The 119,545-nt window shown below is 36.7% G+C and overlaps 14 protein-coding genes and 2 long non-coding RNA genes across 44 annotated transcripts; 9 read left to right on the top strand and 7 right to left on the bottom strand.

Moving 5' to 3' along the window:
- Positions 1-9,138: 9,138 nt before the first annotated feature.
- LOC143208463 (uncharacterized) lies at positions 9,139-9,855 on the top strand. The gene is made up of 4 exons (XR_013008915.1): positions 9,139-9,269; positions 9,354-9,452; positions 9,545-9,643; positions 9,746-9,855. It is a non-coding gene; the product is annotated as an uncharacterized LOC143208463 (long non-coding RNA).
- Positions 9,856-11,918: 2,063 nt separating this feature from the next.
- LOC143208490 (uncharacterized) lies at positions 11,919-15,610 on the top strand. The gene is made up of 7 exons (XM_076422961.1): positions 11,919-11,923; positions 12,005-12,124; positions 12,375-12,689; positions 13,705-13,868; positions 13,934-14,092; positions 14,626-14,790; positions 14,861-15,610. Exons 1-7 carry the CDS (start codon positions 11,919-11,921, stop codon positions 15,013-15,015), a joined length of 1,083 nt encoding a protein of 360 aa, XP_076279076.1. The 3' UTR covers positions 15,016-15,610.
- Glyrs (glycine--tRNA ligase) lies at positions 15,109-18,156 on the bottom strand. The gene is made up of 4 exons (XM_076421932.1): positions 17,558-18,156; positions 15,671-17,351; positions 15,398-15,585; positions 15,109-15,326 (listed from the first exon to the last, which is right to left on the bottom strand). The coding sequence occupies exons 1-4, from the start codon at positions 17,798-17,800 to the stop codon at positions 15,216-15,218; spliced, it is 2,223 nt and encodes a 740-aa protein (XP_076278047.1). The 5' UTR covers positions 17,801-18,156; the 3' UTR covers positions 15,109-15,215.
- Positions 18,157-18,302: 146 nt separating this feature from the next.
- Positions 18,303-31,945, bottom strand: LOC143207959 (uncharacterized). 14 transcript variants are annotated; one of them, XM_076421919.1, is made up of 7 exons: positions 31,637-31,945; positions 30,077-30,562; positions 24,548-30,003; positions 23,612-24,473; positions 23,153-23,527; positions 21,233-23,059; positions 18,303-21,160 (listed from the first exon to the last, which is right to left on the bottom strand). In XM_076421919.1, the coding sequence occupies exons 2-7, from the start codon at positions 30,474-30,476 to the stop codon at positions 20,910-20,912; spliced, it is 9,171 nt and encodes a 3,056-aa protein (XP_076278034.1). In that variant the 5' UTR covers positions 30,477-30,562; positions 31,637-31,945; the 3' UTR covers positions 18,303-20,909. The 14 variants fall into 14 exon arrangements, with proteins under 14 accessions (XP_076278034.1, XP_076278035.1, XP_076278029.1 ...); XM_076421920.1 differs by having other exon boundaries at positions 30,077-30,569; XM_076421914.1 differs by having other exon boundaries at positions 30,077-30,627.
- Positions 31,946-33,058: 1,113 nt separating this feature from the next.
- Positions 33,059-33,804, bottom strand: LOC143207971 (transcription elongation factor 1 homolog). Of its 2 annotated transcripts, none has more exons than XM_076421946.1 (3): positions 33,627-33,804; positions 33,269-33,394; positions 33,059-33,201 (listed from the first exon to the last, which is right to left on the bottom strand). In XM_076421946.1, exons 2-3 carry the CDS (start codon positions 33,382-33,384, stop codon positions 33,069-33,071), a joined length of 249 nt encoding a protein of 82 aa, XP_076278061.1. In that variant the 5' UTR covers positions 33,385-33,394; positions 33,627-33,804; the 3' UTR covers positions 33,059-33,068. The 2 variants fall into 2 exon arrangements, with proteins under 2 accessions (XP_076278061.1, XP_076278060.1); XM_076421945.1 differs by lacking the exon at positions 33,627-33,804 and adding an exon at positions 33,461-33,594.
- Positions 33,195-34,362, top strand: Pig-p (phosphatidylinositol glycan anchor biosynthesis class P). The gene is made up of 4 exons (XM_076421944.1): positions 33,195-33,563; positions 33,887-33,935; positions 34,019-34,147; positions 34,221-34,362. Exons 2-4 carry the CDS (start codon positions 33,919-33,921, stop codon positions 34,345-34,347), a joined length of 273 nt encoding a protein of 90 aa, XP_076278059.1. The 5' UTR covers positions 33,195-33,563; positions 33,887-33,918; the 3' UTR covers positions 34,348-34,362.
- Positions 34,363-34,397: 35 nt separating this feature from the next.
- On the top strand, positions 34,398-36,919 carry LOC143207967 (methylenetetrahydrofolate reductase (NADPH)). Of its 4 annotated transcripts, XR_013008792.1 has the most exons (7): positions 34,695-34,836; positions 35,034-35,258; positions 35,315-35,538; positions 35,617-35,777; positions 35,875-36,197; positions 36,259-36,370; positions 36,689-36,919. XR_013008792.1 is itself a non-coding variant. In XM_076421940.1 (6 exons), the coding sequence occupies exons 2-6, from the start codon at positions 35,053-35,055 to the stop codon at positions 36,302-36,304; spliced, it is 960 nt and encodes a 319-aa protein (XP_076278055.1). In that variant the 5' UTR covers positions 34,695-34,836; positions 35,034-35,052; the 3' UTR covers positions 36,305-36,919. The 4 variants fall into 4 exon arrangements, 2 of the variants coding, with proteins under 2 accessions (XP_076278055.1, XP_076278056.1); XM_076421940.1 differs by having other exon boundaries at positions 36,259-36,919; XM_076421941.1 differs by lacking the exon at positions 34,695-34,836 and having other exon boundaries at positions 35,120-35,258; positions 35,326-35,538; positions 36,259-36,919.
- Positions 36,779-53,351, top strand: Kdn (citrate synthase). Its single transcript, XM_076421939.1, has 4 exons — positions 36,779-36,919; positions 50,202-50,357; positions 50,981-51,904; positions 51,994-53,351. The coding sequence occupies exons 1-4, from the start codon at positions 36,875-36,877 to the stop codon at positions 52,258-52,260; spliced, it is 1,392 nt and encodes a 463-aa protein (XP_076278054.1). The 5' UTR covers positions 36,779-36,874; the 3' UTR covers positions 52,261-53,351.
- Positions 52,993-57,137, bottom strand: Arl5 (ADP-ribosylation factor-like 5). The gene is made up of 3 exons (XM_076421943.1): positions 56,757-57,137; positions 55,579-56,023; positions 52,993-55,503 (listed from the first exon to the last, which is right to left on the bottom strand). Exons 1-3 carry the CDS (start codon positions 56,800-56,802, stop codon positions 55,455-55,457), a joined length of 540 nt encoding a protein of 179 aa, XP_076278058.1. The 5' UTR covers positions 56,803-57,137; the 3' UTR covers positions 52,993-55,454.
- A 790-nt stretch (positions 57,138-57,927) lies between these two features.
- Positions 57,928-60,403, top strand: Pgd (phosphogluconate dehydrogenase). Its single transcript, XM_076421938.1, has 5 exons — positions 57,928-58,087; positions 58,409-58,632; positions 58,827-59,071; positions 59,151-59,776; positions 59,852-60,403. Exons 1-5 carry the CDS (start codon positions 58,077-58,079, stop codon positions 60,192-60,194), a joined length of 1,449 nt encoding a protein of 482 aa, XP_076278053.1. The 5' UTR covers positions 57,928-58,076; the 3' UTR covers positions 60,195-60,403.
- Positions 60,404-61,563: 1,160 nt separating this feature from the next.
- On the top strand, positions 61,564-66,089 carry LOC143207964 (RNA-binding protein 45). Of its 3 annotated transcripts, none has more exons than XM_076421935.1 (6): positions 61,564-62,242; positions 62,422-62,536; positions 62,644-63,434; positions 63,603-63,835; positions 63,951-64,084; positions 65,832-66,089. In XM_076421935.1, exons 1-5 carry the CDS (start codon positions 62,044-62,046, stop codon positions 64,062-64,064), a joined length of 1,452 nt encoding a protein of 483 aa, XP_076278050.1. In that variant the 5' UTR covers positions 61,564-62,043; the 3' UTR covers positions 64,065-64,084; positions 65,832-66,089. The 3 variants fall into 3 exon arrangements, with proteins under 3 accessions (XP_076278050.1, XP_076278052.1, XP_076278051.1); XM_076421936.1 differs by lacking the exon at positions 65,832-66,089 and adding an exon at positions 64,236-65,488 and having other exon boundaries at positions 61,567-62,242; XM_076421937.1 differs by lacking the exon at positions 65,832-66,089 and having other exon boundaries at positions 61,566-62,242; positions 63,951-65,488.
- Positions 66,090-66,522: 433 nt separating this feature from the next.
- Positions 66,523-97,727, top strand: Per (period circadian regulator). 9 transcript variants are annotated; one of them, XM_076421924.1, is made up of 18 exons: positions 66,523-66,715; positions 66,915-67,058; positions 73,504-73,587; positions 78,086-78,270; positions 82,857-82,987; positions 83,351-83,549; positions 84,179-84,400; positions 86,187-86,371; positions 86,601-86,885; positions 87,960-88,106; positions 90,819-91,065; positions 91,605-91,984; positions 92,212-92,405; positions 92,512-92,672; positions 93,406-93,653; positions 93,957-94,175; positions 94,334-94,645; positions 95,344-97,727. In XM_076421924.1, exons 2-18 carry the CDS (start codon positions 66,976-66,978, stop codon positions 95,455-95,457), a joined length of 3,396 nt encoding a protein of 1,131 aa, XP_076278039.1. In that variant the 5' UTR covers positions 66,523-66,715; positions 66,915-66,975; the 3' UTR covers positions 95,458-97,727. The 9 variants fall into 9 exon arrangements, with proteins under 9 accessions (XP_076278039.1, XP_076278040.1, XP_076278037.1 ...); XM_076421925.1 differs by having other exon boundaries at positions 66,918-67,058; XM_076421922.1 differs by having other exon boundaries at positions 66,523-67,058.
- Positions 70,217-75,226, bottom strand: LOC143207972 (uncharacterized). Its single transcript, XR_013008794.1, has 3 exons — positions 74,383-75,226; positions 73,484-73,637; positions 70,217-73,405 (listed from the first exon to the last, which is right to left on the bottom strand). It is a non-coding gene; the product is annotated as an uncharacterized LOC143207972 (long non-coding RNA).
- Positions 97,728-104,453: 6,726 nt separating the features above from the next.
- On the bottom strand, positions 104,454-112,856 carry LOC143207963 (sodium-coupled monocarboxylate transporter 1). 2 transcript variants are annotated; one of them, XM_076421934.1, is made up of 15 exons: positions 112,451-112,856; positions 111,743-112,061; positions 110,941-111,155; positions 110,796-110,847; positions 110,656-110,723; positions 110,187-110,341; positions 109,966-110,106; positions 109,283-109,391; positions 108,682-108,791; positions 108,424-108,610; positions 108,223-108,309; positions 108,065-108,153; positions 107,877-107,996; positions 107,020-107,209; positions 104,454-106,208 (listed from the first exon to the last, which is right to left on the bottom strand). In XM_076421934.1, exons 2-15 carry the CDS (start codon positions 111,990-111,992, stop codon positions 106,131-106,133), a joined length of 1,851 nt encoding a protein of 616 aa, XP_076278049.1. In that variant the 5' UTR covers positions 111,993-112,061; positions 112,451-112,856; the 3' UTR covers positions 104,454-106,130. The 2 variants fall into 2 exon arrangements, with proteins under 2 accessions (XP_076278049.1, XP_076278048.1); XM_076421933.1 differs by having other exon boundaries at positions 111,743-112,069; positions 112,451-112,854.
- A 275-nt stretch (positions 112,857-113,131) lies between these two features.
- Prosbeta1 (proteasome beta1 subunit) lies at positions 113,132-114,564 on the bottom strand. The gene is made up of 5 exons (XM_076421942.1): positions 114,376-114,564; positions 114,019-114,086; positions 113,816-113,947; positions 113,450-113,724; positions 113,132-113,368 (listed from the first exon to the last, which is right to left on the bottom strand). Exons 1-5 carry the CDS (start codon positions 114,469-114,471, stop codon positions 113,241-113,243), a joined length of 699 nt encoding a protein of 232 aa, XP_076278057.1. The 5' UTR covers positions 114,472-114,564; the 3' UTR covers positions 113,132-113,240.
- A 2,501-nt stretch (positions 114,565-117,065) lies between these two features.
- LOC143208237 (hemolymph lipopolysaccharide-binding protein-like) lies at positions 117,066-118,559 on the top strand. The gene is made up of 2 exons (XM_076422443.1): positions 117,066-117,585; positions 118,267-118,559. The coding sequence occupies exons 1-2, from the start codon at positions 117,187-117,189 to the stop codon at positions 118,555-118,557; spliced, it is 690 nt and encodes a 229-aa protein (XP_076278558.1). The 5' UTR covers positions 117,066-117,186; the 3' UTR covers positions 118,558-118,559.
- Positions 118,560-119,545: the final 986 nt, after the last annotated feature.

Below are 119,545 nucleotides of genomic sequence, written 5' to 3' on the forward strand. Positions count from 1 at the left end.
AGAGTGCCACGTAAAAATAGGTGAAAATTCCGGGAGGATTTTATGTGTAACTATTTTTTATAATCTCGTTCGGTATACAAAAATGTTTGGTTTTTTGTGACGACACATTCGAACGTGTGCGACGCGAAATAGGAAGTGATCAACGGCTGGCAGTAACACCGAATCCCAAAAAGGAATTCCCCGAGTCGAAGGGCGATAAAGGGATTGAATAGAAATCGTAAAGAATTTCGAAGCGCGGTGGGTCCCCAGGCAACAAATGCAGAGGGCCATTTTCTCTCTTTCCTGTGTCCCATTCACCACAGTCTGATCCCAAGGGTGCCTTGGTAATTTATTTCCAGCGCATCGGGATCCCCGAATAACGACTGCAGTATTTGGTTAATATGATTTCCCGAAGTGGTAGTTAAATCTAAACGGGGGTCTAAACGTGGCGCTTGCGAGTGTTATGTAAATATGTTGAGGCTCCGTCGGAAAACCGGCAACCGTCGGTGGGACCTAGCCATCAATATGACTAACTATGGTCACCGTAGACTTCCAAAAATATTTGTTTTCCAAGGGTGAAATTCTGCATCGAGAGAAGAGACTAGTCAAAATTATTACGTAGTGGAAGTGCAGCATATTTGGAATACTCTTAAGATGAATAAAAATGTATGGTAATGGTGGCAACAAATAAAAGTTTATAATATCATAAAGAAACTAATACAGGATTGCAAAAGTCCCTGACGGATTCGAAAATAAAACAGAAACGATTACATCTTAAAATAACAGTTCTATTAATCAATTAAATGTATATAATTACCGCCATTTTCTACACTTTTCTCCCAACATTTTACAATGTTGTACAAGGTACAAACGATATAATTACACTAAATTAGAATTTACTGCACACGTGTACGTGGCAGTGCCCCGTGTGTAGGTTAAGAACATATTTTATTGCGATATTATCCGAGTGACGAAAGTCTGTATCGCCAACCTGACAGAAATTGTGCCACATAAATACTTCGAACCGAACCGAAACTGTCACAGTAAATATTTCTAACATTGCTAATAGAAACAACATAGGTTGCAAATTAACTTAATCCCCGAGGACATATAATAACTCGGCAGATTAGTATAAACAAGTTGTTGGAAATACGTAGTCAAACTGCATTCATTTTACGACCTGTTATAAATTTCAGAATTAAAGGGTACGTAACGTTCAGGATAAATTACGAACATTATGGTCTTCGGGGTTGTAAAAGTAGAATTAGTGAGAACATAAAGTAGAAGTGCAATTCGAAGGACGTGGTGTGACTAACAAGGTAAGAATTATGCCTTTCAAAATTCGCATCCTTTAATACAGAGAATAGCATAATTCTTTTATTTTGAATAAATGCCAATCAGGTGTTCTCCATATAACCTCTATTAACCAAATTTAAAGTTGCTGTTGAACCTGAAGTTTTACAATCGAGTTTAAGTGTCAATGTACTAAATTAGCTTGAAACAAAACAAACATGCTTTGAAAAGTAAAAGTTCGATGAATAAGTTTTGTTTATAAACGTTAGCAATTTCATTCGACCACTGTCAATGAATGTCATCAGAGAAAATGACTATAACTTACGTTTCCTTCAGATCTTTAACTACACATGACTCCTTATTATCAGAGTCGCCAGATTCGAACTTTTGTGTCCCCACTCGACCTACCCCTTCTACGACGCTATTCCCCTACGTTTCCGCACTATCACGTGACGCGCCCCGTCTCTGTCGCGCATGTGTCATAATGTCAGGTGACTAATCCGGTACTGGCAGAGAGAGAGAGAGAGAGAGAGAGAGAGAGAGAGAGAGAGAGAGAGAGAGAGAGAGAGAGAGAGAAACAGGATAACTTCTTCCATACCCCTTCAGTTGAAGTGTTAAAGAGATAGATGTAAGTTCAATGAGTCACTTTTGTTCATAAAGCTGTTCCATTCGACCCCTAGCGAGTACACAAGCGCCGAGTTGGTCGGTCTTCCGGTCACCAGGTCAGCCAGCATACAACGCAACGTTGCGTTGCCGCAGGGCATAAAAATCTGTGCGTGGCCCTAGGGCGAAGAAAGGGCTCCAAATTGATGAAGTATCGTCACTGCCGAAACCCTGATACCCCCAGGTAGAGAACACGTCGAAGTGCAGTGCACACTGGGTCTAACGAAGCGAACGGTCACCCTTCCCTCCCCCGTCTAACTAACGACCCGGGTACTTTAAACTGTAACTTGTTCGGAACGTGTTGGTTGGCCTACGTGGGCATCGAAACAATGCGCCTGATGGACAATACTTATTAGTTTCGGAGGTGGGCGAGCATGCTCTTCCTCTTTCTTCACGTCGTTGTACCCCATTGTACAAGTTGAAGGTATGAAGCGAGGCAGGCGAAACGCCTACAAGTCTGACAAGGTGCCAGCGCATCACTCCTGGAGTACACGAAACCGTCTGGAGGGGAACAGCTTCCTCCCTCCCCTGCGACCCCTCGAATAAAAACCCGACAACGGATTTCCCGACTCACCGTGATTAATTCAGACCCTCCCTGCTACACTGTGCGGCACCATCCTATCTCGGACGGTGTGCTGCATGTTCTTTTTCGACAATTTCGCGGCCCTGCTGTGGCCAAACCGTATCCAACGCTTTTCTACACGGAAGCCTATTATAACCCCTTGCAGTCGGAACTATTTTAACTTGAAAATTAAAGATTTCTTCCGAACTAGAATAATTCCATTGTACATGATTTTTCTCATTTCGTAGATGTGAAATTGATATAATACCTCATATTTGAGCACGTGAGCAATTCGTCGCCATGTTTCTAGCGAACACACAGCCTAAGAAAATCAATCTGCTCTCCGTCGGGAAGATTTCGTTGGTAATACCCGATCGGACCTATTAACGTGTTCAAGATTCATGGTGACGTGGTCGTGTCGGCGAGACAATAAGAGAGCATAACGTTCGCCGGATGAACGCGGGAGGATTAACCGCGAGCGCGCAACAAAGTCGATACCGCCGATCAATAAATCAGGTCTCGCGACCGGTTCGAGAGTGGTATTAAGCCCGTATCGCATTACGCGGAAAATAGGCCGTCCGAACGAATATTTGGACCGCGACCAGTCGGACGAGTCCTCGGTGGGGTCTTGCTAAGGATGCGTCCGCAGTACCGAATCATGAATAAATTTTAACGAGATTGCGAGCGAGCGAGTCAGAGGAGTCTGACCACTAGCTATATGCCCACGGACGAGGATGATAAATCAAGCTGCCTAATCAGACCGCTTCATCGAGCCCACATTTTGGGAAGTTATTAGGGAGGTTGGTCGAATGGGGAACCGATAACGCGGCCTAGCGAAAAATCACCGGGATGAAATTGAATAATGACAGCGGCGGAATGTGGCCGGAGAAAACGAGCACCGAGCTCAATTTTAACAATGTGGGATACAATATGCAAATAGATCTAATAAATACAGAAAAAGCATTAGCCCCGTGTCAAAGGAAGTCTTGGCAAAGGCGCAGTTCCATCTGTAATCACACACTTCTTCTTCCAATGATAAACAATCTTTTTACAATTTTGATTAGATTTAAAAACAATGAATTTGAATATTTTTATCTAAGTCATCCTTCACAGTACCGCCCTTAGTACACTGGGCTCTGCACTTAAGAGGCCACGCACTTACTGTTAGTTACTTCCACAATTGATAAAAAATAAATAACTGTAATTCTAATAGCTGAGGCATTCAAGGGTTAAATTATATCTACTTCCTTCGGAATACATTTGCTTATTTTTCTCGATTCTTATTAATATTAAATAGTGTTATAAAGTAGATACTGGAATCCAGATAACTGCTGCCAAGCTTCCATGACATTCTTGCTTTTAAACGAGTCTCATTTATAGTCAATTGGACCGAGATCAGTAGCAGACATGGTACATTAAGAAGACAGAAGTACGCTAGATAACATCATGCTCGCAGAAATGTCAGAAGATTATCGTCGACGAATTGACGAGAAGACTGGCCAACCTGTGTGGTCTAATACGACGAACACGATTCCGAACCGCCTAATCGGTGTTTTTCGGGACTATTCAAGGCGATTCCAGTTGCCAAGGCGTACGACCAAGCCTAATGAATAGCGTTTAATTCAAGCCTATAAATCCACACCCCATCGGGTCCTGAAATGGAGTAAGGCAACAAGGAATGTTAGAATCGACGGAAACACCAAACCAGAAAGCTGTCGCCGAACAAGATTTTCAAGCACGCAATAAAATCTTAGGAATGCGTTGCACTCATTTCAGACATAGTGCCGGACGACTCGTTAAAATTTTATGAAAGCCCTACCTTGTTAACGAGGCGATTCTCAATTAGACATAGTTGTACTATGCCGAGACGAACGGAAGTTCACTTTTTTCAGCGAATGTTCAAGAACACTGTTTTAGAAAAAGACTATAGATACTACTGTTTTGAAAAAACATTCTTGTCGTGCAGTCCGGTACTGGCAAAAAGAGGGTAACTCTGTCCCCCTCAATTCGTGCCCTCCCCCTTCACCTAACAACTCTGACTGTAAGTCGAACTGTACCAAAAGTTGCTGAAATTTTCGCAAAATGATTAAGTACTAAATCGACAGTCTTAAATAATTGCTGCACTTAATGCAAAGACTATACATATACAAAGAAGAAGAATTTTTAAATCTAGCTGTTCTGTGTTATTACATATTGATCATCGAAACCTTCTATGCTGAAACTATTATAGATAGAACTCATTTGATTCACTAGCAGCGAACAGCGCGTTTAATATGCGACAAAAATGTGATTGAATCCGAAACACGCAGAAACGTAGAACGCCGGTACGCGGCGATTCTTGCGGAAATGCGTTGTGAATGAAATCAGCATTACAATTTATAATGGTAAGCCGACATGAATTACTCGTATCATCTTATCAGTAATATATTTGATAACGCTCTACAAGCGAATGCACTTAATGAGCTAAGATGTTTAATCGTTTTTTACGGTAACGGGAACCGGATAGGGCGAGCTTAGAGACACCTCGCCCGGTCGTAAAATCCTACACAAAGTCTCGCGGATTGCGATCCTGATGACGCAATACGGGATTCCTGGGAAAAACAAAAGCGAACAGAGCAAATAAATAGTAACGAAACGGACGCTACGCGAACGGGTAACGGGCATCGGTGCTCTGGAACTCGTATGCGAATGCGAACACCGAAGAATATTTATGCAAATGAAAGTGTAATACGCTCGCGATACAATTTACTTCATCGTTATTTTGTGCTTTACTAGCGTGCTGCTTCTCAGTAAACCGAGGAGACAATTAACACCACGCCTTCTCGTAAAGCTACGACTAGAAAACAACATTTATTTAACCATCCATGTATGCAACAGATGTCGTTTACGATTTTTCATGAAGTAGCGTATCGATAATTCAATACTGCAGTTAATTCCTTGACAATTAAGAGAAGATGTTACAGTCTCGGCTCTATAGGAACAGGTTATATGCGCCATCGGCAAGGTTCGATATTGATTAGATTCAGATAAGATGTTCGCTCCTGAACCTGTACGCTAATTTTTATATCGATGTTTATTGTTATATGTGTCTGGGCAACTTTTTTTAACCCCTCGTTTCACAACAGGCCCGAGCAACTTCTTCCCCGCCGGCGCTTCACAACTCCCACTACCGGTGTACCGGTTCCCCCACTTACCGTGCTTTGCCTCACGTGACTGCGTGTATACGGCCACCTATCCCCACTCCTTATCTCCCTAACCTGCTACACTTCACAGGAGTTGGGTGTGGAGGACCTAGGAGTAGGGAGAGGAGTCTGGGAGAGCCTGGCCTGTTCTACAATATCGAGGAAAACAACAAAAATTCCTAAAAATTAATTAAAAAATGGCATTCAAAACCCACTGAAAGTGGAAGAAAATACTTCCAAGTTCTCGGCGTATGCGATTTACAAAGTTCATTAGAAAGCCACATAAATAATTCGATGGTATTTTACTTGTAGAAACGAGGTTGGAAAAGTTAATTCTCGATTAACAAGATCCATGCTAACTCCATGACCGTGAGATTCAACATTGGGTATCAAGGTGCCCAAAAATGGTGAGGTGGCTGTATAACGGACTGGCCCAGACTACGGAATCCAGATTCCCTGTAATGAGAAGGGTTCGAATCACACGAGCGGTTCGCAGGAGTTTGAACATGCTCGAACATAAAGGTGCTCGAGCTACCTTCTGCTCGTTTTACCTCGAACAAGCTCGAGTTGAGCAGCTTTAACGGCCCGTAATAAAGTATGTTTAAAGCCTACTACAAGTTAGATCTCATTGAAACGGCTCTATTGAAGACTATTGTGAATAGAAATCCTGTGGCATTCTAACATTCTAGCACCAATAGTATTCTTGGGTCAGGATCTCTTTAGGACAAACTAGTTCACCAATAAAAAGATAGAACCGAATACAAAGGTTATAAATAATATCAAATTAATTTGGTTTTCTTTATAGAAAATTTTGGTTGTCACACACGAGCGACGCTGATATCTGAGGTGTTAATGTGAGCACGCACCACGTGAGCAATTGTACAAAAGAAAAAAGAATTAAACTCGATCCTTTTTGCTGAAGATATATCCTCACTCGGAGAAACTCTCGTTCACCAAGTACATATGTGCCAGTACCTTATCGAGGAGTAAACTTATTCGGGTGACTCGAACTCGTCCAATAACGGTTGTCCGTGTTTTACCATACCGCAAATAAATTTTTCATACAACCGTTAAGGAACATTGGCACACATGTTCACTAGTGCGAAAGCGGTAACGATCGTCCTAGATACACACTCCTAGTCCTCGTCCTAGTACATCCTTTAGGTTTGAGTGACTTCTAAGTGGTCGAGATATTCTTACTCGAATCATGACTGGCGATTGAGATATACAACAAAAATGTAACGAAATTCCGTGGTGTTTTTTTTCTCGGAAAAAGTGATAATTCCCAGCAGCCACGTATATCCGGTGCGTCATACATCGGACGGCTTGCAAACGAGTCGAGAGGAATCGATTCGACACGATCTGCGGGAGGGTTGAATGAAGAAACAGGACGAAAAGGAAATGATAAGTCCCCATCCTTTTTACGGCCTAGGGGCTTCGGTGCTTCTTTTTCCTTTCTCAGAGCCACTGTGGATAATTGGAACCGCACCCACGATCTTCACACGTCTGTCCTTGCAATTGTCTCGCTTTTTCGTGCCCACCTTCCTTCCTCCGTTTCGTGCCATTTTCTTATATACAATTCTTTTTTTTATACGAACAGAATCCTCTAAACGCGCTTTATAAACTGTCAAATACGAGCATACCTGACGGACGTCCGAGAAAGATCAAAAGGAAATATAACAAATTAAACCTTCCGCGACAATACAAACAGTCTTCTTTTGTCCTTATTCATTTAAATCGTTTAACATATTGATTGCCACGTTGAGCGCATGTGGATGACACAATTCTTCAGTTTTGAAAATTAATTTTTCTTATAATATAATATATTTTGTATACTAAATCGAATTTGTTCAGGCGGAAAATTGATCACGTTCCGGTTTCCAGTGTGTCGCCAGATTAAGACTTTTCTCCCACTCTACCCTTCCCCTTCTACGACACTATTCCCCCACTTTCCGGCGGCGAGCATCCCCATGCTTCCGTCACGGAACGATCAACCTCTGCTTCGTGACTAACCCGGTAATCGTAGAGAGAGGGTAACTGTATTCCCCTCGCGATTTCCCCTGTTTGTACACACAATGCTTCAAGAAAGGAGACCCTACTCAAAAGTTCGCGATCTTTTATATTCTCTTAACAATGATAAATGTTCCATTCATGTGTCTATTTTGTCAGTTATATAACCGTTACACTTAGTCAACGACAAGTCAATCGTTTCTTGCTCTCTTTAACTTGTTCGGTTCGGTGGTTGACTATAGTCGACAACTATCAAACGCATACGTATGGCCAGACATCGACTGTCATTCCAAAGAGGTTAATGCAAGAGTACATTCCACAGTGTATGATAATAACACACGGGTGGTAGCCGATAAGCTTTCCCTTAGTATCCTATCAAGGTTTCTTTAAAACGCCGCGTCAAGTGGCAATACCAGGCGGAAGTGATGAAAGCCATGGTACTTACCAAAATGTAGCCCAATCGTTCCCACCTTGTGGATCAAAAGTGTCTACGTTTTCTTATCTTACTACCATACTGAATTTTAATGTCAGTATGGCAGCCTTAAAAATGATAATGTGTGGAAATAATATTAAAGATGGTCGAAATATTCGGATACAAAAACATATTTATATGTACTTAGATTTTATATATTTATAGTTATGACAAAACTGAATAGGCCAAATACAAAATTAGATAAATTAGTTACAGGAATTTAAGGGAATTGCTACACTACTTTGACTTTTTAAGATGAGTAATCGAGAAAATACATTTTTATTTAACTACAATTCCTTGCCATTAATTTCGACCAATTTTTATTTTGCATGAAGATCCGAAGTTTATTTATAGTCAAGTAGATTGATAGATGAAATTTAATTTTAAGAACGAGAATGCTTTCATAAAGATAAGAATCGCGTGTGTGTATTGTAGAAGCTATTATAAACTGATTCTAACTATTAATGATGAATGAAATAATGAAAGGAAATGTAATTTTTGGTATAAACAATGACACAAAAAAATGTTTCTGTAATACAAAAGTGTATTATACCAATGTAATTTATTTGTTAATGTAATATTATTGTCATTAGAATTTAATCAAATTGTATGAATTCGTATTATCCGTTTTAATGCGTTCACACATTTTGTATGAAGAAAAACATTTGCAAACATATACGTGGTACCTTTTTAACCTAAATCGCAAATATATTGTACACGGCGTAATTTTTCACTAACATTTTATTTTGTAATTTTTAATATTTATTGACTCAGTTATTTGATAAAGAATGGCTTTACATAAGGTAGTATGCAGAAACAACTCAATTTGTCAGATGAAGGAGCATGATGATTTACGTTTTTTAATATTGAAAACAGCACATTGCAGGTAAAATGTTTATTTTACAATCGTGATATCATGGTTATTTCATTAGAACTCTTGCATTTGTTGAATTTCACAAAGAAGGCAGTGTCACCATTATAATTTATGAAAGTAAATACATATATAAATGTATAATATATAAAAAAAATTTTCTGTTCGCAGGTGTAAAAAATCTCCTACTTGTACTATTACATCAGATGACTCAATATTCAAGAAATCAATTTTTAGGTTACAACACAATTATAATGCATAGAATAATAATTTTAAAAAAATTACATCACTCATGTAAAACTTCTTTCTTTGTACTTAAAGACGAGAAACAACGACAGTTTGTATAAATCCGTCAGTATGTGGCCATATATCGGATACATCCAGTTCCTCGACAGAGTGTCGTCAACAGCCGTGTATCACGTAAGTAAATATTTATTTATAATCTCAAAGCACAATATTGAAAAATTTATGTGGTGTTATACAAAAACGATTTAATGTTTCTTTTTTTTAAGAGGAGAATCTACATCAGTTTGTTCGAAGCCGATAGTATGTGGCAATGTATCGGATGATGCCAGTTCCTCAACAGTGTGTCATCAACCACCATGTATCAAGTAAATCGATATTCATTTATGACTCAAAAGACGATTCTCATAGTAAAAAGAATAATAATTAACAGTTCTACAAAAATATAATTTAATGCTTTTTGCTTAAAGAGAAGAACCGAGTATTTGTGTAAATCCACCGGTATGTGGCGATGTATCGGATGAAACCAGTTCCTCAACAGTATGTCATCAATCACCATGTATCAAGTAATTAAAGTCATTTATGACTGAAATGACGATTCTCATAGTAAAAAGAATAATAATTAACAGTTCTACATAAATATAATTTAATGCTTTCTTCTTAAAGAGAAGAAACGACTATTTGTGTAAACCCACCGGTATTAGGCGATGTATCGGATGAAACCAGTTCCTCAACAGTGTGTCATCAACCACCATGTATCAAGTAATCAAAGTCATCATTTATGATTCAAAAGAAAATTCCTAGGGTGAACAAATTAATAATTAAAAGATAATATTTTTTGAACACGTTGTTATGTTTTTCTTCATAAAGAAAAGAAGCAACGTCCATTTGCATAAACCAAACAGTGTGTGACAATGCATTGAATAAATCCAGTTCCTCCTCCTACAATGACCAAATTTGAAAAATATAAAAACTATTTTTAAATATTTTAGATACATCTATATACTAAATTTTTTTCACTTCTATTTCTTTCTAAATATTTGTTCTTCATCTCCTTCTAAAATCTTATATTCCGTAATTTTAGAATTGAGAAGTGTTTCCACCACACCACCTGTAGAAATTATTCGATATGTTTTGACATGTCAGAGGATATGGATTCTTTCACAGAAGAGCTGCTCCAGCAACTTCCAAAGTGATATTTGATTTCTAATAATAGCCAGCAGATAAAGGGAACAATAGAACTCTCATGACAAAATTAAAAGTTCTGCGTAATTTTGAACAGGACGAAATATATTGATGATTCTCGAAAACACTGGGAAATGGTGCTTCATTGTGAAAGGGCTGCGTTCTCAAGAACGTCGTCGAATTTGCCATTGCCCTCGAGAGAGGTAATTAAATCATCAGCTGAAGGTTTGACATCCTTTTTTGAATCGATGGAAAGTTTCATAAAAAATTGTAAATATGGGTGATAATAACATTTGTCACACGTGAGTGTAATTTTATTAAATGTTGTAAGGTGATGGCTAACTTTTGATTGCTTATACCTAGACCCGTTTCTACTGGCATTTGTACTCATCCGCTGCAAGAAACTCGTGTATGTACCAGAAAAATCTAAATCATTCTCTCCTAGTGACACTGTCCAAGTAAGTATTGTCACTTCGACATAAAGTTACTTCAACTATTAATCCTTAGCAGTCGGGAGGTGACTCAGAGTCACCACTAAAAATTGCTATATGTGTTTTTCGTTAATAACTCCTTGACAAAGCCGCGGCGAACATTTTCGCAAAGGAAAAAGTTACTCCAAATGACCTGAGGAATCGCTCTTTTCAAGGGAATACAACATTTTTGGGACACCCTGTATAATAGGCTCCCGATAGATAAACTGTTAATACTGACATAAATATCGTAAAGACTAAAATAGGTTTCGATGAAACTGTTGATATTAAAAAATCGCTTTCGAAATTTAACATAATTTAAATACTCTCAGTCAGGCCCATTACGTTGAATCGTCAAATTGCGCGTGTGGGGTCATCCGATTATAAATCATTTACATTGAACCTTAAAATGTTCAAATCCTTTGCATTCGATCACCTGCATTCAGGGCCTCCTATAACGAAGCCTACGCAAACCAGAATGTCTGCATTGTATCCCACGAGTTCAAAGTTATTTATACCGCGTTTCGCAAGTTCGAAGTTAGTAATGTTCGGTTCTGAAACTGTAGAAGACTCCTCTGCATTGTAATCCATGCCATATGCCAGCAGAAACCTTTCTATCCTACTCCATACAACTGGACCCATATACATACATTTTATTCGTTCGGAGTTTCGGGGTGATCTATATGCATGCATGTTTTTATCTACAACCGAGTCCTCCACATACGATGTCGTTTCTATTCTGTTTCGCAAGTTTATAAACATTTAACCCTTCCCCCACAATAACGAAATAGACCTGTGACAAAAATTTCAAACAAAGGCTGCTAGATATGCATGGTATCCATTTCCCTTAAACCGAAACACAATTTTATTTTTCCTGTTGTCAATACTGAAGCAGTAAAGTAACTATAAATATAAATTTTCTTTTTGTACTATGAAATTGTTAAAGACATAGAAATTCTAATAATTGTAGTTGCGAAGAAGACGAGACATGGGGTTAACTTGAATCTCAAACCAATTTTACGAAATCTTGTAACATTCATAAATAAAAACTGATTTTGATGGTAATTTTTGCAGACTGTTAAACAGCCGAAAGCAAAGGACGGATATTAGCATGTGGAACCAACTGATACGTCCAAGAACGTTTGATCGTATTGCCAGGGAAAATCTAATAAATCGACTCGCTGCATTCATATAGTAAGTTAATTAAATTGATTAAAAAATATTTTTAATCAAAGGATTATACAATCTACATATAGCCTCCATACTAGTTCAAAAAATTGCAAAATTCACGAGTTAATCATAACAATCTCGTGCTAGACAAACACGAGGTTGTGCCAGATCGTGAAAAAATCGTCACATAATAAAATCATAAAATGCAAACGGAACAGAAACCGTCTATTTAAATATACTAAGGTTTATTTTGTGTGTCTGTCGAACATTTTAGCAAGCAGAATAGCTTAGAATCTATATGTCTCGAAGGTCTGTCATTAAAGCCCGGCGAAGGTATACGACTTCTTACGGCGTTGTACAATTCTCGTGAAACAATGAAATATGTGTATTGTTGGCGCGCGTTCGATAAAATGGTCGGCATCTCGACGGACGGTCGCTATCGGGCTGGATCAAGATTCTATTCGGAGAAAAATATCGAGAAATGCGACTGGTTTCGCGCGATCGGTTGTTTGGAGTGTCTCACTACCCTGTCCATAAATTACGCTTATATAGCGACACCCACGGGAGATCTACTTATCACTCTGGCCAAGTATACTGACTATTTAATCTTTTCATTAGTTTACGTCCGAATATTACTAGACTCAACAATTTCCCTCATATAGAAGTTCAATGCTATAATAATATACCGGGCATGAATCCCTTGCCGTATAATAACGAGTCAGACTCATGATGAAGATATGTTTCAAGCAATTATAAAAAACAATGTATTTATCAACTGAAATTAGTTTCATTAGATACTCTCATGTTTCCACTATAAGCACCCAAAATCTCATTTTCATCGGTTTGTTAGCTCAACACAGTGATGCCAGATGATCTCTCCTCCTTTTCCCCTTCCACTATCCCATTCCAGCACCATGCGCACACTCCAACGCAGGCTTGCCATATTCCCCGCGGTACCAGGCCCCTTACCGCTGCGCCCTTCGCCTATCTGCTGGGCTAAGCCCGCCTGGGGCACTGGCAAGGGGCGAGGGGCACAGCGGTAAGGGGCCTGGTACCGCGCGGAATATGGCAAGCCTGCTCCAACGTCCCCCACTAAGATCGTAGAACACGGTGCCCGTGCCGTAGACTGATCTGGTCATCAGAGAGGGGGTACATCATCTCACCTCGATTCCCCTCATCTCTGGCATCACTGGCTCAACAGTTACAATTCAAAGGTTAACATCCTATCATCTGGTATACCAACAATTTTTCCCAATTTTTTACCAACAATATCATTAAAGTGTACAACATACCCAACAATGGCAAGATTGATTCCGATTTTGTACGCTTTCTATCACAGTATGTGCTTGAGTAAAGAAATTTATTAAAAAATTTCTTAAAAAAACATTTTGGTAATTTTAATAATTGTAACAGAAAAAATGAGAAAAGGGTCATTTTGACTCTCCCGATAATTCTGGTGTTAATGAACTTTATTTGGAGAAAAACTATACTTGTTTAAGTATGTATATAGTTTTAACTTAAGTATAGTAAAAACGTAAGATACTATTTTACTACAGTTAAGCTGTTTTTAATTGAAATTTGGTTCACTATAATGGGAAGCATAGGAAACTGCAAAAGAATTGGAAATGGCTACAGCTACTCTGTCTAGAGGAAGAAATTGTGCGAAACTGTAACACATTAAAAGGTTGCGAAATGATCCTCATACCCGGAAAAGCATGGATAAAAGCCCACAGTTTTGCACCTAAATTGAAAATACAATACGCTATAAGTACGTAGCCTTTTAATACCCTTCTTCACCAAACTCACAAGGAAATAATTACGTTTGTGTTTCAGTTGGAATACCAGAATACGATATTCACAAACTGTTTTTTACAAAACACACAAGAGTACACACCTTTGCACTGACTACAGGCATCGACCTCAGATTTCGACAACCCTGGTGTCTCGATGCAACAATTAAGACAATCTGCTTATGGTATCCGGACACTTTAGGTAATCAAAACCAAATTATTCCTATTTCATTTGAACATTATTTTTGGTGAATAATGGTTCTACTAGTTTGTATCGCACTATCCATCCTATTTTAAAATTTAAATTTAAGAGGCGGGAAGCCCACTCCCGCCATCTATGACCAAACTGCAACATTAACTCCTTTCATCAATAGCGACACAGACCCGTAGCGGCCGTAGCACGGTAGCACCAGGTAGCACCCATAGTAAAAATGAAGTATACGAAATATTCAGTTCTTACAAATACCACGCCCTGTGCAGTGTGCAGTGTGCAGCCGACGAGATTGGTTCTGTTCAATGCTAGATGATTTTAGATTCAGATTGAAATTCTGCTGCCTGCATCTGCTGACAGACTCTGCTGGTATTCTGCCACGCCAGATTTCGCTATCTCGGTCTTTTTGTATACGTTATCTTGCAATTTATTTAAAAATATATATATATCACAGAAATTTTAAACTATTTAGAAATAAAATTAACTTTCTTATTATTATATTACCATTTTTATCGTTTATACAGTATACCTATGTTTACAATTTTGGCATAATCGAGAGAATTTGGATGTTCAGTTAAAGAAACTGTTTCTAACGTTACCGTCACTTAGAGTTTTCGAGTACCTTGGTGAAATTCGGATGCTGAAAACACTTTGTGCTATGTGTTATCAAATACGATCCGGCAGTTGCAGTAATTATTCAGTCATGCTATCCTTTAAAATTTATATCTGCGAATATCGATGAATTATCATATGTTTCAGATGTTTGTCGTGTTAATTTGCAACTTCAGAAAGTTTTGCATGAAGACATTGATGAAATGAAATGGATAAAAAGTATAAAATGCTTAATGGTTTGTTTTAGACACGATTTCGACAAAATGGGTGTCAAGTTTGACATTAGTTTTTACAATTCCTAATCTAGGAACCAACGTTAAAAAGAAAAATAGATCTTGAGAATGCGATGTATTTATTACCATATTATAGCATCTGTGAAAAATTCTAGTAAAGCGAATGTTTAAAAAAAATGTAATTATATCAAAGCAAATTACAGATTGCTATCGTAATAATTCATTTGTACTTGTATATTACAAATAAGTTAAAAAATTTCTTAAATAGATTATGCTTCAGTTGATTCTTGTTGTTCAAACTTTGGATACTTTGCTTCGACTTCAGCCCACGTAATTTTACCATAGGACAAATCTCGTACAACTCCCGGAAGTTCATCCAACTGTAATTCAAATAATAAATTATTTTTCATTAAATCATCTCTTTCTCGAGACTCCAAAAATATTAACTCACGTTTATTCTAACTTGTCCCATACTATCCCTTTCGCGCAATGTAGCGCTGTGAGGTGTTTTCAAAGTATCAAAATCTATGGTGATACCAAATGGTATTGCAATCTCGTCAGTCCGCGCATATCTGCGTCCAATACTTCCAGAAGAATCATCTACCTTATGAGAAACATCTACTTTCGTGAGATTCTGAGCTGTAAATGACAAAAAAGATTTGGATGAATATTACATAATTATTTAGAAAATTATTTTTAAATTTTTCAAACGAAGTATACTTACATAATTGTTTTACAAACGGTACAAATTCTTCATTACCACTGAGTGGTAACACTGAACACTTTAAAGGTGCTATAACTGGCGGTAGAGTAAAGTAAGTCCGTTTTTCATCTCCTTCCCTTGCTTTAAAGTTATGTTCAAAAACAGCATACATAATACGTCCTATACCAAAGGACGGTTCAATTACAGAAGGAATGATTTCTTCTACATGTACAGTTTTCTGATATCGTTTTATTTCAATCATGTTCTTTGTAATCTTTACTTCAGTACCATTAGAGAGCTTCAACTCTTGTTCTCCATTCTCATTAATACTAGATTCTAAAGCGTTTATTTCACTTTCGTTTAATGCTGTTAATGCATCTTGAACTAATTTACTGTCTTTTTTAAACGTTTTACCAATTAAAACTTTGTTGGGCACTATTTCACATATATCAACATTCTTAGGTGCTGATAATTTTTTCTCTGCTACTAATTTAACTCCAGTGGCTTTAGTATGTTGGGTCAAATCATAAGCGGAACGATCTGCGCAACCAACACATTCTATCCAGCCATAAGAAGTTAAACATTCAGCGTCCCAACAATCACATGCGTAATGAGCCATTTCATTTCCCATATGTTGACGGAAACGTAATCTTTTTGGATCAACTCCAACTTTCATTAAAAATTGATAAATCCTACCCATAAAATATCCTAATGTTTCGTTAGCTATAAGCTTTGTTGATACAGCATCACCTACGGTAACATGTTGTGCGCTCTTTCCATCCATTTGATTGCAAGCTGAATATAAAAGTAAGCTTAAATCTTTAACTGTTTCAAATTTTGGATGACTTTTATCATTAGGATCACAAAAGTGTTCTATCTCTGCCATAGTAAATTCTCTCACTCTTATCAACCCAGATCTAGGAGAAATTTCATTACGGAATGCGTTTCCAATCTGAGCTGCAGCAAATGGTAATCTTTCTTGATTAAATGCAAGCAACCTTTTAAAGTTCACAAAAATGCCTTGGGCAGTTTCTGGTCTCAAGTATCCTTTTATGAGACCCGAAGGACCAATTTGAGTCCCGAACATTAAATTAAATTCTATTGGTTCAGTTAAATCATTCCCAGAGATAGGAGATTTCATATTGAACTTAGAGAGAATAGCAGCCATTTCATCTTTTGTCATCCCATCTAGTTTAATAATAATATCATTGCATTCAGCACGTGTATCCTCACTAGTTTTCTTATCGTTCATAACTTTTTCTAAATGCGCCTTAATTAAGTGATCTAATCTAAAGCATTCTCCAGTTTTTACATCTTTTACCATCAAGTCTGCAAATCTCTCAACGTGCCCAGATGCTTTAAGCACTGGTTCTGGTGTTAAAATAGAACAATCAACTTCTAGCATTTGTTCTTCTAATACAAAAAAGTTTCTCCAATTATTTAATAGATTTGTCTTAAATGCACAACCCATAGGGCCAAAATCAAATTGACCAGTAATTCCACCGTAAATTGCAAAGGACTGGTCTACAAAGAATCTACGTTTTAAAAGGTCCTCCATTCTTGCTCTATCGAATGTTGTTGTTTCCGAAAGAGATAGTTCTTTCTCTTCCAGTAATTTCTTTCGAAGCTTAAGTTCAGCAACTGCTTTCTTGACATCCAATTCTGGAGCTCCATCAGATTTAAGTTTTCGAACATAATCACCCTTTAAAAAGATATATAATGAATAAATAATACAATTAATTTTAATTATGAGCGTTTAAAATTGTTGTAGAAGTAATATAAAATTGAACATTTTAATTCAGAATACATCTATACTCGTAATAATAAAATTCTGTAATCATACATTATAAGTTGTTACACGTGCAAATACATTTAACAATGAATAATAATTATCCATATGGTACCCACCTGTTCCTTGACATTAGCTCGAAGAGGTGACAGTATTTCTTCAATTTTGGGATCCGACATATCGATGAAAATGGGTATTTTCAATTTCCGGTCCTTTTTCTTTGTACCCCAATTGCTAAAATCGGCTAACCTAACAGAAACAGTGATCTTTCGAAGAGGCTGTACGCAAACGATAATATTCTTACATGTGCCTCGAGCGACTGTTCTGCAAAGAAAATGTAGGTTACGCGAAATCCACTGCATTCGCGATGTTTTCTATTTTATCGTTGGTGGAATACGCGACTTCAACGATTACCTTTTACTTGAACCGGGCGAATTGCGGGTCCAAATTTTTAATAATACGTCACTGTTGGCGGCAACTATTGACGTAATTTTAAAATAGTCTTACGCAGAATTATAATTGGAGAGACACGATAAAACTGTAGCGTTAGTTATTCCCAAATAATGTATCTTTAATTACTCTTTCTATAATATATGTTTCAAATGACAATAGTTTCAGCGAAACATGCGAAACAAATAATATACACTCGTAAACACTTTATAATGTTACTTTCTTTTGTACTCTTATAGTATGCAATATCAACACTAAAAATAAAGATCATATTTTATTTATAACGATGCTTTTATATTTTTTTCATAAAGAATATATTCCAAAACAAGTAACATTACGCAGATACAACTAAAAAATTCATGGCTAAAAAAGAGAATAAAGAATACAAAATGTGACGCACATTACACGTAATCATAAGTTTATCAGGTTTTTTTATTAAATTAGTGAAGTATCACCAAACCAACTTATATATTACAAAAAGAAAAGAATTGTTTTTTTTCTTAATTCCGAATGATTTTATTTTCGTAGAACACTGTAGCACGGTCTATAGAAAAATTACAATTAGAAAAAAATGATATATAAAAAAAGCTGCTGTGTGTCTGATATTTTTCTTCTACGAATTTTTTCTTATGAATTATAACTTTTCTATAAACCTAGCTTCCACGTAACACATTAAATCACATAATGCGTATAGAGGATAGTGTGTAATGAAGAATGTTTCATTCGTGCTACCACGTTAAAAGATCTTACTGGTAGATTCATTTCTTAATTACAATCTTATCATTTCACATATAAGTAATAGATCTTAATTCTACGCATTTACATGCACCATGTGTTAATTCCAAGTCAAATGGTTGGTCAGACGTAAGGGTAAACGTTATACAAACAATTATATATATGTATATTTATATATATATATGCTTCAATCTTTCTGTATAACAATGCTACAATCAAAAACAATCTCTTGATCAGTGTAAACAATTTATTTTACATAAGAGCAATACTCTGACATCAAAAAAAGCGATAATAATGGATAATATATAGTAATAAATAAAGTATGAAATGTAAATAATGGGTATTTACAAGTATGTAAATGGCAAAAAAGCTATAACAGAGACAAAATAATTGTTCTCATCTTCCGTAAATATAATTCGGTATGTATTTTACAATAGATTCTGTCGCTTGTTTGCAGACATGCATCTTACGTTAATATCGTGCCATGTATATACCTGTACACTTAGAACTAGAGAACGTGCAGCCATAACACGTATCAACATGTAAGATGCTTCTAATCTTTCCAATATAGCAAACACGGGACAGATTCGATGATAAATACATACTAATAGTGTTCAGCATGAGTGCTTATTCTTCATAATAATTCGTCTATAATGTTCAGAGGGAGCACCATGATAAACATATACGCGGCTCTACATCCCACTTGGAAAATCGATTAAAAATCTCGTGCCCGGACTCCCGATTGACTTACGTTAACATAAATGCACAATTCCGATCCAGTACACTAACAATCGTAATTATAACTTCTCGCTTCTATAGTTTCACGCGTGGACCAAAGTCAGACTTTGTGTCCAAATAAAAATATACAAGCAAAAATGTTACACGAGAATATATGACAAAATATCACAGTTCCGAGTTTGAAAAGTCGCTTCTGAAAATCATGGTTCTCCCTTTCCCTTCTTTTTTATCTATTATTCAAGACAGTCATGAACTGCAAGACATCCTAGTTAACAACAACCCTACATGCTACTATGAGATTATCTATTTCAGAAACCGTAACGTTTAGTAGTAATACATAGTCCATATACAACTTGCTAAGGATGCTGTAAACTGTATACTGGCTGCTAAATGTTCCATGTGAATACTGTACGTATAATGTATGTAAAAAGTCAGAGGTGACACATAGATTCAGAGCATATTGTGTAAATGAAGCCTAATCCCACTGTTTCAATATTAATAGCTATGAGAACCGAAATAACGATGCGCAGTCTGAAATTTATTCTTATGGAAGAGTGATGAATAATGTGGGAACACATTATACAAGAAATCTCTTTGCGAGAGTATACACAATGGTTTAATTAAAGTATTAACTTCTACATATAGCTATATTTAATATGCTACTGTTCACAAAATATCGGTAACTTCTTAAGCATTTTAAATAATATCATTTGGAAATAATTGATAAATATCCATCACTCTTCGTACATTAACTTAAGAGGAAGAATCAGTTAACTTTAACGCGCTTTATATTTCTATTTTTAAGTATATATAAAATCGAAGATGGAATGCTGATGTATAAAATTTTATGAACAATGTGTTTCTCCTTTTTCCTTAGTCTTTGTATTTTTCTGAGTACTGCATTTAATCAGAACCATTTTTCTCCATTCTTTCCTTATGGTATATATAAAAGTGATCGGTATAGCATTTATGCACAAAGCTAAACGATAGTGTACAGCATTCCTTCCTTCTTTACGTTATCAGCTATTTAGAAAGTACAAGCTTCTTTCCCATTCGATATTTCTGGTATAACTTTTTTATTGCTAATCAATTATATCGATTTTTAACTTGAGAATAACGAACAATGAATGTATTTGCATAAGAAAGCATAAGAAACATCAGAACATCCATGGAACCATGGAATATCGAATCGAGAAATTAGTTGATGCCTTCTAAACACTGACACATTATTTAGTCGAATAGATGCATCGTAAAACGGCATGGCATTTCAGGCTAAATATTTTGAACATTTTAACAAATTGCACAGTTCAAAGTTAATAAGGATCATCTCGTTTCTCTCGACATAAAATCGGCACTCCGGAAAAGTACCCACGTAAATTTGTGATTACCTTAATACAATACTTGTGACTAAATATTTACATCAATGCGTTTTACAGCTTCAGTCTATTAAGCTTCTGAACCGCGACAGCCTTCAAACTTTCGCAATATGCGACATTTTACGAAATTATTATATACTAATTGTTCATTCGAGATACCACGTGACTTTTCCTACTGAGCAGGTGGTTGCGGCTCACTAGACATATTAGGGTTTGGATATGGCGATAAAAACGAGTAATTGGGATAAGGTGGCGGTGGATGTGGGAATGGAGGATAGTAATTAGGCGGGTGTGAAGAAGGAGGAGCGTAACCTCTATGTATATAAGGGTCTGCTGGTGGAGGTGGACCATGAAATGCTGAATACATGCGAGCGTAATCTGTATTGTAAGTCGGGCCGCCGTATGCCGGATACCCAGGCGCACCTATACATCACAAATTCAAATTCAAGAATTTGCTTAGTAATATATAACGTGATATAAGTTATATAGACATACCACTTGGCGGATAAGCTGCTGAAGAACCTGGTGCTGGAGGATAATGCTGTGTATATGGGTCATACGGCCCTGGCGGATAAGGTCCAGGATACCGGCTACTCGTAGGGTGACTGAACGCAGTAGGTATATGGGTGTCATCCCTATTAGTGGTGGTAGTAGTAGTAGTAGTAGTAGTGGCCGTTGTTGTTACCACTGATTCTGCGCCTTTCGATTCCGTCGTATTTGCTATTGTTTTGGCAGTAATATTAGGTACTTGCGAATATGTCGGAGGTACATTTATCATCGCTCTATCTTCCATTGGCTTTCCTAACTCCGATTGCGTTTTAGCAGTGTCCATTGGCAATCTTGGATTTGTCGTGTGAGGCGGTACGCCAGGGAAATAAGTGCCGTAAGGGGAAGATAATGATCGCGATCTCGGATCACTATAATCGTAGTACCGGGGATATTGTGCATAAGGATATCCTTGTGGAACATTAGGTTCTCCTTGCATAGGTGTCGTCTCACGTATATTCGATTCCAGCATTTTTGGAGAAGTCATTGTATTCGTTCCAGTGCATACAGAGGTAGCAGAAGAACCAATAGTCGAATCTGATATTCCTTTCGGAACTTCTGTACCTCGCAGTGAAGATGGTGGTGCTTGCATCGTTGATGGTGCAGATTGTTGTTGTGTTAATAGCGGTGTTAACGGCGTAGAAGTTGCTTGTGTTCCAACTTGCGACGACATTTGCGATGATACCTGCGGAGGTACTTGTGGTGGTACCTGTGGCGGTACCTGTGGCGGTATCTGTGGCGGTATCTGTGAAGATACTTGAGGCGGCACCTGCGACGGCACCTGTGGCGTAACTTGCGGCGTAACTTGCGGTGGAACTTGAGACGGTCCTTGCGGAGGTATCTGTGGCTGTACCTGTGGCGATATTTGCGAAGGTACTTGAGGCGGTATCTGTAGCTGTACCTGCGGCGGTACTTGCGGTGGTACTTGAGGTGATATCTGTGGTTGTACCTGCGACGTTACTTGAGATACTTGAGACGTAATTTGAGGCGGTACTTGCTGCGTTATCTGCGATGACATTTGCGAAGGTATTTGAGAATGTACTTGTGCCTGTATTTGGGGCGGTACCTGTGGCGAATCTTCGATTATAATCTCATCGTTCGAGGAATCCCTGTTATCTTGCTGATTTGGAAAAGCATGACCATAGTTTGTTAATCTATCATTTGCTTTCGAGACCTGGTTTTCAATCGAGGGAGAACACTGTTTGTTAAGTTTCGATGTCAATTCAGTTTCCGCCTGATCGTGCTGTGTCTGAACACCTTGTGCCATCACAGAATCCGACGAGTATACTTGACTATTTTCTTCGGATGACTTCTGCAGAGACGTATCGATATCGGTGTTGGGCACCCTATTATGATTGGAAGGACTATATTCAGTATTTGAACTTACTTCCGCAACAACATCTTCCAATCGAACTTCTTCGACTCTTTGTTCCGTTCTGACTTGACCATCCGACGAGTTTGAATTTTCTCCAAGCGTCGAATGATCTACAGGTTCTTGCTTGACTTTCGGTAACCTCGAGAGAGATACTTGATTCGTCAAATTAACTTGACTCAAATAAGGCTTAGCAGTCGCGGTAGCGACAGGTTTCGGTCGTTTTGAAACTTCTTTGTCTGCAAACGGCCTATAATTAGGACCACTTCCGGGTTTAGTAATCGAACGACCACTCGGTTGATTACTTGAAGACGACTTCGGTATTATAGATATGGCCGAATTATTTCTTAATGGAAATCCAACCTCGGGCTTAGAAGAATTTCTCTGTCCCATTGATGATATACCTACAAACAAGCATATATTAAGAACGCGTTTAAACAAAAAAATTGTTAATAGCAATAAATTATAACGATAATGCAATTGAAATCTTAACACACCCTTTTTAGGTTCTTCTTCTCGTTTCTGTTGATTCAACTTGAGAGCCGTTCGAATCGCTATAATTTTTCCAGATTCTAACTGCATGTAAATTCCTTTGGGACTCTTCAGAACCATTACTCGTTGACCAGCTTTCAAAACAATGCTTCCTTTATCAGGTGAATTAGTAGGTATAACAACATCCAATGGTAACGTCATTTCTTGTGCACTCATCCCTTGTCTCTGCCATACTTCCGCCGGTATCCATCGACTTCCGGTCACACCACGGGTACTCAAGCCCTCGGCACCACGTTGTTGCATTGGTCTGACGGATGCGACCGGTTTGGATGTTGTACTGCTATCACCACCTCGAATTGCTCTAATTTGTAATCCTCCTGCTACAATAATAAATTCCATAAAGTACAAACAATTCGATTAAAATAATTCAAGTAATTCAAATATCGAAGCAAAATTAATCGTACCGCGTGTTGCAGTGTTTCCGGGCACATAATTATAACTAGGTCTTGAACAATTGGCAGCCATTTTTTCGAGTTCGTATCCTCGACGCGCTAATCGTTTCTCAGCTTGACTAAGCTTTTTGTCCTTTCGGTCTACAAGAAGGCTTTCATGATGGAACGGCTGCTTCGTTAACAAAGAAGAATGCCGTTCCAATACACGATGCATCACTTCATCGGTATAACTATCCTTAGTCTGCGAAAAATCTTGTACTTGACTATCCTCTTCCCAATCCCAAGACAATGTAGTTGCTTCTTTCAGTGATAGATGGGCGTCCGGATTACATTGATCAACAACTCGGTCCGCCATCCCCTGTTTACTAATTTGTCTGTCATATATTTTTCTTTCTAAACAATTGTCAGTAACTAAACGGTAAACGAAGCAAGGTTTCTGTTGACCGTATCTGTAAACTCTGCACACAGCTTGCGTGTCGTGACAGGGATTCCAAGAAGCATCGAAAACAATCGCACGATTCGCACCAACGAGATTAATACCTAGCGAACCAGCACGCGTCGAAACGAGAAAAAGATGTATTTTTGGATTGTTGTTAAATTCATTGATAAGCTTCTCCCTTTCTAGAGCGCTGGTACTTCCGTCTAATCTATAATAGTTTACATTCTTGATCCATGCATCTGTTTGTCCATCTGGATACTTTAAACTATTTCTAGCTAAAAAATCTTCAATGAGATCCAATGTAAATAGAGACTGAGAGAACGCTAGAACACGATCGCCGAGCTTAATTGCTTCTTCTAAAATACAGAAGAAAATTGTCATCTTTGCAGACGCGTCAATCAATCCCGGTACGTAACCCTTCATTAATTCTGTTGCCTGGAAACAAAAAGGAGTTGATTAAATTCTGTTCATATGTAGCACAGTTTAATCTTCATGTACATTATATTTACCCAATCATATGGTATTCCGGGATCTTCTTTTCCTCCTGGAGAACTCTTACAATCTTTTTCTTCGTCTTTTGTAAGAATTTCATCATCCGATTTATCCTCTTTATCTTTGTCCAACAGATCTTCTTTTTCCCTATCATCTTCCTTTATCAAATCAGTTTGATTCAGTCGTGGACTATGAGATGAACCAATACTTTGCACAGATCTAGAGACAGTAGTTTGACAACTTGATTCCGAACTATAGCTTGAACTTGTAGACACGCTACTTTGATGTATTGGCTGGCTCTGTACACCAATACTCGACGTCATTTCTTTGCTATTTTTGTCACAAGTACCTGAATTTTGAATATGGTTCGCAGACTGTGGAGGTTTTGAATTATCTGTACGTGAATTCACATCCGAGTTATGATTATTACCATACTCGTTAAATTGATTCTGATAATTTTGAGGTGGAAAGTAATTATTCTGATATCTGTTCACATTTGGATTTACATCTCGGTAATACGGATCATTACACTGTTCAGATCTAAATGGTTGAGAATAATTTCTTTGCCAATAAGGATCTTCTGATCCCTTCATTTGGCCTACTTGATTCTGATGCGCACCATCTGCTGAATAATTTGACAAAACAGGATTTTGTGACTGAGGTGGATTTACCGAATAATTATTCGTCGAACTAGACGACGAATTTCCTCCTTGCCGATCGGATGGAAACTCGTGAGCTGTACTAGATGCTGGTGCATAATTTTGACTTTGTTGTTGGCTATCCGGCCTAGAGTAAAGTTGATCGTTTTGATTTAACGAAGGAGCCGGTGTTTGTTGATTTTGAGGATATGAAAGGGGCTGATTCTGAGGCTGTGGCACTTGCCCCTGCTGAGTAGTCCCATATCTATGAGTTGGAGTTTGTGGCATTGGTGCTGAGCCTTGATGAGTAGACCCATATGCATGATTTGGACCTGGAGGAGGTCCTGTTGGGTTTTGTGTATTGGGTGGATATGAAGACTGGGTTTGTGATCCTGACGAAGATACAAGATGTGAATAACCATGCATGGTATTTTGTGGATTCGAAACTGGGCCCTGTTGGTCTTGAGGGTACCCATGTGTTTGGGTAGGAGCATTCGAAGGTGGTTGTCCTGTAGGATACGACGATGCATTTGGTGGTACATTTATTTGATTCTGAGCTGTTGCAGAATATCCACGCATTTGGTTCTGTGGAATCGGACCTTGATTCGATGAGTTCGTCATATAAGGATTAGGCTGATTTGGGGCCATTGGATTTGGTGTTTGCTGATTAAAAGGAAGTGATGACTGTGGCGAAGAATTGGTACTTACTTGAGTAGGATAATTGTGAGATTGATTAGATAGTGGTATATTTTGAGGCTGTGGACCAGTATAGTTATGAGAGGAATTTTGCAAATTGAGATTCTGATTTTGTTGATTCGGCGAGAAGCCACGATTTTGGCCGGGCGTTGTTCCCTGCCCTTGTTGATTTGGAAGATATCCAGCTGTTGGAGTTTGAGAAGTTGCATTTTGATTTTGTTGATTCGTGCCGTATCCCATTGTGGAATTTTGCAGTGGTTGGTTTTCACCGCGTGTGTACATTGTATTTGACTGAGCCGGTGTAGAATTATAATTTTGACCCTGATTCGGTGTGTATGAAGAATAATCAGGCATTGACATATTCGTAGATTGATTTGGCATTTGAGATTGAAAAGAAGGCTGATTTGGAACCTGAGGATAATTACTTGATCCTTGATTTAAGTTTGATGTATAATTACGTCCATGATCTTGATAAGGATAAGACGGACGTGAAAACATTCCAGGTACCTCATAATTATTTCCCTGATTCTGATCTGGACGAAATTCCGAATTAGATGGTGCAGTTGGGTATCTCTGTGAATGAGTGTTTCCAGATTGCTCATTATTTGGAACATAATTTTGCGACTGATTTGGATAGTTTTGAGAAGCATTGTATCCCGGAGTTTGCGAATACGTTTGAAACGGTTGATTTCCATATCTTTGTGATCCTTGATTATTGTAAAATTCATTGTATTCTCCATGGTTATTATCATTTTTGTAATATGAATTTTGATCATTCGATCTATAATTTTGATAACCATGGGGATAAGAATTTTGTGGTACTGAATTTTGGTATCCCGAATTATTATTCATCGGCATAGAATAATTGGAGTAATTGTTTTGTTTTGAAGCAGCATGAGTATTATCAGATTCCACATTGTCAGTGTTTGATGATGACGAAGCATTAGGTTGCACACTAGCTGCAGGTTTATTTTTTATAGTCGTGCTTGTTTTCTTTCCCTTTTTCGGTTCCCCCTTTGGCTGACGAGCTTTCGAACGTTTTCCTCCACCAGCAGCAGGTTTCTCACCAATCGTTTCTTCCAAATCTAGATCATCTTCTTCGTTAGTTTGTCGCTTACGTAGAAAATGATATAAAATATCAGGATGGTTCCAAATTTTGCAGCATACAGCGAAAGCTTTCAAGGGATTTGGAACAGCCCGAGTTTTAACCACCTGATTCATGAACGTGTCATATAACTTTCGTTGATGTGTTGTCATCCGAACAAGAAGAATATATTCCTCTTTACGTGGCAATGAAACTTGTAGTACAGAATGCGATCTTCGTTGTACAAAACCTTCTAATAAAGCATGCAACACGTGTGCACGATACCTCATCAGCCGTATATCTTGCGGGGTTGAGTCAATACACTGTCCATTCTGTATGGGCCTTTCAAACATGTTGCAAAACTCACTCTTAGTTCCTAAGTAATTGGGTCTTACAAAGTCCACCATGCACCAATACTCCAAAAGATTGTTTTGCAATGGATAACCAGTTAATACAATCCTACGTTTCGTGCGCATTTGTTTCAAAGCCATACTAATACTCGCATGAGAATTTTTTATTCTATGACCTTCGTCGCATATAACTAAATCAGGTCCAGGATTAACTAGAGCTGCATGCATCTCATTTAATAATCCTTTATTCTTATCTTCTTCTTCAACGTCAACGGTATCTTTAAAAGGTTGCCCACGTTTTTTCTTTGCTTTATTCGGCTTTTTTAAAGATAACTGTCTGTATAACTCATAGCCAATTAATAAAACACCACCTCCTACTTGCCACTCTTGAATTACTTTGGCCCTTGCTGTCATTGTTTTATGAGAATCATTTAAAATATGCAGCCGAAAATGTCTTGGTCTTAATTTCATTCCAATAGGAGAGTCTACAGAATCCGGTGTTTTAACTTTCTCCACTTCTTTTTTCTCTTCATTCATTATTTCCTCTTTTGTTGTACAAGTGCCTTCTTCCTTTTTCACTATTTCTTCTGGTTCTTTCTTTACATTAACTTCTGTATTTAATGGAGGAATAGCATTTTTGAAGCATTCCTTTCTTGAATCCTGATCCGATTCTTGAGTCAGCCTTGTATAATTAGGAAAAGTGTTGGTAGAATTATCATAATTTGGGTACATTGGTCCAGAGTGATGGTTTTCTGGTCCAGAATACAAAGTACCAGGATTTCGATTTTCCATGTTGGAGTACATAGGAGGAGGTTGTGGCCGATTTTCCAAACCAGGATATATATTACCAGAGCTCTGACTATCTACTCCAAACTTTGTATCCGGCAAACTTGGTCTTTGTTGCATGGTATGACAATTTACTTCTGATTTCATAGACTCAAAATTAGACATTGGATTAGGGTTTGTATTGAACATTGTATTTTGTGAAATGTCTGCTTGATAATTCTCGTTGACGTGTACTTGTGGATCCGACATATTTTTATTTAACATACTGTCTTGCATGTAGCTGGGCATCATATTATGGGTTTCATAACCTTGATGAGTATAAGGATTCTCCGGCATAATGTTCAGAGGTTGCGATGGGTTTTCTTGTCCAAAACGATGTGCTGATTCTGTACTAATAGGCCTAGATATATTTGATAGATCACTCTGATTTCCACATTCATCCTTAACTTCTTGCTTAAGTTCTACACCAGGCTCGGACTTGACATTCAACGCCTTAGGACTCTTTTCTGGAGCGTTAAGATCATCGTATGGTAACCACATATTAAACTCTGCTAGCCAGTTTTGCAATGTATTAATAGGCATGATACAAAGAACTGTTTTGGCTGTGGTACATCGAAAAAAAATATCACAAAAGCTAGCAACTTGAAGAGTTTTTCCTAAACCCATACTATGAGCTAAAATACAACCAAAGCCAGAACTGGTTTTGTACCTTTCAATGCTTTCAACGATATTGTCATACAGAAAACGAATACCACCAATTTGGTGAGGTTTAATGATACGTGCAACTTGCGGTGCTAAAAATACATCGGGCTCAGTTTCAGGATGACCCACGTTAATTAAAACCCTACCATGCTCATCCGGAATGTTATATCTATCATTGGTATGCATCCCAGAATTGGATGGATCATCTTCGTTGTCTGTTTCTTCTTCCCCGCTCGGATCACTTAAGACTATACAGTCATCATCCGAACTCTCACTAGAACTAGATATCGTAACCACGTCTTTTCCTTTAGCTGCTTTTTGAGATTTTGGCCCAATAGATAATTTTTTAGTTATATGCATCTGTTTCTCACGTAATGTTTCTTCAGCTTCTATATCTGATAATTCGGAATCTGAATAATACTCGGATCTATCCATAGGTTCTTTCTTAGGAACCACAGGTGATATGCTCACTGAAGGTGTCATCATACGAATTCTTTGTTGCAACATATTGGGACCAGTGGGACGACTTGGAACCCTAGAAATTGATGTTTGTGCCCCCTGGTAAACACCTCTTCCTTTTTGCCAACGAGAACTTTCTAATGTTCTTCTTTGCATTTGGCTCGCTTGCATACCAGATGTGGTTTGAGATACAGTTCCAGATCCAGAATTTACTTTGAGAAGTACTGTATTTGGTAAACGAACTGGTGTAGATGAAAATGAAGATGATTGTGAAATGGTAGTTCCCGCTTGATTTTGCTTTCCTTGTAATATGCTTATTGCTCTTGTCTGTGTTTTATTGTTTTGTCTATTTATTGCTATTTGTTTTTGAACTTCACGAATAATCCTCTGTTGTTCCTGTACCCTTCGAAGACGTTCCATTTCTTGTCTTTGAGCTGACAAAGTAGCTTCGTCAAGCTGTGTCTCGTCCATAACTTCTCGAATGTTTCGTCTCATATTTGCTAATTTCTTTTCCGCCTTTGACTCACATTCCGATGTAGCTCCTTCACTTCCATCGTCTTTTCTCTGTTTCTTCTTAGCTGTATCGGAAAGCTCAGACTCAGCATGCCTCTTATTGTTTTCAGTATTTTCATCATCCATCGAATGACTTTCATGTTTGTCATTGTCATGATCCATACTGTCTTCGTCATCCGTGTCCTTTGAAATTGGCTTTCCGAGTAAATCAGCTTCAGATACTTCTTGGCCTTCTATTGGAGCTCCTTTTAATATAATTAAAACTCATAAGCAAAGTATACTTGTATAATGAAATTTTAGAAAGAATGTTATACATACCTTCCAATGGTAAAGTATCCAATATGTTAACTGGTTCCTCATCATCCTCTTCAGGTTGAGAATGATGCAATCGTTCCGACTCCATCCTTACCCCAATTTGAGAGTCAATTGTTTCATCTAAATCCATATCGTCTCCAGAACCCTCTGAACGTATTTCTTCTATTTCCTCTGACTGTATTGTATCATTTTTCTTTTCTTGTTCTCCGTCTGATGTTTCACCACTAGATTCTTCTGAACTTTCATCGTTTCCTGTTTGAGGCTCTACATTATTCATGGTTGTATTTGTTGATGTTTCATTCGAAGGTACTGGTTCATTAGACTTAGGACCTGAACGAGGAGTCACACGTTCAATAGTGACGTCCCCAATACGTGTTAAAAAACTGTCCAAACTATTAGACATGATGTGTACAGTTCATTAAGTCACAATTTGCTTCCTCGAAATTTCATACGAAATTATGGAATGTCTCAACACTTTTCTGCATAACACTAAAAACTATATTATTTTCCATATTACTTAAATTATCTACTTATAATTTTATATCTTCCTTCGCCTGTAAAAAAATATAGTCCATTGTAAATTCTAGTTGAGAAGAAGGATAATAAAAATCTGTAACATCAATCAAATAAATACAGAAATCATAGAATTAAAAGACGCTTATCTCAAAACGGGGTTAAACTAATGACAACAAAATGTCACGATACCAAAACACATAAAATATGAAATAAAAATATTTCGCATTACACATGTGTTTATTATATTTCCTATTTGATCATTTATTTCATCCTGTATCTCGGAACACAATGTTCAGTAATTTCAAATAGAATAAAATACACTGATGAATTATATTCTATCGTCTGAAATTATATACACGTGTAATAAGTATATTTGTATTTCATATGTAAATATGTCCGCTTGATAAACAAGGTTTACTGTGGTACAAAACAAAAACAAACGTACGATAATAATAATGATAATAATAAACTGAAAATCTCTCTAAATATCAAAATAGAAAATAATATTGAATTTATGTTCAAAAATATATACAAGGGAATTGCGTGCATTTACAAATGATGTTAAGATCATTGTAATCAAGATGAATGCACACTTGAAAAAGCAAAGAACTTTAGTACTATAGTATGGAAATTATGAATCATTCAAAGCACTTGCAATTAAACACACTTGTTGAAAGATTAAGTTAGTCACATTCTCGAATTGTTGCACAAATCCTACAGCAACAACTTGGGCAGTATTATTTAACGAGAAGGTTACAGTAAACGCACACCTCAGCTTGTGATAACGTAACCGAAGTAGTTGCGTTAAAGTATTCATAATGTTCCGAGTTATTTAAGGTAGGAGCTGTCAAACAGGGAGAATGAAAGCAGCTCAGAATGTTTGTTTTCGGACAAGCCGAGATCCGGCTCGACGATTAACACCAGGAAGTCGCGTCGTTTTGTAACCGGCGTCGTCATGTATTTTGCACACGTCAAATTTGACCTACGATCCGTATTTACGACCGTTTAATTAGCCATTAATTACGAATTAAATATAATGACACACACATGCACACGTTTGATAGACGCCATAGCGTCGTTGTTCGCCGCTCGACGATCACGGTTCTCCGCAATGTCCGAAGATCAGCGAACAAGCCTTGTCACTCGGGTTAATGCACGCATCGTTTCGACCACGACGTCCAATTCCTTTTCACTTGAGCCTCATGACGAAGCTACGGGGATTCACTTTACCACCAAATTTTCACTGAAGTTCGCACGCGTCGCTCTCAAGCTTTCCGCGGCATTTTTTTCACACACTTTTTCTAACAAGTATATTCCACTCGGTGGAACGCCATCTTGGCTGCGCTATAAAACGCATCCGCTGAGTGTTCGCGAGGGAACGGCACTCGGAACTACATAAGTAAAATATGTCTTTCAAATTGTAAAGGGATATATGATTCATTTTATTTCGTAATTGGATTCGTCCTTCTTGATATAGAGTACTAGCACACTTTGCATCGATTTTCGAATACCGTATTGAAATATGCTATTATATTTGCATATATTAGTAATAATATAAAAGTCCTATTCGAATTTAAGAAATAAATGATGTTCTAATTCATTCTAATTCGTATCTCTTGAAATAAAAGTATTTCGAGTTCTACTTGAAATAGCAAATACCAATTTAACATAAACATAACATACATTTTATTAAATAGTAAATACTAAATTGTATTGCAAGTATAATAAAGTTAAAATTGCAAACAAAATAATTTATTCGAACAGATAGAATAAGATTATATAAAGTAAAATTTATATTACAGTATTTTACAGATTAATATGAAAATTGATTTTGTTACTTTCCATCTTGCGGTATCATAGATTTCAGGTTCTACGTCAGTGTGGTTAAAAAGAATATCTTTAAAAAACCCAAACCATTATTTCAGATTTTATTTAATCTTAATGACATTTTTGTTAAAATGTGCTTTTTACATATCACACTATGTTAATATATAGATAATACAATATTTATATCATAGTACATTGTGATAAAAACTATTTCATTTGCGTGTGTTTTATAATAACACAAAGATTATTCTAAAAGGATATACAGTAGAAAACATTACATATCTTCGTTCTTTGTATAAATATTATGCATGTTATAATAATTTCACTACTTTTCTCAACACTTTTATAGGTATACATTCATACATGTACTTATCGAATAAGTACGATAGATATTAAATAAAGCTACACGAATATCAATCAGTGACTAAAATCAGTACAAATCTGTACTTGGTTGAACATAATAACAAATATCTAAGATCCTATTACAATAAACTATAAAAACTATAAACATAAATGACATGAAATTGTTATCTGCATATTGCACATAAGTTTGATATTAGTCCATATATTGCGGAATGCTAACATGTCAGTAAAAAAAAAATTAATAATGTTTGACAGCCTTATATGTGTGAAATGTAGTGGTAATAAAAGTTCAATTTGCACTCTCACATGCATCAATCCAATCATTATATACATCTAGTGGTTCAGAAAGTAAGTTTATTGTCGTTTGGAAATCTTCTAAACAGACCCTACAAGTGATCCTTGCTGTATTTCTTGGTTTATCCCTGGAAATGGAAAACAAGCAGTAAAATATGAAATATAAATACAACCACTATATTTAAGTATACGTACATCTTAACCTCACACGACTTTTCGTGATTGCAAAACGGACAATTAAATTGGGTATCTAAAGGTTGAATAGCTTTTTTTTTACTCGGAGGCTTTCGTTTACTCTTCCTTCGTCCCATTGTACCTTAACTGTTCGAAATTATGCAAGTTTATATTAGAAAATAGTCATTCAAAATATACCTATTTACTACCTACACCAAGCTTTCGTACTATATACACGCATGTATTTATGTTGTGAACTGTTGCGTACAATCACCGGACGCCGTAAAACGCCGTGAAGTTCGCAAACAGCTTATACGTACGTACACATCCACACATATATGAATTATATACATATACGTATCCACGGAAGCACACGTACCTTTGCAAATATAAATACCGAACTATTTAGTTTGGAATTTCAATTTTTTCTGATAATTATTTCTGATCGTTTTATTCTTACAATCACACACAGTGAACAAAGCTATTAAATGTATGATAGACTAATACGTAAATATATGCAGAGTGTAGAATATTGGTTATGTAAATACATTCAAAACACTCGTGTGACAATGTAACATTCACAAAAAAACATAAGACGTTTTTAAGTTGTGGTTTCAAAAATATTTTAATATTTTTCAGTCAGTGTTTTGTATTTTTAACACTCTAATGCTATGAGTACTTTAAATGTGTATCCTTTGAAAAACATGGAATAATAACATATTGTATATATTATTCCATAATAATCTACAAATAACCTTAACGTTGAAATAGAAATTTGTCTATTCCTTTCCCATCATCACGGGAAGCGGAAATTGTTTACCAGGTACTTAGAGTTGATAAGGAACCCTCAAGAAGTAGCGTGTCAAAAGAACTAACGTTAGATAGTAATTTATTGAAAGTGTAAGTTTATGTTTATGAAATCTTTATTATACAATTTTATATTTATAACATTGATGTGTATTATTATTTGTAGAGAAATTTCTGGAACAGAGGCAAGAAAAGTTCGAGTAGCATTAACATCATTCTTTGATAGCTTAATATTGGTAACTGAAACTATTCAACAATTTGGCCCACCCGCGCTGACTTTTGATTATTATTGAAATAAATATTCTGTGGTCTTTTTCAACTGTTATATTTAATATTTTGTAAAATGGAGCATACTCCTGCTCCATACGCTCCAAGATCTGTCTATGGATATGCTTTATACATAGGTTCGAACATGCTCTTCTTTTTATATCTAATATGGGCATTTATACCAGATCATATTTTACATAGTATAGGGTTAACATATTGGCCCTCAAAATATTGGGCTGTAGGAATTCCTATTTGGGCTTTAACGGCTCTTGCCACTTTTGCATTTATTATTTATCCAGCTATAAATTTGTCTATGACACCAGATATAGACGACATTAGAACTATTATGGACAAACATTCATGTCCAAAAAGGGAAACAGTTCCAGGTGGTATACCACCTGTATTTGACATTCCAATAACAGAAGTGTGCAGAAAATTATATTTGTCAAAAAAGAAATGACAATAAATTGAGTAAAGAAACCAACATAATGAGAAATTTTTGTTCAAACACTATGGTACGATAATTTGAACTAAATTGTATATTTTATAAATAAAATGAGTGTAAAATATTTTATTGTAGTCAATTTTTAAAACTCTATATTGCTACAATGAGTGGATTATGAATTTCATGTGTTGCATAACCCGAATATTATCGAAATTTATCTTATATGACATTGAGAATAGGAAACTGTACCCACATAATCGTTCACAGTGACTTTCATCGACATACAATGAGTAGAATCGTTTTAGGAAATAAAATATACGAAAATGCGAATAGTAGCGGTACACTTAGTAAGGTTAATGATTTCTACTTATCCAAAGACTGTGAGGATAAAATTTTTAATCTAAGGAAATCATTAAAAACTGCAATCAACGCAAAAAGAATATTTTGCAGTTTCGAAGTTTCACCTACAAAAAGTACTGATTTTTATCCGAGGTATGTATGTTTAAACATTTTAGTCATATATATACATAATAATTTTTCGTTAAAAGCTTTTTTGCAGAGATGAATAAATATCGTCCCCTCTTTTATGCATTGACATGCAAAATGAAAGATGCGACAAATAATTATCTATCTTTAGAAGTGCTCGATCAGTTCCCAAATAATACAATCTTATTCCATCTTATTATTTCCAATTTTACGCGCGCCGATGTATTGTTCGTTTTAAAGAAAGCATTAAATGTTGGTGTGACCAATATTTTTGTATTACGGGGAGGTATATAAATGTCTATATATAAAAATGTTTGTAGTTAAAATTTCAAATTATTTTTTTAATTTATTTAAAAAATTTTAGACTCCAAGGTCCTAAATAAGGATTTTCCATATGCTGCAGATCTAGTGCGTTTTATAAGAAACGAATTTGGCGATGTATTTTGTATATGCGTTGCTGGATATCCAGAAATGCATCCAGAATCACCATCCAAAGAATTAGATCTATTATATTTAAAAGAAAAAGTAATTAATTTTCATAATGTTTGATTTCCATATACATACATCCGTGCAACACTATTGTATGTAGATATATATCTAATAATGTTGATATAATTTAAAGGTTAATGCAGGAGCTGATTTTATTATAACTCAAATCATTTTCAACGCCAACGTTTTTATTAAATTTGTAAATGATTGTAAGGCAATTGGAATTAATGTTCCAATTATTCCTGGTATCTTACCAATTCCTAGCTATGCATGTCTGGAAAAGATGATAAAAATTTGCAATGTGAAGGTACCAGAAAATATTTTAAAGACTTTAGAACCTGTGAAGACCGATGACGATAAAGTACACGATTATGGAGTAGAATTAGTTGCAAGCGTCATCAAAGATATCATTTCAAGCGGAACCACTTGCGGTTTTCATTTGTTTACATTAAACAGGTAAATTCCCAAATTTAATAAAATGCCCGAAGCTAAAAATTAATTTGTTTGTAAATTGTAGACCATCATTGTCGTCGGAAATATTGAAAAAACTAGGAGTGTTTTAATGACTACCTAAACATGAAAGAAGTTTGGCGGAAGTGAAAAAAATGTACGACATTTCGGAAGCAATTGTAATTATCACAATTTTTATAAGATTCTTAATAAACGAGATTATAACGAAATTGTATTACGCGCCAAATTAAGGGTAATTGCCAATTGTTAAAATTCCCTATATTTGAGAACAGCTGAACCATCTATAAATATTGAATTATTCTGAATTATTCCCACGAATTGTAGAAAACAGCTGGCAATTTCGGGGAAGATCGACCGTTCCATTTGTAAGAAATGTTTCCGAACAATTTATCATTGGTTTTTGTCATTTCGAGCAATTCGCTAGTAAGAATTTTGGATCAGCTTCCTTTGAACCTCTCACGATTATAACATGGTAGATTTCTAGATACAGATGATCCTTCGAGGATCACTTGCCAGTGTGCGCATGCGTTGTTGGCGTATCTGTGACGAACTAACAGAAGAGTTAGTTGAGTTGGGCGCCAGAGCTCCGCGTGGTCAGTTGGATAGTTGGTTTGACGGTAACAAGAAAGAGAAAGGATCCGTAAGCCAGGATATAAAGAACAATGGCACTCTACCGTTTCAGTACCAAACGCTGTTTGGAAGTCCAGGTACGTGTTAAACGAACCCACCGAAAATTGATTGGTCATAGAACGCAATGCGATGTTTGAATGTTTCTCGAAACAGTACACGTTGTTCCGGTGCGAAATTCGAACTGCGAGCAGATGTTTGACACATATCATTAATACTCATGATATCACACCGCGATTTTCCCATTTCGATCAGTCGGTGAATGTGGAATTTCGCACACTGCGAAGAGTCAAGACGCCGCGAGTTCTAGATACATAGTAAGCATTTTATCGACCGATGGCCTAGTAACTTATCCAATCAGACCTGTGAGGTGCAAATTCAAAAAATCACTGTAATCGCCGTACATGAATATTGAATGTTAATTACGAAAACGATAGATAGACCAAGATTCCTCGATCAGTAAGGTAAAAGGTTACTTCGTTTGCGAACGAAGATTCTTTTGACGTTTCGAATGTGGGTGCTAAACAGCATTTTTACGGAGCTGAAATAATGCACATATTTCGGGGGTAAAAACTGCAGGATTGATCTGTTCGATCCAGCAGTGACGTAAAAGTGTCACAAGAATAGATCTACAAGCATACAACTACCGTATTCTTAAACAATTCACTAGAAATCGAATCGCGTGGCATAAATTCACCTGATCGATAGAACCGGAACTTTAATTTATCTAGGTCCGATAGTCGTTACGTAAGAAAATTGTATAGAACATATAATCGCCATTATCTACTCCAAATTAAAAAATATTGAAAATAATCAGTTAATAATTATAATTCATAATTAGATTCGGAGATAGAACGAAGGAAAAATATAGATTCCACAAGTGTTTTTTCTTTTGTAGAATTCTATCATTTTCTGTTAGAAGATCTTCAAGTGACAGTGTCCGGTGCAGGTGTAATGTATAATTCACAGCAAATGCGCGTGCTCGACATTTCGCTGACGCATTGAAGAGCACAGGACAGAGTTGACAGCGTCCTTTTTTTCGCGTAACCGCATCTTTTTTGTGAATCAAAAAGCTCGCAAGTTGTTTGGCTTCGTTCTTGCACACTAAAAATAAAAAAAATGTCGGTTCGAACGAAGCTTCGTCGGTGTTGCTATTACGGCGGATTTTCGTAACAGAGGTATCGTCGGGTTTACGTGACCAGTCCCTAACCAAAACGGTCTCGTGTCGAATTGTATGGCCACGGTATAGATGCGAGGGAACACACGCGCGCACACATGCACACATTTGTAGGTCGCAGGAAAACACCGTGCGTGAAATACTTGAGAGCACGTCTCCTTCGACGGCACAGATGCTCATTGAAGAGAGTGCACCGCATTACAATTTCGTAAGGGATGACAATTTTAGAACGAATTCGAGGTCAAAAACTGTTCCGCCCTCTTGATCCACATTGGTCGTGACCTGTGCTTAGCAGACACCTGCTTACCGATCGTGTAGATCTAACACCGTAATCGGACCTATTCCTCACTGCTTGTGTACAATGAAGGCAGTTTCTATTATCCTTTGGAGAACAAACCTCAACATATTAACGACATCAAAATAATACATGTAATATGAAATATTAAACAAATTTCAAATTAAACATGATTACGAGCTGAAGGAAGTTTATTATACGCACCAATTCATGAAAAAGATTTAACACAAACTGTTTTCTATTTATAGACGATATGCTCAATAAGGATTTAATTAATTTAGCCCTGAATTAAAATCAATCTATTATCATTAGAAAAATGTAGTTATACTTTTTATTTTAACAAAGGTTTAACAATTACATTGTTACTCCAAGATAAAACTATTTGTATGATATTTTAGTTGATCTATCAAGTGAATTGCAATATACACTTCGTAGTATAAAAATATACCGTCATTAATATTTAATCGGCTTTAATTTTACCTTTAGAATTGCTGAATAATGGCATGTCAAGTACAAAGTCTAAACATACGTTCGGTGAAATTTTTGGCAAATTCGATGATTTCTAGCCAAAGTGATACAGCTGATTACCTAATATCGTGGATGACCTTCAGATCGCGTAACACGTTTGTAAAGACAGCTATTCTTTTTTTAATTCTTTTTTTATAGAACGGGCTACGAATTGTTAACGTTCACTGCTCCCGATTGATGCAGTCAATGTGTTCGATCAAAGCCAAAATTTCATACGGTCCATCGATCGTTTATCGATCGGCCGAGTCTATTAATATTCTCGCTATAAATAATAAGGGAAATGAAAGAGAATTCTGTGCCCGATACTCGGTCAACACAGTTATAATAAGCGTACGACATAACCCGTTCAATTGTGGTTATTCACGATTCAATTAGTTCGAAATGTTATTTTCAATCGGTTCGTCGTTTGCAAATTAATTATGAAGACAAATTAGACTTATCTTACTGTTAACATATTTTCGGAGGAACGAAATGTATTGTAATTTTTTTTGGTACATGAATATAATTGTAAAATGTTTATATAACATGTGAAATTACATATAAAATCGACTCTATACAATTCTGCATTGTACATTTAAATTTCTTTTTACAAACTGTGTAAAATTGATTAAAATTAGTTTTTCGGAATTAATACAACAAATTTGTTTTACAAAAATCATTTAAATTCCATTCATAAAATATGTTGGTAGTTTTCCAACGATATTTCTATCGATTAACAGTTTGAATCATTTTTCAAGGCAACTATGTACGTATGTGGAGAGAACTTGCAGTCTTTTGCATATGATTATGATACCGCGGTCTCCCGCGGCTTTTCAAGTTCACGGTAACCTTTAGTCCCCAATCGTTTGCAAGATGGTTGCATTTCAGCGTTAATAAAGGTTGGATTGTGTGTGACACCCTCAGTGATCATTTTAGCGCCATTTGACGATTATATGGCGCGAAATCAATTAGATAATTGTAGGTGACGGGTGTATTCCATCTGGTAATGCCCTTCACAAGCTAGTTGGTTATGCAATCAGTGATAACAAGAGCTATCAGACATGGTATTATACGATGTTACCAACAATTAATTAAGAAGACGATTAGAGTCTCGTGATTCCATAGAGATCGTCGTTATGCAATGGTAAAAAATGTTAAGCTTCTTTGAAGAAGCCATATATATATAATTATATGTATAAATATATATGGATAAAGGAATCTTTGAGGAAGCTTAACATTTTTTACCATTGCATAACGGCGATCTTGATGGAATCGCGAGACTCTGCGTCCTCTTAATTTAATCATATATATATATCGGAAACTACAAGAGACCGCCATATGCTTTCAAGGGAAAAAGTTGTTCAGAATGGTGACCTTGACAAGACATTTCAATTTCATCAAAATCCGAGAGGGGGAGTAACGTTTCGACAAGTTTACCTCATTTTTTTAGTGAGAGAGTTTATTCAGTTAATTTATCCGTCGAACTCTATCTTGAATTAATTAAAAAATCAATTAAGAACTTGAAGATATAATTGGCCCGAAAAGAATTTCATGATGATCGGAATCTACTTAATATCTCGATGGAGATTCCAATAAAGTCGATTCCAATCAGCTCCGAACGCATTCGAAAGTCCAGGAGACTGAAATTCCGAAGTGAATGTGCCAGAAGATCAACAGTCGCGGGGGATGCAGTGGAAAGACAAGTAATACTTTCTCGTAGCCAACCGTAAATTGCGATCGCGCAAGTCTAAGTTTGCTGATAAATAAAGATCACAGTTGCTCATTGTCTTCGAAACGCAGATAGCTGTAAAAGTATCTGTTCGAAATCGATAAATTTTCAAGTAGGATATAAGAAATAATTAAATTTTGAGTTACTAAATTCTACAAATAAACGAAACTAATGATACGTATTTTTCATATTGCAAACAATTATTTGGCAGAGCAATTTGAAATGCAAGTAGCCTGACCTCGAACAGGCATTCTCCAACTGCAACGCTATTTCATCGGTGAACTTTGGGTGCACGCGTCAATGGTCCCGCATTGTCTGAGTGCACTAGGTTAATCGTATTACTTATTACCGCATTATCAGCACTATAATTTCATTTCGTATTGATCTATCGACAGGAGTTCCTTATTGTTAGTTTATCTTTGATCGTTTAGACGCGTGTCGAAGTTTTCAAAGCAATTAATTAATTATTAATACAATGAAGTAAAAGAGTTAATCGTCGAATTAAGAAGAAAATGAATAGTTTCTCAAAAATGATATAAAATGCATAGGACGTGTTAACTCGTCATCAATTAAAAGGTTAAAAAAGTAATTCTTGTTAATATTGTTACATAATCTGTATATTGGTTCAGTCTTGCCTTCATCAGTTATGCAATGAATATTAAATAAGATTTGTATTTCAATTGAGGCTAGATAACTTCTCGAAACAATGAACTCAAACTAGAAATTAAATTGCTCTATTAAAGTTACGGAAGTTTAGGTTCATTAATACGTAGTCACAAGTATACAATTTTCTGTTAAATTTCTTTTAACATTCATTGAAATAAATTATTATTACTCATAACTTAACTCACATTCATGTAAAAGAGGACACATACGAACGTTGAACAACTTTCCAAGTGAAATCGTGACTGTTACAATCCGCTGACCGATTCAGTTTTTTTCCGGAGATAACGATGGCGTAACACCAAGTCAATTTTCCGCTTACATATTTTATAAATGTAAACTAAAGACAATTTATAAAAACCACATAAAAATTATCAAGTTAACATTTTCTGCTTTGGTCTTCCCGTCATTACCATTTTATTATCATTTTTCTGTAAACTTGCAAATTACGTTTGAATACATGAAAGTTTAAGTATGCTATTTTATTTCGTTCACTAAAAGAATCAACTTCATTGTTCACCAAATGATGGATACAAACTCTTGACTGTATTTTTCACAATATGTACATAGTTACAATAGATTCAAGGAAGAAAACGATGACTTCTTCAAGACGCAATTGATGATATGACTAAGAGACATAATAGTATGAGTCATAATTTTAAACAGCATCGAGTGTGATTCTTAATGGATGTCTGGATAGTAAACTAGAAAGATTTTCTACTTCTCAAACAGTGGCGGACCAAGGCAAGTGGGGGCCCTAAGCGGTCAAAATTTCGCCCCCTCCCCCAACAAAAAGTTTCGAGAAAACTCTCATTAAGTTATAAACAAAAAAGAAAAGTAATCAGAAATTCCATACCATAAGACATTAAATAAATTTATTAAAAAACAAACATACATTTTACACATTTTTTATTTTATATGAATTTCCGTCTTGCTGTGTTCTTGCAAATTCATGCAAGAATTTACATCCTCTTTTTTAACTTTTTCATATTCTACTCTGAAATTATTTATAAAATTTTTTAATGACTTCAGTAGGGTAGATTTCAATAGTTCGCACTCCGCTGATTGCAGTGATTCTTTGTAAAATAGTAATCCAAATCACTATCATTAGAACGGCCTCCACTATGGTAACTTTTTCTTCTTCTTTTGAATTACAAATTTCAGTTAAAGCCTCTTTTATATGGATGAAACCAAGTTTTATAGCTAATACAGCATCTGCTCTTGCTGACAATATGTATTTATTATTTATATTAGATTTTTTCGATTATTTTATGGAGGGTTTTTTGAACCTTTTCGGTCATTTCCAAAATCTTTAAGTTCAGATATTTTAAGAGCTTGGGGCCCCTTGGTATCCGGGTCCCCCCGCAACCGCTTAGTCCGCGTACCGTTAGATCCGCCTCTGTTCTCAAAACATCAAAATTAAGCATAAGCTGAATAAGATTGAATGTAGAAAGAAATATGAATTTTTCAGAATGTGAAAAATGATCAAATTCATAAAATACATAAGAAAAATGGTATAAGATAGAAATATTTATTAAACCCCGAAGTAATAAATTAAGACCGGCCAGCCAATGTAATTTTTAACGAGATAATTTTGTGAGTCGCTATCTCAGCAGTAAAGTAAGACAATTAAAAACGAAACAATAGAATAATGAAACTCGTTAAATATGTTTATCAGTGATATGTTTATTTCTTAAGACAGCAGATGTGATTAGAAAGCAAGGACGAAATCAGGTGATCGCTATCACACCGTGCCGCACAGAGAACAAGAAGCTCGCGTGTCGAATGACGTCAAATATCGTGAACACGTAGGACGTAGGATGATATCTCTCATTTACTATAATAGCGACGTTATTCTCTACCGCTTTTGAATTACTGGTATTAAAGGAATAGTTCCTGAATTATTACAAGATTTTTATCCTGATTCAATGCTTGATCAATTTCCATTTCAATATTTTTTACGAATTATAATGGGTCAAAACATTAAATCCCGTTTTCCTTATATATTTAAGATTCTATTTGCCGCTTCATTTAATGGAACATTAGCGAACTGATTATTCAGTTAAGTCGTTAACAACTTCTGCCATAACCAAAGTACTAAAGATTCATGGACTGATAGTAATGATGAATTACTTTTAATAGGAACTTTCAACATGACCAATCTTTTAGAGCAAGTCACGGTTACAACAATATCAATGCTCCATAAAACTGTAATTTTCTTTTAATTAAAGGATATAGGGAAAAATTTTTTATTTAAATGTTGTATTGTCCAAATGTTGTATGGGGCACCTTATAAAATTGTAAAGTTTAAAAGTAATCGACTTTTCGGTGTACTAAAGAAATAATTCCTAAACAAAAAAATTGAACACTTAAGAAAACGATTCCTATGAAAAATGAGGCCTTTAAACATTTTAAAGTCGTACTGACCCGTATTTAATTTTCTTTCTTGTAAAAATATTAATACAGAATCTGTGGCTGATAACTCTTGATGATAATATTTATTGGGGCGGATATTGAGCTGCATCTGTCACGACAGATTAATCTTTGCCGGTACACTCGAATAGATCGTATAAATCAACAGAGTGTTTGCTTTTGATTAAAACGTGATCGACAAGCATCGTCTTACCTTCACGATTTATCATTACCAATCGTTTTATTTGTTGTGAGCAAATTCATGAAAAATTGCTATATCCGGGGAATTTTTGTGTTGCCAGGTAACGGGATAGTATTAGTACTACATATATCTGAATTCATCAGATAGTATATCTGAAATTAAGCCGAGAATAAATTGGTTGTACGATAAAATTTTAGGCACTGCGTAAACTGGTTCCAATTTTAGCGTTCCAAACTTTTCGTGTGTTAACTTGCACTAAATCCTACAAATCCTCAAAAAATACTACAGTCAATTTTTGTTGCTTATTAATTTACACTAAACAAATCAAATAGTGTATTTTACAATGATTGAAAATATAAAGATGTTTCCATAGGAATTGATTCAATAGATTTTTTTATTCAAATGTAATGTTAATAAAAATCACAGAAAATCGAAATAAACCAGCCATTTTTAATCCTCGGTTCAAAGTTAATCCGAATATTTATGTTTATGTCATTAATTGTTAAAATTTAATTATATAAATGTATAAATTGTATTTCATGATCAGAATTACCTATCATCAAAATGAAAGAATAATTTCAATTTCAAGTAAATTACAATTCTACATTTGCATGGACACAAAAAATGCATACATATGGGACTATCTGCGTCATTACGATAGTCTGACGTTACGACAAGTTTTACGTAGACAAGTTCGCCATTGCAAGTAGTACTTATCACGCGCTTCCGTGCCACTGTAATCATGACTTCTGTATTTTTACATGCATGTTCGGTATGGAAGGTTCGATCACGTATTTGATTAGATTTCTAACTGCAGCAACTTGAAAACAATCAAATCGTTCCAACATTTACAGTTCATGTAAATGTTTTCAATATTTTTAATTGACTGTAAAATTAAAAGTGAACATTCTTAACACTAAGCTAAGTAAAACAATTCTAAAATAGTAAATTCTTTATTATTTTCATTTTTTTTTAATCGTCGCGCGGGTCGATGGTAAAAGTAATTTAAATTTGTTCAAAGAGATCTCAACTTTGTTTAAAATGTTAACGAATACAATTGAAAACTTTTGATCAACAGTGATTAATTTATTTAAGATTTTTAATTGATCGAATTATACAATATAATCAACAATCAGTATCACTTTTCCATATGTCGGTATTTCATATCGACGGTAAGTTCAGTGATTAATTGATGAAGACATGCAAGCTGATTATTACTACGTAATACATTTACAACTTACAATTAGACGATACTACGGGATTACGATTTTACGCAAGCGAGATCGCGTGGCGAACTTTGTTCGTAATAGACTAATTGCTGATAGTAAAACGTAAAAACATTGCCGTAAAGATTAATCCGACCACCCTCCACTGTTTTTATATTATATCTGTTGTTTCATAATTCATGTTAGACCGTAGTACCAATCTTAATACCATACTTAAAAAAGTTACAAAAATTTTTACTCAAACTGCCTTACAATTAACCCTCATCCGTCGCTCGTATCAATTGGACACAGTTTTCCCGAAATAAGTCATACTGTTCTGTTATTTGTAGGTAAAGTCCGAAACTTCGTGACTTTTATTTCTTTAATGCAAAACACATAACCGAGAAACCTAAAATGTAATGTTCACTCATCAATTTCAATAAAAAAATATCGAAAAATAACTGTTTCCCTCATTATTTTATCGATTTTTTGTCACTGTGTCAAGTTGACACCGAGGAACAGATTCAGTTCGTGAAATGAGGGACGGATGAGGGTTAAAGGACCACTAAATTATAATCGAAATAAAATTTTGATCATTCTTTTCTTCTTGTATTATGATAAATAGTAAGATACACCTAGGAATGAAATTAATGTCTAATTTTCTCCCATAAGAAAATAAAATTAAATGAGTATGTGCAGTGAGTGTGTCATCCCTTAAATACTAATTACATTCTACGAGTTAGATTCAAGAATGGTAAAGTGACTTGGAGCGTAATATAAAAATAACAAGCAATCTGTTCAATTAGTATTCGGTTACATCATTGCAGCTACAACTTGATATCCTTCTTGCATTACGATCTGAGTATATTGTTACTGAAACGTACATTTCGAACGATACATTCCTGGTGTGAATATATCGTCCATAATACGCGACGTGTAAACCATACTTTCACGCTATTTGAATATCGAAACGCGTTAAACGACACTGCGGGTATCGAACTCATTTGTCATTCGTAGCAAATATGTACATATAATTATTTGATAGTATGTAGCAACTTATAGCAATAAAATATGTTTACGTAGTAATAAAATAATTTACCATATGAGCAGCAGTAATTTATTATTGATTACATTATTAATTTCATAACTGTGGCAAATAATTGAACATTACACATTTTGCCTCATAATTAAGGATTTAATTGACACAAAAATTTCACTTATGCAAAGAGCTTCGAGTGTCTCATTCGAATATTTGTTGCATTTTATAATCCATACTTACAGTATTTACAATTTCTAAATTGTGAATTTCAAAATTATTGGCAATCACTGCCATTGTTTCTTGTACGAGATCTGCGCTTCCAACAACTCTTCTATGTTATCCACTGCGACATTGACAGAAACTACAATGAATATGGACAACAGAACTCAGGAATGCATTCTTGCTAATAATGGAAGTCACATTGAACACGATATGTAGTCTTATATTAAATGTTAAATATATTTCTATATTTCTGTTCTTGTATGACCTTGAAGACTATACTATACTACCTGGTTGAACTCATCTTAATGCCAGCTTTCATTTGATGTAAAAAATTAAGGTCACCTTTGTTTCTAGAAAAATGTTAAAAATAGAAACAATTGAGATACGCTATCATATCGCCAGTAAATTATACTACAACTTACTCCTCTTCGGTTTTTTTCCAGTATTTATTGTTTACGGAAAAAACGCTGGTGCAAATTATCGTGAGTACCCTGTACATGTAACTAGGAAATTTTCAGCGGTATTTCGTTTTAAATGTAATCACATGTTACAACATTGATCGTGTTGCAAAGGACACATTCTTGTTTTCAATTACTTTGTCACATATGCATTATGCAGTGCGTATGTATAGCCTACATTATACAACACGCAAAACTATTTATTTTTAGTTCACTTACTCGTTACTTTGGCCAATCTCCAAACATAACGTTATAGGTGAATACACTAATATTCTTGTTGTATGTGTGCGTTTTACCGATACATGTATGCACAGTACAGTGCTTATACTATGAAGCTAATGTGGCATGAAGTATTCATGGTTACGTGAGAAGCTTCTAATAATTAAAAAAATGATCTGTCTTGATGTAATTTAAACGAATAAGTAATTATTTTCATTCTTTAAATGAAAATTGATTAAATGTAGCAGTATATTACTATATTTTTAAAATTACTTGTTCTATATGATTTAGTATATGTCGTCTATGTGTTGAGTTTAATGATCATACCCTGATAAATGGAAATTTTAGTGAGAAGGTCAAGGTCATAGCAGTATGTATATTCAGAAACATATCATACAGGAAAGAGACTCCCTTTCCTAATTTAGCTTAGCTGTATAGTGCCACACTTACGTAAAGGGGGACTTACGTAAAAATCTTTTACTGTCTCCTGAGAATGAAATAAATTTTCAATCTCGAAACGAAACACCTAATTTTGTGTTTTCTATGTTTGACCTTGAACAACCTTGAGTAATATTACATAATAAGTCACAGTTCTTGAAATGTTTCATGTATCAAAAATAGAATAATGAACGGATGAGTGAATCTATTTTTACAATCTCAAACATGTTAATTTAATCGGTCATGTAAACCCACCTTGATCTTGACTAAAACTGTCAGCCATTTTCCTTTTTTCTATTTTTCTCCTACACGGAACACAATTGAAAGAGATGAATTACTTTAATAACGAACTCTTTTATATTTTTGTCTTCATTTACGTAACAAGTGTTCCTAACTTATCACTCGAAAGTTACCGCGAGTATCTTAATGGTTAACCCAGATTAATAATTATATAAATCAAATAAAACTACTAAGAGTATTTTATAATCGGTCTGCTGAAATAAGTATACAATCTTGGTGACCGAGATCGGCACCACGAATTTTAAGAGGCCAAGTCTGTTCAAAATGGCCTCCCGTTACCGGCGCATTGATCAATCAAGGTCCGACAATAGATACGAAAATCCACAGGACTAGCCCGGCCATTGTCCCATTTACCTTCCAACCGAGATCTCGCCTCGACCCAGTTCTTCATCCACGTTGTAAAACGTGTCCGTGTTTCTATGTTTGCTCCCAGCTTCGCGTATTGCTCGCTATCTGCAGATTCTCGTGCACTACTTCAGATTCAAAGAAGTGCCTTCTCGCGAGAAAAAATTCAACGGGTGGAAAAATCCGTGGAATCGAAACGACCGGAAGCAATCGAGATCATTTCGAAATCTGAAATATCACCGTACCAGCAACATTGCACTTGCAAATACCGCTTCAGAAAGAAACGGCTCGCGTTAGATGTAACTCGTGGTTTTTTTTCTGTCACCGTTGACTCTGAATTATTAACATAATCCCGGTGTCATTTGCCCAAGGTTCGTGCTTTGATAATGAACTCTAACGCGGGACCTCGTGACCTCGAGGCGAAGCTGATTCGCTAGAAGTCCCCGCTTTGCTAAGAAAACCGCGGGAATGGTCATCGAAGGCATCGTTGACGTTCCTGGTATTTGACCGTTCACGTGTTTTCCCTTTTCCATTTGAAACCGTCGATGTTGCGTAATTCTTGTGATCTGTGTGCAACGTAATCGCAGAAACAATTTTGTGACTTACGTAAAGCGACGTCACGAATTTGCAGTAAGTGAACGGTTTGTACAATGTGAAATGTACCATCGACCACGTAGAACCGCCGAAGCTCGTGCAAATTCACATTTTTACAGACTCTAAAAATAAGAAATGTTTAAATCGTCACTGATAGTTCGTACGTTGCAAATGCTATAAAAAGGAATAAAATACTATTAAAATGTTTGTTTTATGTTATTTTTAATATATTTATGAAATATGAATATGTATGTAACCATACGTACAAACACTATATTAGTAATATTAATTATATTAATCTAGTAAATCGCATAAAACTAAACTGTATGATATTTTAACAGAAGCTCCTAGTGTCAACATTATTTATCTCCACACGTATTTGTAAAAAACATATTGATTTGTATAATAAATTTGTATAATCGATTTGTATAATGTTATATAATACATATAACAGTGTGCAAAAAAATTGATTAGATGCGAATGTTCTCTGACATAATTCACCGTTTCTCGAATATCCATTATACAGTTCTGTACATAGTAATTATATGTAGAACTCACTTACGTATTCGGTTGTAAATGTGAAACTCTCAGCCCCCAGCTGTCGGTGTACATTATTCTGAACAATCTATTCAGCTGAAAAAATAGTAAGAAAGATTTTCAAATAAATGTTATTATATATACAGAAAAATTCTTAAAATAGCATTGTATGAAAATTAATGTAAATTTCAGAATGAGAATTTGTATATGTTCCAATGAAAATTTATTGTTAGACTTGTAACATGCCGAATATACCTGTTACTAGCCAACGTCAATTTTAACATTCACGAAGTGATCAGATGTTCGGCACAGTTGATCCTTCACGCGTGAGCAGTATCAGACAAATATATCATGATGAGCCCGCTCGTCATTTTTACGTAATCCAGAAGTCATGCGTGATTATTCGGAATATCCCTCGCAGCTGTTTATTTGGATCTCATTTGTGATAATAAGACTGCGTTTATTGTAATAAAGTAATTGAAGTCCTAATTAAGTATGGATTGAAATATTAATTACGTTACGAAAAACACGTTAAACAATTTATAAAAATCAAACCCTGGTTACTGCGCATAAAAATATTTATCATAAAGCTCTCCCTTTAAAGTTCTACGTATTTCAATAATTAATTAGAATATTGGATTAATTAATATTAATTAATTGGATTAGAATAATGCATTGGAATCGTTTCACCGTATTACTACTTCTGAAATGGTGATTTCAGTTCAACCGTGAAATGAAAATCGAAGAATCCAAGCAACCTGCTATAAAACTAAATGCAAAACTGGCAACGATAATGAAGTACTTCCGCCGCCCGCGGTATCAGTATTTGAGTCGATGTTATCTAAATGCAAGGAAACGATAAACTGAATTTTTAGCGGATGTTGTACACGGTCATATTCCGCTAAGTAATCCCTGCTACCCACGGAAAATTTCAATCAATTTGATCGATGACATGATTAAATTATTATCAGCTAGATTAAATTGTCGACTAACCGTTCCATTCTTTTCTTATATTTACAGAAAATAACTTCCACAATTTTCTTGAGATCGTTAACCGACGCTTCGACTGATCTCCGAAAGGTCCTTGCCGACAAGATCCCGAAGGAACAAGAGCGTGTCAAGAATTTCCGTAAGCAGCATGGAGCCACCAAAGTCGGCGAGGTCACCGTGGACATGGTATGCAGCTATTGATTACGTAATCCCAAACACACGAAGCGATCGTAGGATCGCGTGATAACGAATAAAAATGATCGTTCGAGAACTTGTATAGCAATTGACAAAGGCGCCTTGATGTACATATTAACATTACACACCACGTGGAGAACACTTTTTTCTACGGTGACATAGTCTACAACCGATTATTTTTTGCCGTACTGATAACGAATAACCGAAATAGAAGCGAGCTTATCATATTATTGCGGAACTGTTAAATAACTTCCTCTTTTTTTAAATTCTATATTCGAAATGGATCTCATGATCGATACTGACGACAATATTCGAAAAATTTTAAACCGATAGAAACAAGTGACTTAATGAATTTGTTTGAGATTTATGAAGTAAAATTGTCGGACAGTGAATTAAAACACTGATATACATATGTGTTAGAGGTCATTGTTCTTGATCTAACAACGATACACTGCTTTCTCGAACTACAAAATGTTACACTAAAATCATTTAATAATTATAATCATTTAAAAAACATTTAAGGTAACCATTTATTAAAGTAAGATTTAAATCCACCTTGCAACCTTGAATGCAAAATTTAATTACACAATAATAATATAATTATAATATTTCAGATGTACGGTGGCATGCGAGGAATTAAAGGTCTGGTCTGGGAACCGTCGGTGTTGGATCCCGAGGAAGGTATCCGATTCCGTGGCAAGTCGATTCCCGAGTGTCAGAAACTTCTGCCGAAGGCTAGCGGTGGCGAGGAGCCACTTCCAGAAGGTCTTTTCTGGCTTCTGATCACCGGTGACGTTCCCACCGACGCCCAGGCGAAAGCACTTTCGAAAGAATGGGCCACGAGAAGCGCCTTGCCCGACCATGTGGTCAAAGCTTTGAACAGTTTCCCCAAGTCGCTTCACCCGATGTCCCAGTTCTCTGCTGCGATAACGCTCTTGAACAGCGAGAGTGAATTCGTCAAGGCCTACACCAAAGGTGTACACAAGTCTAAGTACTGGGAGACCGTCTACGAAGATTCGATGAATCTGATCGCCAAACTACCAGTCGTAGCTGCTACGATATACAGAAATATTTACAAAGGCGGCAAGGGCTTGGGATCCGTGGACGCTGGCAAGGATTGGTCGTGGAACTTTGCGAACATGCTCGGCTACGACAACAAGGAGTTCATCGAGCTGATGCGCTTGTACTTGACCATCCACTCTGACCACGAGGGTGGAAACGTATCCGCACACACGACTCACTTGGTGGGTTCGGCACTGTCCGATCCCTACCTGTCGTTCGCGGCTGGTATGAACGGTTTGGCCGGACCTCTTCATGGTCTCGCGAATCAAGAAGTATTGGTATGGCTGGAGAAACTGCGCTCTCAAGTTGGAGACTCCCCCAGCGACGAGAAGCTTAAAGACTTCATCTGGAACACTCTGAAGAGCGGACAAGTCGTTCCCGGATATGGTCATGCTGTGCTCAGAAAGACTGACCCTAGATACACCTGCCAGAGAGAATTTGCCTTGAAACATTTGCCGGACGACAAGCTATTCAAGGTATAATCGTTGTTCTCCAAATTTTTCATATCTTGTTCTTGAATGTTTTAAAGATCTTTTAATAATCGATACAATAATTCTACTTCTAGTTGGTGAGTCAAGTATACAAGATAGTTCCACCAGTTCTCTTGGAGACTGGCAAGGTCAAGAACCCGTGGCCGAATGTAGATGCCCACTCCGGTGTCCTGTTGCAATACTATGGAATGAAGGAAATGAATTACTACACCGTACTGTTTGGAGTGTCCCGTGCTCTCGGTGTCCTAGCGTCTCTTGTTTGGGACCGTGCTCTTGGTCTGCCAATCGAAAGGCCCAAATCTCTTAGCACTGATCTCCTCATGAAAGCCGTCAAAGCTTAAGCGTCATCTTTATTTATAAAAAGGAAAGGAAACGGTATCAGAATCATTGAAAACTTTAAGTTCGTGTCACACCATCATCATAACTTCCAGGAGCAAGGAACTGACTGCTTTGTATCATGTTACGAATGTTGTCGATACACAGAAAAGTGTAAGTCTCGAACTCATTTCGAATTCATTTTGATATGACTTCAACGAAGTCGTCTTAATTGCCGAGTATTATTAAAATGATATGAGGCCAGGTATTAGAAACAATAATTAATCATCTAACGTAATGATGTATTGTTCAAACGTAGACATTCTAAAATTGAACTTCGTCGTGTATTTATATTGTAAAAACTAAGACCGATATTGTTGCTTTCTAATAATAATGGAAATAAATGCGGTGCAGTTTTTACATTATAAAAAGCATATATATATATACATATATATATAAAATATAGATTGGTCGAGTATACAATAGTTTCAACTGCCAAATCGATTACGAGAACGTAAATACCACGCGTTAAAATAGTAGACACGGTTCATTGTAAATATATTTGTCGCTTTACGTAACTTAAGTAGTAACGATTTTAGAAGTAAAAACACGATACAGATCATTGTAACAATAATTAGAAGGGACATACAAAAATAGCCGGTACAAAAGTTAGCTGTGTGCATAGTTAACATTTTGCAGACACTGTCTGTAGTTTAACAGACATTGCCGACAGGATATCAAAATTTCCTAGGACATAATTCAATTGCAATAAGCATCTTTATTTTTATCACTGTAGCGAGGAAGCATCATGTAGGAAATTTTTTGTTTTGCAAAAAAGATTGCAAAGAACTACTCTTAGTGAAATACAATATGAAATGAAATATACATAGGGCTAAAGGAATATTCTAAACGGCGTTGCAGTGTTGATGCACCAGTTATTAGATAAACATTTTTTTCAATACTTTTAATATAAATGACTCAACCGCATCGACTCATTACAGTTTACGTAAATTAAAGATACTACGGCCAGTGGTAGAACCACTGCTAAGAGAATGAGTGAGTGTGTGCGATACTTTATTTATAACGAACGTGAAAATAAATAGATCTTTGAAAATAATATTTGCTCTTTTCCTCTGCCCAAAAACTCGATACATTTCTTCCCCCAAGACAAGTAATTTCTTTAATGGTTATTTAATATTTCAGACCAGAACTAGATATAATCAAATATATTTATTGTAATTTAAAAAATCTTATTACAAAAGAATTAAAAAAACTTCACGATTCCATAATGCAAAATAAATAATGGAAAATGTACATAATTTTTATTACAATTGTATGCGATTACATATTTATTTAATAGTAGATTATTAATAAAATATTCAGCATTAAAAGAAATTAAGAAATAGAAAACTATATGCTAAAAGTGTAATGCAGAATTCGGTACCTATCTACTTCCCACAAAAGAAAGTTTAATCAATTTATTTTACATTAACTTCAGTCCTTATGTCAATTAACAACCTTGTCTTGCAATTATTTGATTTATATTATTGTATAAATTGATTAACAATGATCAATACGATTCAACACAAACATTTGAATTAATTTTCACGTTACTGTACCCTTACTGACCCATTCGTAATGTTTAAATCTGCACAAGTAGTACATCCAACTGGTATGAATTGTGAACTCTCATCAAAATAAAACAACCTGTAAATTCGTCCTGCATATTTCACAAGTATTTATGTAACGAAAACCGTTAACGAGAATATATATATATATATAATAGTATTGTGTACAATTTGCAGTATTATATCATATATACGACAATTAATGCATCGTTTCTCAATATGAGAAAACCACTGTTTATACTTTTACGAAACTTTAAATGTATGATCTCACTCAGGCTTTAGACGGCATTTATCTTTCATACGATGATCTTAATCATTTCTACAACGATTTCTTTTGCATATGCTATTAGTAATATTTTAAGTTTCAATAGATATTAAATACTGAAGTATTTCTGGCTATATGAAATTCAGTTGTTCTAAGTTATGAAGTAAATAAAATAAATGAGACAGCTGTTAATTGGATATTTATGGATCAAAGAATCAAAATGATTCATTTATATTTACAATGAGACGATCAGCTTTTTTTCTACCAGAAAATATTCTTTTCATGTGCAAAGAATATTTTTCTAATAGATAATTATCATTCTCCTACATAACTCAGAGTCAATGTTCCCAACAAACAACCGTCCCATTGTTGAATCCATGTATCACAGAGCAGTAAATATGCTGCTTTCAATCATCTAGTTAAATTGGTTGAATAAATCTAGCCACAGTCTCGCAAGACTGTGTTGCAGTATCAAGCACTGAGAAATATTTAAACTCGCACAGAAACTTGAAAAATATGTGATTCAATTGGTGCTAGATCGGATTTTACTTTTTACAATTGTTTACTACTAATGCGGAGTATAAAAACTATGTACATAGGTATTGTTTTGAAAATCGTACAGGCCAAACAATTTCTATCCGCATATCAACCAAATAGAATGAACTATCTATTCTTTTGTTATTACAAACACAGGTGGACGGGATCAAGATTAAATTCCATATTTTCGACACGAGCATACAGACTTCTTGATCGAATCTTCTTGTCGAGACATAAATAACATTCCATATTTCCCAAACTGCAATTTCAATATAGCATTTTATATTTATAAAACAATGTATTGATTATTGTTAACTTTGGCAGTCCCGCTATAGAATATTCACAATGTGCATCTCTGTATGCAAGGAGAAAAGAAAATTCACTATACATATCTTTTATAATTCAACAATACCCACTATAAAAGACTTTTGGAATTCTAAATTTTTTCAATTTCTTTTACATATTTTTTTATGGAGAGAATAGTTAAAACGTTACTTTAATCTTATGTTATAGATGTAGTCATTTGTTATTATATTTCGTATCACATTAATAGATGAGACAAAGTTTACCCGTCCACCATTTGATACGTTATGTGCCTGTAGCAATAACTGTGATCAGCATATACAGTTATACTTCAAGTTATGCATGAAGCTAATGTACCATTTGAAAAATGATCATGCATTCTTGATTCATTTGTACAATTCGCAGAGTGGCACAGTAACTTACAATGAACATATACTTTACAGTTTAGATATCTTATTACATTTAAAATGAATTCTCATAATGTACGTCATGTCTTCTTTAAACGTCCAACTATCCATTCCAAACCTTGGTAAAGCCTGAAAAAATGGTAAACTATTAGATTCCTAATTTATAAATTAATATAGTTATACAACTTAATGTTCTATCCTTACCCTTCTCCAGTAAGTGCACAACAACTTTGTATATGCCACTGGTGTTTCTTAATCGATGTTAAATCCAATTGTCTAGAGATTTCTGCAGCTGTCATGCTACCTTTTAAATCTTGCTTATTAGCATAGACTAATACATTGGCTTTACTTAATTCCTCATGATTCAGCATTGAGTATAATTCTTCTCTTATTACACCTAATCTTTCTCTATCTGTACTATCTATAACCATTATTATAAACTCAGTGTTAGTGTAGTAAGTAGACCATGCTGCTCGTAAACTCTGTTGTCCACCCAAATCCCACATTATAAAGTGAATATTTTTCCAAACTACTTCTTCTACATTTGATCCGATAGTCGGCGATGTATGAACAACTTCGTTCATTAGGAACTGGTACAATATAGTTGTCTTACCAGCATTATCCAAACCTACCATAACTATCTTATGCTCTGAAAAACAAAATAACACGATCTTTATTATTTAGAAGTATATCAAAAAATTATATATAAAATAAACTGTAATAAATTTTCCTTGAGAATTAATTGACAACAGATGCAAACTTATTTTACATTAGAAAAATGAAAAGGAAAAGAAAGAACACACACTGCTATTAAAGAGAAATCAGACAAGCATATGTTACCATACGCATACATAAAGTGGGACAAATGTAACTGTCATGAAATGTAATACATGATAACTTATAAAAGTGAATTTTGCTATTCATTATGAATTATCTAATTATTTTAGATTAACTGTAGAGAGCAAATTTATAGATGATTATTTCAGCATTTCAATTTCACCTGTTATATAAACATTGCAACGAATGGAATGGAACTTTCACTTCATTATATACTTTCTGCAACATATGATCCTCATTCGAAATACAATCATCAATTCTACATAATTCAAATGTAATGCAAGCAATCTTTTTATTAATTTTATCGAACTTAAAAACTTATATTTCGAAAAATATTTCAACATTCATCCAATCCTTCCACATATTTTGTGGAGACAAAGAATGATGAACTTTACTTTTCATTTGTATATGTATTTATACCAAACAGATTGTCATTATTCGTTGTTATTAAAATTGATTCACAATGACAATATTCATACGACGCGACGCTCAAAGAAATGAAATAAATAATCATGAATGGTATTAGTACATATATGGGAATATACCTTCATTGCCAAAGAGACTCCACAATTTCGCGAAGAGTAGTCCCATATTGCTTGAGTCACCATATAACTTGGACAACAATATTTCTTTAATCGTATCACTGTACAGACTTAGTCTTGATTAAAAGTATGTTTTTGGTTTCAGAAATAGGACATCTCATTGTCATAGGGTTATGTTCTTCTTTCCATGAAAATCTTTTCCAACATGTTTTATAAAAACCAGTGTCGTCGCCGTTGCTTCACAACGTAAAATGCACACAGAAAAACCGTTACAAACTGTTGAAAATCACTAAATAGAATGCTAAAGTGAAAGAAACATACGAGGACCTTCCCTAATCTAATCAAGCAAATCGCGACATGTTGCGTTTCCAATTAAATCATCCATATGGGAAAACGATCCAATCATCGTCCAGCGATAACTGAAAGTGATGTCAGTCTTGTATAGACAAGCGTTGATTGGAGACGAAAGGCGTCTAACAAACCGCGCGTAAAACAATATTCTCGTATGTGAAACCATATAAGATATAATACATTACTTAATAATATTCCTAATAAATTTTGTCAAATCATTACATTTTCTTTCTGTTAAACGAAAGTAAAAGATAGAATTGTATTCTACAATCGTGGTACACTATGATTTCGTAATAATAATCAGTGATGTATTCGTCTTTTTACCTCGGAATAAATTATCATATATTTAGGATCGTGGCTATTAATTCTGACGTAAATACAATTCCATTAAATTTCATTCGATTCTGATATAAAATAAAACTGTAATTCATAAAATAAACTTCGAAATTAAAATGTTTGATATTCAAAATATTACATCGCGTAGAATGAAAATTGACAATACAAAAGTTCAATTAAATCGAATGATTGTAAATTTTTTCAAACATTGTGTCGGTTGCATGGTTGCATCTCATTCGTCACCTTTATACAGGATGATACATCTAAATGAAGAAATAAATTTATTTTTAGATAGGATAGGTTAGCTAGAATAGGTTTTCTGAAGATAATATCATATGATAAATAAAAGAAATAATTTCGATTAATCTGTATATAATATTCCGTTTCAGATATATGTATCTCTGTGGTAGTATAATTATGAAATACTAGATTAGTATAGTAGAGTGTTCGTGTCGTGTTGACTCCATGCTGACCTTGGTGTGCATCGCGATTGGCTAACGAAACGTCGGCTGATGCCGAAGACTACTCGAGAATGAATGTTCATTCTGGATCGGCCTAGCGGAAACGTTCGGACACTTTGAACTCGCTCCAAAAGTAACTTATATTCTACACTGTTCACATTTACCACTCATTAAAATGAGCAAACCGTAAGTAATTGTTTAATCATTTTTAATGAAATTCAAATCTAAATTTATAAAATTGGAGAATTGGTAAATTTCAATCTAAGACAATACATTTTCTTTTTAGATATTATTTACTACTTTTTTACGCTACATTATTTACTATTACTTACTATTATATTGTTTTATTTTTACGTTAATGTAAAATAAAAATGTAGAATAATTAGAATTACATTATCACATGTTTCCTTATGTAATATACTGTACCATTGTTTTTTTTTATGAGTTTAAAGTATAATCTTTTGTAACTCACCTATAATTTTATTTATAATATACTCTACTTTATAGGGTAGCAGATATTGCCCTTATAGGGTTGGCTGTTATGGGCCAAAATTTAATCCTTAATATGAATGATCATGGGTTTGTTGTCTGTGCATACAATCGTACAACAGATAAGGTCAAATCTTTCTTACAAAATGAAGCAAAAGGCACAAAAGTTATTGGTGCCTATTCGTTGAAAGAAATGGTAGAGAAACTAAAATCACCAAGGAGAGTAATGCTTTTGGTAAAAGGTAAATTATTATATACTATATTTGTGTATAAGTCTATAATTTGACCTTGTAAAAGATTATGAAGTGTCTATTCTGTATTATTTGAAGTTTATATGATAAGATATTACATATCTAAGATAGTAATCTGATACAATTGTATTCTTTTGTTTCCTAAGAAAAGTAATTATAAATAAATGTGTATTTTTTTCTAAAAGCCGGTGCCGCAGTGGATGCTTTCATCGACCAATTAGTACCTTTGTTGTCCCCCGGTGATATCATAATCGATGGTGGTAATTCTGAATACCAAGACACTGAAAGACGAACTAAAGATTTAGATAAAAAAGGAATTTTGTTCGTTGGTAGTGGAGTTAGTGGAGGAGAAGAAGGTGCTAGGTATGGACCATCTTTAATGCCAGGTGGGAATCCAAAAGCTTGGCCACATATTAAAGACATCTTCCAGGTACTTAAAAGACAATGATTTATTTAAAAATGATTTAATACATATTTATTGTAATGAAATGACAAAATATTTTTTATAGTCAATCTGTGCCAAAGCCGACGGCGAACCATGCTGCGATTGGGTTGGAGAAACAGGTGCAGGACACTTTGTAAAAATGGTACACAATGGTATCGAATATGGTGATATGCAACTGATTTGTGAAGCATATCATATTATGCGAAATGGTTTAAAACTTACACCAGAGGAGATGAGCCAAGTCCTTGACGAGTGGAATAAAGGAGAATTAGATTCTTTCCTAATTGAAATCACTCGTGACATTCTTAAATATAAAAATGAGAAGGGTTATTTATTAGAACGAATTAGAGATACAGCTGGTCAGAAAGGAACTGGAAAATGGACAGCTATTGCTGCATTGGATTATGGAGTTCCAGTAACGTTGATTGGAGAATCTGTCTTTGCTAGATGTCTTTCTGCTCTACAAGGTGAAAGAGTAGACGCAAGTAAAATTTTGAAAGGTCCAGACTCAGTGTACGAAGGTGATAAGAAACAGTTCCTAGTACACTTAAAGAATGCCCTTTATGCATCAAAAATTATATCCTATGCCCAAGGGTTTATGTTACTAAGAGAAGCTGCCAAGATTCACAACTGGAACTTAAATTACGGTGGTATAGCACTTATGTGGCGAGGAGGATGTATTATAAGAAGGTATATCCCTTCATTGAATTTTAGAACTATTTATATAGTAATACATATATTAACTAACATTATTTTTGTTTTCAGTGTTTTCTTAGGAAATATCAAAATAGCATTCGATAAGAATCCAAAACTCTCCAATTTACTGCTGGATGACTTCTTTGCCAAGGCAATGAAAGATTGTCAAGCTGGTGCTAGGGTAGTAGTCTCAACCGCAGTACAACTTGGAATACCAACCCCTGCTTTATCAACTGCTCTAGCTTTCTACGATGGCTTCAGAACTGCTCGACTCCCAGCAAACTTACTTCAAGCTCAACGTGACTATTTTGGAGCACATACTTATGAATTACTTGGTGAAGAAGGAAAATTTGTGCACACAAATTGGACAGGGCATGGTGGTAATGTCTCTGCTTCTACATACGATGTATAACAAATATTAAATCTATTTTTATAATATATGTATTATGATGAGAGAATGTTTATATGGTATGAAATTGAAATTAATGTTACAATTGACAAATATTTTATTGTACGTTATATATTATAATGTATAAATGGTTGTGAGACAGTGCTGGGGAAAACATTCATATTTGAAAACATATTTTTGTTTACAAATAATATACATTATCTATATTTCTATATGTGTCAGATATTTAATTCCATTGAATATGAGAAAAAAGATACTGCTTTTTAAATTCATATTTTATCCTCGTATTTATTTTTTTAATTCCGGTTATATTAAATCTAGTCTGCGATTGAATAGGTTATAGACAGCGAGCTTACTCATTAGAAAAGTACACTCAACAGGTGAAAGTACTAACAACTATTTACCTATTTATTGATATTTCATTACCTATACATGTCTTTTTTGTGTAGGAAAGTTTACGAAAGAAAATAGCGGAACATGACTCATATTATTTTTTGTCGGTGAATAATATGTGTGTAAATATTTAATGAAAGCAATGCGGAAGTAATTTAACCTAACCTATCTATCGTTATTTATCACATCACAGTTTTAAACAACGTTTATATATTTACGGGAATGACTTTTTTGATTCTACACATTTAAAACATGAAATGAATATGCAATTCTTACTGTTAAAATGCAACGAAAAAGTAACATCGAAATATAAATACACACATGTGTAAATATATGTATTTATACAAATAATGCACATAAAAGTATATTTGTGTGGACCAGAGAGTAACCAGACAGCACAGTCTGACCGAGTCTACCGCCGGACCCAGCTAGCCGAGCACCAGCCCGACAGGTTACGGGCTAACACAATGCTTGGTTCAGCGTTGAGACCAAGACAGGCCGATTTAGCCGGGCCCCTGTGCACAAAATGGCGCGATTTTCACCTGCCGGGGGCTCGAGCCCAGAGCCTGACGGCCGGGCTGGGATTCAGCCTGTTTTTGAGAGGGCAGCACGGTATCACACTAATGTGGCCAATCAGAGTGCTTCGATTGAGCCCAACTTTTCTCGCGTATGCGCGACACAGGGCGGGTCGCATCAATGTGGCAGTACTTTGCAAATGCGTAGCAGTCTCCCTTGTTACCGACAAAAGTATAATAAGTTAATAAATAAGACCTTTGAGGGCGATTGCTGCCTAGATTGACCTTTATCTGGCGTTTTTGACTACTGAAAAAACCCGTGTTTGTATTATCACGCAATGAGAACGCGAATCCCGCACCCTTGCAATCTTGCAAATCGGCTGAATCCTAGCCCGGCCGGCAGGCCCTGGGCTCGAGCCCCCGGCAGGTGAAAATCGCGCCATTTTGTGCACAGGTGCCAGGCTGAAACCGAGCCGGTGTGCCGTCTGGGTATATATTGTGGACTAAATAAAACGGAAATCATAAGTTAAAATAATTTTGTGTCGTGAGTCAGCAGAGGGCAAAAGAATATAAAAATTACATGGTAAAAACGTTTCTTTATTCTAAATAAAAGATATGATTGAATACTTCCAAGTTTTTTGTAAAGTATTTGAAGTTATGAACAGAATAACGTGCAAGGTGTATTAAATAGACATGTGGATTTGTCACAAGAATTGTTAAAATTGTAAGGAATTTGGAGATCGCATATTTACCATATTTCTATAAAAATTAATTCTGAAGAAACGTTATGTGTAAATACAATATCATTTCGATTGGAATTGAAATACTCCGATAAAAGAGATTAAAACTAAGATCTGAAAACTGATATCATAGAGCCGGCCCTGAAATGCGTCGACTTCACTGACCGTAGACGGGCGACTTAGTCTGCAGTGTTCATTTGCAAAATGGCTGATCACAGGGAAAGAGATTCGTATTATTCGCAAACGGATTTGCGGTCAAAAAATGATGATCCACCAAATTCGCGTTTATTTGTTATATGCCACAAAAGTTTGGAAGAAGATGACCTTAGGAAAGCTTTCGAAAAATTTGGAAAGATCGAAGATATATGGGTGGTTAAGAATCGAAATTCAGGCGAAAATAAAGGTAATTTCTCTTTAGAACAAATCGATAAGGTTTTTATTTTGCTTTTAACTGTAGTTCATTCGATATCGCACATTTTTATTTTCATCGTTATATTTCTTTTAAAACTTTCCATTAGTTAGTCATGTACTTTTAATACATTATTGGAGATATTTATAACGTAACGCATGTTGTTCACGTAGGAGTCACATACATCAAATTTTCGAAAACATCAGAGGCAGCTTTTGCTCTAGAAGAAATGAATGGTAAAATGTTGGGTTCTGTTGGGAGACCTATCAAAGTAATGATTGCTTCAAAGTAAGTTGTTAAATGTTATTTCCAATCTCGTCTCGTGCCTGTTGATTTGTTGTTAGTGCATGTATATTGATCTTTTGTAAGTAAATCAATATCGGGATTTATTACAGTCGTGATCAGGGATCCGTAAGAGAAACAAATGAAGAAGAAAGATGGGTTCGTTTGTTTTGTGTATTACCCAAGTCTATGACCGACAGTGAACTCCAACAAGAATTTTCTAAATTTGGACCTATTGAATATGCAACTGTGGTCAAAGATAGAAATACAAACGAGTCGAAAGGATTCGGTTATGTAAAATTCAAGAGAGTATCCAGCGCTGCAAGAGCATTCGAAGAATGCGATAGGAAGTACAAAGCAGTATTTGCTGAACCAAAAAAGCCAAAACCGGAGCACATGGATGTCAAATACAATAACGGATTATCATCTCATTATGACAGTGTCAGTGGAAATTATAGTTCGTCAAATTTTGGGAAGAGCAGTATTAGTTTAGAAATTGCTACAAATTATCCCAACTCTGAAGGTTACACACACTTACAAGTAATTGCACATCCAGCATTAAATCAAGATCAATTATGGAAACTGTTTGATATTGTACCTGGTTTGGATTATTGTCACTTGAAAAATGATGTTAGATATAGGATGCCAAGGGGTCAGGCTGTTGTAGTGTATTCAAATCCTAGTGCCGCAGCATACGCGAGAGAAAAGTTTCATGGTTTTGAGTATCCTCCTGGTCATAGAATGATCGTTAAACCAGATTTATCAAGTGTACCTCCGAAAACTGTTGTAAAGCCTGGCAGTTCAACAGGTGGAATAGCCAATACTAGAACAGATTTAGCTCATTTGGCGGAGACCATTGCTCAAGCTACATCTTTAATTCAAGCAGCAGGATTAACCGCACCAAGTGAGACATTATTTTGTCTATACAGCATGTCCCAAAAATGTACTTCCTTGAAAGAGATGATTCCCAAGGCCATTTAAAGTAACTTTTTCACGAATCACCTTTTTGGGACACCTTGTATAACATGGTAGTAACTTGCTCGATTACTTGATAATATTGTCTTTCAATTAGGCTTAGAGCATTCTATGTGCATTAATTTACCACCTGTGCAACCAATGGCTAGTATAGATGCAGAGGTAGCAAAAAGATGTTTTATTGTGTGTGGTCCACCAGTACCACCAATATATGCCATGAAGGATGCTTTCTGTCGATTTGGGAACCTTATAGACGTGTACATGCTTCCAGGGAAAAATTGTGGATACGCAAAGTATGCTAGTGTGGAAAGTGCAAATGAAGCAATTGAGGTATATTTTAGTCTAATGTGCAATCTGTAATTTGAACAGCATGCTCTAAGGAATATTGGATGAAACAGTTTAATATTTCTAAAATGGTAAATGAAATCATACATTTTTACGATAGATTCTACATGGGCAAGAAATTTGTGGTTCACGATTGAAAGTATTAGAAGCAGAAGAACGCAACGTTGGCGACGATCGCAGAAAACGATTACGAATGGATGAAGACGAAAATTAATTTTTTTTTTTGTATACCTCGTAAGTACATCGCTGAGAGCACATGGCAAAGAGAAAATGAGAAAGAAGAGAAAGAGGGAGGCATTTAAATATTAACACCCTGACGTTGTAACTGACGATTACTTTACTTGGAAAACAGGGGAAAATGTAATTTTTCTATTTATCTTCACAGACTGACTGGTATACACAAGCTGGACGCACGCAATAAAAGAGACGAATTTTAAGACTCACTTGACCACGTCGGGCCCGCATCCAAGGAAACTACTCCAACTACCTACTTTTAACTATCGCTTACGTTCGCGATTTCAACGTTACTGAACTTTAACGATACTTTACTTTATCCTTACATATCGTTACACATACACCTGACTTCCTAATTTTATTATTTTAAGAGGCCTGTGCGAAAAGTGATCTTAAAGATTCAATTAAAAAAATACATAGTACACACAAAACTAAGTAGATTTGAAACTTCTTCCTCTTAGGTAAGGAAGTTACATGATGCAATATACTTAAAATGTTTATTGTTATTATGTTAGTATACTACAGATATTAGCTACGAGTAAGAGGATTTCTATATATCTGTACTTTTGTATCAAAATCATGTTTCGGTGAAAGCTTTTCGAAATGAATTTCTCTGTACATTGAAGGAAATGAAAATATTCAAAAAAAAAAGAAACAAAAGATAATATCTTTAAAAGAAGTTTATATTCTTGTTTATAAAACAAGTACAATAATTATAAATATTAAGAATATCAATTCAACTATTCGCGCAGGCTCTAAAACACAATCTTGTGCTTTAGAGTTAGTGAAACCAGTTTTCGTTTATAATTTATATTTAATAGTTCTGTACTATTCTTTTATTAGCTATACTGTGTATGGAAGAAAACGTAAAGTAATTTATTTCTTGTGCGTGTTTCGAGGAATATTTTTGTGAAAATAATTTCAAAACTTGGTTCCAAAACAAGATATATTCTCTAATATGTTTTTATTTTTCATGTTTTGCGAACGTAGTTTTGGTTATGCATTAACGCTATATTTTTACGAAAAAATTTGGAGAATGCAAAGTATGGTCTTCAAGAAAAATGTTTATGTACATCACAGTATATATATGTATTTTCTAATATTTAAATTATAGTTTAAAAAATCAGTTGCTCAGTTACTTTTTAGTGTGTTTTACATACTATTATTTAACATTAGTTATCGATGTGAAATTTGAGTAGTTACGATCTTTTTTTATTATTTCTTTAGTACTATGAGAATTTATATAGGCAAAAAAAAATATTAAGTTTAAGTTATGTGGAGAAGGAAAGTCTCAAAATTTTGACTACGATTCGAGTACATCTTGTTTTGGAAATATTTTAGCATCACATATTTTCATGTACATAGATATATTTGCATAAAGTATATCAGCATGTTGTTTTTTTTACAATTAATTTGAGTAAGATCAAGAAACGTACGTTTTCTTAGACAATTAATGTTACGTCCATGATCACAATTTCGTCAAATACCAATTATTGACGCACAACATAAACCCTTTAATGGTGGACACTTTTGTACGTGTGTTAGACTGTTTTACTAAATGACCATACGCAATGATGTTTTAGGAGACTGTAACTGACTTGTTTGATGATATTAAATACACATTCAGTATTAAAAAACTTACACTGACTTTCACTTATTTTTTTTTTTCAAATTACGATGAACGGAGTGTCCTGCTTTGTGTGTGTATGACTCATTGACTTGACATGTTCTTTCTTTTAACTTACAGGATACCTGAAGCATTCAAAGACGTACCTGATGACTGTGATATAGCAGAGTAAGATATATATATATATACAATATATATATATATATATATTTATTTATTATATATTTATATATAGTATATGTACACACATATATATATACTATATATATATTTTTTGTATGATACATATATCAGACACTAAGCTCGAACAATAAATTATAATTTTATATTGCTTCTCCTTTTTATTACTGGACTAAAACTATTGCATCAATTAGAGGATAATTGTATTTTTCTAAAAGTTTCTCTTTACAATGTGATGAACTGTTTATAATTTATGATTTTTAAAGTATTTCTTTTATATTTTCATAAAAGTGTACAATAAAACTGTTTTTATAGAAAAACTGTATAATGAAATTCTTCCTGCATCCCAAATGTTTATAGATAGATCGCGATCAATCCAAAATCCTCGATTCCGGGAATCCATCGAACTGCCCCGGCCGGCCATATCAAGTGTTGTAATCGTGTGGGAAAAGTGGAATTTTCGCGCCAGGAATTTTTTTATCGCAACACCAACGTGAGAAGTCGTTGGGAGGAGACTATTTTAATCGTGTTTATCGTTCGCGAGGCTTAAGTGGGGCACGTTTTGCATCGATATAGGTTAACGCAGAAATAGTGGGGGCAGCAGCTCACGTGTTTCCAAACGTGCTGCATGATGCGGAACAGTCGCTCCGCGCGAAAGACATGCGATGTTCGGAACGGTTTCAGTCCTCATAGATATCACCGTCTGGATGGCATCGTACTGTGTTTATGTATTTGTTGTGAACTACCAGAGAATTTAGTGAAACTTTTCATTTCGCTATTAGTTCAACTAAGACTTCGAATAATAAATCTATATGATCTATCAGGTGGTGCATCATATTAAATCACTACATTGTTAACGGTGATCTTGCGATATCTTTGACGCCTACGGTCTCCTCTTCGTGATCGTTGCGAACGAAGACCATTAACCGCAGCATCTTCTTTTAATTGCCGGCTAATTTTAACCATTTTTAACAACCACGAACTGTAGAAATGGCGCGTGAACATCGAGTTTATTTGATTTAGCAGCAGTGTTTGTGACCTAACGGATATCTTCTCAAAGGAATCCTGTCCCGGAAATAGAACGATGGAGGAGGTGTCCACCGAAAATGCCAAGGTGTCAGATTCCGGATATTCCAACACCTGCAGCAATAGTCAGTCACAACGGAGGTACGTAACGAGATTCTTTTTCCTCTTCATTTACGCGTGTTTCGAAGTACGTTGAACTTGCTCCGAAAATGCGCGCACTAATTCGAAAGTGCCGCCACGGATTCAAAATTTCAAACTTCGATCCCGATGATGTCACATGACTAAACATTTTTCAACATCTCTGAACCTCTGATCTCTACCGGTGAGCATGAATCAGTAGATTTTATTACTTTCCGTACTTCGGAACGTTTAAGAAATATCAGAATTTATTTTAACTCAATCTTAATTTGTTTGTAGATTCGTATTTGTTAATATTAATTTATTACTCGTTAATTTACTTTTCTAAGTTAATGATATTTATCACGTAATCACTAAAAATATTAATTATTAAGTTGTTTCATTGATTATAATATACGTATTATTATTATTAGATTATATATATCTATATATACATAAATATATATTTTCTTTTGATTTTCATTTACTGTGTACAGCAATGATAGTATTACAACAATATTTTCTACGTCCAATATGTGAAATAAAAATAATAAATAAAGTAGATGAAGATAAAAGTTTTCAAGTAAAACGTTAGATTCAACTTGTAAGATTGACTAGTACGATCTTATTCAATTACGTGCAACACGACTTATCTATACCTTGAACGTTTGTGTCAAACAATGTATACATATATGTATAGCCCTGTTATCTGCTGCATATCATACTAAGAATTCCGTCGTGTATGGTAATCGAATACTATTTTTAACATTGCATGAAACAAATATGGGAAGATCTTTAGGAGTGATAAACATGTAAATTATTTACCTTGGGTTTTATTATCGAAGGATAATAAATAGCTCTACCTGAGTTATTTCTAGTTTATGCCTCTGGTTTATTTATACCACCATTCTCAATTGTTATTACTTTCACGTAGATTTCATTGAACGTCCAGATGAATAACTTCCTGAAGTTAATTTTACCGCTTTGATCAACCGGCTACGAAATATTTATACGATACGACGGATAAATTATTTCGTACGATGAAAAACACGTGGTATCAATACGTCAAGTGTTTTTGCGACTTTTCACCGTGACTTGAAACCTTACGAAAGATTTAAGTTTCGCAACAGTCTCATCTCGGAACGTTGAGAGCCTCCTTAACCACAATTAATTTTCTTACTTCTTACTAGTATCCGAAAATGCCATTTTCCATCCCGTAAAAAAAATCAATTTTGAAAATACTTTTAAAATTAATTTTTTTTATAGGATAATCATTTCGCATCGATGTTCAATTGCTTACTCAATCCTGAATTCTTTATCTTTCAAATATCCTTTGAATTCTTAACAAATTTTTCATTCCTTAGTTTGTGTACCAAAATGGTCACCATGTACAGGTATTTTAGCTCCAATGGAAAGCATTATTTCAATAAGTAACTACAATAGTAAAAATTATTCTTTCTGTAAATTAATTTTTATGTTATATAATTTCTAGCTGAGGGTTGTAACTAACAATAAGCCTACAATAGAAGTTTTTATTCATAACCTTGTTAGGATATGTTATATTAATTTTCTAAATATAATTTTAAAAGACGACGATTGACACTATTTATAAAGTTATTGAAAAATCTTATAGGTTTTCGAATGGTTGTGTTATTTTTTATTATGGCAACTATGGTGCAAGTCATGAAAATCCTTATGTATCAATTTTTTCGTAAAAATTAACGTAAAAATTCTCTATTTTAATTGAAACCCCTGTGTAATCCGACTTTGAAATTTTAATTATCGATCTAACAACTGTTGTCATCGCTGTAGATCCATATTTCAAAAATAAAGGTAATTTCGACATCGTTCAAGTATGTACCAACAATTTGAAATAGTTTCAAAACACATTGTGCAAACACGATGTCCTTCGAGGAGTTAATCGGTTCTGATGAAGACTTTGAAGGAGTTCGAATATTCGTAGAGTGCTAGGATACCTAGTTAGTATTTGAGCGTATATGTGGTAGCGCAGGATGCTTGGCATTGACACGCTTTGTTACTAAACAGGCGAGAGGCAGACAGAAAGTCCGAGGAACGAGTAAGACAGAAACTCGAACACTACGGTTAAGGCTAACTAGTTCCACGGCGAAACATGCCGGTTGCATTTTCACGTTCGCATTTAACACACCTATGCGCTACCTGGTTGCGACACACCGTGAAAACAGGTCGTACGAATGCGAGATTACCGATTACCGCCTTACCGAAAGTCTCAGATTGAAATTCTTTCAGTAGTCCAATCACATGACTCCGCTAATTGCGAGAGAACTGTTCAATCGGGGAAGTAATACGCTTACGAAACGCTTAATTAACGAACGAAATGTTGCTTAGAACTAGGCTACGGATGTTTACGCGAATCTACCCATCTAGAGGTGATGTTTCGTGAGTTTTCCTATTAGAAAAGCATGGCTGTGTTAAAACAGACTTCAAATTTTATTTGGAACAAAAAATAATTTGAAATCAATTATTTCCACGAATTTATTATCTAATTTCTGAAAATAATAATGGAGATTTCGCGTTGTATTGGAATCAAATGAAACATTTGCAAATCATTTTTTACTCAAGTTGATCTATATATCTGTAGTTGTCAGGAAGAACGCCATATGTCATATAATTTCACTTTCGAGATATTGCCGTGTAAAGTTTTGGTCACTAATGCTTTGCTATAGGATATTGGTTCAATTGCATTATGTACGTATAATCCTATCGATCTGATTCGGTGGGTCTGTCGCACGTGTTGTCAATCTTTTTGTTTTTAAGGGCGATGGGAAAATGCATTTTACGCACACCCCTCTTCAGGTCTAATGACGGTTAGGGGGGTAGTGTGGGACTCTCACCCTGTCTAAGAAAACGAGACTAGGGCATACCCACTAAAACCCCATCGCCCAGGAGCCCAAGAGGGACCCAGCTTCTCCCCCTCTCTAGCCGAAGATTATGGAGTTTGCTGGCCCGCTGTTCGCATACTGCGCAAACTTCTTTGGCTCCTTCTTCCACGCCTGTCGGCGTTGAAGTTGTGTCGGAGCGCGGTGGTTGTAAATAAATAATCGGCCGTTCGGAGCTTTTTTTTTCTTTAAACACGTGGGAAAAAATACATTTACGTACACCCAGAAGGGGTAGTGTGGGACTCGGGGAACACAGGTGGTCGGTGTCCCCAACACCCACTAAAAAAACCACACGTCTAGGACTGAGAGCCCTTTTCTTGCTCTCTAATGTCCTTGAGGACAGTCAGGGCCCCGCTTTTTGCATTTCTCCTGACTGCCTCTTTTCCCGGAATCTCTTCCACTCCTGTTCTCTCCTAATGGCCGGTTCGGAGCTGATCCGTGCGAGTTTTTTGTCTGCTATAACAACCTTTGAAGGTATACCGTCAGTGATCGGGTGCAGCCCGCCCTATGGCACGCCCTCCGCAGCTAGTTCATATACGTATAATATAATTATAATCTCATCACAAAGTGGTGCTTTGCCTGTGAAATAGATTTAAAGATTGTAAAATTAGACTTGTAGGGGTTGTTTTCGCTTAAAAGGTATCTTTGAAAAGATGTGGGTGTAGTGATATTCTAAATGCACATGTTGAATCATTTTCTTATAGGATAAAAAATATTCTGTTTCTTTCCGTACGTGTCCCACCAGAGAGATAATTTCACCCCTGGATTATCTTAGATCCTCGAGCATCGCATCAATTGCTCTACATTGTTGTTAGCGACATTCGCAGACACGAAATCCAACAGAAATGGTAGTTGAACGTACACGTTGTATTTCTAGCATTGTACATCTAATTAACGTTGTTCGTGCAATAGACAATAGCGATGCTCTGTAATCACAGCGGACATCGTGGGCGACACGACCGGATTTTACCGGCACAATTGACAGATGTTGATAATTATAGATGCATATGTCGACTCTCAATTCTCACGTGTTGCTTTACAAACAAAATCACGTACTCCGTAAACATTGATTACGGAGTGAAACGTGATGCGTCCCGTGAAACACAAAAAAATTCAGAAATTGCGTCGCTCGTTTATCGAATGTATTTATATTGCAGTGGTACACGGTATCGTTGCGTCGACTAACGTTGCATACGAAGGTTATATCGTTGTTTGCTCTATACAAAATTTTCCAACCATTTCTCCGTACACAATGGAGATCTTCGTGGAATGGAACAGGGAGAAATTCGAGCAATACCCTCGCACTACGCCATAATGGGCGTTGGGTATTTTAAATATGTACTACTAACGATATAAAACATTTTCATTACGCCAAAGGAAATTAAATAACGAGAGTAAATAATTACATAACGACATAGAAACAACAGTTCAAAACATAAGTTTATGGGATATGGAACACCTTAAATAATAGCAGACATTTCTACGCTCGTAATTCGATGATATGAATGATTCATTAAATGAACAATTCATCGATTCGAAATGATTCAGTTGCTGGAATACGATTGGTCGGTGATACATAAACGTGAAACATTGGGATGCAAACGTGATCGTATTACGTCATAGCTTAATTGAATGCGTGCGAACGGATTCTCTAGAAAGGGTAGGGACTGTATATTATGACAGGTGAAATGCGTTTGTTTGAGTCATAAATAATTTATCTTTTTTTAATGTCACGTTGGTTCGAGAATATTACGATACACAATTCGCATTGACTCGTTCCAAACTTTTCATTGGCATTCAACTGAGTAATTGGATTTGAACATTTCTATTGTCTTCATCATTATTTTTTTGTTTTTAATACTCTATAGTTGCATCTCTCTTGCAATATTTATAATCATTTAGTAAATTATAGGGGGTAGCTTGTGTATTTTAATGGGTATCGAATTATTTTTAAAAATTTCTAGTTTGTCAATGAGGCATCAAACTGCGGCTCTTGTGTATGCACAATGTAGAAAAATTCGAAAAAATTACTGACATTGACTAATATTTTTATATTTTTGTTAGAAATACATATGTGTAAAACTGTTGCCAAGTATTGTGCAGAAGTAAGATAAACATACAAACATCCGTTGTTTGATTAACGCTGAATGTAATTAACAGTAATTATAATATTTTTTAATGTAATGATGCTATTTTTCATGAAGTTTTAATTGAACGTATACTGTTGCCAAATATTGTGCAAAAATAAGAGTCTCTCCGTACAAACAGCCTCAATGCGATTAGTGCTGGCTATAATTTGCAGCATAATAATGATAATCTTTTTACCCGCGTTATAGAGGAAATGAGTATATGTTAGGGCGGCCACGATCAAACAATGATCATTAGTTATAATTTTATATTTTGTTAACACAGGGTTTCCTTGGCACCATTCGGAATAGAGCCCTGAACAGAATCGATATCCGGACTAAAGACCCGTTCGACGGTTCTAGTCACGGGGCCACGAGCGTGAAAGAGACCTTCTTATGCAATAATTTTTCCTAGCAAACGAGGTGCAACAAATGTAGGAGCCTCGTGCCTGTTCCCTGGCAAATAATGAGGACAGTGAAAGGCCAGAAAGACCCCCGTCGTAAGGGCCGCCGGTCGCGGCGGTCACGTTTGCCGAACATGTGATCGAACCTTTTTTCCCATTCCATAACTGCTTTCAGAGATTTTGTGTCAGCAAATCATGTAACTTTCTCGCGCGCCGGTTTATTAAGCGGCCAATGGGCCGAGGCCGTTCCTACCGTTTCAGAAATGCGTCTTTGCGCTTGCCTCTTTCTCTGCAGCCTCCTTCGCGTAGTGCTGCACATCGAACCCAACGATCTAGCGTCTAGATCCTAGTCTCTGCGATACACGGGGTTGATTCGGGATGCACACGATTTCGAACTTGGCTATCAAATTTCGTGACCTGTTCCATCGGTATGCGTCATCATTTTCACAGCAATCAACTCTTGCTTAGAACTTTTCAGTTCGGCAAAATGAATGATCTTGAACCTTGTTGAAATTAATATCATGTTCTGGAATGCAAAGATTGGTCTGGGATGGACAGATTTGCGGATTATGTCCTCAGCTTGGGTCTATACTTCGGCTACCTTTAAACTTTGTTCGTGAGCTCCGAACCAAAAAGATCCTCTGTTTTTGGTTTTGAGTCGCTTAGTTTTGGGTTAGTGGCAGTAGTTCTTTCCGGTCTTAAGTCAGACGAATTTAGTTGTATGATCCTCACTTGGTTCCCTTGAACTCTATGATAAACTGGTTAGAATTTCTGGTGTCTAGGATCTAGGTGTCTGCATCGATTCAATTCCTTGTTCCGAAATTACCGAATTTTGAATTTTCTTCTGTCTTCAGTTGTTCTATTATGTTATCGCTTCTTTAACCACTGTTTCTTTTTAGTTTTGATGAATTTAAAAAGGATTTCTAGACAAAATATGAGCTGCATTATTAGGATAATTATTTGATTATCTATTATTATTTAACAAATTCATTATTACTAACGTTTTCAATGTATGTTTCAGCAGTGGCAGCTCGATTTCGAGGAACAGCAACCGCTCCGAGAGTAGTGGTTATTGCGGCAGGCGTCCCTCGACATTTGGATCCAGGTAACGCAACCTTCAACTTACATTTTTATCGTCATATAAAGGTAGAAGAGCTACAAAATAATTAGAACAGCCGGGCACAATAGTTAATTATTAAATATTATTAATTAAATATAATTATTAATTATTAAATGTTACGAGGATCTCCACGGATACGATGTTTTAGTAACCACAAATGATTACAGTTACACAAGTAATTCACAATCTAAATCATAACTCCGAACATGGACAGTAAGGGATCCAGTGGAAAGTAACTGAATTCTCTTTGCTCTTGGCGAGCTTTACGTAAGAGGCAAACTTAGCAAAATGTCAGACTCCGGCCAACGTCTGTTACAGTATTCCACTGTCAGCCATATCTTCTGTCACATTAAACAATACCATGCCTCATTATCCATTGGCCGAAGACTCGGGCTCGAGGAACGGCAATTCATTAAATGGTTCATTAAAACGATACCCTAGTCGCGCGAGCACCTAACTGTTAGGGGTGGCTGAGAATCTGACGCGTCCAGATCTTGGATTTTCACAAAGCCAATTGAACTCTGTCAAACTAACTATAAGCAGAATTAAATTCGTAATCTAATTCGGGTTCAGAGCCACCACCTGTGCAGTCGAAGGTAAAAAACGAGGGCATTGCTTAACCATCCATGGTCGTCCGTTTTTTGTCACGCAAAGTAGCGTTTTAAGGTAAAAGCCGAATGATATCAGAATAACCAGTCGCGGGAGGAAAGAAATGCATATTATTTCACTCTGCATTTAATTACGAGAGCCATTTTTAGAAGGCTTACGCAACAAGCTTACACTGCGATCAGTCGGGTTCCATGCATTTTCTTGTTTCGATCAGCGTAGCTACCCGAAAGGCGTCGCTTCTTTTCATCTTCGCGAATCTCCGTTGTTCGTCATCGATGGGATGCACGTAATGGTCCTCGTACGTGCATCGGCGGTCGTTGCGTTTCGGCCCTCTGTTGTGTAGGTTCGTCCGTGTGACTAACGCCCGGCAGCTCTATAATTACCGGCGTGCGATCGTGAAGGTGACACAGAGCTCCGCGATCTGCGATAGCGATTGCGCTCCCGCGCGGATTTTCAGCGGACCTGTGTGCGCGATCGCTCGTACGAAAACCGTTGCAGTCTGTTACGAGGCGGCGAAGCTGGTCTCTCTGCAGCTGTAAACATTGGTGCATGTGCCGTGCCACGTGCCTCGCTCGCAATGTCGCCATCGGCGCTGTCCTACGTGGCAAGAGATATCCCCCACGGCGTTGCATAATCCGGATGCTCCACCGCGTTGTAATAATAAATCCTCGACGAATCCGCGAACTACAAACTGCGGGTCTATTTTTGATCTTCTGGTGGGTGTCTCGCAGAAAAAAAAACGGTAGTACCCGCGGTTGCTTTGATTGCGATTATTGGATCGATGGGAGACACACGACGGCGAGGAAAATAGAATCGAACCGGTTTTTTTTTTATTGAGAAAGTCCTTTGCAGCCTGTAAATGTTAGTATATTTGTGGAACATTTAACGTCGCCAAAAAGTACAAGAATCACTAGTACGCTTTATTTCATCCTCGGTTGATCACGTAGTAGAGACATCGCTAGAACGTTCTTGAGAGACAGACTGTATGCGCTTGTTAAGTCAAAATCCCAAGAAACTCAAGGGGTAGCTGATTTTACATTCTGTTTTCATTGCAGAATGGTAAAGTTCTCATCTATTTAAACCAATCAGAAAATGTGGGCTTTCGTGTAATGTCACTCTTTAATTATGGAATCAAGTAGAGATTAAAATTTTGAGAATATTGTAAAGATCTAGTAAAAAAATATGTCAATGCAGCATTTTCCTTTTTTATGCGACCTATAAGCTCTCGGTTCTCTCATCTACAATACATCGAAAGCGGTCCCGAGCCATCGACTTATATTGAGAGAAAATTGTACTGTACCTGGCCAATTAAATGTATCAAAATGAAAATATTAATCGTTTCCTTCAGTACGTGCATCTTGAGAATTTTGGAACTCTGACTTAAGAACTACATGATTTTGTGAGGAAATGATTCTATTTGTTCAATCTTGCTCTTCACTGTAGGAGATCGATTGAGCCGCCTATAAATACAGAATTGTTCGCAACGTGATTCGTTATACCTTTTTATCTCCACGTGTTTACTATGCTTGAAAACCCGCTGAAGTAGAGACGGCGATATGCATCGTGATAAATAGATGCGGACTTCCCGGAAACTGAAAATATTATTTTGTGATATTTTGTGGATACTCTTCATTTTCAATGTACAGTCCTTATGCAAAATATTTAGAAAATAATGTATTAATAATAACAATGTTTAAGATGGTCGCGACTGCTGACCTTAAATGGTTCAATTTATCTTCAGATACGGTATAGATATGTGTTAAAAGCCTTTTTGATGGTGTTAGAAACGAGCAGAAAATTCGGCGCTTTTGCAAAGGGTGAAACGACGACCACCACTGGTATAATCGAAACGTTTGCTGAATGACACGCCTCGTTCTCTCGCGATCTCATTGGTCTCTGCTTCTATGCATTGCATACTCGTCAAGCCAATGAGTCGCATATGCGGCAATGCGCCTGCTTCCCAGGAAAGTTTCCGTGAGAGAGAGACTCGATCCTCGTCTCAATCCTCTGATTGACTCGTGTCTCCTCGGATCAAGGTTACATAGTGATTGCAATGAGAAGTTACAACAATTACTCTACCGCTTTTTATAATTTTTTGAGCTAGGTTTCAGCTACTGGAAAATCAAAATTGAAACAAATATTTACATACTTAGAGTTTGAGTTTGAGTTTAATGTAATTTGATAATAAATAGGGCTGGAGTTTGAGTTTCTCTGTTTCGATTATTTAAATTATTAATAAGTATCTACAATTAATTGATTTGCAATTTACACCACAAGAACGTGCACAAAAAGTTGTTCGTGAAAAGATTTGAAACTTATCGAACACCATAGAAAATTTTCGCTGCCAATGGGTTACCATAATTATTTTAATCATACATTTTACCGTCTGTGTTACGGGATCAAATGAACTTCTACATTTATAGACCTTTTAAAGGCGAACACGGAAATGATTATCTCATAGAGAAAGTTTGGAACGTCAGAGAAATGCACTTCCTCGATGTTGCATAATCAAAGTGGTCACGACTAGACCCCAAGAATCGTTTGTTATGCCAACGACTTTTTTCGACCGATGCTTTTCCTGGAGAAAGCTGTCGCTCGAGTCGCTCCGGGCTGCATCTAGACTCCCACATTCGACGATACCGTATCTCCTAGCGCAGAGGTCTTCAACTTCCACAGTCTTTGAAACCCTTCTAGTTTATTATATTCTTCAAGGAATCCTGAAGTTAGATAACAATTTAAAGCTGTGTTTTCAAACTTTGGTTTTTTTTAATGGTTATTTTACGTCGCACTTAACCCTGTTAGGGTTTTTCGCGACGGGACCTACAGTTTTTATAAGGTGGGTTCCGAACCACCTTGGGCACCACAGTTTAAATGGCACATGGAATATTTCCAGAGGTGCCGGCGGCGGGATCGAAACTTTGGTTTTATCTACTCAAGTTCCAAACATATTCTCTTACATATCACGAAAAATCAGGGGGTAGACCACAGTATTTGCAATAAGGAGTAACTCAGAGGAAATCTTCTCTTATATTATTATACAAAAAAAAAAAAAATAGGAACTGAGGAACCCTTCAAACCCCTTTGCAGAACTCAGGTTGAAGAGCCGTGTGCTAGCGTATTACACTTCTCTCAGCTACTTGGGGTCGACGAAAGTTACGTTTCGTCGAAACAAGCTTTTATGTAACGCGTGAACATACGGCTTATGTTCGCATGCTTGTCCACTGTCTTCTATTTCTTGACTCAGATAGCGAGGATATTTATGGATCGTGTATACTGTTGATATCGGAATCCGGCAAAGCCGTATGAAGGATATCAACGTTCGTGGCAGACGCGTGAAACACTAATACGTTAGTGCCGCAGTGTCCGAGGATGACTTGCTAAGATTCGCCGGTAGTGGTAGCACGTTGACTGCCACGTGGTCGCTGATGCCATCCTACTCTGCGAAAAACGAGTCGGGGTTCTGGATTTAGAGAGTCACATGTAATCAAGAATAAAAATAATCTGAAAGCAATTTGAAGGTTGTAGTATAGTATGCTTAAATTACTCTCAGAAAAATCATTGAACGCGTTAACAATTAAACCAATGATATTTAATAGTGGACGTATGAAACTGGTACAATCCTGGTTAGAAACTGTTTGTTAGGAACTGTTACTCAACGTCACCGATTGCGATTGCTTTATTTAAGAGTTTCTGTCTGATCCCTCAATCTCTAAATATGGCTAGACAGGTATCCGAAAATTCTGATTTAACCGAAGAGTCCTTAATTTATATATACACACACATACACACACATTTTTCTCAGAACTAATCACCCGAAAACAGTGTGTATTAACATTTTGATTAGATGTCACTTCGCACTTTATATGACACATAGCAATGAAGCCCTACCGCAGCCAATCAGCAAAAGGAAGGATAAGGAGCACAAGAAGAAAAAGTCGAAGACGATTTTGGCAGTTAACGCCGACGCAGATATTGCCTTGAAGAGCGCTGGCGCGACGCCGGAAGCTGTGTCCTATAATGTCGTCGTTCCGTCAAAAGCAATACTCGAGAAGAAACCAGGTTAGTTGCGATCTAGAAATCGGCCGGAAAGAAGTGCACGTTAACTAAACTCTGTATGTAGCAATATTTTATATTTATCTAAAATTTGATGATATATACAGTAGCGGACGAAAGTTTAAGACCGCTCTAGAGAAGACGATAACTTTTTTAATATTGTACTATACGATTTGAACTTTTTTGGGGAAGCTAGAACAATTAGTTTACTAAAGGATGCGAAAAGAAATTTTTACAAAAATTGCAATTGATCGGAATTGTTGAAAAAATACTAAAAGGTGAATTTTTAACTTTTTTATGCGGGCCTATATTGAAAATTTAAAAAATACGTTTTGTAGATCTGTGTCAATTAAACATATTCTGAAAATTTCGTCAAAATCGGTTGACGTTGCAATGAGCTACAAACATTTAAAGATGGTAAAAATTGCAAATTTTCAAGATTTTCGGCAATAAAATAATTCCGATTAATTGCAATTTTTGGAAAAATTTCTTTTCACATCCTTTAGTAAACTCTAGCTTCCCAAAAAAGTTCAAATCGTATAGTACAATATTTAAAAAGTTATTGTCTTCTTTAGAGCGGTCTTAAACTTTCGTCCGCTACTGTATATAAAAATTATGGGAAAATTCATAAATTTTCATAAAAAATAAACCGATTAAATTTTTCTGGTCGCCAAGAGGGTTCGGCTGGACACAGAGATTCGAGCTCTCTGTTCCACGTCCGGCAACGCGTTTACTTGTACTACCGATTTCGCTGACCGACAGAATTCGGCCGTGTTTTGGTGTCCGAGACGTCACAACTCGACCCGGCAAAATTCGCCTACGAATTCGCACTCCTTTTGAGCAAAAAGCGATCAATAGTTTTATGTCACAAGTCGGTTTCGTGCATTCTTTCCTGCAGTTCGGTTTCGCTTACTTCACAGCTAAAGGCTTCGAAATTCCGGTCGAAATCAAACGTCCCTAGACAGTCTTGTCTGGATTGTTGGATTCGTTCGAATTTCTCTTACCCCGCATAAACATAGTAATCCTAGATAAGGTAAACCGTTCCGCCATTACTTTACAAAACGAACCCTCGGATTCCATATTAAGAGCATTAGTACCAAAATGACAAACATCTATCTTTTGACTCAAACCTGAACTGTTTCGCATGTTTAGTTTTCGCGTAACACCTGATTTTTTTTATCAAAATCACGCATTTTTAGAAAAATCAATGTTTTTCGAGAACGTTGCGTGATAGAGCAATTTTACTTTCGGATTTGGTATTAGAATGACAAAATCTATAAGCATCACCCAACAGTAATTGCTGAACATGAAAAAAGTTTAATTTTGTTAGACTATGTAATCGGTTGGTACTATTCTGCGAACAAAGGGCCAGTCACTCTCTATTTCCCGCTCTTGGTCCCTCCGAGCCCCTCTCTTTTTTTGCTCTCGGTTCGTCCAACTATAGCAATGGCGCGATGGATTCAGCCGTGTTTTATATAACATCGAGAAGCGCTACGCCGATTTACGTAATTATTTACATAATTTTTAATAATCCATTATCGGGCGAACCGATTCTCACGTATAGGCTTTTTTCGTCGGCCGTTACGAGCCGATCTGGACCTGATTCGATGATTACGAGCCTTGACGCGTTGCAGGAGCTGCAAACAGGATATGCCCGCAACTGCGAGAATAGATCGGTTACGTAAGGGCGCGAGACGCGTTGCTAGTTCGTTGGACGACCAGCAACTACATACGTGCGTACGTTGCAAGAGTTTTTCCCTTCGATCAGCGAACACGTATACCAAGTTGACCGATAGGAATGGCACGAGGCGACGCGAAGCGACTGCGAGGCCCTGATACTATCTGCCATGACAATATACGCGTGGCCAAGTGACACCGCAACGGTACTCACCGGCCGATAGTTAGCCAAACAGTAGAGAGTCGAAAAGTAAAAATTGCCTCGGTAGCAGGTCCCGGTGCGACAACATGGCGCCTTCGTCAAAGGTTGCAATGTCTTGGGTAGAAATGTGTTCGATCGATATTATGCATTCGTTAAGAACACTATATGTAAAAGTGTTGATTAAGGTATTGCTTGTTTCGTTATTTTAGGCAAAAGTTGCCACGGTAGCACACCCCCCAGTGCGCCAATATGGCGTGTTCATCGGAACTCAAGATTGCGTTGCCGCTGTACCATCCCTGGCAGAAAGTGTCCGATCGATATCGCGAATTTATTAAGACTAAAATATAGAATTTTAGGTTTCGAATCGTAAAGCAAGTTCTTACCTCTGGGGTAACAGGTGTTAATTTTTTCTACGTGTACACCGATCGTACACAATGGGTTAGTATTGCAGGGTGACTCACAGAACAGTTGTGGAAATGTTCATGTAAAATGCTAAAGAGGTTATAGTGTGTCTAAATTAGTATTACATGCAATGTCACGTTCGAAATGTTTGCCGAGCTGGAATCTTCGTACTTACACGGGCACGTGCAGAAAGCAAACACGTGGATGTGCTTTCCTAGAATCATTATCTCAAGAAGTTAGATTACGATCAATGACTAAACAAATATTGCTGTGTAAAATAGATGATACTATGTATTTCAGATATATCTAACTTCTGCTTAACTAGAATTCCTTATTTGTATAACATATATAAACATTCATATACATATCCGCAAATAACTTTACCAAATACAAAATTATGTATTATTCAAAATTATATAACATGATTTAGTAGCATAGTGAAGTGCTGAAACACTTTTCATAGTGATTATATGTGCTACGAGCAAAGAATAAAAATGTTTGTCTTATTTTTTCCGAATGAAATTATTTTCAGTAATAGTAATTATTACGACTTGATTGGTTGGACTGAATAGTTTCTGCCAGAAATGGTAATTGTGCTGCTTCTTTCCTGTAGTTTGCTCGAGACGAGCTTTTACGTTCGTTACCCCGACGTGCATCGTAGAATTGGACTAAGGAAACATTCATTCCTCTTCCATCCTTCACCGATTCATTACTTATGCAGCAGATTACGTTTCGTAGCACTGCTGAACCGACAAAATGGATTTGGAAAAAGAAACTATTACTTAAACCATGTCTGGACACTGGACACTCACGGGTATTTTTCGTAATATGTATGATAATCTGACACAGAAAAGTTGGTACTTATTCAGAAATGCTGATACTTATTCCAAAAAGTTGATTCTTATGCCTTTGATCTCTGTCTATAGCATCCATTTTTAACATTTACAAACAATCTACGTTAGTTCTCTTCGATCATATTCTTCACAAGAGTAGTATAGATACCTTGATCCTTCATATCGTCCAAAAAATCAACATATTCTCTTTGTAAGTTGATTCTTATGCAGAAAAGTTGATACTATTATATCTTAATGACACACACACAACGTATAATAATAAATAAAAAAGAATGTACCGTGAATGTAGAATGTATTAAAGAAATAGTACTTGTAAATACATTTGTTTAAATCTAATGTGTAGAGATCAAGAAAATTTATTTGAGTCCGAATTTTATAAACATTAAAAATTCAATGCTTTTATTGGTATTTTCCACGAATTTTACGTCAATTAATAGGTAGGAAATACTGTAGTAAGATTAGAGACATCTCATATACGGTCGTATCACTACACTAGCTATTTTCGTTGTAAGTAGAAATGTCAAGCAATAGTCAGACATACTACTGAAGCGTGTACGTGTACGGCCAATGTTCGAGTTCCATTTTTTGTGAGGACCATCACACAAAAAAATTGTATTCTACAGTTTTTATTTATTTAACCCGTTTTAACTATTCATTGCAAAATATGTATATGAGTTTAGTTTTATTTTTATAGAATTAATGAAACGCTTATATACATATATGTTATGTCTTTATGTAGTTCGAAAGATTTCAATGTGTTTCATTTCTCAAATGACAAGATGGAATCTCAAATTGTTGATAAACAATTAATAATTTGGTTATACTCATGATTGTATTCATGTGCCGTGCTATCCCATAAGTAATTTTCGTCTTGAATCCGCTGATCCTTCTAGAATTGTAATTATACTTTATTTTGTAGTTGCTCGTGTCTAATAGTTCTTTTGAAGAAATGATTTATTGTTTAGAATAAGCAAATATGGCATTGTTTATAGAAGCCGGCTAGAAAAATTTTTAAATATCACAAAGTAGGGCACAGAACCACTAGTTGATACATGAGACAGTTTGAAGAAATGTTTAGTGACTATGCTTTTGATATGTCTTATAGAATCTACAATATTCTACAATATAAATCGTGTAATCGATCTTGTATGTTTGGCAGAGCTGTAGATACACATTTTTTGGACACTCTCTATAACTAACCAAAGTTCTCAATTTCATTCCAGAATATAATATTCCGTTCCTGTAATTACCTTCCCGTAAATAAATATTAGAATCTACCTATTAATTAAATTAAACTTCCTGTTTTCCATCTCCAAATGTATGCGGAACGTCCACGAAACGTGTCCGAGAACGTAATCATGCTTCTTGCGTATGACACCTGAGACCCAAAAGACGGGTAGGAGTATTCAGATGAAATGTAATATAACCACGAGAATTTCTGTTTGGTGTTACACAAGAAGAAGTAACGACTGTAGAATTGGTGGATGCAACGGATCCCGGCGAGCACAATGGCGACACCGTCACTGATCCGGAAGCAGGACTTGCTTCCCGTACAAATCTGCTGGACGATTCCACGTCTCAAGCCAACGTTAGTATTGATTGTGATAACAATTGGGAAACCAAAAACGGACAAACTAAACTAGATAACTGTGGTAAAAGGCACACGTAGGAATAGAGATAGTAATTATATCAATCAAGACACTTGATTTACAGAATATTTTTCAATGATTAGGATCTGCTATGGTCTTCGGTCTAATGACATAACACTATAACACATGTTGCTGCATGGAGAAAGGAGATTTATTGATTCTGACGATCGACGAAATTTTGTCTTGTCTTGGCAATAATCTTGATTCAGTATCTCCTACGTGCTAATACCAGTTCTATGGTTTATTTGCCAGCGTGTTGTCTGTCGTGAACAGACTTGACGGAATTATCTTGTATCCTATAGGAGGGATTTTGCGCGGTGATTTCGATGCATGATGGCCTCGTTTTGTACACAACTCCCTCGATATGCTCAGCTCTAGGATATCCCAAGGACGCGTGGATCGGTCGATCATTCATCGATTATGTCCATCCGAAGGATAAGGGGACGTTCGCCGATCAGATAACCAGTGGAATTGTCTCGCCACACGAGGACAGACCGAAAGGTATGAATGCTTTCGGAATATTCAGCTTCTTATGACGATCATTATTAGGTAAATTTTTAGTATATTGACTAAATTTTACGTGAAGAATTAAATTATTACAACTTCGTAGTAACATTGACGTACAAAGTAAATTTCTCGGGCGTATACAATGTATTTCCACACCTTTTGTGTATATTAATAGCTGTATGAGAGTATATATATGCCATTCATATCCATAAACAGCTTTATGAGTTCCGTATATATTAATAGCTTTGATTAACAAGCGAAGGGTTAATATTAGCAACAAATAGTATCATCAACATGTCTATTACCATTCCAGGAACATGTTTATTTTGAATATATACGAAAGTTCATTGCTAGCTCATTGCTTAGTGAATTGGACGATGGATTTATGTATAAAATATCTATTAACATATACAGGAACTTGGTGTAATCAAATAAAAATAAAAATCAGACGGTAGTTAATATTAATTTATTGAAGAGTTACGATGCCAATACCTTATTTCTTGAATTTATTCATTCATCCACGCTGTCAACACAAACATTGCGAACTAATTCATTAATTTCTTCATGTTTGTTTGTATCTTTACAAACATTTTGTCTAACAGCGTGTCTGTGATTGTTCTCAGGTATCAACGGCAGAAGAGCGAGTCTGTTTTGCGGATTGAGAAAATATTCGAAGTCTGTGGTCCACCCAGCAACCGGTCAACATATGGAGGCAAGATCGAATTTGTACCTTCCGTTTCACTTGACATTATCGTTCAGAGACTTTCGAGACCGGGCGACGGAGCAACAACACAAAGCCATGTTCCTGGTGGTCACTGCCCAACCTGTTCATTCTGCATATAAAGGTAGTACGGTTGCAGATCTTCGAGAAGAGCCGACTGACGAAAAGATTCGATCAATTCCCATTCCGTCTAGTCCCATAGAAATGATCGTTGAAAATTGTTAAAATCGTTAGCTCCAAACGGATGAAATCGAGTCGTTTCGTTAGTCTAATCTACTCGACGACTATGTATGACTCGGTGGTTTCCATGGCGACATGCCTTATACAGAAGGTAATTTGTATTAAATTAGAATTGTTTACTCTCAAAGACCGCGACGATGTTGATAGTCTCATCTTTGTCGTTTGTCATTTATTCCTTTTCTTGTCATCTGGCCAGTTTTTCGTTTTCGTTCAGTTTGGAGACCACTGTTTCGATTATTCATTGAAATGAGAACAGTTATAAGAAGCGCACTCGCATCATCATTATTCATGGATAGATGATAGCTTCACCATGCTTTGCTTGTTGGAAATTATAGCTGGTATTTCATCGTTGACATTACTCTAACGTTTAGTCTGTGCTTTGAACGGAACGGACGAGGAACAGAAAAATTCCATCGAATATCTGTCAGACGTTTCTCTTTCTCTCATTGGCTGTGCACGTTTTCACTTGAACTTGTTGTTGTACTCAATTAAACCTTCGAAGAGATCAATTATGAGTCCTCTTTGAATAGACAATGCGACACGTCGAAGTAAAATGAAGACGTACACGCGAGTTACTTAACTGTGCTTCTGTTTCTTTGCATAATTATCTACTTAACGCTTCGTTCTTCTCTTGCTCTGGCATTAACGCTTACACTTAGAAGGATACTATCTTTACAATAATTTCTTCTATGTCTATTCGTTTCGTTTGGTTGTCTAGCTGTAGAGCGTTTTAAGGTTAACTCCAGTTAGCGCTCGTTGGATCAAGACATTCTTGATTAAAATTTAGTCTTGTTGAATTTAGTTCCTGATTGAATTCAGTCGAAAGTGCTGATTGTACTGTTCTCTATTCATAATTAAAATTACAACCATTGATAAATTCATAGATAGATAGATTCAGAAAAGATTTGTTGCTGTATTATTTTATGAATAACTTTCAATAAGATAATGATCTCACAATCAGACAGTCTCTTTTAACATGTTGCTCCACTAGATTTCAAATCGCTTTCTCGCTAAGCAAACTTGTAGTATTTAATACGTAGTAACAGTTTATTTAAAATTGTTATGGTGTGTACATGTATTGGTCGCAGTACTCTTTCGTACCGCGATCATGCTGCATTGATCATATGGCGCTCAAAGATTACAATTCACACAGTCAAATCAGTATAGCGTTGTGTCCATTATGCGCTAGCCGGAGTCAGCCTTTAGAGTGTCATACTAGAGAGAGAGTATATGAGAGAGAGAGAGAGAGAGAGAGAGAGAGAGAGAGAGAGAGAGAGAGAGAGAGAGAGCATGAGAGAGAGAGAGGGAGAGAGCTACAGAGAAGCCTGTTGAAAGGTTCGCATGGAAGAATGGCCGAAATTGGCATTTAGTTGTAAACTAAAGATTCTTTTGTTCACAAGGTGTCGTGCAAAAAGTAATGTATCCTGTGTTATACGAAACGAATAAGGTGTGTATAAAACAGACGGAAAGAGAGCGAGAGACAGAGGGAGAGAGAGAGAGAGACAGAGAACTAAACAAAAGTAAATCGCGCGCAGGCTTTTCTGCGAAGTATTGTATAGCTGTTTTGCTTTTAACGCGTGTGCCATTCTAAAGACTAAAACTTTCATTACGAAGGAACCGCCTGGCAAGAGAGAGAATGACCCCGAAATTGTTATTATCGTTATCCGCAGCGCCAGAAGAAACAATAATATCTTCGATATTCACGACCCGCCACACCGCGACGTGCCACCTATCCCATGTTGATCCCGACGTAGTCCAATACTTTGGATACCTACCTCAGGATATGGTTGGCCGTTCGCTGTTTGACTTCTACCATCCCGAGGATCTGCCTTTCATCAAAGACATCTATGAGACTGTGAGCATGCGCCCCAGAAACAAAAAAAAATCGTTTATAGGCTTCGGTACGATAGGTGTGAATGATAGAGCAAAAATAGAGTCAAGAGAACGAAAGAAATACATACGGGTAATCCGCAGAAAAAGTGCGAGCAAGCGAATCCCGAGAGCGTCGATCGACAAATAACAAAAATTCATTCGCTTCTGTCCCCCCCTCGATTATTTATACTTATACGTGTATCGTTGAACAGGTGATCAGGCTCGAAGGTGCCTCCTTCAGATCGAAACCCTACAGGTTCGGAGTGCAGAACGGTGGCTACGTCGTTCTCGAAACCGAGTGGTCATCCTTTATCAATCCCTGGACGAAAAAACTAGAGTTTGTCGTAGGTCAACACAGAGTACTGAAGGGCCCGGCGAATCCCGATATATTCCGCGTGCCGAGCGCTACCGAGTTCGGCCAGCTGGTCAACATTAGCGAGGAGGTGATCAAAGAGTCCAAGATCATCCAAGGGGAAATACGTACGCTTCTCGACGAGGTACGTCTTCCACCGATGAGATCCTCCCTGATCCATTGGTGTAGTTAGCTAGAGTCGCCAGATTAAGACTTGTCTCCCACTCTACCCTTTCCTCTTCTACCACGCTATTCCCCCATTTTCTGGCGGCGAGCATCCCCACGCTTCCGCCATAGGCCCGTCACATGACTAACCAGATAATGGCAGAGACAGGTTACTGTATTCCCCTCAATCCCCTCAATCCGAGTCAATTCCCCTGATCTGGTGACTCTGAGTTAGCACAATCGATGCTCCTAAATTTCCCTTCCCCAATTTCCAGGGGATGTGCGGATACCCGATATTTCGGGTCGGGAGGTGTCGGGTGATTTTATCGAATTTAAACGACATAACTCGAGTCTTATCACTTCAAGGACCTAAGTAGACCAAATTTGGAGACTGCAAGTCAGAAATTCTTGTGTTTTCTATTCTCCCTGATCACCGAGGAGATTAAACCTAATCTCTTCTCGGCCCGATCTGAACCGAAAAGTATCTACCAACTGCGAACCTGAAGCAAAAACAAACTCGCGTCTATTTAGTACTATGCAGTAGAACCCTGATTATCCAGAGCACGAGAAATTCTGTTCACTTACGGTGGGATCCCCTAAGCTTTTATACTATAATACATTCATCAAACTTCATCAGAAGTGACCGCTTGGTCTGGACGCGCTTAGAAGATCCTACCTTTAGCTGCTTATCTTGATCTCAATATTGTTCCCTTCAAATCGCCGCTGTTGCGATGATCTGTAGACCGTTGTTTCAATAATCAAGATCCTGTTGTGCATAATAATTACTTGATTTTAATCAGGAGTTTAAGTACTCGCGTGTATCGTTGCTCTTGATACAGGAAGCATAGCACAAAGAAGACCGTGTTTAAGAAAAGTATTGTGAATACTAGCCAGAGCATATGTACAATGCAATTGACAAGCGCAAACGGGACAGTAAAGTTAACCGAGATTAGGTCCTGTGTAGCGATAACCGAACGAAACTCTTAATTCCGGGCTAATGTGTCCGCTCAATCCCCAACGTTTTTCTCTTTTGTTCTATCGTACGTCTGCGCAGAACATCCAAAGAAAGTCAGATATAGCCGAGCTCGACGTGTCAAAGAGGTGCAAGGACCTCGCGTCCTTCATGGAAAATCTGCTCCAGGAGACGAGGGCACCCGCTCTTGGCAAAGATGTGCTCGCTGCCGACGAAAGGAGTTTTTCGGTGACTATTAAGCTACGTTTTAGTATCGCCGACACTTTATCTATTCTGCTAGTAGTTACGCTATGACGCGCTCTGCTGGTACGCTACGAGAAAGAAAGTATACTTAATTCTCCTATACATATTCCCACGTTCTGCTTGTGACGAGTCAACGTGGAAGGTATTAGATCTTATTGTTAGATACTGTAGACGCATCGTTCCTGACAATTGTGTTTTCGTATCGATCTGTTCACCGGTGTTCTCGCTCTCGATCTCATCTTGTAGATCAAAGGTGCGAAACTAGTACACAATATATGTTTATTAAGACAATATACTGTACATCACATGATTGTGTTAGAGAGAACAACACGAACACATCGTGCTGAAAATGCATAGGAACCGACTACGGCACGGTATAGGAAAAAAGAAGTTTGCAACGCTTGTTAGAGAATTTTTTTAATTTGGAAACCTAATGACACTTCGTGGCACCGAAAGGCGAGTTACGAATGACTGCGGTACCATAGTGATCTTGGAGTGGTTCTCTCGACGTAGATTGCGCAAGAATTTCTTTTTTCTTTACTGGACCGCTCTAAAAAGCATGGCGTAAGTAGAGTATAATCGACTTGGGTGGAGGACGGGGAAATACTCTAGGTTGATATACCTGTCTAGGAAGCAATCAGAAATTTCACTACGTTTCTACCACTTTCATTTTCGTTTTCAAGTAAACCCATACATTCTGGTTGCTCCCTACAGATATACAATACATCGTAGAATGTCTTAGATGATAATGGGAAAGCAATGGGTGCAAGGTGAGTAAAAGGTACACAGCAATTGATTGAACATTTTGCAGCCTGGTGTCACGATCTAACCGGATGGTTGTCTCACAAAAGTAACTCTGTAGCCACATATTTCTCACAAGTTAGGGTAATTCACGCACCGTAATTTCTTACGTGGCTAGTCGTAAGTAAACACTAATTTAAACAATAACAAAATAATAAAAGGGAAAGAGAGAGAGAGAGGGAGGGAGGGGGAAAGTAATGAGAACAAAAGAGACAAAAAAATATGAACAATCTACCAAGTTCTGTTGTACACAGACGGAGGGCAAACTGAGAATTGCGTAGGTCCGGTGATGGATAGCGTCAATTTCAAAACCTTGTAAGGACGTTGTTGGTAAGTCTATTTACCTTTTTTCCATTCAATATTACTATTCATTAAACTTTGCACATTAAAAGTGAAAATCTAAGAAAACCTTTCCGTTAAGTCAACCTCCATTGCAACAGTTTGGAACATACTGTAGCTGGTTGCTTCCGTTTTCCCGGCATCGGCAGACAGAAAGAAAGATGTCGGTCGACTGTGGAAAACTGGGAAGTGTATCGCAGAGACAAATGAATGTAGATCAGGCCCGGGCAACTTGGCGACTCCCACTGCCATCAATTTCCCCCACTATCAACTCCCCTGCCGTGCTTTATCTCGCGTGACTTGAAGGAGATACAGCCATCTATACACTCCCAATCTCCCCAACCCCCTTCTACACTCCGCAGGAAAGAAAAAAACAGATTATCGTTTCTTTATTCGACCGTGTTGCTGTTTCTTCGTCAAAGTTTTCACGCAACTTCTGCCAACCGAGGATTTGCTGGTCTTCAAACTTGTCCATTTTGTCAATGAGTTGCGACATGCGTCTCATTTCTCTGGCTTCTTGGGGTGTCTAGACAATAATCTTCTCCGTTGCATTTTCCTCAGAGAACTTCTTTCTTTATCTACCGCAAGTCTTCAAAGTTCCTCTTCGACAATCGGTTTATCGAAAAGTTTTATTAGGTCCTTAATTTGACCTTATTATTCAATTACTGACAAACGGGTTGCAACGAGAATACAATGTTTTAGTCCGCAGACAAGCAACGATCGGGATACGCTGACGCTACAAGAGTATTTATAAATTATTGCAATATGACATTCGTGAATAGAGATCTGTGCGCCTCTTCACTTACAAGGTTTTGAAACTAACGAAAGGAAAGGAGAGGGCGAGAATGGCGGACAGAGTGTGCTCGAACGTGTACGAATGGTGCTTTATAGAATTTCGACGAAAACGATTTCGTCTATCGTCCTACCCTGTATGGTTACGATTTGTCGGTAGTGTATATCTTCGAAACGAACGTCTCTCGGTGTACTTTCGCAATGGAATTACACGAGAATCTAACGAGGCGTAGTGGACGGAATAATTTTCAGCAGGATGTCGAAATTGATCTGACGATTTTTATCGATTCAGACATTCTTTTTGTTCGCGTGTTGCCTCTTCGCTGAGGCGTTGAGACACGATTTGAGGAAAACTGTAGGGAAACAAGTGTGAGTGATCAAGGCGTGGGTGGGGATAGCTGGACTGGTGAATAATGGACTTGGATAGAGAGTTGGTCGATTGTGCTGTAGCTCGAAATAATTGACAGTTGTCGCAGGCCTGGGAAAAATGAATAAGTTGGTCAACTGGTCGCTCGTGCGCTGTAAATATTGTATTTTTGCGGTGGCAAGTCTCGCGTTCGCCGATTTACACACGTGGTTGCAGCATCCTCTTGCATCGCACAGTAACCACCATTTGTTTTTGAATAATATAGAATAGTTAGAGCAATCTTTTGAAACCGCTCGGTGCGCGCCCTTAACGCAACGCAACGCAAATATGCAAAACAACTGACAGTGACGAAAATCATGTGACAACTCATTCTAAGTCGCTACAATATACTTGTGAAGGGATCACGCAATCCCTTGTTACAGGAGCACGACAGCGTGATGCTCGGTGAGATATCGCCCCATCACGAGTACTACGACAGTAAATCGTCGACCGAGACACCGCCGAGCTACAATCAGCTCAACTACAATGAGAATATCGAAAGATTCTTTAAGAGCAAACCAACGGTCACCACCATGTACGGCAGCGACGAGGAGAATATCAATTCCAGCAACGACGAGGGTGGAAAGACCAGCCCGAACTCAGCGGGTAAGAACCTTTTCTCAAATCAACTACTTTCATTAAATTTTTCTAAAATTCCATATTCAAATTGTCCGCGAACAGTTTGCTATTTTAGATTTTAAAATAACAGTTTTATTATATTTTTATTGACAACTATCTCTCAACTTTTTACAAGCTGGCGGATTCTTTTCTTATAAAAACTACTCCATTATTCTTCAATCAATTTCTTGAGGTCTGTACAAATCGGGCACAAAACAGTAAGCCAGGCTTGAGCTGTTGATATTTCTTTCGAGAGATCAATATCTTGACCAATATCAACAACTCAAACCTACCTTACTGTTAAGATCATGTCAAGGTCATAGTGTACTAGGCCGTTGAACTCGTCTTGTGACTTTTTTGAATCAACATTTTTTTATCTGGTTACCGGAAGTGCCCGAAAAGTCGTGGCGACAGTTACGTGGACACCCTGTATATTATAGTAAAATGGATTAGAAAAATGAATAAATATGTATCATTAGAATTCATTGAATGAGATAGATATTGCTATGTAATAATGTTATCGGTAGCAAGGAAATGCATGTCGCCAATAAACGGAAGCGGTGCGAGCGGCAGTGGTAGTGCAGAGAATCTCAGTAGCGGTTCGAACAATCAGACAAGTTCAGCGAGTAGAGGCAACACCTCGAACACCGCCAGTAACACCACCACCACAGAAAGTTTCAAGCCTCCCACACTGACCGAATCGCTACTGAATCGTCATAACGAGGACATGGAAAAGCTGATGATGCAGAAACATCGTGAACTCCGTTCCAGCATCAAGAACAGTGACAAACTGAAGGACTCGCGGATAAAGACCGAGAAATTGTCGGATCCGAACGCCCATTTTATCAACCAAGGTCACGGGGTGAAGAGAAGCGGAAGTCACAGCTGGGAGGGAGATAGTTTTAAAGTTAGTAAACATTATGTTCTTTATAACAATGTGATTCGATTATCCGTTTTTTAAATGATAATAACAAAGTCCATTCGTTTTTAGATTAATATTCAGTCTATTTTTGTCATCGAAATAAATTTTATTCCCGCCGTGGTTTCTGTAAAATATTTTGTGGAAATGTTAGTTTGTATAAGGATAATTTGTGGCAATTTAACAGAAAGTAATTGTTTGTATTATTTTACCAGATTTCGAAGCACGAAGAGATGTCGAGAACGAGCACCGCGGGTCAGTTCCCCACCAACGTCACTACAACGGTGGCAAGCATGAGTCTCGACCAATCAACTGTTATTCAAACAGGTGGTAACATAAACCTGTGGCAACCTTTGTCGGTTACCGTGCCGCCTCCGCCGCCAGCTCAGCCAAGCAATGTGCTACCAAAGTGGGTTCATCTTCATTATGAAAAGACAAGCCATTTCAACTTTTAGAACTATTCATAAATTGTCAAAGTATTGTATCTATCGGATAATGATTCTGTTAATTTCTAGTGCCAATTCACAAGCAATACCCAGGATACCAGTACTTCCGTCGATGATTCCAGTATACTACGTTCCTGTTCCACAAACCAACGACCCCGCAATTGTACCACCCATGCAGGAGAAGCTCAGTCCACCCCAATCAATCCAACAGCCACAGATTAATCCTTACAGTATGTACATTCTTCTTCAACGGATGAGTTTAGAATAGAGTACAGAAAGGAGGAAGTGGCAGAGAGAAGTAAGAAACATAGCGAGATGAAAAACACTTGTGCTGAGGACAGTTAAGAAGCAAGCCAACTGAACAATCACTACGAAAGATTACTGTATTACTGTACATATGACCAAACTGCGGATGTCTAGGCAAATTTTTAATTTTCATACACTCTTGTGTCATACACTATTTCAGTGATAATATAGTTGATATAAAGATACATAAAGATCCGTAGTCCAGTTATAACAAAATACAAAAACATTGCTACAAATAACATACTTACCCGACACTTGCAAATATTGTTTTGTTTCTTAACTGTCATCTCGAAGTGTGCATAAGCTATCATCCATAAGCTTGAAGTCATATAAACTGCTTGTGGGAATGTGTTCACATTTAAAAGCAGTAAAGTAGTAGCAGATTTTATGCATTTATGGCAGCAATGGACGAGTGAAAAACAAAACAGACGTTGGAAGAATTTGAGAATATCGTTACCCTGTTATCGACTTATTAAAATGATTGAAAGAAGAAATACATTCTTGCTCCTCGGAGGTACATTTCTACTACACAAGATAGCGTCTTCAAACGTTCGATTTTGTTTCTTGCTCGTCCTTTGGTAATTCACAAGTTCGCGTAAGAAAATAAGGGATTAGAAACAGAACAAGACGATGAAGTGTTTAAAATTAATGTTACAGTGTTCGTGCCAGTGTCGTACGTGACGACAACAATGGCCGGAGTGATCTGCCCTCCGGTGCTCGGTGGCCCACCAGCAGGCATGATGTACAGGCCTTTCGTAACCCCAGAACTGACCCCGGTTGCACGTGAAGCTAACAACCAGTCTGTCGTTGACAAGTGTTTGGAACGGAAACGACCGGCGAGTCAAGCGACAAGCGTCAAGGCAGAACCAGGCAGCACCATGGCGATGTCCGAGTCCTCGAAAAAAGTACATTGATTATATCTATACATATAATCAAACAATCATGTGAAAGTAATGGTCACTTGGGAACCTTCGCCTTATGTCGGAACAAAACTGTGGACTGTAATAGAAACTGACTTTCAAATCTTCATGGCAACATTTTGATCTACAGAAACGTTTAACGTTAATTTTTATTGCTGTAAGCAAGTTTCGGGGAAGGGGTGAGTCATTTCTAGCACAGATAACCATTACTTTCTTAATATCTTGTCTAGCTCGGCCATCGAACAATCCCCGTCGCTTGTATTATATTGGAAGTTGAATCTCAATTAGGTGCTATCACCCGGCGAGCTGTTTTCGTCTTGTGTAAGCATGGACGGCGGATGCTCCAGCCTGGTAGATGCTCCGACACCACTCAATCAGAAAGTGCACAAGCAGAATGATTACAATGTCGACGAATCGAGCTCGTCGAGCTTTTACAGCAGCTTCCTATACAAGAGCAGCGACAGCAGCTGCAACCCGGACCAAAAACCAACGGAGTACCTGCCTGACGTGAGTTGAAACTTAGCTAAAATAGAATGTATTGTTTTCAATTCAATGATATTATTAAGAAAAGAAATGTGGATACGGCTCCTGTGTTAATTTTCATTTTGTACGCTGCTTGTCGTGTACGGGCAATTAATAACATCACTAGGGTCGTTCGTTTTCAGGAGAACACGAAGCAGCACCAAGGTAAGCGAAGAAAAGAGCCGCCCTGGCTCGAAGGAGTCCAATTGACACCAGAGTTGATATACGAGTACCAAATACACCCGAAGACACTGACCGAAGTACTCCAAGCTGACATGGACGCCTTAAAAAATTTCAATCAGCCTTTGTTGGTGAACGATCAGCTAGGTCAGCTGTACTTGGACCTGGAAGTCGAAGGGTTCGAAACGAAGCTCGTCCTCGAAGACGGTATCACCTCCAGCGGAAGCGACAGCGGGAGCAGCAACGGAAGTTGGACAGCAGGGACGATGTCGCAGGTAAAACACAGTATAAACAGTTTCATGACGAGTCTCGCGTAACATATTATATATATTCGTTTATTTTATAATCATTGTACATATATATATATTTTGTTTATTATTGAAGAATAATAGAAGAGTATACAGTATATATTACACCATTTCTTTGTTATTAATGCATCTCTACAATCTCAACATTCAGTTTTAGTTGCAGTTTCAGTTTCAGTCATGATGTCACGTCATGAATAGTCACATCATGGTCACCTACAATCATATCTGGAGGTTTCCCAATAATTAAAAGATACATCACATTTTTTCATTATTATTTATATCTCCGTCCACAAATATTAGTCCATTTTTGTTCATTCTCATCTATACATCTCATGCATATATCCACCTAGTTACAAAATTGATGTTCCAATCCATTACATTCATGTAATTTATTATATTCTGATATACGAAGTCAAATCTAATATTTATGGACCGAGACGGACGTTACAAACAAGAAGTGTCACGAATCATCCAAACTCATTCAGCATGGTTCTCCATCAAAAAGTGTCTAATTTTGTGCACCGTTTATTGGTTACTCAAGATGGACAGACTCTTTTGCAACCAACCGATACATCCACGCGATAATACCGGAAACGATATTGTCAGTTTCGAAAGTTGATGATAGAGTGGCGGTTCGTACTAACCGGGCAGGATGTTGTTTGCAGCAAAAACATGGGACCAGAATGGTGAAGTACGGTAAACTCGTGATGATACACGAGGAGAATGCACCGTTGCCGCCAGCACCGCCACCGCAAACCGTGCCGTGTCAGCAGTTATAGGATCAATGTTGTGACGACCAATTCGTGACGAGACGCTGTGTTCAGGTTCGAAAGTGTCGCCTGCGATGTCGCGCTTCGAATTTGTGTCTGGCGATTCAATTGCAATTGGCCGCTGCGTACGAATCCGATATCGTTTGAACTGTGTCACACTCTCCATTGCTATCACCTTCACATTTTCCACTTCGAGGCAGATGAAATGGTCCGCGTGTCGCGTATGTAAAACTTCGCAACCACAATTTCTATTTTTTATTTTTAAATACGATTTTAGTTACTCAGTAAGGCATACATACATGTATATTTGATCTTTCACTTTATACACGAGTTTGAGCCTGAGTGTGATCGGACCGCGGACGTCGATGCAGAGTCGCATATTTATTATAAACTAATCGTCTGAAACCAGGATGGAAAACGACAAAATTCACGAGACCTTTTTGTTTCGCGGTCACCTGCATACTCATAGTTTTCACAGAAGCATCGAATCCGCTGTTTGATCACTCGCGTTTCATACTAAATAGTAGTATAGTACCATATTTTGTACTTTCAAGCACGCGTGCAGAAACACCAGATTCTCTGAGAAATCGGGAAAGGAGTTGAACATTTGAACTGCCTCGGAACGCGTTCTCCCTGTCATCGCACAGACAATTTACGCATTTAGAGATAAGTTAGGTGATAAGAAATCGAGAATCGTACCAGATAGAATTAGTCCGTTGAGACGTTTCAGTTCCTTTTTCCTCCTCGAAAACGAAACTCGTCGGTGCGTTTCAATGGCTCCGAAGCGGTATTCGTGCGCGTCGATCATGCCGGTGTGAAATTTTGGAGGCAGGCTCGACCAGCCCGATTGACACAGGAATAAAAAAAAAACCAGTGGTAGGGTATTTTGGTATTTGGCCCGAAAAGCCAGCAACAATGATGCTTGTTGTAGGCTCAAGGCCACAATATTATACATCGTTGAATTTGTTTTAACGTCAATACAACATTGTGTAATAAAAAATACATTTTAACATTTAAAGAATCAAGGTGACCTTAATTTTTGGCCGAGAAAAACTTAAATTACCTTTTGTTCGAAACATTTTTTTGTTTATACTTTCAAATTAAATTGACTTTATGCCGGCTTTTTGGACCAAATCCCCATTGTGCAACGTTGACGTTCGCGCGATTGTCTCCGGGTTTCTTTTCATTTTTAATGGTACGTTCTTCCCACGTAACACGATCGACAGATCCTCATTGTCTACAGTCTACAGTCTACACAAAGCGTGTAGTCTATCGGAAAGTTTGTCGGCTGCACAACGGTTTAATATAGACCTCAATGAAATTAGTATTGGAGACCGATTAGTCGACCAATGCAACATTATTTCCCGGAGTCAAGTCTTTTTTAACCTATTGTACTAGGAGCCTCATCGAATACTATCTATACCATTTTTCAATTCGATTTAGAATCGAACAGGGGAAGTTGTCGACATCGTATCACTCGAGAATGATAGATCCTCGGGGAGAATTTTTTAAGAAAATAGGTCTAGATAGAGTGACATTTTTGTTCTAGAATGTTAAATCTGTTTCCAAAGAAAATATTTGAAAAATGTCTAAAAGATTTTAATAAATTTTAATCACACTTTACTTGAAATAGTAAAATCTGATTTAGGACTAATAAAAAAGTGAAAATAAAATGAATTCTTAAAAAGGATAGAAGTCGCTTAAAGTGTCTTTTAAAACGTAGGTTTAGGTATCCAAAATCTTGTGCAGCTTTTTTTACATTTTGTGTTATTTAGATTTGATGAGAATCTTAAATCGCACGGGGTGATTTAAGAAACTGTATAGTAGTACCATTTTGGAAACTTTACGAAATGAATATTTAGTATAACATGCAAATAATGTATAGGTAATGTAAAATATAGGAGCTTTAATTAATATACGAGGAAATATAATTGAAGTATTTTAAAAAATTCTATTATATTATTGATGAAAATTGCATCAATGAACAAACAATGAAAAAACAAGGCAACTAGGTACGGTTGTATTATACAACAGACTGTAAATACTATATTTATCGTTATATGTAGCGCATTTGGCAACTTTCCCCTAATTAATGTCCTTGCAAAGTTCTTGCAAGTTATTATTGACGGGTTCCACAGAAAGTTCCTGCGTTTCGATTGATGAAAAGGTTGCTAATTTTGTGCATTTATTGTGCGTATACATACTATGAAGTTCACAATATCGTAACTTGGAAGTTTCGAAAATATTAACCCTTAAAGATAATAATAAGTAATATTAATCCACGGTAGAGAAAATAAACGAAAGCATAATTTTTGTTCATCATAAAACAGGTCGCTACATATGGAGTAACTTTTCGAATTTTATATTTTCCGAATTTATTTAATATTGTACACATATTCCAAGAGTGAATATGTACTATTACACTTATTCTTTTGAGGTGACAACATGTGATATAAAAAATGGAACTTTACGCGGAGCCTGATTGCATTTGGTAGAAATAAATTCGTTTGACTGAAGTAAAAGACATAAAGTACTTCGAAACGGGACCAAAAACGATGAGGTTGCTCAGATTTGAAAGCGTTGTGTCCGATTGCACCTCGGAATACGAACTCTGTTGAATGAAATACATTCATAGTTTTATAAACGAAGAAGGCGAAGAGTGAATTTATAATGGTCTCCAAAGGTTGTTACATGTTTTTAAAGCCTCTAGTTCTAGTGGACCAGAGTTGCCAGATAAGGGGAGAGAATGATAGAAGAGGAAGGTAGAATGGAGACACAAGTCTCAATCTGGCGACTCTGTGTTTAATATCGATCAAACCATGACGCAGTTTCGATAGTTACGCCGTATAGCTGAATTTAAAAAAAAATCATCTTTTCGAAATATCATTTTGCCTTTTCATCGCGAAACAGAACTGAGAAGGTTATACTTGAAGGAGAAACGTCCTGGAACATTGAACGCTAGCATTTATACGATCGAAAAGTATTTTATATACTATTTGCTTGTACAAAGAACATGTTTACAATTAATTATTGAGAAATATTTTGTATACCAGTGAATCGCGAATAATCTTTCGGAACCTTCGGCTAGTTCGCCGAGTTGTCCGCCATGTTTCTTATAATTAGAACGAACAGTAATGCCTTCAATTTTATAACTCCTGCGAAGATGAAGATACTTTGATGAACGAATATCGGAAACATTGCTTTGACCTGACTCCTTCGTTTGCTAGTTTTATTTTACCACTTAGTTGCCTCCCTTCGTTATAGAGTTCCTTGCAACAATTGTGCAATTTTTCGAAATCGTCACGAAAGATTTAACCATATTGTGCACTTCGTCACTTTATCGCAGTACTTTCTGGATGTTCGTTGGCTAAAAATGTCCGTTTAATCTAAATGACTATAGCTAGCATGTTCTGTGTCGCCATGTACGACAGGCCTGTCCCACTTCTTCATTCCGCTGAGGCGGGAGGTGACGTTCCCCCACTATCTGACACGGTCGACGGTCGTATCGCCGCTTAAGTAGTGGGGGAACGGATTGATTGATGGTGGGGACCGTGCGACTCGCGACGGAGAAGAAGTTGGACAGGCCTGACGTATATACGGTATGCACTGAAACTCATTTTCAGGCCAAGTGATATTTTTGTCATTGATAAATAAAGTACAAGAAAACAATTGTTGGTATCACTGTTACAAGCGAAAAAATAGGTAATTTTTACAAAATGTATTAAACTCTATAACGTCTACCGTTTCTGGTACACGCGGCCTGAAAATGGCATCTCAGGTACGTGTTAAATGACTGAAAACATGAGATGGTCAATTCCTTTGTGGCGATTTTTTGGAACCGATCGTTATTGATAGAGATTTATGGGGAAGAGAAGCAGTTAGGTGCACAAATGAACGAAGAATAAAAGAGTGGGGATCGAGCATTGCTTTCGTTTCTCCTTTGTAAAAAGATCTTGATCTTGATAGTAATTGTAAAGTAGAAGTCCGGAACCGGAAACGGAAAGTTTTCCGCGTCCTAAAAAAATCGTGATCTAGTCCGCATTGTATAAAGTAGTTGGAGCTAATATTCAGGGCTTCGTGTAGAAACCGATGTTGTCTTGGAGAGGAGAAACGACGGTAAACGATCAACGAGAGAGAACATCGCTCCAGTGTCGCCAGATTAGGGGGATTGACTCGAATTAAGGGGAATACGGTTGCCCTCTCTCCGCCAGTGCCGGATTAATCACCCGATATTGTGATGCATGCTCGACAGAGACAGAACATGCGTCACGTGATCAGGCCGTGGCGGAAGGGGAAGGGTAAAGTGGGAGACAACTCTTAATCTGGCGGCTCTGCCTCGGTCGTTTCTACATGAAATCTTAACACGACGAGTATGCCTCGGATTAACAAAGAGCAGGCATCGTGCTCGATTATTTTAATTAATTAATTTTCTATTACGATTTATGATACACGTCATACGCGAACTATTTTGATACCTTTTTAAGGGGGCTGAGTAATGTGAACAGAAACAAAAATACAGCTTGTTTAGAATTTTATCTGAGAAAAATCGAATTACCTCGGATACTCGCTTGAAACTTGCAGCTGTGTGTATAAATTGTACATCGACACGTGCATATTGTTTTTGAAAATGCTTAATCACGTGTTCGATGAACGAAAAGCTTAGCTCTAGAAAAGATTCCAAGTATTGTGACTGATGAAATATAATATTTTTTTAGCATATAGTGTACGAGCTGATAAACATACAGCGTCGGAAAGATAACTTTTTATATTTCATAGATATACTTTTACATTTCAATAGTAATAACATGTACATTAGTAACTTGTATGAGTGTAATTATTATTATTATTATTTAACCTAGATATCAAATTAGAGAAAGTATCAGGGATCAGAGTCGCCAGCTCAGGGGAATTGACTAAAATTGAGGGGAAACAGTCATCCTCTCTCTGCCAGTACCGGACACACGAAGCGTGGGGGAAAAGCGTCGTAGAAGGGGAATGTAGAGTGGGAGAAAAGTCTTAATCTGGCGACTCAGTCAGGTATAGAAAAAGACTAAACAACTATTTTCCTACAAAATTTTTTTACACTTTTGATATTGTTTTATTTTATAATTTGTATATATACATCAAGTTTGTATACAGGTTGTCTAAAAAATGCTGCGGTTCCTTGAAATAGGAGGTACCCGAGGTCATCTGAAGCGACATTTTCCTTTGGAAAAATGGCCGACGCGGCTTTGTTAGGGAGTTATTAACGAAAAACAAGGACGCTATTATTTATTTACGTTATTAACGTAAAAAAAATAGTGCGCGACCCCATTTATTCAGCAGTAAACCCACTTGCTTTGTGTATGTCACTAAAATAATTAATTATTTTAATCTCTCGACTGTTTTAAAATGCACCTACTTATTTTTACTACAAATGCTTGAAATCCACAGTTTAGTGATCACATTACCTGATTGTTGTGATTTGTGCTGCAATACAAGTGATATTGCAATTGTTATTAGTGCATAGCTTACTAGTACAGTTCCTCACCGAGTGACCCCGCGACAGATATTTCGAATCAGCAAGTGGATTTACGGCTGAATAAGTGAGTTTTTAATTTAATCAGTTTTTGCTCTTTCTCTTGTTCGTTGCGACGTCGCGGTGTAACACCAACGCTCGGCTACCGGCGCGACGGGGACGAGTTTGCACGTGTCTAGGTCGCGCTCTATTGATTCATGTTTTTCGTTGGCCATTTTTGCAAAGGAAAATATCGCTTCAAATGGCCACAGGAACCGCAACATTTTTGTGACACCCTGTATAATTATACGAATTTGGATATCGTTTTTAGTAAAATTCAAAATACGTTGTATTTTTACATTGCCCTCTTAAACAAACTGTTCTTATCGCATACAACTGATACATTGCAATGTCGTTTAGTAATAACTATTTTTAGTGCTGGAATACCTAGAATTTAATAATCATTACTGTCTTCGTATCTAATTTATAATTACTATTTAGAATTACTTTTTTATAGACCTGAACGTACTCGTGTTTCAGGTACGAATAGCTTGAACATCCGAATTCCATTCGGTCGATTCGCGACGATCACGTTACGTTAGCACAAACTTTTGTGATTCTTCAATAGCGATCGTCGAGAAGTAGTTTTATACATAATAATATACGCGTAAATAAATAAATACGTTCACGCGTCCGTACACACGTATTTATTTATTTCGTTGATGTCCACGTGTGTTTCCTTGGATCGCCAAGGAGTCGAGAAAGTGAAACGAGTGCCAATAGCGTGTAACGTCGATGATTTATGGTAACAAGTACAAGATAGGGTTTTTATATCGAAATTTAGCGCCGCTTTTATCCATCGTTCTTCGTTGTTGTCTTTATTTCCGCAGTTCGTTGTTGTGCCAGGGTCTGGAGACGATTGTATGAATGTGAACAATGCAATGAGTGAGAATATGCAACTAGCTAACATTCCATCGTTTTTTATTGAAACCACTTTGCAGTATTTCGAAGAGTTTTTGTAAAAATATAATATAACAATCGAGTATTAATCGACGCATCGCCCGACCGAATTTATTTGTAATCTACCAAGCCTCGAGGAAAGTTCTTCAGATTTTTCTATGCAAATTTGACTTTGTTGGAAACGCATTTTATATTCTACACGAAGAAGAACACATCTGTAGCTATTTAAAATTGTCAGTGACGTCCACAATTGCCAGATGAGGGAGCACGAATTCAGGGGAAAAAGTTACCCCCTCTCTGTCAGTACGAAACGCGTCACGTGACCGGGCCGTGGCTGAAGCGTGAGCACTAGAGTCGTAAAAGGGGAAGGTAGAGTGGGGACACAAGGCTCAATCTGGCGACTCCGATGACATAAAAATACTTTATTACTTTCTATTATATCATAAACTGAGAATGATTCTTTTTCAAGCAGTGGTATAAATATTGTTTCTCAATGTACGCAAGCAATACATCAGAACTGAATGAATTTCGTGTTGTAAGATCATTATTCGCTTAATTATTAAACACATTAAACATTACTAAAGATTAAACATTAAGCTTACCAAAATAAATTCTCATGGGAAACAACAATGAACTTTCCTTGAAATCAGATGGTAGGTCATGGTCGAACGATGCCGTTTAGTTGCATAACGAGCGCTTTTTGCAACCGGCAATTTAATTGTAAAATGAAGCGAGACGTCTTTTAAAGGTGGAAATTCTATAACAGACAAACTTCTGTCGCCTCGTGTCTTCTGACCGACGGAAACGATCGACGCTCGTGCAGTTTGTCATCTTTCACATAGTACAAAATATCAGAATGCTGTCCGATTCCGGTTTCGTGATTCTTTCCAGCTAGAGATATGGCAAACTTTACATATGACCAAACCACGCGGCGAACACACCTTTTTCTCAGACGATTTGTACGTTTAACATTCAAATCTCCGTACTGTGAATCTGATGCTCAATAATCATTATCCGCTAAATAACCGCAGACTGCACGAGGTCCGTTTCCGCAGTTGAATCAAAGTGATCTTAAGCTTAACTTGTCACGCGAGAAGCTGTATTGTAAATGCGTAATAATAGTAATAGCAATATATGAAAGATTACATAGTGATGTAAAATCTGTTCTCCGCATTCCCGTTCGTCGAGCTATGTACTTATTTCGAATGGATTCTCTCTTCGTTGTCCCTCTTTCTACCCCGCTGCGCCGCGCCGCGTCGCGCGCTAACGAGAGACCACGCATACGACCAAAAATATATTTTGGACGAATAAAATATATTCAATCATTTTCTCATGCCCCAGTCACTCGTCGATACGTTCACTACCTAACCAACTGTTTCAAAATCGACAAGAACCATAGACGCAACAGAGAAACCATTAGATTGGCGTATATAAAATGTCCGATATGTATAGAATTTCAAGCTGATTGTTAACGTTCTATCTTCAGTTTATATTTAGATTTTTAATTTTAGATAACATTTATTGTACAATGTTAATCTCAATATGATTCTTATACATATATTCTTCCTATATAGCATTATATGATGGTAAATATGGACACGCTATTCGTCGATGCTGGACAAAATATAAAAATACAGATGACAGTTTTGTAAAGTTGTAAATAATGAAAATGAATGGCCAATAAATTCAATTTTCACCATAGTACAAAATCAATGAACTTGTAATTTGTTAGCAGAATGTGTTGATTATAATCAACACCATTATAATGGTACTTTGATTTTATTTAGAAGACAGTTTGTTTAACGTTCTGGGGTTACAAACCGGACATTTCGTATGCAACAACCTAATACTAGGTCGATACATGTGCGATTGTCGTTCCGCATATTTTGAAAATATTTTCTTTTAAGAATTTTACTTCGAATAAATAACCATATAAAAATCGTAGTTGGTAGAATGTGTAGAGTGCAAATTTATATTTTTTGATTTATAAACGTTCAATAGAAAGGATAAGACAATATCCTTATAATAAAGAAACCTCATCATTTTGCAATCGACAATTTCATATGCACCGACCCAATAGGTCATGATTTATCATACTTGTTTCGTTCCGAGCAGACCCATTTAAACTAACTATTTCCGGTGGAAGTCAACTTTGAGTTCTAGTCGAAAAATTAAGACACCACGCATGTATGGCGGTAGTGTTACGTGTTAAATGTTAGCTAGACACCTTCCCCCACCAAATCAGAATTGTATCAATTTCTATCGTAATACTCATTTTCATGTTTTACAATTAGAGAGTAAGTATGGTTGCTTCACTCGTTATAAGGATTGCTTTTTGATCGTGTATCATACGTTTTACGCGCATGCCTGTGGAAAGAATACAATAAGATCCAGATTGTACGAAAATAAAATGATCGAGGGAATCAGAGTGTGTAACTTGTTAAATTTGTATATTCTATAGTTGCAGTTATCCTATTTATTAATGAGACAGAGAGACGTACGATTAATCCGAACCTTATTGTATTCTCGCGAACATAAATTACTCTACTAAGGAACAGCATTTTTTTATTTGGTCATTGCGTGTAACAAATGACAGATGCGAAGAAAATACAGGTTGTTGAACATTTTCATTGCTTGGAGTGTCGAGTGTTTTATATTTCTCCCAACGGAAGTACAACTTCGTTGAAAGATACATTATCAGATTATAATACTATCATACATGTTTGCTTTGTACGTCTTCGTTAATATTGAAATACATTACATCTATGGGTAAATGTAAAAAATGAGAACAACGTTTTATTATTCCCGTTCGTGTGCCCATACCCATTTACAGCACGTGCAAATTTGTCAAATACAAAGAGACGTATCCATGAAGAAACGTTCGTTGTGTTGTTATTTTATTTATAGCACGGAGGATATATTTGACGCACCTAAAGAGATTTGTTCTTATTTGGCAGAAAGATGTACGAAGGTATACAACTTAATAATTGCACCGAGGTGAAGCAGTTTTCAATCGGAATTTAATACAAATGATTGCTATTTGTTCCTTCTAATTAGACTGTGGATTTTTTATGCAGTTATAACAAAAATGAGTAGAGTAAAGAATTTAGAAATACTGTTGTAAATGAATGTACTTCTTGTATCTTGCTGTTTTTCATATACATAAAAATCCGTAATCTACTTATAACTATAATACTATATTGTGGATGTATATGCATTTATGACACGTGTGCTTCTTTGAAACTGATTGCAGCGAAAGTTTCATAAGGTTTTCAGTCAAGTTTTTATTATCTTTAACATGAATTGAAACTGTTCGATCTCCGTTTCCAAAACACGCGCAGTCTAATCTTTACTTTATTTCTGCTGTGAGCATACATGATCCAATGAATACCCGGAGTAATTCATTTCTTCCTTGGCTATCTATTAACGGCAAAGTGGCACTAACGCCGGCAGTTGTGAAACGAAAAAATTCTAAGGCAAGAAGAGGGTGTGCAGCAGCTTCGTACCGCGCTGTACAATACATCGCAGAGACGTACAGACGGTGACAAAATTAACTGGACACCCTTTACAAACTAATAACTTTTTTAAAATTAGACCAAACAACTTTTTTTGGAGATGTTAGAAGGATTCGTATACTAGGTAATGTATAAAAAATAAATTAAAAATTACTATCGGTCGAAATTGCGAAGAAGAAAGGTCAAGATTTTTAACTGTTTCATCTGTGCCTACAATTCGAATTTTAAATATACCATTTGTAGATCTGAGTAAGTTACATAAATAGTTAAAAAAATGGCAAAAATTCTTGAGAAACTGCGATTTGTATAAAACTCTTAAAAATCGTAACCTTCGCTTTTTTCTCTGAAATTGCAAGCAATAGAAATTAGAAAAAAGATTGTTTACACGTTATCTAGTAAACTATTCCTTTCAACATCTTACAAAAGCTCAAGTCGTCGATAGGTCTAACTTTAAGAAAGTGATCGGTTTTTAAAGGGCGTCCATTTAGTTTTGCCTCCGACTGTATATTTCCCTTTCATCGTGTCGTTGTCAACGTATCGAGCGTTCAAACGCCACCGAGACGTTCCGTACTTTATTTTCATGATTGCTCTAACTTGTTTTATATATCCCAGCTGGTCTAATTTAACATTTCAGCCTGTCAACCAAACACTTGCTCGCGCACGATTTGTCGACCCCTGATTCGATCAACGCCAATGATCGTCGGTCAAGGTCATGCCAATGAAGAGTCCCTGCTCGTGTTCTCCTGTATAGTTCCTCGTACTTCGAGACCGATGTCTATATTTCCAACCTGGAGACAGGAAAAGATTAGATGGCACATCATTCACTTGTTAACTAGCTGATCTCTTCATTAGAGAAATCAGAAGAAAAATCCTACCATTTTGGACTGATCCATGACATGATATTACGATATCTCTGTCATACGTGGAACGATTTTATTGAATTTGGTCTTATTCGAAAGCTTATATGCGGTTTACATGAGAAAAATGCCTTTCAATTTAGAAAATATTGCAGGCATGATGAGATATTAACGAAAGAAGTTTCAGATTAGGTTAGAATGCCCGGTTTACAAGTAAAAGATACGCGGTAGCGACAGTTGACATCGATACAGGGTGTTTGGTAATTTTCATGTACTTGGCGTCGAGACGCTACCGCGTCTCTAGATCAGGAATGTGAATTTCATTAGAAATTTTTGAGATGACTTATATAAACCATTAAAATTAAAAATATTGCTACAAATATTATTAACTACGTGATTTCTTGTTAGAGATATTTAAAAAATAAACCAAATTATAATATAAATATATTAAATTTAAAAATATATACCGCAAAAAAGAATTGGAAACTAAAAGAAAAGTCTCGTAAAGTAGATGGAAATGTTTGGTTCATACAATGTCTTCATAAAATTTTGGATAACAATGTAGAAAATAATTATCAGATTAGCATAGATGAAATACTATTCTGCTAATTGAATTACTAAAACGAATAATTTGTACTCTAAACGTATACTCATTCGAAACAGCTTGGGGTTGGGGACTCTTTATGTTTTAATAAATACGTGAAAACTATGTGAAAAAGCTGAAATTTTTCAATTTATTTACCTCGGCTGGCTGTACTTGTTTGTTAGACGATTTCAAAAACCTCCTTATCACTGGTGCCACGAGCATTGGATCTAATTTTTCAACATCTTCCGACGAAATTAGACTGACGAGGAGACCAACGCTCATCGTCACCAATGCACCGGTGACGGTATACCAAAGGTAACTCAGACGATATAACGCTAAAGGCTCTCTGAAAATTGTATTCTTTAATTAATTCGTACGTTTTTATCTTTACAATTGGCTGTTAAATTAACTGGCATAAAAATTATTTTATCGTGCTGATAATTTCTAATTCTTTCTAACATTTCTCATCAGAAATCATAGCAGAACTAATAGTGAAATTCTTCAGTTGATTAGCAACTGTTCTATACAGGGTGGTCCGTTTAAGTAAGGTCACATACATATCTCTTCAAGGGATTCTGATGAAAAAAATATTTGTTACGTAATATGCAGGGTGTCAATGGACCAAACATCTGGCAAGAATATTTTTTTCCGAAGGTAATTTTTTTCGGAGTTATCAAGGTCATCGATGTTTTTTGATACATAACTACATTTTTTTTAATTGCATCGTGTAACTGATCGAAAATACATCCAGATATTTATAATAACATGACTACATCAAGTATGTAGAATATTCTTTAAAGAATTGCGAAGTTGAATATTGGTCGGATTTATATGCTGCTAAATGCAATTTGGTTGGTCTGTCTGATCATGGCATGACGAATCTACTTTTTCCCACCACGGAGTATACGTATCAGGTATGTTGCCATTAAAATTTACATTTTAAACTTATTTTTTTTATATAGAATTACCAAATTTCTAATAACACATATTTCCACTGAAATTTAATTACTCACGGAAGCAAATTGTCTTCGCCCTCGTTCAGGATGTTGTCAGGTGGGAGGAATATCATTAAATTTTCTACTTGGGGAAACGTATAATAGCATCCCTCCGTGGAAACTGGTTTCTCGTCGAATCTAATCAAATGTGACACATCATTCGAAATGTAAAAGATGGTGTACATTACAAATTTCAAAAAACTCACTTCAATTTTCCGCTGGCGATTGCTGCTTCAGCTGAAAGACTGATCCAACTCATGAAGCTCAGACCGGAAAGCCCTCCGAGTAGTGCACCCTGAATTTTATAAAATGTTTTTATTATCCTTATCACACAATGTTAATTTAATAATCAATTTTAGGATACCTTGGCATTCACCCAGGGCAATAACACACCCATACTGAAGATACCCAGAGAAGGTCCACTGGTGATGGATGCCAAACTTGTAGTTAACTAAAAGACATTATTATGACATCATTACTCGTTTAAACAACTATTTATTATTTTCGCTGGTAGAAAATTCGCAACGAAATAAAAATTTGTTTTAATCCTTGTGGCTCCGGATACCTGCAAGACGTGAGACCCTGTTTTCTCAACAACGAACACAAGGGCCACGCAAATGATTCCTAAAATGACGACTGTGAGTTTCATCAGTATGTCCGCCGCTTTCGGTGTAAAGGGGGTCTTTCGGAATGGTTTTATGAAGTCTTCCAGCACTACCGCAGACATGGAATTCAAACCAGTAGACAACGAGCTGAAATGTAGAAACGGACGAAGTTCAATTCGTTCGATCCTTCGTTCAAATGAAGTTCATTTTTAATTTACCTCAATGCCGCGCTGAATACCCCAGCAACAAAAAGACCCGGAAGTCCCGGCATTTCTTTCAACACGTTCATCACGAGCAGAGGAAGCAGTTGGTCCTTCGCACTTGCTAACTGTACCAAAAGTATTTTCTCTTAAAAATTACATATGGGAACATGATGTAGTTCTCGAACGATGTTTTAACATTATTTTAATTCTGTTCAAGTATTTAAAATAAACGAAGATTGCTCAAAATAATAGGAATCGAAATGTATTTGTTTTTTCACTGTAATTAGATAGCTATAAAATAGAGAAAGTTTATTTTAGTGCTTATCAGTGGAAAAGTTGTATAAGATTTTTATATTTAATATTTTCAAAATATAGACGGTTTAATAGTTATGTATATCGAAATCGAGAAGTGTCACTGTTTCTTTTTATTATTAGTCATTAGATTTGCGTTACTCGTGGCGGACATATGATATAACTCAGTCTATAACAAACATCTACTGGCATTGTAAATTATTATTCAATGTCGAACGTGCAAGCGATGTCTGTTGAATATGAAATCAGTTACTTCTGGTTTAGAATGCACGGTGGAATTGAACTATCACGGAAGCTTCATTACCTTCGTCGTAAGTGGATCACATTCATGATACCAAGCGTATATTAACATTCCCGCGTATCCGCATGTTCCCATTATAATCACGACACCGACTATGAAGATCCAGAGCGCTCTGAAACCGACAATTACTGGCACAATTTCTCCCTACAATTTACCTTTACTTATAAATCATTGAGCACACCAACGGGAAATCCCTTGTTACGAAAGATATAAGAATAGGGTGCATTTTCTGGCCATAATTCATATATTAACCTTCTTTGCTTTTATTTCTGTTTCCTGATATCGCGGATTTTATGTCTCAATGTACGTCCATTTTGTGACAACACTTGGTTGAAAAAATAAGCAGACTTTTCGGAACAATTTACACTTTAACCTTTTAACAATCAAATTCATTTTTCTGTAATTACAAGTTTACTAGCCTGATAGATAAATCACTTTACCTTTAAAACGCGGTATCTAAAAGAATTTTAAGTGGGTGTGAACACTGTTTATTAGTTTCGGAATATCAAGTAAACATTTTTTTCATAAAAATCGTATCGATCAAATATGTGATACTATGTGAAGGATATGAAATTTGATTGTGTAGTTAATATTTAAGTCAAATAGCGAATTTTGACAATTTCGTTGGGCATATGTGTCCTGTTGGTAAATCAAGGGCTGATCATAAGTAGATATAATTAGTATACCTCCTAGCTGACTTCAAAGTCGGCAACGAGAGATACCGCTGTATCATGTTCTGATTGATGGCAGATATTTGCAGCCAGTGAACGAAACCACCTATCACGAGCGACCAGATCGTGTGTCTCGTGAGAGGATTCCAATCTGCCCTATTAGATGGTGCGTATAAGTTAACGACGGTTAACACTATAATGGTTTTTTAATCGAGTTACGATCGTAGATTACTCACGAGGGCAATTCGAGCCTGCCAGATTCCAGATTCCTTCTTAGCACCACTGGCAATCCACCAACGTCCGACGTTCCCTTGATTATTATCAGTAGCATGGATCCGAACATAATAAACGTCTGAATAAAGTCGGTCCATACTACTGCTCGTATACCACCCTGATCAGCATAAAACGAGCATTATTTTCTGCATTTTATGAAAACCGGAAATAGAAACGCGATTTCTTCAAACAGTATAAAGATTTTCATACACAATGGTACAAAACATTATGCGATACGTTACACAGATAGCAAATTAAGATTTTTATTTATTTGACAAAACTTTGATTATTGATAAATCGAAAATAATAAATCATATAATTCAATTATTTCAGTTAATTGCTAATTTGAAAGTTTATTTTAGTTAAGATTGATTTAAAAAGGTGCATTTCTTGCCTAATCTTTTCGCCGGGAGTGAAAAAATGGTTCCTTACCACACAAGTGTAAAAAATGCACACCATACACACGAACGGAGTGACTATGTGAACATTCGCCCCCGTAACTGTAGATACAACATAATATAATGCTTATTATTTCTCACGAGTGGTACTTCATTTTAACACGAGTTTAATACCTTGATTAAAAGCCAGTGCGGGCACGTAAATGACAATAGGAAGCCAGGTCATCTAAAAGTACGTATCTCTGTTAAACAATTTTTTAATTCAAGCAGAAGTAATGGATTATCGTAGCGTGTTATAAGACTGATCGAAAGAACTTACAACGCCGATCGAAAAGAGCGCCGATCCCAGCAGTCTAATTTTTTTGTCGAACCGTCTTTCGAGGTACTCGTAGGTACTTGTTAATTTCAGTTCATGGAAGACTGGCAAATATATTATGGACATGACGAAACCAACGACGATAACACCAAGAGCGATGAAAAGGTAGCTAGTACCGTGCACGTAAACTTCGGTGGGTGTGCCCAGTAATGAAATACCTATTATTGCAATAATCATTCTTCAGTGAATGCAAAATGGTGAGTCACAAATACACAGTAATTATTAAACAGCGGACCTTTATGCAAAATAAAAATTTTCCACCTGAATTGCAACAAACCGGAGTTACATAAGAATTTATTTCCTCTCTTAATGGTGTTCAATAGCTTGAAAATAATATAACAGTATTTTTACATTCATCTAATCTCTTCAATATTTAAAATTACACCTACTCATTTTTCCCATAAATGCATAAAATCCGCTATCTAGTAATTATACACTATAGAATTCTAATGGACATTGTTCCCTCTACTCCACCAATATGTGCAAATTACAAAGATTAAATTATGAACGATAAAATAAAACGAATTTGAAAACGACGAAACATATATCAGGAATGGCAGTAAAAAGATCTATCTTCTTATCCTTTTACACTTTTCCGTCTTATTTACACTCGTAGAAAGTTATGGAAAAGTGTTTGGAACGTTTTTGGCCTTTGAGATTGTTAATTTTTAACAATAAACATTTGGTGTAGTTCAACATTTGACAGGCATTCTAAAAAAATATTTACAAGTATATAAAATCCTACCTGATATGAAACTGGCTATAAGACTGAAGCTGACAGGGAATGTTTTCATGTTTCTACCGCCTACGAGGTACTCGACTTCCCCCGAAGATTTGCTAACGAAGCCAAAGTAAACTCCAATGACCCCGCAGATCATCAGCATGAACGCGAATACCGAGTAATCGTACGGACCGAAGTTTCGCAACATTTCGCTGACTTCCTGGACCGTGAGTCGGTCCTGCGACCGGACCTCAATGGGTACTTCCGCAGTCATCTTGTTGCAAAACGGAATTTTGTGGTCGATGCTACGCCTTTAGGCGCCTCGCGTTACAAGGGAGATCCTCTAGACAACTAATATATATAAATCAATTTGATTTAAAAACAAATCCAGGAATGGCAATAATTATGAATGATTTTTCATTAGTTTGCTGGAACATCAGTGAGACGGACATCTAACAGCAGTTTTGAATTTAATGTTACATTAATTACAGTTTAAAATACTTCGCAATTAACATTTGTCCGCGATACACTCTTCATTGTCTGTTATCATTTATTATTGAAATTATATATTTTTAATATGTGGTTATGCGAGCCAAAAAAGCATTTTGTAGTTTTAATTACAGTTTTAATAGTGCATGTTAATACTGAAGTTACGATAAATAAACTGCTATTAAGAAGACATTGGTTATTAGTATTCCGTTTGTTTATTATACAAATTGGGAGTGTACATACCGTGATTATTGTAGTGTACGAGCGTTTTGTCCATTAAGTTTTTTTGTCAGAAAAGCTCAATATAGTTCAATACTTCTGGTACTTCCTCTTACATACAATCGCAAGGAACAGACGCAAATTAATAGTAAAACTATAAAAACTATATGTTTAAACAACGCTCGTTTCTCCACTGTGTACACTTAGAAATAAGATAGTTTCTATTTACATAGGAACTGGATGAAAAACTGACTGATGTGTTCAGCGGTCGAGTAGGTGTAATGACTGACCGTAGAAAGTCGCAGGGGTATCTCGGAAGACCGTCCACAACTACCGTGGACAGTTCATCTGAAAAGAGCCACATACAGATACAAGCCCGAAGCGGCTTGATGCGATTGCACACATCATGACTGTGCCATTGTAACAATTTTCTCATTAAACCGACAATGGACATTAAGTGCGATGTTAAAACGACCGAGTATATACCAGAGTGAGTCGTAAGTGGATAATGTGACCTAAATATAGTTGTAGTCGGATAAATGTGGTCGTATACATGATCGCTATTTGAGTTCCTGAACAATTTTTGGGAATCAAAGGTTTATCAATGGTTGTCATAATGTGTTACGACCATTCGAACTTTTGTATTTTCAAAATATACTGTTTTAACGATCGATAATAAACTTATAGAAAATAATAAGATACTCATACTTTTTTAAAATTTAATTAAGAATCTTGATCTGTTTGATACAACGTTTTTAGAAGTAATTAATAAATTGTAAGTAAACATATTGTTTCGGATTAAAGACTAAAGTGTTTATCCCTCGTAGAAACGTGGCAATTCGTTACCCAGTATAACTTTCCTTTCAACTCCCTTTTCTGTAATAACACCAACTCGAATGACACCACCGCTGCTACCGTCACGTGCCATCGCCAATGCCAACGCTGTAATGTCGTGAAAGCGGTATAAGTACCAGACTATTAAATAATTATGCTGTGTAGAATTCGAGCTTAAGAATTACATACTATTTTCAACTAGTTTAACGGTCTCATCCTTTGACATATTTGGTTTATATTGTGAATCCATGTAACCATACACGTATGTCGAACCAGAGCCACCAATAGAAATTGGTTGCCGTACGCACATACCACCTAGAGGAACGCTATAAACTTGACCTCCCTTCCTGCTGTCCCATCCAGCTACTAAGATCCCAGCCATTAAAGAATCTCGATAGTTATAACATAATTCACGGAATACGCTTGCTGCTGTCTCAACTAGCGGCTCTGTGCCTAGTTCCATTCTAAAAAATATAAACATATGCTCCATGATGTTATTACATCATAAAACTGGTTATCGTAATAGTGTTGTAGTATTATAAGTAAAGTACTTACTTAAGAAAATTTAAATGATATGCAACTATATCAGCAATGGCCTGACTATCTGCTGCAGAACCAGAACGACAACAATAAATGTAGTCTGTTATTTTTGTCAACTTGTCAGCGAACCGATTGGAAATGTAAGTCCTGAAAGAGTATCAATGAAAACCAGAATTGTGAATAACAATCAATTATTCCGATTTAAAGCTGCTTCTTACCCTGTCGTTGCTCTGGAATCCGCTCCAATCACGACTCCTCCATCAAATTCACATGCCATAATTGACGTCTAGTCAAAATAATAATTATAAACATTATAGAAACAGTAAAATAGTTAATAAAATCACAACGTTAATGATTATAAGCAGGTAACATAAGTGCATAGAAAACATAAATATTCCTTTATGAATTATAAAATTATAGTCGCAAAAAATACATTGTAAAATAATTGTTCAGATAAACTGATATAGCACAAGCTGTTTTATTCTTACTATCAATTTTTCATTGAAAATAGTTTTAAGTTTGCACTGTCATTCTAACCTACAAACATGTTAAAGTCATGATTAAACGTAACTTACTCCAGTACTTTGCTCCGAGTGAAGCCAATCTGGAACTAAATTGGTAGTATCTGCATGCAGATTCGGTTCCATTAAATTATTCAAAATATAAGCCATTATTATTGATTATAACAAACTTTGTGTATGGAATTCCTATTGTTTCACGTTAGCAAATTGAAAGTTCATCAGCAACTGCAGCACCCCATCTACAATACATGCATGGTTTGTGGTCAAAGTCTTAGACCACATCAGACCACATATATTAGTGACGGCACAGATAGTTTTAAAGTAATCTGTGACGTCACATTTTCCAAAGATGTATAAGCTTATACAGGATGTCTCAAAATTCCTTCAACATTCGGAAATGGGAGGTTTTTCAGATCATTTGAAGCGACATTTTCCTTTGCAAAAATGGCAAAGAGTTATTCACGAAAAACACGGACCAATCAGAGTGCGAACTAGACGACTGTTGGTAAAGTCGGCGCGCCGTGCCGCGCCGGCAGCCGAGCGTTGATGTTGGTGGCACGCCGTAGAGTGGTGCCGAGGCGGCAAGAAAAGGATTTTATAAATTTTCGATTTTTAGAAAAAGAAGATTAAGGGAGCAGAGAGCGGATGGAGAATTGATAGAAATAATAATATGTATATTTCAACAAAAACATGTTTCAACAAAAACATAGTCGTAGCTTTCCAGGAATAATAACGTCAAACATAAAAGCACGTAAACAGAGTTTGTATTATAGACCAAACGACAATACACCTAAACTCAGTTAAAATTTTTTTCAGTATTCATACAGTTCTGATTACGTATTTCATTTCGAAATTTCAGCAGTTAATCATTAATCAATTATCCGATTGACAATTAATAATCGTTAATCGCAATTAACGACTAAAGTAGAAATTTAATCGTTAACCGCAATTAACGATTAATAAGTATTTAATCGAATACTTATTTATATAAATACTTAGTTAAATACTTATTAATGATTAATAAGTATTAAATCGTTAACCACAATTAACGACTGAACGAGGAGATTAACTGTTAATTGTGATTAACGAATGAAATAGCAATTTAGTCGTCACTCGTTGATTAAATTTTTGCCCAATTCTGTTTCAGACGATGTTGGTTTCAATATTAAAAGCAAAACTCAAGGACAAAAAAGGACAATTACAACGACGGACTTATACTAAATTTCGCAAGTATGTCGAGTAATTATCGCGGGGTAGAAGGTGTGAATCGGAGAAGAAGTCTCCGATCCACGGGGGATCTAAGGCGAATCAGGCAGAAGGCTGATTCTATTAAAGTGAGAAACAAGAGCGAACTAGAGCAGAAGGCTCTGGTTCAAAGTATGTACTTCAAAGCCGATACCCGACATGTCCTCATCAAGAGCGATGGCGAGAGAAGTGTTCAAACGATATCCCAGGCAGCGCAAAGCGTTCATCATCATACCATCATATGTTTTAAAAAGTTCACGCGGTAGAAGATCGTTCTGGATCGTAATGACGAGCGGTTTCATCATGCTGACGCATACGCACCGCACGGACGTGCACGTATAGGCACAATTCAACGTAGTAGTAGCTGCAGTTTTTCGCAAACATCTCAAAAACTAAAAAATACCCGAAGTTAAAATTTCATATTTGGGTCCTTCCACATTCTTCATGACATGCTCCAAATTTCATATCGAACAGCCACCGGTGCCTTTCGGAAGTACAGCCCAAAATTCCATTAAATGTCAGGTCATAGATGAGACGTACAAATAAAAATTTAACATTGTAGCATGTATAGAAAATTCTAGAAGAAATTCAGATCGACAAGCTTCTAAAAGCTTCTAGAAGCATAGTTTGTAGACGGCTGACGCGAGGTAGCGACGTAAGGGGAGCGCGCGAAAAGACGAATCGCGCTTACGACCGTTGTTGATTTCACGTTCGCGGATAGTAACGAATTCATGTAAATAGAGGGTTCACGGAGGGACTCGGTCTATTTGCTATTCCGAGAGAGAGGACGAGGTAAGGACCACGACCGCTCTTGGTTAGCAGTAGCACCCCGGCAGGAGAGTACGGCGATAATACCTGGACGTCTGCCGGGAGAACGGGAGAGGACGGGAGTCTGTTCCTGGTCGCTCGTCTCGACAAGGAGAGTACGGCGATAATACCTGGACGCCTTGTCGAGCGAGAGAGGACAGATCATCTTCTGGTCGTTTGCGAAAATACCACGGAACCTAGCAAGAGGACATGTGTGATGAGAGAGAGTTTGCATGTTTGCGATTTATACTTCGAGCGATTGAATAATTTTATATACCTCAGCTTCCTGTACCCATGTTCCTAATCAAAATAAATTTGTTTGTCCAGCATATCCTGTTTAATCCCTAACGTAATGGCTACAACATTTGTCATGCTTTCGTGGTCCACATTTAACATTTAATATTTTTATCTAATCGCTGTTCGGAGAATATGTCAGTAAAACTCGATTGTTTAACATTGGAATTACATGCGCACATAAACTTGTGTCCTTCGTGCTGGAAACGATATACTCGTTTTATACGATGCTGTTATTCGATGGTGTACGTAATAATCGATTAACGGAATCGCAGTATCGGAACCGGTAGAACAATTTGATTCGACGGAGAATCATTTTAAGCAGGGCTTTAGAGCTTTGACATTCGTATATATTCTACAGATTTTGCGACTCGGTCTCAGTCAGATGGAAGTAAAGGTGTTCCAGTTCGTGTTCGATCGCAGTTGAGTGTGCGCCCTGTTAAACAGAACTTTAACAAACATAGTCGACGCAGTAACTGAATATCTCGTTGCCACTCTTTAAAAAGAGAAACCATAAAGATGTCGAAGTTCAATTCTTTTGCCATGTGTATCATCATGGTAATCTATCTGTCGCTGTTTTCTGCCGCCCCATCACTTACACTGATGCAACGTGTGATGAACGCTAATAACCTTTCCACGGCGATCGACACCGCGGTTCATCATTGTGCTAACTGTCCTGCTCGGGCCTCAAATGACCCTGCGTGTCCACTAGACACTTATAAACTACTGTTACAAAGTTTTATTTCTAACAGCAATCTCCTAAAACCTAAGAAAAGGATACGCGACGACTACTTGCTCACACCTAATGTTGGTCGGCACAAACTCCACACCAGATCAGTACCTTGGCACGTCGGACGCAGGATATGCAGAGAAGAGGGCGGCCATCTGGCTATTATCAATTCTCGAGACGAAGCTCGCGTAATGTTCCAATATGTTTTCTTCTATTTAATCATTTGTCCAACAGCAAGATGAGAAAGTGCAACGTCGAGCTGTACTTATTGTAGAATCACGTGCAAGTTCAATATTATACAACTAGCTGCTCGCGGCGCGGTGTGCCTACGGCACGCCCCACAGTGATGCCGAACGCGAATCTAGCTAGAGAAAATTATTCTAGCATTATTTTAAGACTTAAAGCCGTAGTTAAGCATTTATTTATGACTGCGCCGACCGCGCCGAAAGTATAAAGGATGCCGAACGTAGAAAAGGACAGCATGTAAAACGGACCGTGCTCGAGCTTCCCGGCCCCTCGCGGGGATGCCCCCCAGTGGAAGGGGTAGATGAAGGGAGGATCGTGGAGATCCTTAGGAAGCTAGATTGCGACTTTACTGTATCAGCATAAAAGATTTTGAGCATCCCATTGTCAGCTCCGCGAACATGAATTTTTAATGTTTTGTAATTAATTACAAGTTAATGTTTTGCAACTAAATTGTTAGTTGCTTAACCAGATGTAATAAGAGGTTCGTCAATACATATAGACGAAATGACAAAGGTTCTAAAGATCTGAGCATTGTCAACTAGACAGTAATCAGAAACTTCTGCCTTCGAAGAGTTAATGTATAATAGTAGAGGAATGACAAATTTGACTGCTTTATTTTTTAGTTATTGGCGGAATTGCTTAACAACGCGGGTTACATAAAAGGTGCGGCACAACCAAACATAGCAAATATCGGAATACATTCTCACTTTGCACCTATGGAGTGGGTCACTGTCCTTGACGATGCGCTGACGGCAACTGGCTTCAATAAATGGAGCGACCAATGGGGTGGACAACCGGATAATGCAGAAAATGAGAATTGTGGTACTTACGTGCTGGAAGATGAAGGCCTCGCTGACGTAAATTGCAGTATGGAACTTCCATTCTTCTGCGAGTTACCCATTGAAGAGAACTAATTCTTCGACACAATTACAAGTCAGTAGAACTTGTTTACACACTACATTAATTTTTTCTAAGAAAGAACAAATTATATATTTTGGTAAACCTTACGTTAAGGGGAGGCATCTCGGATGACCTTGACCTTGACATATGTTACCAAGGTCACCTTTCTAAGTAACCTCCAAAAGGTTTTAGCCGTCGCACGTTTTTTTTTATTAAAAAGTTACAAAAAAGTTTTGGTAATTATTTAGAAATAGGTACTCCTCTCCCATTTTGATGAAATTTAAATATGTTATAGATTTCGACATTTTGCACAAGTTTTTCCTTTTCACATATAGGGGGGTCGCTTTTAGTTTTCGAGATATTCCTAGAAAAACTATTGTTAATACTGTATTGAATTTTCTTTGAATATGAGGGGAATCTACCCCCTCTCTGATGAGCAGACCAATCTACGGCACGGGCACCGTGGTCTACGGCCACGGTGGGGGACGTTGGAGTGTGCGCTTGCGCACGGTGCTGGAATGGAATAGTGGAAGGGGAAGGAGGAGAGTACGGGAGCTCCGTTTGGAGCTCATTCTGGCATCACTGGAATAGGATAGTGGAAATTAAGGAGCGCCGGGTAGATGTATAGGGAAAAGTTATTCAGAATATTATCCTTGACAACATATTTCAATGTCAAGGTCATCCGAGATGCCTCCCCTTATATATATAACGTAAGGTTTACCTATATTTTTAATATTAATACCCCCCTAAAAATATGCTTCGGTCATTATTTCATCGATTTATAGTTTCAAGCTGAAGATTTATACAAAAGATTTTAGATTTCAAAGCTTGAATATTATTCATACATTTTGAAAAAAATATTTTCCCAATTAATCCTCACGATTTCTTTCTTTTGTTACTTGTTTTCCTTCTGTCACATTCTTCCGAAATATTTTTCATAGTGATTGTGTTTGCAGGACACGATGAAGCTTCTTTGAATGTTTCCAATATACGACAAATGGC

Source organism: Lasioglossum baleicum, chromosome 4 (genome assembly GCF_051020765.1).
Source record: "Lasioglossum baleicum chromosome 4, iyLasBale1, whole genome shotgun sequence".
In the NCBI taxonomy this organism is placed as follows: Eukaryota; Metazoa; Arthropoda; class Insecta; order Hymenoptera; family Halictidae; genus Lasioglossum; species Lasioglossum baleicum.

Coding starts and splice junctions, on each gene's coding strand:
- LOC143208490 (XM_076422961.1), top strand. Junction 12,125..12,374: donor CGACTCGCTGCATTCATATA/GTAAGTTAATTA, acceptor CGAACATTTTAG/CAAGCAGAATAGCTTAGAAT. Junction 14,093..14,625: donor ATGGTATCCGGACACTTTAG/GTAATCAAAACC, acceptor TCGTTTATACAG/TATACCTATGTTTACAATTT.
- Glyrs (XM_076421932.1), bottom strand. CDS start 17,800: ATGCAGTGGATTTCGCGTAACCTACATTTTCTTTGCAGAACAGTCGCT. Junction 15,586..15,670: donor ACCGTTTGTAAAACAATTAT/GTAAGTATACTT, acceptor TGTCATTTACAG/CTCAGAATCTCACGAAAGTA. Junction 15,327..15,397: donor TGGGACAAGTTAGAATAAAC/GTGAGTTAATAT, acceptor TTTGAATTACAG/TTGGATGAACTTCCGGGAGT.
- LOC143207959 (XM_076421919.1), bottom strand. CDS start 30,476: ATGTCTAATAGTTTGGACAGTTTTTTAACACGTATTGGGGACGTCACT. Junction 24,474..24,547: donor CCGGAATACCATATGATTGG/GTAAATATAATG, acceptor TTTTGTTTCCAG/GCAACAGAATTAATGAAGGG. Junction 21,161..21,232: donor AGCAGCTTATCCGCCAAGTG/GTATGTCTATAT, acceptor TGTGATGTATAG/GTGCGCCTGGGTATCCGGCA.
- LOC143207971 (XM_076421946.1), bottom strand. CDS start 33,384: ATGGGACGAAGGAAGAGTAAACGAAAGCCTCCGAGTAAAAAAAAAGCT. Junction 33,202..33,268: donor AAGTCGTGTGAGGTTAAGAT/GTACGTATACTT, acceptor TTCCATTTCCAG/GGATAAACCAAGAAATACAG.
- Pig-p (XM_076421944.1), top strand. Junction 34,148..34,220: donor GATAGTAATTTATTGAAAGT/GTAAGTTTATGT, acceptor TATTATTTGTAG/AGAAATTTCTGGAACAGAGG.
- LOC143207967 (XM_076421940.1), top strand. CDS start 35,053: ATGAGTAGAATCGTTTTAGGAAATAAAATATACGAAAATGCGAATAGT. Junction 35,539..35,616: donor TATTTTTGTATTACGGGGAG/GTATATAAATGT, acceptor AAAAAATTTTAG/ACTCCAAGGTCCTAAATAAG. Junction 35,778..35,874: donor TATTATATTTAAAAGAAAAA/GTAATTAATTTT, acceptor TATAATTTAAAG/GTTAATGCAGGAGCTGATTT.
- Kdn (XM_076421939.1), top strand. CDS start 36,875: ATGGCACTCTACCGTTTCAGTACCAAACGCTGTTTGGAAGTCCAG. Junction 36,920..50,201: donor AACGCTGTTTGGAAGTCCAG/GTACGTGTTAAA, acceptor TTATATTTACAG/AAAATAACTTCCACAATTTT. Junction 51,905..51,993: donor CGGACGACAAGCTATTCAAG/GTATAATCGTTG, acceptor TTCTACTTCTAG/TTGGTGAGTCAAGTATACAA.
- Arl5 (XM_076421943.1), bottom strand. CDS start 56,802: ATGGGACTACTCTTCGCGAAATTGTGGAGTCTCTTTGGCAATGAAG. Junction 56,024..56,756: donor GAGTCTCTTTGGCAATGAAG/GTATATTCCCAT, acceptor TTTGTTTTTCAG/AGCATAAGATAGTTATGGTA. Junction 55,504..55,578: donor TGTGCACTTACTGGAGAAGG/GTAAGGATAGAA, acceptor CCATTTTTTCAG/GCTTTACCAAGGTTTGGAAT.
- Pgd (XM_076421938.1), top strand. Junction 58,633..58,826: donor AGTAATGCTTTTGGTAAAAG/GTAAATTATTAT, acceptor TTTTTCTAAAAG/CCGGTGCCGCAGTGGATGCT. Junction 59,777..59,851: donor GGAGGATGTATTATAAGAAG/GTATATCCCTTC, acceptor TTTTGTTTTCAG/TGTTTTCTTAGGAAATATCA.
- LOC143207964 (XM_076421935.1), top strand. CDS start 62,044: ATGGCTGATCACAGGGAAAGAGATTCGTATTATTCGCAAACGGATTTG. Junction 62,537..62,643: donor AAAGTAATGATTGCTTCAAA/GTAAGTTGTTAA, acceptor GATTTATTACAG/TCGTGATCAGGGATCCGTAA. Junction 63,435..63,602: donor AGCAGGATTAACCGCACCAA/GTGAGACATTAT, acceptor TCTTTCAATTAG/GCTTAGAGCATTCTATGTGC.
- Per (XM_076421922.1), top strand. CDS start 66,976: ATGGAGGAGGTGTCCACCGAAAATGCCAAGGTGTCAGATTCCGGATAT. Junction 86,372..86,600: donor TCAAAGACATCTATGAGACT/GTGAGCATGCGC, acceptor ATCGTTGAACAG/GTGATCAGGCTCGAAGGTGC. Junction 94,176..94,333: donor CAACGGAGTACCTGCCTGAC/GTGAGTTGAAAC, acceptor GTTCGTTTTCAG/GAGAACACGAAGCAGCACCA.
- LOC143207963 (XM_076421934.1), bottom strand. CDS start 111,992: ATGACTGCGGAAGTACCCATTGAGGTCCGGTCGCAGGACCGACTCACG. Junction 108,611..108,681: donor GTATTCAGCGCGGCATTGAG/GTAAATTAAAAA, acceptor TCTACATTTCAG/CTCGTTGTCTACTGGTTTGA. Junction 106,209..107,019: donor AACAAGTACAGCCAGCCGAG/GTAAATAAATTG, acceptor TCCTGTCTCCAG/GTTGGAAATATAGACATCGG.
- Prosbeta1 (XM_076421942.1), bottom strand. CDS start 114,471: ATGGCTTATATTTTGAATAATTTAATGGAACCGAATCTGCATGCAGAT. Junction 114,087..114,375: donor ACTCGGAGCAAAGTACTGGA/GTAAGTTACGTT, acceptor TATTTTGACTAG/ACGTCAATTATGGCATGTGA. Junction 113,369..113,449: donor CGTTAAACTAGTTGAAAATA/GTATGTAATTCT, acceptor ACGACATTACAG/CGTTGGCATTGGCGATGGCA.
- LOC143208237 (XM_076422443.1), top strand. CDS start 117,187: ATGTCGAAGTTCAATTCTTTTGCCATGTGTATCATCATGGTAATCTAT. Junction 117,586..118,266: donor ATTCTCGAGACGAAGCTCGC/GTAATGTTCCAA, acceptor TTTATTTTTTAG/TTATTGGCGGAATTGCTTAA.